Source organism: Lissotriton helveticus, chromosome 8 (genome assembly GCF_964261635.1).
Source record: "Lissotriton helveticus chromosome 8, aLisHel1.1, whole genome shotgun sequence".
Taxonomy (NCBI): Eukaryota; Metazoa; Chordata; class Amphibia; order Caudata; family Salamandridae; genus Lissotriton; species Lissotriton helveticus.
In genome coordinates this window covers 714,469,925-714,614,103 of record NC_136069.1, presented here as the reverse complement: position 1 = coordinate 714,614,103, position 144,179 = coordinate 714,469,925, and positions in this window count along the sequence as shown.

Sequence of the window (144,179 nt, the reverse complement as noted above, 5' to 3'; positions counted from 1 at the left end):
TGGCCTCTAGACAGTCCAAATGTCTCTGGCCCTAGCTCCCTCACAGAGTGGGGGGCAGTAGCCCCAGGCCCGTAGTACCATTTGACCACTCTCCTCCTCCTTGCAGCTCCAAACGGCCACTGGTCATCCCACCTGGAGTCCGAACCCTCAGGCTGACCAGCCACCAGGGGGGAGGCTCTCCTCACCCTACACCCCCTCCCAGAGTTCCGCACCATCCTAACCGGAGAAGTACCCCTGGAAGTCAGACTGGTATGGACCTGGATTACAGGTACCCCACCCAACAGGTCAGGCAACTCCTGAACCTGAAACCCCAGTCCAGGATCTACGCCCTGCGACTGGTCAGAACCCCGAACCACTGGAGCTCCGATTACTGATGCTCCGGGTTCTCCTGACACGAGGGGATCCCTTTTACTGGAAGGCTCAACAGGACAGCCTAGGCTCCCAACCTGGGGTTCACTTATCAAACTCTCCAGGCCCTGTGACTGTGGTTGGGGCACCTCGGGACACCTCCCCGTCTCACTCCCTCTTGTAGATGGGATGTGAGGCCCTACAACCCTCACACTATCCTGGGACCTAGCTGGGCTACTCCTCACCTCTCCCGCCTCGCTAGGTCAGAAGATCCCTGCACCACTCCCTTCAGGATCACTCCCCCGAACCTCGGGTACGCTGCCACCATTAGAATTTCTTGGTGCACCTCATTGTAAGGCTCTCAGCTCCAACTCTTTCAGTTGGAGCTCGTGCGCCAATTTCCTCTCCTCCATAGCTAATCTTTCTCTCTCTAACGCGAACTTCTTGTCTTCCCTTTCTCTCTCCCTCTCGTGCTCTAGCTTGGCAAGCTCCCACTTCAATTGCCTCTCCTCCCTCCTGTCCTCATACTCCTGCGACGCCACACTCCCCCTAGATACACTACTCCCTGCCCCGGAACGTCTTCCTGGCAACACATTGTCAGACATATCAATGTTGAGCAGGCTGGGTCTTCTTGAGTGTCCGCCTCCCCTTGTGTGACCTGTCCCTCCTGTTCTTCATCCTCTCTCACCCCTGGGTGGGCCCTTACCCATGCCCTCAAGGCGGTGCGGAGCTCTTCTTTTACAGCTCTCTGCCCCACCGGCACCCCCATCCCCTGACAAAACTCCCTTACCTGCACTACCGTGTACTTATCAAGGTCAGCCAGCTGGAACTCCATTTTGTCAGGTGGGGACCCAGGTAACCTGGAAGAAAGATACTAGGACGTAGGCAACAATGCTGGGTCAACACAAGTCCCTACACACTTTGCAAGCTAGACAGTGGTGGGCAATTGATTTAGCTTGTGGCACGATAGGTGTCCAATTAATTGCAGCGCACTCTGTCCCACTGGAGGGTGCTGGGTAGCTACAGGTCCTGAATCCCACCGCTCGCCACCAAATGTAAGAACTGGGACCACCAGTTCTCCGGTGGGTAGCCTGGCTCGAGGAGGTAGGCAACCAGGGGCTTACGTGTAAAGTAGCTACTCAACACACTCATCCACTGAGTCAAGAAGTGGGCGCAATAATGGAGACCACACCAGTACTTTTGATTAAAAACGATAGACTTTATATAGAATTGAGATTAGGGCAATTAATTCATCCGCATTACTTAAAGCATTCCATTATGCATTTCAATAAAGTACTTCAATAAATAACTTCAATAAAGCATGTCAATAAAGCATTTCAATAAATAGCTTCAATAAAGCATGTCAGTAAAGCATTTCAAGAAATAGCTTCAATAAAGCATGTCAATAAAGCATTTCAATAAATAGCTTCAATAAAGCATGTCAATAAAGCACTTCAATAAATAGCTTCGATAAAGCATCTCAATAAATAACTCCCTTGTGCAGGGCGGAGCCACTTCAGGCGAATTTCAGGGCCTAAACAGGTTGGTTGTTCGGCTCAGGTGGGGGCGCGATACTAGCAGCCTTCCTCGGCTCAGGAACCAATGGCAAAAGGCAGAGGGGAGGCGCGACCGCGGCCGCCAATGGCAGCGCGGCTCACGGGGCAAATGACGTTGCCGGGCTTCCCTCGTCACGTGAGGCGAGTCTACAGCCTCAGGGCCTAGCGCGGCCTACTACTTCGACGCGGCGGCCTACCTCAGGCTCCGGGCCGCCACGGGAGGTCTCCACACTCGGGCCGGGCTGCGGCGGTGATTTCGGCCCCTGAGTACGCCGGACGCGACGTCTTCTCCACCCACTCCTGCGGACAGTGCGGCGGCCCTCTCCTGGCACCGGGGGCAGCCTGGGGCACACAGCGCTCCTCAGGAGATGAGGCAGGTGAGCGCTGGCGGGGGTTTCACTGCGCTGGGGGTCAGGCAGTAGGCGCGATTGACAGCGCTTCACTGGGGCAATTATCAAAGCACCTCAGGTCGTTCTGGAGGCTCAGCAGGGCCCGGGGTAGAAGCACTTGACAAGGCAGGCAGTCTATGATCCAGCGCTTGACAGGGGGGCAAATTACAGCGCTTTCAAGGTGTTTCCAGTCAGGAATACCAATAATTCAGTCAGGACAGCGCTGGGGGCACAGAGGGGAGTCAGCACCAGTACCTGGTTGATCCCCCAGCAGTCTCTGGTTGTAAGACAAGTAGTCTTCTTGGCGCTTGGATGGCTCTGCCCTTGTGAGGTGATTCCTATAAGAGGGGGGGGTCTTGAGTTGGAGGCTGGTCCAGTTCTCTCAGGTCACTGAAGATGGGCCCTGGGTTTCCCTAACACTGGGCCAAATCAGGGGAGCTAGTCTAGGGTACCTCCCTCAGCTTAAGAGGCAGTACCTAAATCCTGTCACTCCCAGTGGCATAAGTACCTGACTAGGCCCTTCCCGCCTAAATCTCCTGCGTGGGTCCCCCAACTGACTCAACCGCCTCAACCGCCTCAACTCCTCAACTGACTAGAAGTTTCCCTCCCTTTCCTTATATATCGACAGTTGGCAGAGGGTAGTGGCAGTTGGTGTCACCTCCCCTATTCTAGAAGGTTCCAGGAGCTTCCCTCATTCTAGCTATGGGCAGGCTGGCATTGCTACATTGTTTAAGGGTTCCAGCCAGCTCCTGGCTACTAGAATGCGCCTAAAAATACCACGCTGCAGTATCAGGGGCCTATGGCAGCCATGTTGAGGGTAGAGGGCACCTGCACCTAGCATTGATTTTGACATTACCCGGGGCATTTTAACCTCACAGGGCCTATACAATTACATTATAAAGGGGGGACATCCTGAATTCGGGGAAGCAAAAAGCAAAACATTTTAGGGAAAAGGCCAAGTCCAACACAACTCCCCCCCAGCCAAAAGCCAGGGTAGACCAATCATCACATTGATGGGCTTCCCTGCTTGGGGCGGAAAAAGGTGGACGCAGGCCCGTAACTTCAATGGCATCTGCCAGCTCTTCACCATTCAAACCACCCCACTGGTGTTCCCTAGTGGGATGTGGCCAGGACTGGCCTCTAGACAGTCCAAAAGTCTCTGGCCCTAGCTCTCTCACAGAGTGGGGGGCAGTAGCCCCAGGCCCGAAGTACCATTTGACCACTCTCCTTCTCCTCCTTGCAGCTCCAAACGGCCACTGGTCTTCCCACCTGGAGTCCGAACCCTCAGGCTGACCAGCCACCAGGCGCGAGGCTCTCCTCACCCTACACCCCCTCCCAGAGTTCCGCACCCTCCTAACCGGAGACGTACCCCTGGAAGTCAAACTGGTAGGGACCTGGATTACAGGTACCCCACCCTCCAGGTCAGGCAACTCCTGAACCTGAAACCCCAGTCCAGGATCTTCGCCCTGCAACTGGTCAGAACCCCGAACCACTGCAGCTCCGATTACTGATGCTCCGGGTTCTCCTGACACGAGGGGATCCCCTTTACTGGAAGGCACAACAGGACAGCCTAGGCTCCCAACCTGGAGTTCACTTATCAAACTCTCCAGGCCCTGTGACTGCGGTTGGGGCACCTCGGGACACCTCCCCGTCTCACTACCTCTTGTAGATGGGATGTGAGGCCCTACAATCCTCACACTATCCTGGGACCTAGCTGGGCTACTCCTCAACTCTCCCACCTTGCTGGGTCGGAAGATCCCTGCACCACTCCCTTCAGGATCACTCCCCCGAACCTCGGGTACGCTGCCACCATTAGAATTTCTTGGCGCACCTAATTGTATGGCTCTCAGCTCCAACTCTTTAAGCTGGAGCTTGTGCGCAAATTTCCTTTCCTCCATAGCTAATCTTTCCCTCTCCAACGCAAACTTCTTGTCTTCCCTTTCTCTCTCCCTCTTGTGCTATAGCTTGGCAAGCTCCCACTTCAATTGCCTCTCCTCCCTCCTGTCCTCGTACTCCTGCGATGACACACTCCCCCTGGATACACTACTCCCTGCCCCGGAACGTCTTCCTGGCAACACATTGTCAGACATATCAATGTTGAGCAGGCCTGGGTCTTCTTGAGTGTCCTCCTCCCCTTGTGTGAACTGTCCCTCCTGTCCCTCCTGTTTCTCATCCTCTCTCTCCCCTGGGTGGGCCCTTACTCATGCCCTCAAGGCGGTGCGGAGCTCTTCTTTTACAGCTCTCTGCCCCACCGGCACCCCCATCCCCTGACAAAACTCCCTTAACTGCACTACCGTGTACTTATCAACGTCAGCCAGCTGGAACTCCATTTTGTCAGGTGGGGACCCAGGTAACCTGGAAGAAAGATACTAGGACGTAGGCAACAATGCTTGGTCAACACAGGTCCCTACACACTTTTCAGGCTAGACAGTGGTGGGCAATTGATTTAGCTTGTGGCACGATAGGTGTCCAATTAATTGCAGCGCACTCTGTCCCACTAGAGGGTGCTGGGTAGCTACAGGTCCTGAATCCCACTGCTCGCCACCAAATGTAAGAACTGGGACCACCAGTTCCCCCGGGGGGTAGCCTGGCTCGAGCAGGTAGGCAACCAGGGGCTTACGTGTAAAGTAGCTACTCAACACACTTATCCACTGAGTCAAGAAGTGGTCGCAATAATGGAGACTACATCAGTACTTTTGATTAAAAACGATAGACTTTATATAGAATTGAGATTAGGGTAATTAATTCATCCACATTACTTAAAGCATTCCATTATGCATTTCAATAAAGTACTTCAATAAATAACTTCAATAAAGCATGTCAATAAAGCATTTCAATAAATAGCTTCAATAAAGCATGTCAATAAAGCATTTCAATAAATAGCTTCAATAAAGCACGTCAATAAAGCATTTCAATAAATAGCTTCGATAAAGCACGTTAATAAAGCATTTCAATAAATAGCTTCGATAAAGCATCTCAATAAATAATTCCATTGTGCAGGGCTGAGCCACTTCAGGCGAATTTCAGGGCCTAAACAGGTAATAACTAGAAAGCGTGCTCTCCGGCGTAGGCAGTTAATAAGTGGCAAGCCTGTCCTCAGGCCTAAACAGTTAACTAGGGGCCTCGCCGTCACTGGAGGCACTTTGGGGCCAACAGGGCCCAGTCTCACTTTCCCGGGGGGGAGGGGCGAACACGGGGCCTTCCCCGGCCTTCCGCCCTCCTCCCCTGGTGTTACCTGTTAATTTGGCCACCAGGGCCCTTGCGAAGGTTCAGGGGCAGGCGGTGTGGCTTCGGCCCTCCCGGGGACCTCACTCGGCCCGGCCCGGCGCGGTGCAAGGAGCAGATGCGGGGCACCGGTGCCGGGGTCGAGTGAATTCAGCTTAATTTACTTGGCGGGGCAAATCGGAGGGGGGCTTCTCTGCTTCCCGGCCCCCTCCGCGACGAGTCTCGGCTTTCCCCAGAGCACCGGGGCTTCCAGCCGATGGTTGTTCGGCTCAGGTTGGGGTGCGATGCTGGCGGCCTTCCTCGGCTCAGGAACCAATGGCAAAAGGCAGAGGGGAGGCTCGCCCGCGGCCGCCAATGGCAGCGCGGCTCGCGGGGCGAATGACGTTGCCGGGCTTTCCTCGTCACGTGAGGCGAGTCTACAGCCTCAGGGCCTAGCGCGGCCTACTACTTCGACGCGGCGGCCTACCTCAGGGTCCGGGGCCGCCACGGGAGGTCTCCACACTCGGGCCGGGCTGCCGCGGTGATTTTGGCCCCTGAGTACGCCGGACGCGGCGTCTTCTCCACCCACTCCTGCGGAAGGTGCGGCGGCCCTCTCCTGGCACCGGGGGCCGCCTGGGGTACACCGCTCCTCAGGAGATGAGGCAGGTGAGCGCTGGCGGGGGTTTCACTGCGCTGGGGGTCAGGCAGTAGGAGCGATTGACAGCGCTTCACTGGGGCAATTATCAAAGCGCCTCAGGCCGTTCAGGAGGCTCAGCAGGGCCCGGAGTAGAAGCGCTTGACAAGTCATGCATTCTATGATCCAGCGCTTGACAGGGGGGCAAATTACAGCGCTTTCAAGGCGTTTCGAGTCAGGAATACCAATAATTCAGTCAGGACAGAGCTGGGGGCACAGAGGGGAGTCAGCACCAGTATCTAGTTGATCCCCCAGCAGTCTCTGGTTGTAGGACAAGTAGTCTTCTTGGCGCTTGGATGGCTCTGCGCTCTTGTGAGGTGATTCCTGTAAGTGGGGGGGGTCTTGAGTTGGTGGCTGGTCCAGTTCTCTCAGGTCACTGAAGATGGTCCCTGGGTTTCCCTACCGCTGGGCCAGATCAGGGGAGCTAGTCTAGGGTACCTCACTCAGCTTAAGAGGCAGTACCTAAATCCTGTCACTCCCAGTGGCGTAAGTCCCCGACTAGGCCCTTCCCGCCTAAATCTCCTGCGTGGGTCCCCCAACTGACTCAACCGCCTCAACCGCCTCAACTCCTCAACTGACTAGAAGTTTCCCTCCCTTTCCTCATATATCGACAGTTGGCAGAAGGTAGTGGCAGTTGGTGTCACCTCCCCTATTCTAGAAGGTTCCAGGAGCTTCCCTCATTCTAGCTATGGGCAGGCTGGCAGGCTGGCATTGCTACATTGTTTAAGGGTTCCAGCCAGCTCCTGGCTACTAGAGTGCGCCTAAAAAGACCACGCTGCAGTAACAGGGGCCTATGGCAGCCATGTTGAGGGTAGAGGGCACCTGCACCTAGCATTGATTTTGACATTACCCTGGGCATTTTAACCTCACAGGGCCTATACAATTACATTATAAAGGGGGGACATCCTGAATTCGGGGAAGCAAAAAGCAAAAGATTTTAGGGAAAATGCCAAGTCCAACACATACACAAAGCAATAACATTGTTAAATAACAGGAATGATTTATATAAGGAAAAGTAAGGGCAAAAGAAAAGAGAAACAGGAAAAGCAGGTGAAAAGAAATGATAGTTAAAATAGACGTGAGTTAAAAGAAAGCTATGTAGTAAAAGGTAACAAAAGTAGATTGGATTTGATTTTCTAAGATAACGAGAGAGTAGAAACGCTAGCTATTCTATGTTCATCACAAATAAAATACCACCAAGTTAATAAAAACAGCTTGGTATTATCTTTCCAGCAAAAAAGAATCACATTAAAGGCAATAAAGAGATCAAACAACAGAAGTTTAGGGGAGGGATAATCAAAATCTGGTGAAACTGTTCCAACTAAACCATTATGAATTGATAATTGAACAGTGAAAAACCTTTAGACATTTTTACCATCTTGTTTCCCAAAATGTAAAAACATTGGGATAGTAGAAAAGCAGATTAAGCAAAGACCCTGTAGAGGAAAAACAGGACAAACATAGGGATGAAGAGCTAGGAGAGAATTTAGAGATACATACTGGAGTAATATGGGCTCTGTTATAAATAAAAAGTATGGATTGAGTAAATCAAGCAGTTTTAGATGTGTTTTTTATATACTATAAGCCATCATGTATCCCAAGTGGGAGAAGGGCGAGAGAAAGATAAGTCAGCTTCCCACAATAATTCAATAGAAGATTGGGGCCTATTGGGAAGTTTTGATAGTAGCAAATTATACAAATAAGCCGCCGTAGGTATACAATCAGAAGAAATGGTTTATAATGCTTATAAGGGATGAGAGGTACAATATCTGGAGGGCAATTATGGGTTGTTAGTTAGGATTGAAGGGAAGAAGACATTTGAAAGGGTTCCTGCATAAACCAACTCAGTAAAATAAATCGTGTTTCCAATTGGTAAAAAGAAATGACAGGTTTGTGTACAAGCTGACGAATGAACATAATACCCTTCTCTTGCCAATGTTTATAATAGAATGACTTGCACATACATTTGATAAATTTGTTGTTTCAACTAGAGGAAGCAAACAACCATCACAGGGAGTATATGGATCTCCCGATCACCATTGAAGACGTTAACCAAGTGATCAAAAGTATGCCCCTAGATAAAGCCCTTGGCCCGGATGGCTTGACCACGGCCTTTTACAAGGCATATGTGGAGGAACTGGCACCTAGGCTACTGGCGGCTTATGAAGAGGCATTGGAGGAGGGCAAACTGCCTGAAACTATGAGAGAAGCCTTGATTATTACATTGCTAAAGCCCAGTAAACCAGAAGAGGAGATGGACTCCTATAGGCCATTCTCATTGATAAATGCTGATGTTAAAATTCTGGCCAAATAAATAGCCAATCGGCTGCAGCCCATGTTACCCCTGATAGCCCTCCCTGACCAATCGGGGTTTATCCCTGGTCGATCAACATCACACAATTTACGTACAATATTTTCCACACTACATTATTTACATCCAAGTGTGCAAGCCGCAGTTGTGTTTTTGGACGCCACGAAAGCCTTTGACACCCTAGAGTGGCCGTACTTGTTTGCCATATTGGCTCGTATGGGCTTTAGTCTGCTCCTTCTCCGAAGGAACCGTCTGCTATATACCGCACCTAGTGTCCGGATAAGAGTGAATGGACTGACCTCTGACCCCTTTCCTATTTCGCGAGGTAGAAGGCAGGGATGTCCCCTATCCCCGCTGCTTTTTGCAATAGCAATGGAGCCATTGGCAGCTAGAATCAGACAACACCACATGGCGCGAGGTATAGGATTCAGATCCAGGAGCCTTTCGATCTCATTATATGCAGATGATGTGACCCTCTATCTCATTAACCCAGAAGACAACCTAGACCCAGTCCTACGGGAATTTATGCGATTTGGGGGTCTGGCCGGTGTTTCCATCAATTGGTCTAAATCGGTCGTGTTTCCCTTGACAGACCGTACCCCGCAGGTTTCTTCTAAATTTCCCCTGCGATGGGAGGCAGAGGAGGTTAAATACTTGGGTGTCTGGATTAGCAGGGATATTCAAGAAATTTGGAACCTGAACTACGGGAGAACTATGACGTGGGTAGAGGAAAAGGTCAATCTGTGGATGAGGTTGCCCCTGTCACTCACTGGGAGGATTGCATTGGCCAAAATGGTTATATTACCCAAATTCCTATATTTGTTTGCCAACATCCTGATCGCGCTCACGTCACACTTTTTTGCCATTTTGAAATCACAACTTGTCACACTGGCATGGGCGGGTGGACAGGCAAGGGTCTCCTGGGACATACTGACGTTGCCTCTGAGGCAGGGAGGACTGGGTGCCCCAGACATGCATCTTTATGCGCAATGCGCTCAAGCTCAATTTCTACACTTCTGGTTTCACCCGACCCCGTTCCAGCCGTATGTAGCGGTCGAACAGGATGGCGTAGCGCCGGTTCCACTGAAAGTGGGCATTTGTGTGAAAGCGCGCCGCCCTAAGGGAGATGTGGACACTACCGAGACTCTTCGCTGGGCATGGGAGGAGTTGAGGAAGAGTGCGGGTCTCCCGCTGTTGTATGCCCCTTCACTACCACTGGCGCAGAATCCGCTGCTGCCATGCATTGAGGGAGGAATCGGGGGACCCCTGCGGCGAAGGCTACACCTCCATACATTTGCTGATCTGTTGCCGGATAGCGAATTCATGCCCCCCCGGTGGCTGATGAGGGACAAGTTGTGACCTTTTCAGAGATGTTCTTTACCACAGACTGAAGGCGGTTTGCCACTCACTCAGCAGAGATTTCCCGTCGGCACCCCCGACCTTCCAAACGCTAGAGACTTGGTAAGCTCCCCCTCCCCCCGGAGACTGGTAACTAGATTGTATAGGCAAATGCAAAACACGGCACCTGTAGTTCAGCCCAAGTCCCTACAGAATTGGAATGATGAACTTCCCACTCCGCTAACTAAAGAACAATGGGACTTTTGCTGTGGGCAACTCACGGAGCTTTCTCCTAATTACAGGCTACGTTTAATACACTTTAAATATTTGCACAGTTTCTTTAGGACACCGATCAGACTCCACAGGATGGGGCTCTGAGAGGAGGACAGATGCTGGAGATGTGGATACTCCCCTGCATCGTTCTTACATATAGCATAGTCCTGCTCTACGCTTGGGGAATATTCGTCTACAATTTTTGCATCAGTGAATCAGATTGTAGGACGGGAGGACACCCCGTCCCCTGAACTAGGTATATTGGGCTATGTCAAAGATACTCCACCCAAATTCAGGAAGCTACATGCACTGCTATTTCTATACGCTAAAAGACAATTGGCAATGCACTGGGGTAGGTGTAAGGCAGCATTTGTGAAGGACTGGCTTGCGGATGTCACATATTGCCACACACAGTTGGAGACATTTTGGGAGCTAATGCCACCCACTTCCAGGCCTTGTGACATTTGGGAGCCATTCATGCACTGGGTACGAGGGCACCAGACTGGGAAGACGTAGAGGCCAATTGTATGAGTGATGGACTTGAGGGTGCAGAAACAGAAGAATTGTAACTAATGAAAGACGCTGAAGAGACTAAAACCCTGTTGTACAACTGTGGAGAAGGGGTGGACATATATAGGGTTACATGTCGCTGTGGATACCTCCTAAAATGATGGCTGTGTCATAGAACTTGTGTATAACTGTACTGCTGTAGTGCGTTCCTCGAACCAGAAATACCCGATAACATATGTGTACTCGTGCTGCTGAAATGACATGACTGCATGTAGAATTCTTATATTACCATATGACACATGCTTGCACCAAGCCCTGTTATGGATAGCACAACTGACTGGCTTGAGTTGTTGTTATGGTGTTTTGTATTCTGTTGAAAATGACAATAAACAGAATTTTTTTTTTAAAACTAGAGGAAGCAAGGAAACATTGATGTCAATCAAAACCTGAAGAAAACATTATGTGTATCAATTGTTAAGAGTATTTTAGGATAGAAGGAGTTGATATGAAAGTACCTTTAGACACACAAGTAACTTAATCAATTGATAAATCCTTCAGTGCAGAATGTTTAAATATAATCTATCGAGGTATGGGATTTTCAGAAAAATCATGAGTAAAGGCAAAAAATTGGCGAATCACAAATGAAGAGTGATATAATTTAAAATTGGGGAAACGTACACCACCTTCAATCTTAGGGCGTTTGAGTTTAGTGAAATGTTTATTGTTCCAAAGAAATTTGGTACACATGAAATTGATTCGAGAAAAATAGGAAGCGGGTATCTTGACAGGTAACATAGATAATGTGTACAGGACATGTCTTACAATCATCATCTTAATATCGAGTCTACCCCACCAGGATAGATGAAGAGGTGAGCATGAGGATAGCAAATTCTGAAATATAAGTTTAGGGACAGTAAAAGTATGACTGATTATATGTGATATAGTAGAAGAAAACCAAATACTGAGATACTTTATTTTGAAAGGGCACCAAATGAAATCAGTAATATCAAACATATACTGATAACACAAAGGGTTTAATGGTAATATTTCAGTTTTTGAAAAATTCAGTCCATAACCGGAAACACTGTAGTACAATTACATTTTCTTTAAAAAAAAGGCAGTAAAGAGGAAAGGGGATTAGACATATGCACTAAAATATCATCTGTATTAGCTGAAAGTTTGAATTAAATGTAAAACCTGATAAATGTGTTGCCACTAATATGTTCAATGAATCGTTCTAAACATGTTAGCATTATCAGTAGCCAATCTGCCTTTTACAAAACCAGATAGATCAGTTTTCACCAATAGGGGAACGGTAGTCTCAAGTTGGGAAGCTAAAGTTTTAGCAGATTTATTTGCCATCACAAATAATTAATACATTTGGGGCCAGATGTAGGTAAATCTATTTTACTGACTCATAAATACCGAATTTTATCGATTCGGTATTTATGAATCGGTAAAATAGAAGCAGGGAGATGTAGGTACATCCAGATGTTTTTTTACCAAATCGGTATTTACCGATTCGGTAAATACCGACCGGTAATGCCCATTCATTCCTATGGGCTTTGAAGCCCATAGGAATGAATGGGCATTACCGATTCGGTATTTACCGAATCGGTAAATACCGAATGTCACAACGGTGCAGGGGGTGTCACTTTGACACCCTCTGGCACCCCCAAAAGAGGTTCGGGTGCCATGTGGCAGGCATACCTGCCCATATGGCACAGGTGTGCATGCACACATGTGCATGCACACTGGAATCGGTATTTTACCATCAAATTGATTTGATGGTAAAATACCGATTCTGTAATGCTTATGGGACTCAGAAGAGTCCCACCTACATATCAATTATACCGAATCGGTAAAAAATACCGATTGGGTATTTTACAGAATCGGTAAATTTACCGATCGGTAAATTTACCGATTCGGTAAAATACAGGGCCCTACATACCATTTCTGACATACCGGTCGGTAACGGCCGAAAATACCGATTTTCGGCCGTTACCGACCGACCTACATCGGGCCCTTGGATGATAATTTTTACAGAGAGGTCTTTATCAGGTTGGGAATGGGGACAATCAAAGCTTCCAGGAAGGAACCAGTGGCCTTGGAGTATGATAAAAATTATTTAAAAAGTTCAAGTAGTTTAGGAGCAAAAATAGAAGAAAAACAAATGATGGATAAACCATTAAACCATGCACCATAACTTTTTTTAATGTTTGGTGGCATCTGTTATTTCCTGGAGAGTTATTTCAGCATATATGGTGAACTTATCAGGCATATGAGGAGACCAGGGAGGAGATAAAAAAAGTATGCATATTGTTGGACTTGGCTTTTTCAGCAGGTTTACCCCTAGACTTTTTGGCCCCCTGATTTTCTTGGTTTTAGGACTCGGGGCACTTTTGCACTGCTATTCAGTGCTAAAATGCATATGCTCTCCTTGGGTATTGTGTTTATGGATTGGTGTTTTCATGATTGGCTTGTTTGATTTACCTTTAAGTCCCTAGTACAATGCACTGTGGGTGACCAAGACCTGTAAATCAAATGCTGCTAGTGGGTCTGCATCACTGGTTGTGCCACCCAAACAAACAGCCCTTCAAATGGTTATCAGACCTGCCACTGCAATGCCTGTGCACAGTTATGACTGCCATGTTGACCTGGCAGCTGCACCCACTTGCCAGGCCCTAACCTTCCATGTTCTTATATGTAAGACACCCCAAAGGTAGGCCCAAGTTATCCCTGTGGGCAGGGTGTAGAATATGTGAAAGGTAGGACATGTACTGGTTTGTGTGACATGTCCTGATAGTTGACTACAGTGTATTTAGTTTTTCACTAGTGAAATGCTATCAGTCCCATAGGATAGAATGGGGAATATATCTTACAAGTATAACTTCCCATTGGGACATGCTAGAGAAATGGAGTTTAGTATTCCTTAACTCAGAATATAAAAATGCATCTTTTAGGAAAGGTGATTTTTATATTGTGTGTTTGAAGATACCAATTTTAAGAAAGTGGGTATTTTCTTGCTTAGCCATCCTGCGTGCCTCTGCTGGTTTGTAGTTTGACTGTCTGGCTTTGGAGTGACAGCCACTGGGGGGGTTGATGTGTGTCCTGCCTTTCCTTAATTAGTCAGGGCTGGGCTGAATAGACCTGGACTGTGTTCTGAGTAAGGGGAGGAGTTTCACTATCATCTGAATAGGCCTGGTCTGCATTTAGAGTGGTGGAAGGAGATTTCCCTTGCAGCTGAATGGGCCTACTCTGCCTTGGACAATGCTTTCTCCACCTCCTGTCAGGAAGTTGGACCAGAGAGGACAGAACGGGTTTGGACTGAGCACAGACACTCTCTGCCCAAAAGAACAAAGAGAAACTGAGTATAAATATTGGGTCCCAGACCCCAGAACATTAGATTACTGCTGAACTAAGGAACCTGCCAGGAAGAATGGCTGGAAAATCTATCAGGAGGAACTGCCACTTTGCAGTGTGCTCTGCTGTGTTGGATTATTGCTTGCTTCTTCTGTCATGGGCAGAGGAAGGACTGGATTGTACTTTCATCATCCTACTATTAGAGTTTACTCCAAGGGCTTGAAGTAGAACTTGCCTCCTGTTTGGAAGTCTCAGGGAGAGAAAAGACTTCGGAGAACTCTTTTGTGACCAAGAAGACTGCCAAGAAGAAGAGCTGGATAAGCTGTGAGTTCAAACAAAAAGGGGAGTGATTCTGTTAAGGACTACAGGGGAAAGAATCAACGTAAATAAGTAAGCATAAAATACCCCTGAGACCATAAATCAAACTGTTACTTTTGCCACATTAGTTCTCTTTATTTACTGGGGCATTTAAATAATTTCTTATGTCTTTTGTTTTTTATTTTTTAATGTTCCTTAAACCAAACATCTTTTGAAAATAACCAAGTAGATTATATCACCCACATGGCTTGATATTACAATACTTATACATATACAATACAAAACATTAAAGGGAAAAGCAATATACATTCTTATTCACATCACAAAAATACATATTTACATATATTTAGTATAAACTGAATTCATCCTACAGCTTCTTTCTATGTTGCTGGAACCTTTCCTAATTGGGTTCTCTGCTACAGCTTTACTAAAGGTCTGGTGGGGGTCAGGGACAATCTTGGTTCTCTTTTTATCTTTTAGTCAACGGTTAGATATGAGTTCCCCACACTAACTGTATTGGATATATATTAAATCCTTGTGTCCTCTGATCCTCACAAAAGAGTGATTTTGAAGAGTGCCAACGCATTTCGACCTTCGGTACTTGACCGTAATTTCTCATATGAAGGTCTTCATGAGGGCAATATATTTTATATGTAGGACAATGTGCCTATCCCTTCTTCCATTTGTTATAGGGGATATGGAATGACTTTCAGTCTTATCCTGTTTGTATTTGTTCTTCAACTGTTTTCTTTTCTTTTCTTTTTAATGCAACTTATGACCTTGTGTCTTGGCCTGTTAGTCCAAAATGATCTGTCGCCATTCATGTATTTCCCTTATGTATCTCGATTTAGTTGTTTTTCTTTTCCGTCATATGCTGTTGGACTTGCTCGGATCTCTTTCTCAGGCGTCTCCTACAAACTCGCCGCAACCGCCTGACTCGCGTCCAGCGTCTGTGAGCAGGTGCTATTACTTTGCTGTGTGCTTTGCTGTGTTGGCCTGCAGTGGGCTGCTTCTGTCTTCGGCAGTGAAAGGACTGGACTGAACTCTCTACAACATCTTTGTGTGAGTTTCTCCAAGAACTTGAGGTAGAGCTTGCCCCCTGTTCAAGTCTCAGGAACAGCAAAGACTTCAAGTTCATCTATTACCAGCATTGGGGACTGTGTGTTTTGTGCTGCAGCAGAAGAAAAAGCAACCTTACATTGTCAATAACACTACCGCTGAATCCGTGTCCTGAAGGCACCTCAGTGCGCACTGGCGCACTGCCGCACCACAACCCTGGTCTCACCGACAACAGCACCCGATGTCGCCATCGATCCGTTGTTTGCACTCAACTTGTGGGCACCACACTGCGCACGGTCTCTCTTTATGCCACCGCCCTGGTAGACCTGATGATGCCACTCCATGCCGACACCTCTGCTGCTGCTTGCACCATGCTTTGAGGGCACCGCTCATAAGTTACACAATGCACCCCCCTCATCCTGCATCGCAGTCTTGGCCTACCGATGCTGGAGCCATCGACTCCAGTTCGTCAGCCAATAACAGCACTTCAGCAACGACAACACAGCTACACTGTGACCTGCCAGCACCACGACAAGCACCGCATTACTTTGCACCTCAGCCCTGGTCTCACCGACACCACTGGATGGCTATCAGAGAGTCGCTGCCTGTATCACTACCTAAGGGCACCGCACGCCGCACGCCGCACTGCTGTACTTCGCAACACAGCTCAACGCCTGCCGACACAGGCGCTCCCACTTCAACCACAAGGAGTTTGATCTGCATTGTGTGTGATTTCAAGGGCCCAACGACTCCTGCACTGACCTCCGCAACAAACGCCTGCGGCCTCCGGCTCTTTGGGGCCATCAAGAAGTCGCCATTTCCAAAAGGTAGTGTTTTGTGGGTATAACCAACGCCGTAGCTGGCCCGCGGTGCTCCGGTCAGCCAGAACTGTTTGGATTTCTTGTTCACGATGCCATGACAGCCCCGGATGGAGCTATCAATTTAAAGGAACTGTATTTGAAGTCTATTTTCGATTATTGAGATTTCTCAGAAGTGTATGGTGGATTTTTATCATTTTTGGTCTTGTTTGCACAGATAAAATATTGGTTATTTTTTCTAATACTGGTGTGGTGTCCTTTTGTAATGTTTTTACTGTATTACTGTTGGTTATGTGCAAATGCTTTACATACTGCCTCTGAGATAAGACTGACTGCTCGTGCCAAGCTACCCAGGGGGGGTGCAGGGGTACTCCCACATCCTGACTAGAATGAATGGTCTCCACTTGGACAAAGTTGCAGTCCATTGTCAACTAGAGACCCCCATTTCTAACACATATTATGTTCCAAGGGTTTGGTGTCATCAGAGAAGAGTAATTGATGATATTTTTATAAATTGATTGAGACATCAGTTCCTTCCGAATGGGCCCAATATTTTCACGTTCAGATTAACTTTTCTAAACATTAGCCAACATCTTACCCGTATTTTTTTATTTTTATTTATTTAAAAAGTTTATATAGCGCTTGCTTGACCTGTGGGTATCAGAGCACTTTACATACACACCATAGGGACAGAAGAAAAATTGCATTACATAGTAGGCAGGCGGTAAGGAAGCAAACAGAGATATAAGTACAATATAAAAATTAGGTAAACAGTGCAGGAGAGGGAGAGAAAAAAGAAAACAAAGGTGGCTAACATAATACGGTCACAATCTATCCTTGAATGTCAGGTGAGGGAGGCGTCAACTCGGATATTGAAGACTAGGTTCGTTGACGTTGGTCAGGAAAGTATTTGTTGAGGAGATGGAGTTTCAGGTCCCTTTTGAAACAGGAGAAGGGGGGTTACATCTCAGGTCTCTAGGGAGAGTGTTCAACATCCTTGGAGTGTTGCAAGGAAAGGATCGGCACTGAGGGGTTTTCTTTTTCAGTTTCAGAGGGATAAGAAGGAGTGAGTTTGAGCTTTTCAGAGTTCTGGATTTTGGGCAGTTGTCGTCAGCCCGTAAGCCCCAGGAAAACAATTTTGCCGGTGTATAATAAAGATTATATATAACTCTATAGTATTGGGCTTTAAGGTTGGAGGCAATAAACAATTTTGATGATAGGGCCAAAGAGAAATCAATATCTATATTTGGATTACCTAACCTTAAAGCCCGAGCTTGTTCCACCCGCTCCAAATCATCCTTAGTATTTTCAATCAGTAGTTGATATAGGCTACCTATACTAGTAGATCGTTTTCCAATGACTGAAAAAAAAATGAATATTATCTAATTCTATTCTGGGAACACAATTACGGATACTCGTAAGTACTTGGAAATATTTAAGAAAATCAGTAGCAGGAATAGGATACTTGTGTTGAAGCCAGTCAAAGGTGGTAGTATTTTCTGGGCTTAAAAAATCTGCCACTGTCTCAATGCCTAACTTTTCCCATCTCCGAGAGGTGCTATCATTAAGGCAGTCCGGAAGGATTGAGCTATTCCACAAGGGGGTGTATTTGGTACATTTTGGAATATCTAATTGTTTAGATACAAATTTCCAAACCTTCCACGCATCAGTAATTACCTTTAGCTTAATTTATTTTGAAGTACGATGGTTCAACCTGCCTTAAGAATAGCCCCTGGCATTTGGTCCCCAAACTAAGCTCATAAATGGAGGGGATGTAAAATGCTCTAGTAGTTGGAGTAGGTATTTTATAATTTAAAAGAGGACCCATATGTTGAATGAGTGTTGCCCATAGATACAGAGTTAGGCTAGGAATAGCTAACCCCCCCTATCTAGAGGTAGAGTTAGGAGTGGTAGGGCTCTTCTAATCTTCCCAAAGCTCCAGATGAACTTAGACATGGAAGAGTCAAGAATCTTAATAAAATTACCTCCAGCCAGTAGCGGAATTGTTCGGAACAAGTAGAGTATTCTTGGGAAGATACTCATTTTTAAGTAGTTAGCCCTTCCAATTATAGACAGATGTAAATTATCCACTCTCCTAAGGTTTTCTTTTATTTTATTGATCAAGGGGGTGTCGTTAAGATGGTTGATTTCATTAACATCAGAGGATATACAGACACCTAAGTATGTTGCCTGTTTCACTTTATAGGGGCTTTCAAATGTCGTATTATTTGTACATAGGACCATTGTTTTATCCCTGTTAAGGGAATAACCTGAGTGAATGCCATAAGTATGAGTGATTAATTCAATTTCATTAATTGCCTCAGTTGGATTTGTTGTTAATACGGCCACGTCATCGGCATAGGCCAGAATTTTTGTCGAAAACAGGCCCACCGTAACAGGTTGAATAGCGGGTGAGGAAAGTAATTTTAAAATAAGGGGATTGATATAAAGGGCAAATAATATCGGAGAGCAGGGACAGCCCTGCCTTGTGCCTCTTTGTATCTCAATAAACTCCGACTCAGAACCACAGATGGAAAGTTTTGCCTTTGGACATACATATAAGGCCTTTATGGTTTTAATACATTTATGCCCAAAATTATTAAGTTCCAAGATGTTCCACAAAATTGCCAAGAAACACGGTCGAATGCCTTCTCGGCATCGAGAAGGATCATCGACATCCTGCCCCCCGTGGCGCCCATGATGTCAAAAAGGGTAATGGCTGTACGGGTATGATCTGTGGTTCCCTTTCCCGGAATAAAGCAATGCTGCCACGGGGAGACAAGACATTCGACAACCCGACTCAGTCGATTAGCTAAGACCTTGGCATATAGTTTTGAGTCGGAGTTTATAAGAGATATGGGCCTATATGAAGATGGAAGCTGAGGGGGTTTGCCTTTTTTAGCAAAGATCGCTATATTGGTGTATTTCCAGGACTCAGGCGGTGTTGCATGATATTGGACCCCTAAAAAAAGGTCCAATAAATAGGGAAGTATTTGTTTGCCCAGTATCTTGTAAAGGTCCAAGGGGATTTTATCAGGACCTGCGGCTTAACCATTTTCAAGCTCAGTCAATGCAAGCTCCAGTTCCGTAATTGAGATTTCTCTTTCCAGTTCTTCTTTGATTGATTCCTCTATCAGTGAATTGGGACCTATCTCTGACAACCAGTTGTTAAGGAAGGTTTTTAGATCTCTACCAGAATATAAATCTTCCCTTTGATTTAGCTTTTGATAGTACTTCCGGAAAGCCTCTGCTATATCCTGTGAAGACGTATATTGCTGACCCTCGTACTCAATCATCTTTATATTATTGTAGGATTGTTTTTGGCGTGTACGTAGGTTAGCTGCCTACCTACATTTTCTCCGGATTCATATAAACTGCTTTTGTTTGATTGATAAGTTTCTGCGGCTTTCCGGATTAAAGAGCTATTGATTTCGGTCTTCAAAACTAATATTTTATGAAGAGTGTCAGTGGCTGGAATTCCTTGATGGATCTGGGTGGCATGATAAGCCTCAAGATTAGATAACTCCCGCTTGAGCTCAAGATTGTTGTTATCCTCTATCTTTTTACTTTTGGCAACAAATGATATGGTTTCACCCCTTAATGCTGCTTTGAAACAGTCCCATACAACCAATCTGGGTGCACTATATTGATTGCAGTCAAAAAAAACCTGGGCCCATGATGTTATATGGGTTATATATTCCAAGTTGACAAGTAACTTTCTGTCAAAGGACCATTGTGTCTTATGCCTATTAAAACTGGGTAAATCAAATATAAGGGTAAGTGCGTTATGATCTGATATTGTTTTTGGAGACTTGATTATATCCAATAATTCCATGTCCACCAAAGAAGTCATAATGTAGTCAATTCGAACATATTTGTTATGCGGATATGAAAAAAAAGTAAAACCAGAATCGTGATGTTTCTTCAAATCCCAAACATCAAGCAAATTGTGGCTATCCATCAATTGGCGAATGGCCCTATATACCTTAGGCTTACGTCCGTTGTATTTCTGAGGTAATCGTTATGTATAAAGGTCCCTAAGGAAATGTTAAAGTCTCCACAAAGAATGAGAGAACCAGGCCAGGAGGCTAATTCTATATCTAGATCATTAAATATTAAGGGATCATCTAGATTTGATCCGTATATCGTACATATAGTAGGACCTGATTCTAACTGCACTATAACCCATCTCCCATGTTTATCAGCCAACTTACGTCTAGGATTACCAAGCGCAGGTTTTGCTAAAAATTGCAACCCCCCTTGTTTTAGATGTTTGAGAGGTGGCTACGATCACATTGTAACCTGGGATCTTTAACAGTTCTTTATCAGATTCTGCAACATGGGTTTCCTGTAAACAAAGAATATCAACAGGATCTTGTCGCAATAGTTGAACTAGTTGTGCCCTTTTATTTCTATCGTTAAGACCTGCGATATTCCAATTGCAGAGTTTTACTCTCCCCATTTAGAATGGTATATCCTAGACTTGATCATTACAACACAGTAAGACATGTAGATACATACATTGAGCCGCTGGTTCTTAATCTGATTTTTCTTTTTACTAATATTTGATCCTGTATACAAGAAGAGAAAATTGCTTGACATTGTCTTATTTGATTGAAGTTGCTTATTTTTATAATTTTTCCCCTGCCCCTACCCACCGCCCCCCTCCCCCTACTCACCAACCTTCGAGGCATTTAGACTCTAGTAGAGTCTATGATGATGGTGAGAAGTTCCCTGACCAGTACCATTAATATTAAACTTGTGTTATTCAAAAAAGCTGAGAGAATTGAGACAGCGCAGAAATAGTGCAAAAATAGTGTCTCGAAAAAAATATATAGAGAAATACAGACAAAGTGTGTCAGGTAAGAAAGTAAGATGATTATTTTAACGCCTATAATCCTAATGACATAATTCACAAAATTATATCTGCATATGCAGCCAACATATGCCAGATATCTAGCTGCTTCACTGTGAAGTCTCTATTGCAGCTCAATCTCAAACTACTCTAGACATTCAGTTGCTCTACTGTTGCAAAAAAAAAAAAATATCAAAACTCAGGTCATACTGTCTAAGAACTCCTTTGCTTTTATCTCAGAGGTAAAGAATTTAACCTGGCCTTTATAAATAACCTTCAGTTTAGCAGGGTTGTTGAGATACACCTGAGCTTTTTTGTCCAAAAAGGGTTTATTCATCTGGCGAAGACGCCATCTTCTCTCCACGGTAGTGTGGCAAAAGTCAGGCCTAACAAAGTAGGAGATAGTGTTTCTGGTACGCCGAGCTTCGGGCTTTGCTTTGTCAGCAATGGCCTGGCGGAGAAGAAAGTTTCCAAAATAAACCAACACTGCACGGGGATATTTCCCCTGCGGTGAGGAGGCCTTCAGGGTAGATGGAACTCTATGGACTCGTTGCACTTCCATATCCCAATTCCAAGAGTCAAGCTCCGGGAGAGTGTCCTTAAATAACTGGATAATGAAAGTGCGTATATCCTCGCCCTCGCATTTTTCAAGAATTCCAAGGACGCGAAGATTATTGCGTCGAAGACGGTTTTCCATCTCCTCCAATTTCCATCTAACATCCTTTAATTCCTCCTCGTGAGATTCAACTCGTTCCTGAGTAACCGTGGCTTCTGCTTCGTTGATTACTATGCGATCCTCCATCTCCGTCGTCCTTACATTAGAGGCTGCAACAGATTTTGAAAGTTTGCGAACTACGCCCTGTACCTTATGCAACGCTAATTGTGCCCTTCGACCATCCCTTGAGGTCTGTTCCTGGTGGGAGGGGATTGCCTGCAGAACTGTATCCATTACTGTGGTCAGTGTAGCACTTTGATGATCTAAAGAGGTAGATGACTCAGGCTGAGATGTGGGGGCATGCTCCTGAGAATTAAGAGCTGGTGCCGATGTTGGAGAATAGTCCCACAGCAGACCTGATGCGCCATGATGGGTCCTTTTCTTCCTCCGTACAGTTCTCTTACCTCCCCTAGAATCATCTCGGGTTGGATCGTGATCGATCTCTGTTGTACTAGTATCAGGGCCAGAGCCAGTGTTGACCTCTGACTCCAAGTCTGATTCATGTGACCATCTAAGATGGTCAAGTCCCTCAGATATTGAATAGAAATCAGATGGATCTCTATCTGTGTCCAGCGAGTCAGATACAGTACAATCCTTTTTGGCTTAGATATCTTCCCCCTACGTACCATACTTTCTGCATTATGCGCCACAGATTGAGTCACAATTTCAGCGTTAGTCTCAGTTTCAAGTTCGGGCTCAGGCTCATTAATCAATGTCAGAGTGTTTATTAAAGGTGGTAGTGCATTGAGATCTTCAAGAGCCGAGCTCTGGACAGGTAAGGGAATAGAAACAGCAGCCCCGGGGGTAGAAATAGGAGCAGAGGGAAGGCAAGGGGATGCCTGTAAATCAAAACCTTCACGGGTCATAGGGAGTTGTTTCTCCGCAATCTGCGGTTTATTAGGCAAGTTTACCCCTATAATGTTCGAATCTCCATTTGTAGACACAGTGTTAGAGTTCCTTGACATCCCCCCCTCTCGATCAGGCACGAGAACACTACCTCCCGGCAGCACTCCCCCATCTTACCTACAATCTCCAGTCCGGGGGGGGGAGAGACCAGCCAGCATGGATCGAGCCTCCGTCGGCGCTGTATTCGTTGATAGGTGAGGGGGAAGAGAAGCAGGCGTCTTCCTAAGGAGATCGACCACCGAGGGGCCCGGTCCAGGTGTAGAAGGCAGTTGCTTCGAAGATTTCAATTGCTTCACCTGAGCTGAAGTTTGAATGATGTCGGAGCCGGGAGTCTCCTCAGAGCTTAATGCTCCAGCTCCAGCTCGTTTCAGCGCTAGCTCTCGATCGCGGAGAGCCTGCTTCGCCGCTCGGGTTTTAGAGGCTGCGGCAGCCGTAGCAGCAGCGTTCTTTGGGGCCATTCTGGTTGTGTGGCACTGCGGGCTCGTTCGATAGGCGAAATCACCCCCGGGAAAACAGGAAGAGTCAATCACGGCCACAGGACTGACCAGTGAGCGGCCCACACTGCGGCGATTAGCGGCGTCTCTAGCAAGTCGGGTGTGCCCAGCAAGTCTCAGTACGGCGAAAGCAATTAGTGAGGACAGAAAGCTCAGGCGAGATCTCAGTCCCAAGGCCGCAGCTATATCCACTGAGCCCTGCGAACCCTCAGCACGAACCCCCTCCATCCGGTTCAGCGCCATCGCGGGAAATCCGAAAGCAAGTTTGGGCGTTGCATTGTTAAATTACTGCATTAATATGTAACCGGGTTGCACCAAGCTTTTATTATTCAATCTGCTGAGCCTGTATTTGGTTTAGGCTGCGTTGTCTAATGCTTTCCTCCGACATTCATAACCGGCACCTCTCAAATCATCGCCATGGGGTACTGGTCAGCGGAGCTTCCCGCAGCGGTCTAGAGCGCCGCCGCCATCTTGCCTCTCTGAAAATTGTTCGAAAAGCACACCTTTTGCAGAGTTTTTGATGTGGACCTCCATTGATAAGTTTTTGTCAAGGGTAATGCCTAGAGACTTAACTGAGTTGGATAGGACGAGGGGATAGTTTAGGGCATCTAGATTCTTGAGCCATTCTTGGGTTGGTCGGAGGTTACTTTTTGCGGAGAATAGTAATAATTCTGTTTTTACCAGGTTGAGCTTTAAGTGGTTTGCGTTCAACCAAGTTTGGATCTCGGTTAGAGTGACATTTAGGTTTCGGATGTTGCTGGGTGAATTGATTTTGTAACAGATTTGGGTGTCATCTGCGTATAGATGGTAATTCACTCCTGCTTTTTTCAGGATGGTTGTGAGGGGCTCCATGAAGAGATTGAGGAGGGAAGGAGAGAGGATCGAGCCTTATGGGACCCCAAGTGTGACTTTAGTTGGCTTTGAGAGGCAGGAGTTGATGTTGATTTGTTATGAGCGGTGCTGAAGGAAGAAAGTGAACCATTTTAGTACTGTGCCATTAATGCCAGAGCGCCTCCTCAAGATCTCCAGAAGAGCAGGATAGGTTACTGAGTTGACTGCAGCTGATAGGTCTATAAGGATGAGGAGACAAGCTTCACCTTCATCTAAGGCACTGTGGATATCGTCAGCGATGTTGAGCATAGCTGTTTCGGTGCTACAGCCTTTCCTGAATACTGATTGAAAGGTGTCGAGGAGGTTGAACTCTTCAATGTGTTTGTTGAGTTGGTGGAGAACGCATTTTTCCAATGCTTTTGCTAGGAATGGGAGGTTGGAGATCGGTCTGAGGTTGTTTAGATTGTTAGGGTCGGCCCCTGGTTTCTTGAGTATGGGTGTGAGTTGCTCTAGTTGAAAGGAGTATGGGACACAGCCTGAAATGAGAGAGGAGTTGATGATTTTTGTCCAAAAAGGGGCAATAGTGTGGTTGAATCTTTTTACCATTGTGGAAGGGAGGGGGTCCATAGTGTGGGAAGAAAGTTTTAGGCTTGCATTTATACTGAAGACCTTGTTTTCTGACATTAGCTCGAAGTCGGATCAATGCACATTGTTTTTTAGCTGGATTTGAGGTTTGGATGAAGGATTGTTCAATTTTTGTGACTTTATTAGAGAATAAGGTAGCGATTTCTTCACATCGATCATTGATGACTTTAATTTCGTGAGAGGGAGTGTAGTTTGTTTGGCTTTTGACAATGTTGAAGAGTTTTCTCGGTCTGTTTTTCTCCTGGTCTAGTTGGCTGCAGGAGAAAGATGCCTTTTCTCTTAAAATGTGTTTTTGTATGCCAGCCGAGCAGATCTAAGTTGCTCTAGGTGCAAGGTCGAGGGGTTTTGTCTCCAAGACCTTCCCGCTTGTCTGAGTTGCTGCCTTTTATTATTAAGATCCACGTTGAACCAAAGTTTAGATTTGATTCACCTCATTAGTTTGAGTTTGAGTGGCGCTACTTGGTCGAAAACCTATGTTATTGTTGAATTAAAGTGTGTAGTGAGGTCATCAACCGTCCAGGTGGAGGGTTGGGGTTGTAGATGAGCATGAATCCTGGATTCAAGTTTGGTTATAGGGACTTCTTTGATGTTTCTAGTCCAGTGCTTAGGGTTGTCAGAACGAATAGGTTGGTGGCTGACAAATGCGTCAATGTTGAACAGAATAAGGTGGTGGTAGGACCAGTCAATGGGAGAAATCGCTCTCAGAGAGACCCGTTTATTTTTGGTAATGATTGCATCCAGCGTTGCACCTTTGATGAGAGTTGATTCATTGCAGAGTTGTTTGAGGTTGGATATTTCAAATAGGTTGAATAGGTTCTGGACTGTGGAGTCTTCTGGGTCGTTGCAGTGGATATTGAGGTCACCTGAAAACACGTCTTTCATGTCTGTCAGGGAGAAGCGTGTTATTAGGTCTGTTAGTTCTTCGATGAAAAGGGCACGCTCCCCAGGAGGATGGTAGATGGTGTGAAATTTGATGGGTGGGGTGCTTTGGCTGTGAGTTCGACACCTAGGTATTCAAACGACAGGTATTCTGCAGGTATAAGTTTAGTAAGCTGTTTTCCAGCTTTGTGAATGATGGCTAGTCCACCACCAGTTTTGATCGGCCTGTCTTGTCTAATGATGTTGTAACCTGGAGGGGTGAGAATGTCAAGAATGGGGGTGGAGTGGACATTGAGCGAGGATTCTGTGAGGAAAGCGATGTCTATTTCTTCAGCGAGTAGAGCTTCAGCAATGTCTGTGGCATGTTGTACTGAATGCATAGGTATACATACATAGAGAAGCTCTGTTCATCCATTGGGCTATTTTAACCACAGTCCCATTTTACTTTCGACCACCACACCATACTGCATGGGGCAATGGGTCACCCCTCTCTTGTTATTGGCTCTATTGCAATGTGAGTGACATTTGTCTGTTCACATATGCACATCCGTATATAAAAAGTGCCCTTCAGTGCCTCTGAGGAAAAACTTAACTTTGTTGATTATTTTTTACATTTTTTTCTTATTTGTGTATGTTTAAATCATGCCTTCAGCTTAGAGTAATTCAGAGCCATTAAAGGATTTTCTTTGTTTCCTGAACCTCTACTAAGTAGTTACCTTCTAGGTTAATTTGTTTTACATTTTAAACATTTATTTCAAGCATTGGGTGTTTGCGTTTAGGTGGAGGCATGTTTTTATTTTTTACTTTCATGGAATTTTCTTTTAATAAACGTTTTAAAAATGTAATCATATGTCTGCCAAGGTCAAACTAATTTACTTTGACAGTTGGTGTTGAAGATGATACCTGCTGTAAGTCCCAACTGTTGTATACATTTGCACACTCTAAAACTATGGGGCTCATTTACAAGAGGGCTGCGCCACCGGAGCATCACTGTTTTTGGTGCTCTGGTGGTGCAATCCTCCCATCATATCTATGAGGCAACGCAAAGCCACTCTGCATGGCTTTGAGAGGCTTCATAGATATGGAGTAAGGCAAGGCAAGGCAAAGCGCTGCCTTGCCTTACTCTGCGTCAAGTAGGCATTCAATGGACATTGCGGTGGGTGTTCCCACACAACACCCATGGATTTTGACGCTGCCGCAAAGTTACAAAATCATGCAAACCTGGGGCAGCGTCAATAGCTTATGTCTCCACAGGGGAGGCAAAACGAAAAAAAAAATTCAATTCTCCTTGGTTTCTTCTCTTTTCATCTGCAGCACACACAGAATGAGGACATTGGGATTGTTTTTGTGCAGGAAGGTGCCGTTTCCTGCACAGAAGCAATAATTCCTACAACCCAGGCTGCATTGCCACAACGGTACCAATGCAATCCCTGCCTTTTCCTTTTGACTCAAGGCAGCGCAGAAAAAGTGACTTTCCGCTGTGCCCTGTCAAAAATTTGGAACTGAAGCCCTATGTTTAGTGTAATAAAATCTGTTATGAAAAATATTTAGCTTAGAGCCTGACACAGAGCCATATTTTCTCTACCATAGCTTTGAGTCGGCACTCCATAACACTGACACTTCCCCAAGATGTTTCTTTTTATAAAAATGAAAACACTATTTATATGATAAGAAGAACATTTTGTACACTGCAAGCTTTAGCGGCTCCTAGGTCAAATTTGTTCCAGTTTGGATTACACAAAAGTGTTCTCCACATGTTTTCCTGCAATATTGCTAAGTTATAGTTTTTATACCTGGTACATGCTTTAAAAAAATATATATTTTGGATAAAAGAAGAGCGTCGGTGTTTTGTACTATTAGCACACTGGTCTACCAAACTAGGAGAAAGTTTTTAAGGTTAATGGTAAAAAGAACGGAAAAGGCCTGAGGGAAACTGAGGTCCCATATTTCATTTGCAGCACACATTTTATGTCTGAAAGTTGTACTCCCTATGCTTTCCGCATATTGCTATTGAAACTGATTGTTCTGATGAGATGTCAGTAGACGTTTTTTCTGAATGTTTCAATGTGGATTTCTCTGAACAGCTGTGCTAGCAGCAATAGTCCTGGTTATCCGTTATAATATTCACAGGTTGATAGCTTTGCCTTCACAGTTATAACGATAGTTTCGGTCATTCTCTGGTTACTGAGATTAAAATAAAACGATTTCAGAAATTCACATTCCAACGCTGTAACACTACATTAGAGAAGTCTTCTCCTGACGTTTTTTTCCTTTTGTGGGCTTAAGTTTACTCCCACTGTCCAAGTTTATTCAGTGTTTGGAGTATTTTGGTGTGAATACACTTTTAAGAAACAATTAGAATCCAGCTACATCATTATGATCTTAGTTTGGCACTGTGAGCAAAGGGGGAAAACTGGTTCAGGCAACCTCCCAATGTCTGGAAAATTGGGAAGTTCTCGCTAAAGAAAGGGTTGTGTGAGAGGCAGTGCTTGGAAGTTTCAGCAAACAAAGGGCAATATTTACTATGCTCTAGCATTGATGCACACCAGATGCTCAGTGGATATTGTGTCACAAGCATAGATCAACTTTCATGTACAGAAGGATTTTTTGCGTTAAAAGTTGATGCAATTGGAGTACTGAATGGATTTGTGTAGAGCAGTGCTGAACCCAACTCCTTTTTTATGAGGTTGGCATAGCGGGCAGTTCAGTGCTGAAGTTCCTTGGATTTTACCCAAAGTCAGAGCAGCTCAAATCATGCAAAGTATCATGCCTTTGTTTGAAATCCTACAATGAAATGAAACAGACTCAAACAATGGGCTAGAAGAAAATTGTGCGATGTTCCCATGCTTACATATGTAAATTCCACAAAGTTACAAATATTAAATGAGTAAATATTAGGTAATTGTCTGCAGGTAGAAATTTGTATTAGAAGGTGTGGCACAAGTAAACGTTTCACACAAGCCATAGCCAGCTAGCATTTCTTCTGAAAAGCCACATGTTGGGGTTGATTTAGAGGCTGGCGGACAGGGTATTTTTGTGCAGTGCTCAGCTATGTTACAGATGATGCAATGGTCATGAGAGAGTCCCAGGACACTAGCAGTTACATGCTAAAGCTGGGGCTTGCCAGGTAGGGCACATAACAGTGGCGTTGTTCCAACGCCAGATACTGTAGTGGTTAATTCTGCCTATGAATTTGAAACGTTGTTTGTAGGATGGAGCCTACTGTGCACAAGCTTACTGATAGCAGATAGATGATGGCTGATCAATGTGAAAAAAGGCTCACAGTACCGGGGGTGGGAGTAGGAGAACCAGGGATGATGAATATTGATTAGCCCTCAAGGTTCTTAAGCTCTTTCCTCATAACATATAGATAAAGTTCTGCAGTTTATGGATCTCTCTCTCTCTCTCTCTGCCTCTCTCTTAGGGAAAGTAAAGAGAGCTTCCAGTAATCCCATTGTTCTTCTTGGGGGCAGGCTAGGTAGTGGTATCAACAAACGGATCTTTAGTGGGTGCTGCTCTGTAGACAGCAGTCTTCGCTGCAGCATGCACAACACATTGGTATCTGCTGTCCTTATGGGGAATTCAGGAAGTTTCAGCTCAATAGGTAGTTTTAGAAACAGACACATAAAACTTGCCTTGAAATAGCTGATGCACAAGAGGTGGAAGAGACAGCAACAGATGTTATGCTTTAAATGAGACACTGCATAATATCAGAATACCGCTATCCATAAACAGGATTCCCCTATCTTGAAACTTTATACATGAAGGGGGCCCTTACTGGAGTATACCACCACTCATTTGCCCAAGAATCACTGACACACTACGCTAACTCAAGTTGATGAGGGAGTTCAGTCATGAAACCCCATGTGCTTGCTATCAGGGTGGGCCATAAAGGAGTCTTCTCACTTGTGACACAGAATAAAAGTCCCAGAGCCCACAACTATCAATCAGTCTCCACCAAATGTTAGTCAAGGCATACCTATTTCAACTGAACTAAGTCAATTATGTTTAAATCAATTGCACTTTGTTAGGTCCCCTAAAATCGAGCAAAGTCAAGAACTCTATGGAGAAGGGGAGAAACGCAAAAGCCATCTAGAACACCTGACAGGAGATTCATGACATGGTGCACCCGTAAAATAAAGCATTCCTGGTCTGCCAGAATGACGAGATGAGAAACAGGAGAGCACATGTAAGGGACAGTTGCCTCTGTGCTGTTTTCAGTAAAATGTATCTCCAGATCCTAATATCCACTAGTGAATCATGTTGTAGGGTTTGCTTAAACATGTTTTGCATTCCTTCCCCAGTCTACCAGGTAAAGAGATTAATTGGTTTGCAAATAATGAAGAATGTGCCCAGCCTCATAGCAGAGGTTCTCAAATCTCTGTAAACCTCTGTGAAAACATGCTTGACAGGACTTACCATGAATACTGGACTTGGCCAACAAACACAAATAACAAAAGTTGAAAAAAGTGTTCACTGGTAATATACTGAAGTTATGTTATGTTGTGTTGTGGAATCAATTTTATTTCAGGTTCTATTTTATGACATGTAATAGGATCTTGCAGAACATCTGCAGGCCTTATGACGTATACTGAACTTACAGTAACAGCAATGCCTTACGATACAAAAAGAAAATCATGACACATGAAGTATTCATGACAAGCTTAAACAAATATCTATTTATTTGTGTTGTTATGTACAACCACATCAACAATAAAGTCCAAACTGTGTTGTATAAAATGTGCATATTATTCACAGGATTACAGAAGTCAACCTCAACGAGGCATCATTGAACCCCAGATGCTAATGTTAACAAAGATAACCATATGTACTAACAATTACTTCATCTCCCTGGTGTCCATTATCCATGGAACTGAGTTACTGGTAGGCGGTCCAGGATTTCCTCTTCTCTGGTACCCTCTTCCCTTGTCAGGGTAGTCGATTGATTATTGGGTTCCCAATCTAAGGCATAGTAGGAATACCAAGACCCTCACACATTGAGGAATTTGTTTGGCTAGGCCCTAGCAGTATACACCACTCTCTTCGCTTCCGTACACTATGACATGCCAGTGACCCATTGACTCAGGGTGGGGGAGTCGGAGCACTCCATTCTTTAGTAATGTCTTGCTTCGCTAGGATAAAACTCTTAACGCAAAATAGGAGTTGTCTCCTGGGTAGGTCCACCTCACTGGGGATGCCCAATATAGGGAAGTAGGGGTGCAGGGAACTTGCACACCCAATATGGACATCAGTTTTAAGGATACTGCCTGCCAATACATTTGTATACAGAGACAGTCTCAGAGACTGTGCAAGTTGGAACCCATTTCCTCACCACATCTCAGGCAGTTAAATTAGTGTGCCTATTCCATTTTAAACAATTGATGCCTGTGGAAATAGACCAAATAGAACAGTTTTAGCCTTCTGAGTCTCAAGCTTGTTTTTATCTTTACTTCCCAGGGGTGCCTTAAGGCTGCCTACTAGTCCACGTCTTCCACCTGGCCCACGTCTACCTCCCACCTAGTTCTAAGGGGGCAGAGATTTTAGGTTCTTTTACTTATTAGAGTGAGATAAGTATGGGATATGGCCTTGGTGGTCGGTCCATCCAAGAGTATCCCGCTGTTTAAGACCTGTGATCCTCCAGTTCCCCACAAGGAATGTCCTCCACACGTAGTGTGTGCTGGATCTGTATTTATCAGAAGCGCTGGGATTCATGTAGATCGTACTGCTCTTGCAATTCTTGAAAGGACTTAATGTCCTTCCCTGACTAGGTCGTTGAGGGAGAAGATAGCAATGAGATCCCAGGCTTTTGTCCTTGCCAATTTACTCTGCCTCACGCAATTGGCCCCCATCATAGGAGGGTCCCCCTAGATAATTTGTTCTTCTAGCCCACAAAAATGGTGGCCTTGTTCCAGGCTGCCAGAGAGGTCTTTATCTGCAAAACACACAAGATGATGGACGGAATGTGCACAATGGCAAAACATTCGGCCCCAGTGACAGATCTGGGTTTAATCCATCGTTATTTTGCTCACCAAGCCACCCCAGTTCAGACATGGCCATATGCAAATCAGTCTTGACCCTGTGTCTCATGGGAACAGTCCAGACTGAACTGCCAAGCCATAGGACCGGTTTCTGGCTATCAGCCGTCTTCAGCCAGGATAGCTTGACTCCAGTGGCGTAGTGAGCACGAGACCCACGTCTGGGGATACCCTTCCCACATAGGGTGAACAGCAAAACACACAAGATGATGGACGGAATGTTGCACAATGGCAAAACATTCGCCCCCAGTCACAGATCTGGGTTTAATCCATCGGTATTTTGCTCACCAAGCCACCCCAGTTCAGACATGGCCATATGCAAATCAGTCTTGACCCTGTGCCTCCTGGGAACAGTCCATACCGAACTGCCAAGCCATGTCTTCCCTGGACCGGAATCAAGCATCCTAGGACCGGTTTCTGGCTATCAGCCGTCTTCAGCCAGGATAGCTTGACTCCAGTGGCGTAGTGAGCATGGGACCCACGTCTGGGCATACTCTTTCCACATAGGGTGAACAGCAAAACACACAAGATGATAGACGGAATGTTGCACAATGGCAAAACATTCGCCCCCAGTCACAGATCTGGGTTTAATCCTCGTTATTTTGCTCACCAAGCCACCCCAGTTCAGATATGGCCATATGCAAATCAGTCTTCACCCTGTGCCTCATGGGAACAGTCCAGACCGAACTGCCAAGCCATGTCTTCCCTGGACCGGAATCAAGCATCCTAGGACCGGTTTCTGGCTATCAGCCGTCTTCAGCCAGAATAGCTTGACTCCAGTGGCTTAGTGAGCACGGGACCCACGTCTGGGCATACCCTTCCCACATGTGTTGTAAATGTAGAGTATGTGGGATATCCTCTCCATCAGATGTCTCTCTACCTTTGTTGCTGAGTTTTCTCTAGGTGCGTAGCCTCATTTATTCACTGCCTGGAACTGGGCAGCCCCGTAATATCCTCTGTTGTATTCTGTTAGACCTGTTATCCTTAGCGTGATGTTCCCCCCACATGTTTTGCCTGCTTACCTCCTCTTTCTACTGATTCTTATTGTTGGCATTAGGACTCTGAGCACTTTACCACTGCTGATCAGTACTAAAATGCATGTGCTTCTCCCCTAAACATAGTAACATTGTTGTATACACAATTGCCATATTTAATATACTTGAAAGTCCCTTGTATAGTGGTATACCATATACCCAGTGTCTGTAAATTAATTACTACTAGTAGTCTTGTGTGTGAGAAGCTGGCCTGGAATACTATGTCAACTAATGTGAGTGGGCACCTTTTACCAGTATTGACAACCCTTATGTTGATTTTAGAGGTCGTAGACAACCTTAGAAAGCTCTCTAAGTGGTAGCTGTGGAGAGCAGCCTTCAGGGTTAGTCCAGAAGGAGTGTAAATCAGCTTGTTTTACCATAATGCAATCACATAGTATAGATTAAGTGAAAAAGAACCACAGCAAGGATTTATAAAAATATATATTTATTATATAATACTCTCTAGAATGTTCCAATATCTCCTACACGAACATAAACACAATGCACACAATACTTTAGCAAAGAAACACTGTAAATAGCACGAAATACACAGTGGACCCAGGGGGGACCAAACCAAATACTAAGACAGTGGTATAAGAACCACAACTCAAGTCAAGCCAGTGTCGAGAGGATGTAAAAGTGCTGGGACCCCACGGAGCAACCCAAGGTGAGTAGATAGGAACCCCACAGAGAGCATGTGCAGTGTGGAAACACAACTGCGTGCTCCGTACAACTCTAAGTGTCAATGGGAATCCAAATGTGGGTTCTTGAATAGGAGTAACTGAAAGAAGAGAGGACAGAGTCTGTGCCACTCAGGAGTGACCAGGAGACTTGGAAGACGAATGTCCTCCGATGTCGGGTGCTTAAGGGAAGATGATAATGACCTTGACTCTGCAGCTGTGAGGACCAGGCAAGGCGGAGGATGACCAGGACCTGGGTACAAGCTGTCCCACGTGGATGTCGAGTGCTGAGGGGTTGATGTCTGGCGGCAGCACCAACAAGCCTTGGCAAAGGCAAGCCACGCAGGAATCAAAGAAGGAGCAACATCGGGACCAGCAAGGTCCAGGGGACTCACCAAAGTCAGGGGAGTCAAGGCAGACCACGAGCCATCAGGGGAGCCCAAAATTAACAAGTGTGACCCTCAACTGGACCCACAGGCCAGAGGCACTGGAGTCTCGGGAAGATCTCAAGCACCTCACCAAAAGATTCAGGACACGATGCACACAATGGGGTGTGGCTGAAGAATCTGGACACTGGAGGTGCTTGAGGGTGGGGCTACTTTGAGCCCGAAGATCTTCTTGCAAAGAAGCCAGCAAGCCTTTGCAAATGCAAGTACGATGTGGTGCACATTGGTTTGGTTATTGCAACCCCCACGAGAGATCCTGGTCTCAAACTTGGTGAGAGGGCAGGGCAGGCATTAGGAGCTGTCGAAAACCACCATCTGTGCTGCAGAGCCCTTGGAGTCTGGAGGAGCTCAGGATCTACAGACCGGTTGACTTAGTTGCTGTGCCTGCAAATGCAGGGGAATGACTCCTTCACTCCAAGGGAGATTACTTCAGGTGTCCTTGATGCTTCACAGCCCTTTGAAGGTTCCTGTATGATGTACAGGCATACACGATGCAGCATACTGGAAGGGAGACGAAATCAGATCCAATGAAAGTCCAGCGAAGTTCAGTGTGCCCAGGTGGTAGAGTTGCAGTGGTGTCTGATCTGAAATTTATCCCATGACAAATCTAGGGAGCTACATCCAGACAAGCCCTTAAGTACCCTAGTGAAAGGGTTGGGAAGATTCAGGGGACCCTCCTAGGGAAGGGTCTGGACAGGGAAGAGTTTACTCCCACGTCCTTTGTCCAGTTTCACACCATAGCAGAACAGGTTTGAACTGGACTATGCACTGGGACACCAAGTGTGCCCCTCATGCAGACTTTCTGGCACTGGCAAGCGCAGTCACCAGATCTCAATGCTCTAAATCCTATCTGGGAGGTGGTCACACCTCCCAGTGACAGGATGGCTACTGTTTCAACCTCCTCTGCTCGAGCTTGGCTCAGCAGCAGGAGGGCAGAAATGTGTCTCTAGTTGGCAGCAACCATTTCTGCTGTCCGGGTCTAGACGACTGCTACTGGGAACACTGAGAGCCTAACAGAGGGCTCTTCCAGGACTTTGAATCATACCTCCCTACACAGTTTGATACCAAACATGATAGGGTTCGTTGAAGCTATTTTCAAGAATGTCATCGCGCAATTACACAGTACCCCTCTATACAGTATATGGCTGCTTCACTGACATCCCAGGAGAATGGACTCCGGAGGTTGCAGAGGTGTCCTGCTCAAGCAGGGGCACCCTCTCCCTTAGAACCCAGCACCCTGCCTTCAGGATTACAAAGGCCTGCCACAGGGGTAACTTATAGGTTTTAAGTGCAGTGACCCTTAGATATAGTAAAACAATATATTCAGTAAGTGGTGCATGCACCAACTTACACAGGCTGCAATGGCAGGCCTGTAGTTCCATTTTGATTGGTCTCCCATGGGTGGCATAATGCATGCTTCAGCCCATGGAAGACCTCTGGGGCATCTATGCCCTGGGTACCTTTGTACCATATACTAGGGACTGATAAGGATACCCCAGAATCCAATCTGGAGTGTACTTATGTACTCAACACAACAATTTAGGGAGAAAGCAGATAGACTGGGGTCCTGAGTAGCAGGATTCCAGTCAGACTAGTCAAAATACAGCTTAGCATCAGGCAAAACGTGGGGGTAACCATAGAAGTAGATCCTACTTTCTACATCCTGCGACATTGATTGTGCCACCCACACAAGTAGTTCTTAAACATGTCTCAAGCCTGCCAATGCAGAGTCTATATGTGCAGGTTTACTGCCACTTTTACTTGGCATTTAAAAACCTTTGTCAAGCCCCAAACACCCCTTATATTACCTATAAGTCAACCCTAAGGTAGCCCATATGGCAGGGTGCTGTGTAAGTAAAAGGTACGGCATGTACTTTTAAGGTTTGCATGTCCTGGTAGTGGAAATGCCCAAATTAGTTTTCCACCACTGTGAGGCCTACTCCTCTCATATGCTAACATTGGGAATTCCTTAATACACTTTAAGCTGTAATTCCTGATTAGGAAGGAATAGCTGTCTCATGTTTTACATCTTTGGAATAGTAATGACAAATCTTCTTTACTGGTAAAGCTGGATTCGACATCACTATTTTACAAATGCCACGTTTGGAAAGTGAGTATTTCTCTGATCTTACAGCTTGGTGTCCCAGCAGACTGTCTCCAATACACATCTAGAGTGGGTGACAGCTTCACTTTGTGTATTCCCTCTAGACAGCCACAAACACAGGAAGGTTAGGTGTGTCTGAGTACTCATCTGCATTCTGATGGTTTCTAGCACAAGAAGGAAGGGAGGAGCTGACACTTGAACCTGAATATGCTGGGTCTTGTCTCCACACAAAGGGCTCAGTTAAGTACATTAATATGCGCGTATCAAGAGAGAGAGGGAGGACTAGATAGCCAGTCCTTGTCCCCGAGGGATTATATGTGTTTATCAAAGGAGACTAGCTCGATATGACCGTTAGTTTAAAGACTCAAGTCGGTTTTGTCATGGGCACCTTATTGGTGAGATCATGAAGCCCTCACCCACCAACCTAGTTGGTGGCATGCTTCATCATCGGGCCCACCCAGTGACACCTAATGTGTCCTGGGTGTGCTACGACGCCTGATTACAGCGGAGCTGGTATGCTACTGAGAGTGCAGTGTAGGGTGTTAGGTGAAGTGTCGGTTAAAATGGCTTGGCGAGGGTCCCAGTACCCGAGGGTAAATTAAATTGTAATAATTGGGCCACCGTCAGCGGTTAAAATAAGGCTAGGGGATGTTAGGGTGGCGAGTTACTACCCCCTACATCCATTAGTTGGTCGACATGTTTCAGCCAGTGCCTTAGATTAATCTGGCTTTCCTCAGGACCTTTAAGAAGTAGTGTTGGTGCAAGATCTACCGGAGATCGATGGCGGTGCAACAGGTCCAGGGCAGGCTCTGACTAGAAAGGCTGGCCACCCCCTACCGCTTCACTCCAGGAAGCATTGGTAGCTAAATCCTAGTGCATGCATGAGAAGGAAATCCCCCTCTCACACCTAGATAAACACCTTAGTGAGTGTAACACATAGTCTGCTTTACACTCCCCTCTTCTTTCTTTTTTACTTCTTACTTGCACCAACACTACTTCTTAAAGGTCCTGAGGAAAGCCAGATTAATCTAAGGCACTGGCTGAAACATGTCGACCAACTAATGGATGTAGGGGGTAGTAACTCGCCACCCTAACATCCCCTAGCCTTATTTTTACCGCTGACGGTGGCCCAGTTATTAAAATTTAATTTACCCTCGGGTACTGGGACCCTCGCCAACCCGTTTTAACCGACACTTCACCTAACACCCTACACTGCACTCTCAGTAACATACCAGCTCTGCTGCAATCAGGCGTCGTAGCACACCCGGGACACATTAGGTGTCACTGGGTGGGCCCGATGATGAAGCATGCCAACAACTAGGTTGGTGGGTGAGGGCTTCATGATCTCACCAATAAGGTGCCCATGACAAAACCGTTTAAACTAACTGTCATATCGAGCTAGTCTCCTTTGATAAACACATACAAGTGCATTAAAATGTCATCTGCATAGAGCAATACTTTCTCCAGTGAACCTGTCAACTCCGGGAAGACTGTCACACACTTAAGGTCTCTCATCCAGCACACCAGTGGCTCTAAGCATAAAGCAAACAATAGTGGTGATAGGAAACATCTCGTTGGGTCCCCTGTCGAAGATGAAAGTCATATGAGCATATTCCATTCACCTTCACTTTCATTGCCTGATGGCTATAGAGCAGGCACACTCACCCACAGTATTTTGGGTCAAACCTCAATCTCACCAGTACATGAAAAGAGACTGCCAGCTGATGGAATTGAAGGCTTTCTATACATCCAGCGTGAAGAGGGCTGCAGGCCTCTTTGTACTGCAGCAGTAGTCTAACCGGTTTTGGAGATATCAGAGGTTTTGAAGGGTTGCCCTGCCTGGCATAAACACCATTTGGTCCCTGTGTACAAGGGTTGCAATTACCCTCTCTTGGCAAATTGCCAGCATTTTACAAGGATCTTGACCTCTGTATTAAGGAGAGAGATTGGCCTGTAGAAGATACACTGGTTAGGTGGTTTCCCATGTCAGGTGTCACCACAATGGTTTTAGTACGCAGGTCGTGTGGGGATTCCCCTTTCTGTATCGCCTGCTCCAGCAGTGCCAGGATATGGGGTCCCATCACCATCACTGACATGGTTCATTTATAGAATTCTAACCATGTACTGTTCCGACTTAGGGATTTACCCAACTGCATGAGACACTACTTCCTCCATTACCTTGATGGAGAAGACCTGTTCCAGGTGGGTCCCATCTTCTGTTTACAAGCATGGGAGGGAAAGCTCAGCCAGGAAGGCCGTCAAAATCCTCACTGGACGCCGATGCAAGTGTAATAATTTTGGGTAAAGCAGTGTACAATTTCACCATCTGTGTGGAGACCAGTATTGTCCAATGTTTTCAGTTCCCCACCCATCTGCTTACCACCTCTGTTAGACTGAGCCACTCCAAAAGGCCTCTTCAATGTCTCGCAGTTCTCGTTCAAGCGCTCTTTTTTGCATCATTTTTTCAAGGACAGAGGGGCATATTACCATGCAATATCGATAATTATCGCAGTATCGATAATTATCGCTATTGCTTGGTTAGAGACAAAATTTTACCGCTGAGCTGCGGCGATTTTTATCGCAGATAAACCTTGGTATTACCAAAGTTTATCGCAAATGCGATAAAAAACGGCCGCAATGCATGAATATCGCAGAAAAGTCAGCGATATTCATGCATTATCGAGCTAATGCTCTTAGCCATGTTATCCACCTCCCATTGGATAACATGGCTAAGAACTGCTCAGGGCAGGTGTTAGCTTTTGGAGATATTCGCGCATAGCGCGAATATCTCCAAAGGTTGGTAATAGGAGATAGCGATGGTAGTGACTGTTTCCAGTCGCTAACATCTTGGCACGCCCACTTTGCATGTCATTAGTGATAAATATCACTGACATGCAAAGTGGGGCCCAAGATGGTCGCTATCTCCTACTAGCTGTCGCTAACTGGTGTTAGCGACAGCTAGGTAATAGGGAGATAATTTTATCTCCGCTTTCTTGGCTTTTAAAGCCAAAAAAGCGGAGATAAACCCCCTTGATAATATGCCCCATAATTTTGTGGTGAGATTGCAATATTTAATTTACAAATTTTTGTTATCGTCAATGTCTGGCATCTAGACGGGTAATATAAATTAGGTATTAAAGGGGCTGAAAAGCAGACGTTTTTATTTTAAAACGTTGTGTTACATTTGTACAAACGTTATATAAACACCAACGGTAGCTCCATCATGGACTTTTGCCAAGTGCAAGTTAAGACCAACTTCACAACTATAAGCTGAAGCAACAAGCACGTTATCACCCATGCATTTTAACTAACATACCTCGAGGTAATATGTTTTTGCCACTTCCTGATGCGGGAGCAGGTCAAGCCTATTTATTTACTTTTGTTGTGAGTTCTGGCAACCTTTTGCAAAACATGCTCACATACAAGATATGGACAGTATTTTCTTCTTGGCTTTATCTCAAGCCGGTTTTACTGTAGGATAAATTAAACAAAATACTTGTGAAAATTTGTAAAAGCGAAGTGACACGCTAAGAAAGTAACATATTAAAACAGTGCATTTCAAAATCCCTAAATGCCTAATCTTAAAGCATCAAACATATTACCATTATCAGGGTTGGCATTTCAGTAGAATCAATACACATTTGTACCTGTACTTCATGTATCTTTTTTCCGGTTTTGAAACGTGTCTGCAAGAAAGGCCTAAGTTATATTTCTGTTGGAAATTATATTATAAGATAAAGGGCCAGATGTAGGTGGCCAAATAGCGAGCGTTAACGCTGAAATTCTGCGAATTTCAGCATTTGCGATCGCTATTTGGCAGCGAGCAATGTAGGTAAGTTGAAACCTACTAGAACAATAAGGAATTGCAAAATTGCGATTCCTTATTTTGCTATTGCATTTAACGAATCCCAAATTGTGATTCCTTAAATGCAATGTAAGTAGCACAAAAGAAAGTGCACTTTAGCCTTAAGGAATCGTTAATTACCGCCAACTGCAAGTTGGTGGTAATTAGCGATTTCCTTTAAAAAAGTACTTTTTTGTTTTTTTTTAAGTGCCATGTGGCACACATTCATGCCCTTAGAGCATGTATGTGTGCCACATGTGCACACATGCACATTTCAGGAGTGCAACAGGGTGTCCATTTGGAACCCTGGCACCCTTGAAATTGCGCCCGCAATTTGCGAGTGCCTCTTGGTGACTCGCAATTTGCGGGAGCAATTCCTATTCATTCCTATGGGCCTCTTGGCCCATAGGAATGAATGGGAAGGTATTCCTTAATTGCGAATCACAATTTGTGATTCACAATTAAGGAATATTAAGGAATTGCAAAAAGGACATCATTTTGTGGTGAGATTGCAATATTTAATTTACAAATCTTTGTTATCGTCAATGTCTGGCATCTAGACTGGTAATATAAATTAAGCATTAAAGGGGCTGAAAAGCAAACGTTTTTATTTTAAAACGTTGTGTTACATTTTGTACAAGCGTTATATAAACACCAACGGTAGCTCCATCATGGCCTTTTGCCAAGTGCAAGTTATGACCAACTTGACAACTCTAAGCTGAAGCCACAAGCACGTTATCACCCATGCATTTTAACCAACATACCTGGAGGTAATATGTTTTTGCCACTTGCCGACACATTCATGCCCTTAGAGCATGTATGTGCGCCACATGTGCACACATTTCAGGAGTGTAACAGGGTATCCATTTGGAACCCTGGCATCCTTGAAATTGCGCCCGCAATTTGCCAGTGCCTCTTGGTGACTCGCAATTTGCGGGAGAAATTCCTATTCATTCCTATGGGCCTCTTGGCCCATAGGAATGAATGGGAAGGTATTCCTTAATTGTGAATCGCAATTTGTGATTCACAATTAAGGAATATTAAGGAATTGCAAAAAATATTGCAGTTCCTACCTACATGGCATTTTGCGATTCCTTAATAGCGATTCCTTAAAAATCGCTATTAAGGAATCGCAAACATGCATTTGCCTACATCTGGTCCAAAGAGCCTTAGTTGGCTTTGGATGACCTACCTTGCTCTGCCATCTAGAATGTCTATATCCTGATCTGTTCCTCATGGAAAAGGCACCGATCAGGTATATACTTCTAAGCTTTTATATTGAGAAAAATAAACCTTGTATTAGTGATGAAAGGTAAGGGATAGGACAAGAGAATTCTCTCGCAGATTCATGTGAAAATCTAAAGCTATTCTGTTTCCTCCTCAGCACGGTCTAATAAAATTAACACCTGAATATATGACCTAGTAGACCAATATCAACAAACATAGAAAGCCCATTGTTGTAAACTATGGGCCTCATTTATGAGGCTGTGCGTCACTTTTACGCTGCCGGTGCGTCACCTTTTGTGACGCACCAGTGGCGTAAAAAATGCGCCTTGTTGCGCCATATTTACAAAGTGACGCATCTAGGTAGATGCGTCACTTTGTAAACCCCTGTGCAACATTATACCTGCGCCAGGTATAATGTATGCAAGGGGGGCGTATTGACGCAAGGAAGGGTCGTAGAAGTGACGCAGTAAAATCTATGAGATTTCACTGCGTTACTTTTAGGACGCCGTTGCGTCAAAATCTTGCGCCTGCCTCACAGCAGGCGTAAGACTGAAGCAGGCCCTTTCACATGGGGCTTGCCCCATGTGAAAGGCATTGCTGGAGTTGCGTCAATTTTGTGACACACTCCAGCAATGTGTCACTTTTGCGCTTACAGATACGTCAGAAATACTGACGTATCTGTAACTTCTTGCGACGTGATGCGTCATACATTAAATATGATGCATCAGGAATGTCGTAAGGAGAGCGCACTGAGAAGTGACGCATCGCTGCTTTCACGCAGCGATGCGTCATTTCTCATAAATGAGGCCCCCTGAATATAAATAAATCAGCTATTGAAAATAAATAGCGATGTTTACGGCCTAAAATGCACGATATATTGGGGCTCTTAAAAACATACAACGCAAAATATGTGTCAAATGCAGGACAATTTAGTTTATGCTTCAGAAACAACAGGGTGCAAACATACCAAAAATAAGAAAGAAGATTTTGTAATTGAGTGTTTATTTGAAACAGCTTAGAACATGCTTCTCTTTGCTCTTGCTACACATACAGGTGTCTTATGAAAGGTGGAATTAGTCTTCCAGTTTATTTTCTGCTCACCAACATACTGTCAGTTTCAAGCACTGAAGAATGCCTGGGCATATTTCCTATGTACATAGACCTCTTTGTTATTATTGTCTTTTATATGGATCATCTTATGGTACTTTGGCGGTATATCATCACCAGGGAAAGACCAGTAATGGCAAATCTCCAACATCTAGGTTCAACAGTTAATGTGGTAAAGCATCCTGCCTCAGCTGGGGACTCTGATGGACTTAAAGAAACAAACGAGCCAAGGAAGAGGACTTACTGCTGCTCTTTCATATCAGAAAGAGTCTTCTTGCTTGTCATTTCAACACTTTATTTTTCTGCTCACCTGCATTGCTATTGATCCCTCGGTGGGATCCAATCTGACTGGCTATCATTGCCCAAGCTTTTTGCTACTGCACTGTGTCTCAGCATTAGTGGGGGTTTACAGTCTACCAATTGCTGAAGGTGTATTATCCAGGCTGTGAAGGCTCTAATGGCAGATACATTGGAAGCCATAAGCAGGATGCAGAAGTGGCTCAGCCAAGGCAAATGGTAGCATGCATACCATGGCGTCAATATTTATCAAGGACCCCCTGAGTGCATGGAAATAGAGTTCCTAGACCAGGGAAAAGCAAATAATTTGATATGTATCAATCTAGGCAACAGAGCGTAACGAGAGGTCGAAATGAACTGAGCTAAAACATTGGTTTTTTGTAAAAAAGGGGAGTTCAATTTTATTCACAAATTATTAAAACACATTGAAATAATAATACACATTTACAATTTGCATTAAACACATGTAACTCAATGAATTGAGAATACACAACAACACTGTTAAAAAGAAGCAAATAATTCAACGAGATGGAAGTTACATAAAATGAACACAATTTTTAAGAGAGAAATGTGGCTAAATTAATCTCTACGCGCGTTTCGGCGAACCAGCGTTTTCTTCTGGAGCAGCCACGATAGTATTTTAAAAACACGAAATATATTGCTGTAATTCGATGGCGCAATCTGGTCTGTACGTCCAACGAGTACCCTTTCTTTTGTTTATGTTATGTAGATATTCTATTTTAATTGAGGTTTGCAGATGGATATTCCATAAACATTGATGTGATTCGTTGGTCTCGAATGTTGATATAAATTTCTATATTTCCTTAATTAAGGAGTAGGGGTTCATTTAGACCCGCCGCCCGGAGTTAAAAAGTAGTGGCCGCAGTAATGCGTATTTATGTGAAACTGGAAAGGTATGATCCTCCTGATGTGGGGATAGTTAATTGTGGCCATCGTTCGTGGAAGGAGCATAGAACCCCCGTGTCCCGCCGCCGGATTTTTGGAGCCCTGTTGATATCTATTGGACAGGGAGTTATTTTAAAATCATCTGAATCAACCGCCTCTGAGCGCAACCAAAAAGGCAATCATCACAATTAACTATCCCCACATCAGGAGGATCATACCTTTCCAGTTTCACATAAATACGCATTACTGCGGCCACTACTTTTTAACTCCGGGCGGCGGGTCTAAATGAACCCCTACTCCTTAATTAAGGAAATATAGAAATTTATATCAACATTCGAGACCAACGAATCACATCAATGTTTATGGAATATCCATCTGCAAACCTCAATTAAAATAGAATATCTACATAACATAAACAAAAGAAAGGGTACTCGTTGGACGTACAGACCAGATTGCGCCATCGAATTACAGCAATATATTTCGTGTTTTTAAAATACTATCGTGGCTGCTCCAGAAGAAGGCGCTGGTTCGCCGAAACGCGCGTAGAGATTAATTTAGCCACATTTTTCTCTTAAAAATTGTGTTCATTTTATGTAACTTCCATCTCGTTGAATTATTTGCTTCTTTTTAACAGTGTTGTTGTGTATTCTCAATTCATTGAGTTACATGTGTTTAATGTAAATTGTAAATGTGTATTATTATTTCAATGTGTTTTAATAATTTGTGAATAAAATTGAACTCCCCTTTTTTACAAAAAACCAATGTTTTAGCTCAGTTCATTTCGACCTCTCGTTACGCTCTGTTGCCTAGATTGATACATATCAAATTATTAGCATGCATACCATGCTCATAGGGCTCTAATGTGGAGAGGTGGCCTGGCCCATTTCTGCCGTTTCTATGGTCTCTGTCAGTGCTCCATCTATATCGATTGAGATGTAATCGCTATAATTATAATGCTGATATGTTGTCAGGTCAGCAGAGAGTATCGCCTATTCCTTTCCAGTGAAGGACAGCCTGTCTTATTGAGGGTATTGAGCAATCTCTCTGCCTGGTGGGGAACATTTTGACCAAAATGCTTCTTAACTTTTGACAACAATGAATGCTGGGTAGGCTGCCATGATGTGAGGGCCCAATGTGTATTTTCTCTTCCACAAAAAATCGTCAAACTGTTTATTTTATTCTGTAATAAAAAAATCATCAGTGATTTTAAAGCGCAAGGACGTTTTACCCTGAAATAGGGGCCATTGTTTATTTTCGATACACAGGTCTGTGATGCTTTGCATGGCAGGCCCAGGCAGGGAAAATATGTATCTGAAGGGCATTTTTAACTTCTAGTGGGTGTATAGGTTTAAGACCAACTTTTAGAATATTTGTGTGTTTTTAATATTAATTTCTTGTGTTCGGTAAAGTGGTTTCCTAAAACGTAACGTATTCACTTATTCACACAGGGTGAATTAGTATTGTTTTCTTGTGTTTTTTTATGGCCATCTTCATCATTTTGGTGTCCTTTTCTTTCTCCCTTTTTTGTGTTGTATCGTCATTAGCACTTCACTGAAGACTTTCAGCATCCAGAATATTTGAATGCTTGTGTGTGGAAGAAAATCTAGCTATATAGGTATGCCATTAACATCTTTTTGTGGTTTTACACTTGTTGGGCTGAGACTTTTCTCAAGCAAGACATAAACTTGCACTCACTAGGCAGTTTTATAAACTGCATTGTTGCTCACTTTTGGGTTTGGCATTTCTCAGCATTTACTAGTTACTCCCTTCTCATTCTTGGGAGGGATTATTTATTCGTGAATACTTTAGTTGATAGCTCTTGCTAGCCCTATATACACTCTATTCTTGACCAGCTATGTAGTAACTTTTTAGATAACATGGGTGTGGCATGCATGGGATTACATCTTTTTTACTCGTAGCTTCTGGGTCTTTAAAAGGATATCGCACTGGGAACAACCATGAGACCGAGGAGCTTGTCTTCTTGGATGGTAAGTGATAATAACTTCTCTGTGTTTGATGGATGGAATGGGTTAGAATTGACACGGGATCATTCATTCTTCTTAAAACTGTTGCGAATAGAAGGTTTTCTTTTGTATGTTAATATCATCAACAACTGTTTTGTTACAAATGGCCTACAGGATCTGCTCAGCTCGACTTGCTATTATGCACTACTGTTAACCATTGTTAATATTTACAATCTTCTTTGAACATACTGTATTCCGTACATTTTATGGACCGCCCGTTATTTGGAACTCACGTCTGTTATCCGAGATGATCCCTTTTGCTGATGCCTTTTGTCGGTAATTTTGGGGATTGCAGTGAGCAGCACTGTTACCCAGCAAGAAGACGCAGCGTTCTGCAGAACTACATGTTCGAGCCGCACCGCTCTCCTCCTCAGCGCGAAAGAGCAGCCCCTCCCTGGCTTAGCACGGACTGAGATTGACCCATTGTCATTCTGTATGCCGGTAGGTGGTCACATGCAGAATGACAATGGGCTAGTCTGGGCAGTTACAGCATGTGGTGGGCATCCTCCTGTGTTGGTCTAGGGTAGCGTTGCAGGTTTTCTTCCAGGCAGCCGCGGTCGGCAGTAGGAGTTCCTGCAGGACGGTGACGTGGGGAGGGGGAGGGGCAGGGTGGGGGATAGTAATGTATGGATTATGGAGTTTAGCAGGTAAGTAAACATATAAATAAATAAAACGAATTTCGTTGCGCGCACTGTATCACCAAATGCGATGCAGTGCGCGCAACAACATTTGTTTTATTTGCACATTCCCAACTGTTCTAACCAGCAGGGTTCCATATTATATGCCAGTAATGAATGCAAATACAACAACCAGCTGTCCAAAAACCTATTATGTTTGGTTTCATCGACTATAATCTGGGCCACAATCAGGGTTCGCAAGATGGCTGTCTTGCCTCTCAAATCACAAATGGTACTTTGACCATAGTGAGTCAGGGCAGTAATAGTCCAAGAATCAAGAGCTTTTTATGATCAATGAAAATCATCCTGAGCTACTAATAGAATCAGTATTTTAACAGTGACCTCATCAGACAACATTACATTAGAGGTGACACCAATGGAACATTAATAGCAGTGATCACATCAGCGCACCAGGCTGGGTTGCCAATTGTATTGTCAAAAACTCTTTATGAATTTGGAAGGCCTCTCCTTTGATATTACATAACAGCCATAGCTGCAACACCCTTTGGAAGTGCCAAGGTAATAATATGAGTAATAAGTCTTACAATTCCACAAGATTTATCACTCAAATGATTTAAATATATTTAGAAAATTCAAACTTATATTAATTCAACCAAGCAAAAATGAAATGAAATGAAATGAAATAAAGTATTTATAGAGCGCACGGTGGCCAAACGGCTTCCTGGCGCTGAGAGCTCTACTGAACAGAACAGACAGGGCCAAGGAATTTAGCTGGGGTAGGCCTGAGCTAACAAGAATGTTTTAAGCGCTTTGCGGAAGTGTGAAAAAATAGGGATAGAACGCATGGAAAGAGGGAGGAAATTCCAAAACCGGGGGGCAAGGACAGAGAATCTGGTTCCACCAGTGCGGGATTTGCGAAAATGGGGAATAGTGAGGAGGGCAGAGGAAGACGAACGGAGGGTACAGACAGGGGTGTGAGTGGAGATCAAGGAATTGATGAACGCTGGGGCAGAACGATCAACAGCCCGGAAGACTAGGCATCCTAGTTTGAACAGGGATCTCACAGGAGAGCTATTTGGAGGAAGCTGAAGGGTTACTAGCAGCTCATGAGCTACTCTTTGGAGAAGTATGCTTTAAGTTCATGTTTAAACGAATCCCAAAAGTGTCAGTGTCACACTGAAACCTGCCAGACAAATGGTCTGGGCTTGAACTTTGGATGGATGTCTTCCACATTCATAACAAGCATCCTTTCCTTAACAACCAGTGCTATTCCGTGTGTATGCATATATTAGTTCAGTAGTGCAACAGTAGACAAAAGGTAGCAGGGCCCTATACAAAGTCCACAACACACTTTATCTCCACACTTATGCTAAATCATCAACAGGCATATTTTCCAACATTTCACACAACATAGCACAGTAATAAAGATGCTGCTCTGCATTGTGTGTAATGGAATTAGCAGGACACTACTGTAGTGTAGTTCCTATTTCCCTAACAGGCTCTGCGCTTTGGAATAATATACTCTACAGGTTTGCCATCAGACTGAGGTCAGTATTCCCCAATCAAGTATATTAAACTTAATTACTTTGTGTGCCAGCTAACTCAGAGGCCACTAGAAACTCCTTGTAAACAAGAAGGGAGTAGTTTCTGGCAACCGCATAAACATGACAACTTTGTTTCCCTTTAGAATCGGAACACTCTCAGAATCGTGGAAATAATAGAGAGTTTCACTCAGCTAATCTTGCATGCTTACTTTCTGCAGAGTTACACAGAAAGAGTAGACAGCCGTTTCAATAAAAAGGATTTATTGAACAGTCTTATTTCTCGTGTAAGAGATGTGTACTGTTACAATCATAAGAGAGTATGCGAGATATATTATGTACAGCGTAAGCAGTAGAAAGAAATAATACTGCAATAGAATTGTCTTTTAGCTATGACACATATTCATATACATATACATAAATAACACAGGCTAAAATGCGAGTACTCGTACGATGAGTTCGCTAACTAGTTCTACCCCAGTGTACCTAACTTAAGTGTAGTACAAGGTAAGAAGTAGGTTCTGTATTCTTTAGTATGGTAAGCTATAGTTTGTATGCTAAGTTTGCATGCCAAGTTTGTATGCCAAGAGTCCCTCTAGGTTCTAGTCAGCTCCATACCTTGAGAATGAGAGACGATGGAATCTCTTTCCAAGTCTCGAACTCTAACACCCCACGAAGGGAGTCAGAACACTGGAAGCTGGATTCTCTGCGAGCAGGGATCACAGCGTCCTGTCAGTGCGTCAGGCCAGGACACTATTTACTCTAAGTTGTGGTCTCTTCCGAACTTGCCGTGGCGATCGTTGTGACGTTGGTGGTGAACTGATGTAGGTGACTATGCCTGTATTTGGATAGCATGGCTAATACCTAAATAAGGACTAAGATTTTATTCCTATATAAGGGCAATGCGAATTGTGCCTATTTAAGGACATGTATCAGGAAAACCTATATACGGACACCTAAAGCGGAATACAACACCCACTCCATTTTCAAATGAACAATTGTACTAAATGCTAAACATGAAATGCTAAACATTAAATTGAGTACCACATGTTGCTAAAACATTTGCAAAAGCATACTAAAATAAGTCTTTGTTTAAAAAAACTTTTTGTTAGACATGAAATGCAAAGGTGCTGTACATATTAAAGCAGTTTCATTCTAAGCATATGTATAGTAAATGCTAAATGAATGAACATAACTATATACATATGATGAAATGGTCCACAATGATATGAAAAGTTCAAAGCTATTTCATGTCATGGTACATAAATAAAATTGTGGTGAATAAAAGAGGCAATGTGTCCCTGGAAGTGTTCAAAGAAGTCTGTTCTCTATGAATAGTTCTACTGTAAGCAGTTTACTTTGCAAAAAAAAAAGAAAAATTCAAATTTGGAAAAAAATCAATTTTAGGAAAAGTTCAAAGGTTTCTCTTTGTTTTTGAAAAAATGAAGGTCAAATTCATAGCTGTCCCGTTACACTGTGAGCCGAATCAAAGTCAGTGTATGGGTCTGGTGAAAACATGAAATCCTCTATTCGTGTAGACAAAAGACTGTCTACCGATGTCGGTGACAGTTGGAATACCTTGTTTAGAAGATTAACTGCACATAGATGTGAAGAATTTCCAGTAGCAATGTTTGTTTCCGATTTTAGCTGTGTGCATGTTGATCCATCTCGTACCTCAGCAGTAGCATGTTGCGTCTGTGACATCGAATACCGTCATCAGGATTGGTAGCCTCTGGGGACAACACAGAGCATTGGCCGTTATCGAGTCCAGCAGAGTATCGATATCCATTGGCATGACTGATGGGAGAGTTAGACAGATGTCTAGCACACATTCTTCACTGCAAAGCAGGCTGCGTAGAACAGGTAAGATGCAATCCTGCCAGATTGGTCTGAATGACAGAAACCATGTTGTATTTAATTCTCTGTAGACGAGGTAAGTCCAAAAGTTGTACTAAGCACTCATGACACTTCCGTTCTAGGAGAGCTTTCTCCAAGTTGCTGGGAGTGATGCCGGTGGATTGGCTTGCCATAGCATAGTAGTGGGAATAAAAACAGGATTCCTGCAACGAGTGCTAGAATTAGTGGCAGACCATCAAACACTGAATGCACAAAGTTTGGATTGATTCTGAGGACTGCCTGAAAAGGTGTTAACAGTCCTGAACATATGGTCTTAAAATACATGTAGAACTCTACTCGTACCAGACATGTTTAAGATACGTTCCATCATTTCTGCTAAATGTATAGGGCAGTTTGTACTTATTAAAGCCTGTATCTCAGCCAAAGTCCTTTCAATTTGTAGATCATAGGTTTCTTTGGCCGATGTCAAAGGCATGGTGTGTCTTACTAGCATGGCTTTCATTCTGATTAAAGTATCAAATCGTATTGAACAAACATTCAATGAAGGCCATAAAGGCGACTCCCTGACTGTTTCTATTTGGGGGAATAATACTTGCATACAGCAAGTGACCTTGGAATTAACCGTTACCAGATATGGGATTCCTTGGCAACATGCCACAGCAACCCTGATCATTCAACATGAGGTAACTTCCATTTTGAAAGTTGGGCAAACGTTGGATTAATCACAGCAGCTTGTGAACCTTGCAGGTGGCACAATAGGTCTGCCACAGTACCGCTACAAGCCCTGTGTAAACTAATAGCCCGACAAATGAGTGAACCACTCAGTGCATTTTCACAGTGTGTACATCTTAGAAACAATTCACGACCTCCACTCCCACATCTGTGTGTGTGTGTAAGGTAAATCCCAGGATGTCCTAATGTATTTTTACCCAACCTTTCATTTTTGCCTGCTTGCATTTGTTTGAGTCAATACTGAAAATGGAAAGTTGTAACAGGCAGAGTTATTTTGCCATGAATGATCCATTCAGTAGCTGGTTTTTCTGCTCCCGTAAATGGCAATTTTTCCAGTTTTTCAATCCTCAGCACTGTATACTTTGCTCCCGTTTGCGCCAGTTTGATCTGTTTATCAGTGAGACTGTATTCTGTAAACAGAGACGATTTGTTGAAGAAACGCCAAGGCACATAGCCTGCACGCAATGATTGCAGCGTCCAGCCTAATAACATGATAGAACGTATTTGAGACTGGCCTTGTTGTAACATGGCTAAATCTTGTTCAAGTATGTCAGTAGCAGAGGATACAATGTTGCCCAGTGAATATATTCTGGATGACAGAGTCGTTAACCCATTGTCGACCACAGAAAGAGATTTCTCTAAATTAAACAATCAATTTCTCGTATTCTTTCTGCGGCATCTGCTTGTGTAACCTTCCATAGTTCATTATAAGCAGCATAGATGCCGGCATATATGAAACATTTTTGACATGGTTTTCTTGGTCCTAGCAAGAAATCCCTAAGTTCTGCACCTTCTTTAAGGAAAGATAAGTGTTGCTTCACACCCTCGAGTGTAGATGTTTGTAGCCAATCAAGGCATAATTTTCCTTCACTGTATGTTATTACTACCCCTGGATGCTGTCGAACATGACGTGGGTCTGGCCTATTTATAGTAAAGCCCTGTATTCTATTCAGGAATCTTTCTTAACAGATGTTTGTGTCTATGGGCCAGAGCAACCATTTTTCCCAATCAAGATCTGATCTGTTGTTTTTTAGTATTGTGTCTACTGTGACCGCTCCCTGTGTAGTGCTATTACTTGCAGGTGTAGGTACAGATGGTGTGTTCATGTCTAGACAGTTGGGCAATAAAGGCTGCAGAATAAATCTGTTTTGTATTAGTTAACATATTTTTCTGTCCTGTTTTGTGTACATTCTTATAGTCAAAGTTTTCTGGATCAGATGCATTGTATCCTGAAAAATATGGAAACTTATTTGCAAACTTTTTCGAACTACCCTTTGGGGGTGTAGGACAATGTTCCCATTGGTTAAATATAAACACATTTCTAGGTGTTGCAGATTTATGCAAAAAATGATGACCATAGTGGTTATAACAATCAAGCTGTTCGTAGTCGGATGAACCCTCTATGTTTGCATAGTTAGAGAACACAGAAGACCTTTCTAGATCAGACATCATGTTATTAACAGTCTCAATATCCCAATCATCAGAATAGGTACTAGAGGTAATAAAGTCACTTAATGAAATTTTAAATAAGTGTGGAATCTTCAAAAGTTCTGATGGGCCGAATATATCATAATTGGTTTTGTCCCAAACTATACCATCTTGTATAGGAACGGCTGTGATGTTCATTGCTGACAAGTCTCTTGCTTCACGATGGGATGATTTGTGTGGTTTTAAAAGTAAGTTCACATTTTTACTTTCAGTGTCCAATCGAATTTATCTGCCATTCATAATCCTATACGGAGTCATTACTAAAGCTAGCCAAAGCAGAAAGAAAAATATTCCAGAAATAATCCATAGTTCAATCCATGGTGAAACCAGATAAGTCTCTTTCAGAAAATTACAACAGTCTTGTACTTGTTCTTCAAAGGTTTATTGGGCTGGCATGGTTTCAGGCTCACTTGGATCCTCAGAAAACATATCAAAATTAATGAAGTAGCCAGAAGCAGTTCGGTCAAATGTTGGAATTGCATCAGGATACGTTGAAATCGCTGGAACCAGTTGATCACGTGTTACATTGGTGTAGACAGGTGTGTCTTGCCAAACTGTTACTTGAGTTTCAAGAGGGATGAGTTCCATAGCATTGTGGCTTAGTCCTTCATCTGTTACTGATGAATTCTCGATGGTGATGAGTCTTTGAGTCTGAACCTCTTGGATAGTAGTGAGAGGAGTGCATTTGCTACTAGGTCGGAGTCCACGAGGCCTACTTTTCGTTTTGGCCAGATAGTGTGGTTTGATGAGGTCGATTGACACAAAACTTTTCTCCTCTCTTCCAGCAAGGGACAGCAGAAGTACTGTTCTTGTTCCGTGGATGGCTAGGACAGGTACTGGTTGTCTGTAAGAAAGCCCAAAAGTGTTTTTGTCTGCAATTTTCTCTTTGACTAGATCCCCAACTTTTGGGATCCAGACAGGCCTTGCTGGGACGGCTGTTTTTTCCCCCAGTGGTGGTTGGCTTCAGGAACACGTTGCTTTGTTTTGATCTTAGTTCATTTAGATCCTGTAAAACAGCCAAACAATCTTTGATATCAAAGGGTTTATTTTACACCACTGTGCCTTCATATTCGAGATCAGATACCCTCATTCTTGTCCCAAATAGGACCTCATATGGAGTGACCCCCCTAGAGAACTTCTTGGCGAATTATTTAATGAGCGGTGGACCCCATATAGATGTTTGACCCAACCATCACGCGGACCTAATACTCTAGCTGTTATAGACTGCTTTATGTCCCGGTTTTTCCTTTCCACAACGGAATATTCCTCAGGAAGGAACGGAAATGAGTACCGCAATTCTGCGCCCAAACTGGCCATGGCCTCTTTGTAAGCCTGAGAGCTAAATGCAGGACCCTGGTCAAAATGTAGTGTGCCAACTGCGTATGTGCCGATAAAGACTCGCCAATCTTTTATAACAGTTCGAGCGTCAGCTGAGCGCTGAAGCCACATCCATAGGAACCTTGACTTAGTATTTATGGGATCGCTTTTGTCCAAAAGGACGCCTGCACGTAGATAGTCTAATGCTGTCTAATAATGGTGTCTGTACTGGGCCGGCTACTTCGTAATCTGGTGTCGGATGGTGTTCTGCACTACGCTGTGTATTACAGTCCCTGCAGTTATTGATGAAGATGTGAATCAGTGTATTCATTCCAGGCCACCAGTACATCTCTTAATGTTAATATTGTTTTAGAGATCCCCTGATGTGACAGAACCTCCCCAAGATGGTAACGTTGCACCACTGCCTTTGCTTGAAGCATTGACAGCCAACAAATTCTCATTTTTGAATGAGTGATTGCAGCTACGGAAGCCGTCTGTACAGCCCCCTTTGCGGCTTCATCAACCAATGAATTCCCTGCAACGTGAATGCCATCACGTTGATGACTCAGCGTGTGTATCAAGTGAGTATTTTGTAGTCCGTCTCGCAACTAAACTACTTGTTCCCAAAGCTTTTTATACTTTATTGTGCCAACTTTTGCATCTTTGAATCCGTTTTGAAGTCAATTCTGTAAATATCCATTAAATGACTGAACATAGTAAAAGGAATCGCACACTATAAGTGTGGGGAATTTGCGATCTGTATTTTCAAGTGCTAGTTTGAATGCTTGTTGCTCAGCTCGCTGAACTGCACAATCTCCTTGAGATTGAGTTTTAGTGACCATAGGTCGGAAGATACCATCACTCATGCGACCTTTAACGATTGCGCACCCTGCACTGTAACCTTGCCTACTCCCAATAGCGGGTTGTGCTGATCCATCAGTATAAATTATACATTCGTACTGATCAAGAGGCTGAATTTCAGTGGGCAGAGGACATTCGTGTTCATATTGCAGGATTGCTTGTGTTTTTAAATGAGGATCAAAAACATAGGGCCCGATTCACAGAACTAACCTAAGTCAAAATCCTAAACTTACTACTTTTGGTATTCACAGAAGGCATTTAGTAGTATTAAAGTTAGGATTTTGTCTTAAGTCTGTCTTAAGTCTGTCTTAAGTCTGTCTTAAGTTTGTCTTAAGTTTGTCTTAAGACTGTCTTAAGACTGTCTTAAGTCTGTCTTAAGTCTGTCTTAAGTCAAACTTAAGACAAAATCCTAACTTTACTACTACTAAATGCCTTCTGCGAATACCAAAAGTAGTGCCTCATTTCAGCATATCCGATTTCGCAATATGTTTCTGGTCATTACTATTATGTTGCAATTATTAACTGGAAAAGCACCAGTTTTATATCTTACATTAAAATGGAAAGTCCCAGAAGCTCCCCACTTAGGTCACGTGGTCGGCAACAGTATGTTTTGGACCTTAAATGGTATATAACTGTCTAGACCCTTGCTAATTGGTCAAATGAACTATGCTTAATTTGTGCTACGTATGTTATGATGCTGCATTCTTTGTGGTTTAGGCCTATAAAAACTGTCAGACACCTCACCTCTTTGGACATTCAGTGACTTTGCTGATGTCTCGGTGCTGCACGTTAATCTGCTGTTTGTTGGTCACCAATAAACTTTGGTATCTTATGTGCAGACAGAGAGTCGTATGTGTGGAATCATTTATCATTTATAATGTCAGCTTCTACATAGTCACTCTGTTACTCTTGCTGAGAATAACCCCGGGCTGTTCTTGAACCCTTGTGGAAGTCGACAGAATTGACAATGAGTTCCCATTATTGAGAAAGCTGTTAAGTACCTGCTTTCAGGTGCTATGTTTTGACAAAAGAAACCATTTGAAATGTCTAATGTGGTTTTATATTTTCTAAGCACAATGTTATTCATTATTGCTGTACTATGTGCATTTTGCACTGCAAATGTTTTGGAACAAATGTTCAAATGTCTGTAATCCAAAACTAGACGATATGTATTGGATACAGGAAACAAAGGATTGTTCATTGAGGAGGTGCATGTTTCAATCAACCTTGGTATTCAAGATGATCTAAGATCTCCCTGACCTGTTTTTTAGCTTCTTGCTTTATTGGGTACTGCCTTTGTGCAGTAGGTTGATTTTTTAGCTGTATTTTGTGGTGAGATGAGTCCTCATCCCATCCTACATGATTTTTGTATACTGCTGGGCCTGGGCAACTGCCCATTTCCTGGCATAAGTATATTTTAGGTGAATTGGAATATGGTTGGCGAAGGCTAGCATAATGGTGTCATTGCCATGTGGGCACTCCCTTACAAATTTTGGTGGCCAGTCCCTTTCTGCTAGAAGTATATCGTAACCCCTTGAAAACTTCTCCTAAAAGAGTGCTTTCACTTTTTTGATATGTCTCCCTCCTTCCAGAGTGTTATTTCATATAACTTTTGTGGAGTACTAACCCTGGTGTCTACAGTCTCTACTGTTATGTACTCATTCAAGTCCATTATCTCCAGAAGTGCCTTCAGGTTCTGGCGAGCTATTGTTACTTCTGCTGCACAGTCCAACATTGTCTAAGCCCATTCTCCGTTCTTGAATTGTATTCTCAGTATTCTCTGCATGTCTGATCTTCAGACCTGCTACCTTCTTCTTGGTGAATTGAGCCCTGATTTGTTTTTATGAACACGTTGATCGTCTTTAGACTTCACTTCTTCTTTGTGATTTGACCGTCCTCTTCTTTTGGATGTCTGTGGCGACATCTGAAAGGTACGAGAGGAACATGTATCAGTATCCTGATACCTGTCAGGTTTTCTTATATTATTCCTATTTATGAGGTTATACCTCCTTTCAGAGGGCGCCTTTTGAGGCGACCTACCTCTGGATTCAGAACGTTTCTGCTTTGAATTTTGTTTATTAGTTTCCCACTTCTTTTTAGAAGATGTAGGATTTTGTTTAATTGAGTCCTTTTCAGGACCTTCAGACAGTTGTGGCTTCAAAGATTTTCCACCCAAACTGTCTCTACCTAATTCTGCATAAGATTTTTCTATTATTCTGGGTAGTTCATGTTGATGTTCTGTTACATCAAATTCCCTTAAGCGTTGGCAGATTGCCACTGATATTGCCTCTCCTTTAATATTTAAATTTCGACCAGGTCTCAAAAATAATATTCAGTTTTGGCGGATACTTAACTCTACCCACTCCAGATGTCTTATGGAGTATGTGAGTAGGGGTCTCTTAGAAAAGCACAACTGAGTTACTTCAGTATCTAGTGTTAAATTACTGCCCTACCAAACCGTCAGGTCAGTATGGCCCTGTCGAGTATATTAAACGTATTTACTTTGTGTGCTAGCTAACTCAGAGGCCACTAGAAACTCCTTGTAAACAAGAAGGGAGTCGTTTCTGGCAACAGCATAAACATGACAACTTTGTTTCCCTTTAGATTCGGAACACTCTCAGAATCGTGGAAACAATGGATAACAGTTTCACCCAGCTAATTGTGCATGCTTAGTTTCTGAAGAGTTAAACAGAAAGAGTAGACGGGCATGCCAATAAAAAGGATTTATTGAACAGTATTATTTCTTGTGTAAGAGATATGTGCTTGTTACAATTATAAGACAGTACATGAGATATATTATATACAGCGTAAGCAGTAGAAAAAAATAATACTGCAATAGCATTGTCTTTTAGCTATGACACATATTCATATACATATACATAAATAACACAGGCTAAAATGCGAGTACACATACGATGCGTTCTCTACCTAGTTCCACCCCACTGTACCTACCCTAAGTGTAGTGCAAGGTAAGAAGTAGGTACTGTATGGGAAGCTATAGTTTGTATGCTAAGTTTGTATGCCAAGTTTGTATGCCAAGTTTGTATGCCAAGTTTGTATGCCAAGACTCCCTCTAGGTTCTAGTCAGCTCCATACCTTGAGAAGGAGAGAGGTTGGAGTCTCTTTCTGAGTCTCGAACTGTAACACCCTGCGAAGGGAGTCAGAGCACTGAAAGCCGGATTCTCTGTGAGCAGGGATGACTGTCCTGTCAGTGCGTCAGGCCGGGACACAAATTCCTCTAAGTCGTGGCCTCCTCCGAACTTGTCGTGGCGAGCCGTATTGAGCTGTGCAGATGAGCCGTGGTTTGCCATGGGTAGGGAAGGTATATTTACACCTGGAAGGTACTTAGGAATATTTGCATTGACATGAAGTCAGGGAGAGGAAGACGTGAGGAATGAACCCTTAGGGTATAGCGGTTCATGCATAATAAATGAGTTCTTGGCTAGGGAAACTTCCAATGGCTTAAGGGTCTGGGTTTCTGAGAACTCGTTGTGACGTTGGGGATGGACAGATGTAGGTGACCATGTCTGTATTTGGATAGGATGGCTAATGCCTAAATAATGACTGGGATCTTATGCCTATATAAGGGCAATGTGAATGGTGCCTATTTAAGGACATGTATCAGGAAAACCTATATACGGACACCTAAAACGGAATACAACAGTGCCATATTTTGTAAAATATGGGGCATTGAAATTGGCAATTGAAGCTCTGACATGCAAGTTACAAAGAGAACCCTCACATCATCTCTCTGTTCATTCCCTATTCAACCTCTTTCTCTCTTAGTTAACTTTTCTCTATCTGTTCCCTCATCTATCCTATCTTGCCTTTCATCCCTCTCTCTCCTTCTCTATCTCGCCTCAAGCTTTCTCGTGCCTCCTCTCCCTTTTTTCTCTTTTTAACCTTTTCTCTGTCACCCTCATCATTTTTCTGCATCTTTTTTCACTCATTTCTCTGCCCCAGCTTCTTCCGTGATCGTCTTTTATCTCACAGCTGGCAGATTCTTGCCTGCTTTCCTCTTTTCTCACTGTTCACTCTCATTGTTGGAACCTTCTGTCTCTCTGTATATATCCCTCTCTCCTCCATTCTCAACATAATTTATTTCTCTATTTCACATTTTCTAGCAGCGCTACTGCATGTGAACTCAAAGTCTACGTCCAGCAACGCAGCACTGCTTTTGGCACATTCATTCATGGTCCTGGGGTTGAATTGTGAAAACTGTCCTGTATGTCGATTGTCAAGTTCTACTTGGAGTGTGTGTATCTTTGCCAGTTTTCATCTATTAAATGCGACCAGCTATGTGTAAATGTGCGTTCATTACGCCAATGTGTAATATAAACTAAGGAACATAGGGCGAGATGCATAACCAGTGTAAATTTGCGAGTTGCAATTTGCGCTCGATTGCGAGTCGCAAATTGCGAGTTGTAATTTGCAATGTACAATAGTGTCAGAGACACTGATTGCAAATCCTAAAAGGGTCGTAACATGCGAGGCTCATGAATATTAATGAAGCATTTGCAATTTGTGACCCCTTTGGGAATCGCTGGCCCTCCCAGGGATGGTTTTCTGCTGGGCTCAGCAGACCTCCATGTCTGGGACTGCTTTTAAATAAAGCAGTTCTTTTTTAAATGAAGTCTGTATTACTTAAAGGAAAACGGGATACATTTAAAAAAATAAACTTAAACGTTTTTGTTTCATTTTTAAGGGCAGGTAGTGGTCCCTGGGACCACTGCCTGCCCCTAAAAATATTTTCCCCGCATTTGCAAAAGGGAAGAGGTCCTCTGGGGACCCCTTCCCATTTGCAACTGCATTATCACCCTCTTGAAGAGGGCGGTAAATGGCGGTCGCAAAAATTCATACATAGGGCTGTGGGTCGCAATTAAGAAGGGATGCCCTTGGAACGCTGCTTTCTAATTGTGAGTTGCTAAACTCTATTTTGCGAGTTGCAATTTTTTGTGACTCACAAAATAGTGTTTTTACATAGCCCACAGTGATTTTGCATGTGCCAATGGGTCGCAAACCCATTTGCCCATGCAAACTCACATCGTACATCTGGCCCATAAACCTATTTTAACTTGTACTTCTGTCAGCTGTCTATTTTGTAATCATGAGATGTCCTCAGATGTGTCCGTAAAAATTACCATTTGTCCTGAATTTATGTCCTGAATTTTGACCCTTTGTCCTAAATTTCTACAGTCACTCTCATGAATTTGCCGTCTTACCAGGTGGTCACCCGATGTTTGTTTTCAAATACAGCACTAGGTGATTTTTTTATGCAGTCTTGCCGTGAAATACGTTGCGTGTTCGAGACAGACCCTTTTACTCAAGTGTCATTCGCAAACTGGAAATAGCCTAATTTTCCAGAGTTCACCTGGTTGGTAAATTCCTGGGGCCTCATTTATGAGCCCGTGCGTCACTTTTACGCCACCGGTGCGTCACTTTTCGTGCCGCACCAGTGGGGTAAAAAGTGCGCCTTGTTGCGCCATATTTACAAAGTGACGCATCTAGGTAGATGCGTCACTTTGTTAACCCCTGCACCACATTATACCTGCGCCACGTATAATGTATGCAAGGGGGGCGTTTTGACGCAAGAAAGGGTCATGGAAGTGACGCAGTGAAATTTATAAGATTTCACTGTGCCACTTCTAGGACTCAAATGCGTCAAAATCTTACGCCTGCCTCACAGCAGGTGTTTAAGACTGACACAGGCCCTTTCACATGGGGCTTGCCCATGTGAAAAGACACATTGCTGGAGTTGCGTCACTTTTGTGACACACTCCAGCAATGAGTCACTTTTGCGCCTACAGATACGTCAGAAATACTGACGTATCTGTAACTCCTTGCGACATGATGCGTCATACTGTAAATATGACGCATCATTAGTGTCGCAAGGAGGGCGCAATGAAAAGTTACGCATCGCTGTTTTCACGCAGCGATGCGTCACTTTTCATAAATGAGGCACCTGAAGTTTACAATACTACAGTTTTTATTTTTAATTTTCTGTGAACATGGCATAAAAACTAAAAAACAAAACCACAAGTGCCAATTGCAAAAGGTCATACAACACTACAGTTAACAAAACAACTAAGAGAATACATGCGGTTTATGGGCACATATTTGCTATTATCTGCATGTTACATTTTGTTGGTTTCTAGTCAAAAAGTTTCTTAGTTCTATGTGCCCTAGTTTTGTTTCTTACTTTTTCATCTCTGTGTCTGTATAATATTGGCACCACCTTGAAGCTTTTTATGATGGCCATCGTTTATCGCTACCAATAATTAAATAATGAAATCGAAATAAGAAACAAAACGAAGAAGTCATATTTTATACTTGGTGTTAAATGCACATTTACAACTAACGCATTTATCTCTAACAAATCTTTTGGAGAATAAGAACATTCAAATTTAAAGTGCATATACCTATTTGCGTCTAAAATACCTAAAAGTGTGTCTCTCAAACAAAAACATAAAACTAGAATTTTTTTACAAAAAAATGGAGTGTAGGAGGCAAAATATTAGACGTGCAGTATTCAAATTCTTACTACTACGATTTACAGGACGATTAAGTACAAATGCAAAAAACATGCTCAGTGCTTCATGTGTGAATGTAAAAGAACGAGAACTCCCCACTGAATTACTTTTTTGTCTGGATTCCCTCGCAATCTTCTGCTACATTTCTCTGCTTTCCTCCATTATTAAGTACATAGCAAAATCGTTTATGCTCACCGTGTTGTTAACTTGCCTCCCCTAGCTGAATGTTTTCGTTGAAACTAAGAAAACACGCAGTCTTTTTTAAAATGATACATCTAATTGTATTTAACAGACATTATTCAAATGCCTGATGCTCAATAATATATTGCAATTCTCGTTGATGGCAGGCAAGTATGAGTTTGTGGGTAATTGCCACCAAGAACAAATAAATATATAACTGGCCAAAGGCACCCCGATGCATAATAAGAAACTGTTTCTGTTATGATGTACCAGCTTGATCCGTGAGTCATAACAGATTCTTGATTGCCTAAGAAAGTACTGCAGACAGTGATTAATTTCCCCCTAAGGGGCTGTTTGCAGGGGATTGTGTTAATCATTCATTAATCCTGCCATTTGTCACAGCCAATGCACAGGCCATACATTGTGCATGCTGCATCTGTTACTGCATCTTTGTACGATTCATTTACATTACTGAAGACCATTCTTAGATATTAGAGTTTAGGTGGCCTTCTTCCTCGCAGAAGGAGGATTTATTTTCTTCAGCTGATGCACTGAAAATTGCAGTGATGCATAAAAAGAGAGACATAAAATAGGTCAGGGGGAGAGGTAGTACGCTGGGCACGTGCATGCTGTGGGTGGGGACTGCAGGTGCAAACAGAAGTTGATGGCATAGCAGCTGGTGTGTCATGTTCTGGCGCAGCACTGCGGACACACAGAGACACGTCTTAGTTTATTAGTGTGTTGCTGCGACTGACGTCAATGGACCACGCCTTTATTTTTATACCCCACTTTGTGTCATGCCTGAGGGAACCACTTTGCGGATTCGGGCCGGTAACTCAACTTGATCACCCCTCGACGTCCCACTTAAATGGAACATTACATTCCTCCTTATCTTTAATAATAAAACACATTGAACACATTCACACATTGGAATCAAACACATTACACATGGTGCAACATATAATGACAATGTTCATCATTGGATCTGTATACAGTTACCAGTCTGTCGACTCTTGCGTCACACTTCGCCCACATCACACCAGAATCTCTGCCGGGTGGGAAGATGGGGCCGGATTGCCTCTTAGGTGGTACCCGGTGTAAACACCCCTGTGGTGCAGGGTTGGCGCATGGGAGGCCCTTTCAATGTGGTCCTCAGGATTGACCTGGGCAGCCTCAGGACACTCCGGCATGCTCTCATTGAGTGGGGACCTTCTTGGGGTGCTGCAGGGGCCTAATCTCTGGGACTCAAGAGAGGAGCGCGCAATACCCCAGTAGCAACCACTTCTGGAGAGTCAGGAGCCATTGTCAAGTTGTGGTCTCTTTTGAAGAACAAAATATTTTGGGTGACTTCTTCCTCTCCTCAGCATGCTGTGATCATGGTTCCTCTCCTGCCTGTAACAGTTCGTGGATTGTGCTTGAACGTGAGTTGGAACTTGCTCCCTGGGTGGTGATCCTTGAGATACACTGTTATGTTATGTTAAAATCATTTATATAGCGCACTTACACCAAACGGTTTCATGGCACTGTGAATGGGGTGCAGCAGTGGAGTGGCAACAAAAACTTACTCATATGCCTGAAAGAACAGATGGGGTTTTAAAAGAGTTCTGAACTGAGTGTAAGAAGATACTGATCTAAATTCCATAGGGAGGGAGTTCCAAAATTGAGGAGCCAGAAAGGAGAATCTCAGACCGCCATGGTATTTTCTTTTGACAGAGGGGGAGATAAGCAGGTTCAAATGAGAAGGGCGGAGTTCACGGACAGGAGTATAACAATGTATCAAGGTAGAAATAAATGCCGGTACTTGGCCGGCCAGGGCTTTGAAGATGGTACATCCCAATTTAAATACACAACGTTTGGCCACCGGGAGCCAGTGAAGGCTCTTCATCAGAGGGCGAACAAGTTGATGTCTGGGTTGATGGAAAATGAGCCTGGCTGCTTGGTTTTGTACCAGTTGTAAGCGATGGAGCTGATAGGCAGGAATGCCAACATAAAGTGAGTTGGCATAATCAATGCGTGAGATAACCAGTGCAAGAAGGACCAGAGTTAAAGCTTCAGTGGTTAGAAATCTACAGATTTTCCGTACTCGCCGTAAATGAAAAAAGAAGGATGATACTACCGCGCCGATCTGAGATTTTATTGACAGATCTTTGCTTATTATTACCCCAAGACTTTTTACAGATTCGGCTGGGCAAGGGAGATTACCTAAGCGAGGAGTCCAAAAATTCGAATTCCAAGGATTGGACGTGCCTCCAGTCACAATCAGCTCAGTCTTATCAGGGTTGAGCTTCAGTTGGCTGGCATACATCCAGTCGCTAATGTGGTTCATGGTGGATTGAAAATTAGACACTGAAGTGGTAGAAGAATCAATATCGAACACCAACTGAAGATCATCAGCATAGTTGAAGGCAGCAATGTTACTGTTGCGAAGAGACCGGATTAAAGGTGACATATACAAATTAAAAAGAGGGGCTGAAAGAGAGGACCCCTGGGGGACTCCGCAAGTCAACCTAAGCTTCTCAGCCGAAAAATTGCCAAGACGATGCCTGTAAGCGATTGTCCAAGAAGGAGGAGATCCACCCAAGGGCCAGTCCCCGGATGGCAGCATTATTGACATGGTCGATCAGGAGACCATGATCGACCGTGTCAAAAGCAGCAGACAAATCCGGGAGTACCAGTGCCTAGGTGATAATTTGGTCAGCCCCCTCCCGAAGTTTATCCATGACTGTTAGGATGACCAGCTCCGTAGAATGTGCTGGTCTACATCCTGCTTGCTGACAGTCAAGGAATTGTGAATGTCCCCCTGATTAATGGCAGACATCTTGGCTTTTTTTCTTTCACTGCATTGGGTTATTTTCCTTTGAACCTGGGCATCATGAATGGGTGATGGGGTCCAGTTGGGATGGTGTGGAATGGTGTCTTGCACCACCCGTCCCATGCTGGCATGTCCTGGGGCCCTTTCAGTCATGATATGGGTGTCATTCGGTATTCTCTCAAGAAACTGTAGAATTGCCCGTTCCACCCACTCCATTGGCCTGGGGTCACCTTGGTGCTACTTTTCGATGATGTGTCCCCTGGAGCGGAGATAATCAGCAAACTCCTGCCCATTAAAGGGAGGACCATTGTCGGGTTTAACCACTCTGAAAAATCTATGGGTTACAATGTTCTTTTTGTCTTTGGTGATGATTTCAGCAGCAGTTTGACTTCCAATGACCTCTACTTCAGGATATTTCATGTAGTCATCAACAACAACAAATGCATTCCTCCCATCTGTGAGGTGTCCGAAGTCCATGCTTACGTTCTCCCAGGGATGCTTTGGGTTGTCCTCTGTAATGACAAGGAATGGTGGTTCAAGATTCCCCGATACTTGGCACCACTGATATGAGCCGACAGCTTGTTTCATCATCTTGTTAATTCGATGAAACTACACCTTTGCTCTCAGTCTGCTCTTTCTATTAACAATACCCTGGTGTCTGCAATGGGCCAGCTGCACCGCCTGTGCCGTGGGACTAGATGGGATGACCAACTTGGGGCCCCATAGGAGACAGCCACTGATGTCCGTGGACAGTTCCTACTGCACTTGTACCAGAAACTCCAGAACTTCTTTGGGCTGTGGGATCCACCGTGTGAGGCTCGCTATGACTGGGTTCCAGTCATCGGCTCAGATGATGGATATTGCGAACTGTAGGCATTTATCTTTCTTTATAGTATCAATCAGTGAGTCTAACTCCATTGGAGGGGGCGTGACCGTTCCATGATGAGACGTATGTACTCTTCTGTATCTTCGGCCTCTGCCCTTGCCTTAGTTGTGGTGGCCCACTGGTGTTGCAGCAGGTAGTTTGCAGGATTGGAAGCCCCTGGTTTGTACTCCACCTTGTAGTCATACTCCCGCAGCTGAAGGATCCATTTCTCAATCCTGGAAGAGTGGTATGAGCGGCTTTATGATCTGTGGAGACGGTGAAGTGAATGAGTGCCCATATTTGTATATATGAAAAATCTGGCACGCCCAATGAATTGCAATACCTTGCCTTTCAATCTGAGAGCATCACCTCTCTGTATCGGTGAGGGAGCGGCTAGCATAGGCAACAGGGGCCCAGCTTTCATTTGTCTTAATACAGCGCTACTAGCCAGAACATGCTAGCATCGACTGAAATGTTCATGCGCAGCGAGGGGTGGAAGTATGAAAGGATGGTTTCTGAGAAAAGTACTTCTTTGGTTCTTCTGAAGGCTTGGTCTTAGTCTGCTCCTCACTGCCATGCGGTGGTGGACTTCATGAGATCCTGGAGATGGTGTGTAAGGTATTTTAAGTCTGGGATGAATCGGCCACAGAAGTTGACATTCCAAGAAAGCTTTGCATCTCGGAGACATTGGAAGGTGCTGGAGCATTCTGAATGTCACGCACCTTATCGGGATCCAGGCAAATGCCATTGTCCGAGAAGGTGTAATCAAAGAAGCAAATCTGGTGCTGTACGAATTCACACTTTTTCTGATATAGTGTTAGACCAGACTTACGGATTCATTGGAAGACTCCTCGAAGATGCTGGTGGTGGTCTTCAAGGGATTTTGCATACACCAATAGGTCATCACTGACCTTGAGGACTCCCGGGAGTCCACCGAGTACCTCTCTGATGGTGTTTTGGAACAGTTTGGCAGCACTGGAAATCCCAAAATTGAGGCACTTGTATCGCCAGAGGCCAGCGTGAGTCGAAAGCGTAGTGATATAGCGTGAGTCTGGGTGAAGGGGTGGCTGGTGGTACCCAGAGCGCAGATCCATATTTGAAAACCACACCCCCGTTCAGCTTCCCTAGGATGTTGTCAATCATAGGGGTGATGTGGAATTACTGTTTGATTACGGTATTTTGGAGGCGCATGTCGGCTCAATGCACACTTGCCCTTGCTCCTTTGGCTTCCTGGTGACCACTATCTGGGACTCCCAAGTGGTGGAGCCAGTGACTTTCTCAATTATGCCTTGTTGCACCAGTGCCTCAAGTTCCTTCTCAACCTTAAGTCGGAGGTGGAATGCGATGCGGCTGTTGGACTGACTGGTTGAGGTGAAGAGACATCTTCTTTCCTTTAATTCACTCTATGGCCTGGAAGATGTCTCCGAATTCATCAAGAATCGTCGCGATATCTTCCTCCTGTACTGCAAAGGCAAACAATATTAACTTGAGTGTATCAGCAGTGGTTCTGATTACTAGCATCCCTTGTCCTTCTTTCGACATGTAGACTGTGGTGGGTGAGGTTAGGTTCTGGTGGGCGAAACACCCAATGATTGGGATGGGTGTCTTTTGCCCATACACAGAGTTGAATTCGAGCTTGTTGCACTGTGGGGCTTGGATTCATGGACTGGTAGGTGCTTGCCAACATGAGCTCAATTGAAGCTCCCATATTGATGATGGCCTTGGCATCCTGATGGTGGATTTTGACTTGGCACTTGGACAACCTGTGCCACTTCTTTGACTGTTTCTCCACTGCTAGGACATAGTGCACTTGATAGCGCCCTGTTTTGTCATCCATGCCTTCGCTGTCTGGGGCATCTTCTACCCCTTGCGCTGCTTCTTTCGGTGGTCTGGAGGATCTGCAAACTTTTGCAAAATGATCTTCCCGCCGGCCGAGCACTGCTTTACCTTCGCTGGGTACTCTCTTATCTGATGCGGAGTGCCTCCACAGTAACCACATTCTTTCTGCCTATCTTGCGGGCATTTTGCTCGAGGAGGGTGTGGCTGAACTTTCGTGACATTGGCTTGTTCAGTCTTAGTGGGGCAGTGGAAAGCAGCTTCCATGTGTGAGGCGCCAACCCTTGCCACTTCTTTGGACCTCCCTATGGATATAATGTCTCCTAGTGGCTTCCCTGACTCTTGGAGTCAACTTTTCTGGAGTATCGCAGAGTAACAGCACTGAATATTTTTGGCCCTGATCAGTTCTTGCTCCTCTTAAAAGCTGCTCATGCAGTCTAGTTCCTTCAGACGTCTGTGGAATGTGTCCAATGATTCATCCATTTCTTGCCAGGCCTGTTTAAAAACAAACCACTCATAGTCCTTGTTCGCCATCTGTTCAAAGTGGCCATTCATAGCATTGAGGAGAGTGACAGCTTTTTAGGAGTGGCTTTTACTAGGGTCTTGTAGATCCAGAGTACGTTTTTTCTCCCTAGATGAAGTACTAGTGCTCAGGGTTAATCTCATGCAGAGCCTCCCCCTTCAAAGTAGAACTGCAAACAGTTGGTCCAGTCCTTCCATTTTGGGACTAGAGAGGACGGTGCACCATCAACCACAAACAGCTCGATGGCAGGGATGGTGGCCGTTGTGTGCGACGGATCCTGACTGTGGGAGCACATAGCGGCACCAGCGCTGCCTCGTTACAGAAGTCCTGAGGCAGCTGCCTGACCAAGGGAATCCTTTCTCCCCATGAGTTGTTGCTGTTTCTTTGACTTGTGATGTTGTCCAGGCAGTCTCTACTCATTTTGTCTCTTCCCAAAAGGCCTGACTGACTGTAACTGGCCAGAAACAGCATTGTCATGCAGGATATTGTTGTGTGTGTGCCTTACCTCCTAGGGCTTGGACTGCCACTTAGGGACCGGAGGAGCTAGCTCTGCCCCTGACCTCCTGCAACTTTCACTTTGCCCCACGTGGGGGTTTTCCTTCTCCTTAGGCCTTTCTTTTATTCCTTTGCTCTGTCTTTTATTCCTCCCCCTTCTCTACCTTTTTTCTTTTTTTTTTTTAAATCAGAGGCCCTGACTCGTGCTTGAGTTTGAACAGCGCACACACGCTGGGCAACACTATGGTGTGCACAGGCTGCTCACATTCTTTGCTCTCACTGCGAGTTGTGCAGAGGGCGTGGCTGTGAGTCCGGGGAACCGCAGTGATGCTGGCAGCACTCGCGCACCGCCGGCTGACAGGCGGGGCGGGCAGTGTGCACAAAAATGCAGCCGTGGCAGACGAATGGGTGGTAGGCCCCCATAGTCGCCAGTGTCGTGTTACGGCACAGCACAGCGGCAAGGTACACGAGACAAGTCTTCATTTATTACTGTGGTGCAGCAACTGATGTCAGGGGAACGCACCTTTATTTTTTTTTACCCCTACATTGAGTCATGCATGGGGCAAACCACTTTGCGGACGTGGGCCGGTGACTCAACTTGATCATCCCCGACATCCCACTTGAAGGGAATATTACACTGGTGCATCTCTCATCTCACCTAGCACCCAGCGCCTGCAGCTCACTGCCTGCTGCTCACTAGTTATCCATTCTGTCATACACAGATTCAGAGGAGAGGTATGTGGGAGGTGTTGAATCCAGGCATACTTTAGCCCCCTGCCAAAAGGGGTTGATGCCAGGTAGTGGCTCAGCCTCCTGGCTGTTGCTCCACTCCTGGAGTGGGCTGATGTCAGCGGACCATGCCTTTATTTTTATACCCCCGCATTGAGTCATGCCTGGGGCAAACCACTTTGCAGACATGGGCAGGTGACTCAACTTGATCACCCCGACATCCCACTTCAAGGGAACATTACACTGGTGCACCTCTCATCTCATCTAGCACCCAGCGCCTGCAGCTCACCGCCTGCAGCTCACCGCCTGCTGCTCACCGCCTGCTGCTCACTAGTTCTGTCATTCACAGATTCAGAGGAGAGGTATGTGGGAGGTGTTGAATCCAGGCACACTTTAGCCCCCTGCTAAATGGGGTTGATGCCAGGTAGTGGCTCTGCCTCCTGACTGTTGCTCCACTCCTGGAGTGGGCTGAGACAAGGATAAACAGCAAGAGGTGAGCTCAGAGAGCTCAGGACGTTTAGGGAGTGGGAAGGTTGTGTTTCATCTTCGACAGGAAACTGACATAGGGGAAGTGGGACATCTATGAAGTGTTTTCCCCCCTGACAGAGATATAAGCAGTGACATTTTGGACCAGCCAGATGTCATGTCAATATTTACACATAATAACTGTTAAAGGAAGCATAAGGCGCATGGTACACTGTAAGGATAAATGTCGAGGCTGCCAAGACTACCGATCTGTTTCACTTAATCTATGTAATCAATAATTGGACTACCACAACACTCTAACAACACATGCATAGCCTGCATTTCTACTAGGCACGTATTGAACAACAGCTTATAACTTGATATATATAACTTCCATAATTGCACATAATTAGAATGCTTTTGCATATCTATATATATGCATGCATCTTGGCACACAAATATGAAATTATGAATGGAGTAAAAAGAAAGGGCTCATAAACTCTCTTAAGCTTTAGGCGGAACAGCCCTTTGATTACACCCCAAGGATTTTTCACTCAGCAGTGACAGACCTTTGCACCTGGATAACCTCACTGTTGAAAATCTGCACTATATAAATACAGTTTAATTGATTGATTGATTGAACTGTTTCATGTAGGGAACAGTCAACACATTTAATTAATAAAATAAAGAGGGTTGAGACATTGGACCGGGGTCATATGAGTCTCATAAGACAGTAGCCCTTGTGCAAATAAAAAGAAAACCTTACAGGACAAAACTCAAAGTCAAAACTATAAAGGAGTAAAAGCTGGCAGCAGGCTGATTTAACAGACCAGGGGCTACATAACGATATATCGAGGAATTATTGGCAACACAGAAAACAGTATTTACAAAAAGTGAGCAATATGGTAACCATCATGGCTTATACGATGGATACATATTATTAGAGAGGACACCTCTTTGTTGGTACACCTTGAAAAAGTCCTCCTGGCTTGCAAGCCAAGGTTGAAACACGTGTTGGCTGATCTATTCTCTTAAGTAGCTCTTCTATGACTACAGCATGCATTAAAATATGATAAAAAAACTTGAAAGAATGTTTGGATGTTCGTGCCATTGAGAAAGGAAATACTGCGACACATTGGACTTGAATCCATACATTCGCTATGCTGCCTGTTGCTCAGGAAACATTTACATATAAAGGATTATTAAAATTTAAATCATTACAATAGGCACGATGTAGTAAATTAGTCAAATTAGAATATGCAGCAATAATGCATAAAATAAGGAAATGTTCAATGCAAGGAAATTGGCAGAACCAATAGTTCAGCAAGAAATTAAGATGGAATCAGCTCAAATACTTTAAATATTAAGTCAATAGACATACTAGAGCAGAGTTTTCTCCCTAGTAAGCAATCAAAATCAAAGTATAAATCAACAAGCTGAATGATATAGAGCCTGCTCAGTTTGAGAGGCAAGAAAAATCTGGAACACAACATAAAAATGGCACCTTTTTAAGTTTGAGACAGCAAAAACACATGCCAGAAATGGTGAGATCTGACATCATAGGGCTGTACTAATAAAGTTACATTTAATTCAATTGATAGTTTAATGAGAAATTAAAGAAATAATATGAATTTGCGCAACAAAGGAAAACAATAGAACAGCTGCTTAGAGAAGACCCATGTATGTAAAGAGCTTTGAATTTGTTAAAAGTACAGAAACATTCTACACATTACTTTTTTCTCTAGGAACATAAATTAATAAATGTCAGCTTGAAAAGTAACTATGAAATAAGTTATATTTTGCTTAATTTCGGTAATGGGAAGACAGAAGAAAAACATGTAAGTATACGACTTGTTGATTTATTTTTAACCAACAGTTCTGTCTGTCACTGCCCTGCAAGTCTTTATTGGCTGTGCAAAACAAAATGAATCAAAGGAGATAACCAAAGAAGGCAATCAAACCAATGATGAATAACAGCCATCCTCTTCCCCACCACACAGCAAAGAAAATGACCAGTCTAGAGGAAAAATACCTGACCGTGAGGCCCCACTACCCACTCATGCCAGACAATATATTGTGAAGTCTAAGACTGAAATGCCACTAATCAGGGACAGCAAGCGTTGTTCCCTGACGGAACATGAGATGAGTTCGAAAATCATAAACATCCCCCAAACTACAAAGAGATAACTGAGGGATACTTTACTAAACAAGAGCCTGCCATGCCTTTGGGACACAGCAGGCTGTAGCTATGAGTGGTTACAGGACTTCAAATATGATATGTCAGTAGGCAAAACATCCCGCGAGTCTCTGCTCCCCTCCCACCACAGAGGTGTAGATATAGCTAACAAATGTAGCTTATGTGTAAAGATGTGGGTTGAGGGCTAACTCAGTGGAACAAGGGGTGCATCCCCACTCTATGCTAAGATTCTCCAGTCAAATGTGTGATCAAGACAATGTTAAATCATAGGATTTAACATGGATAACTGAGCCAGATCAGCTTTTTGCATGCAAGCAAATCCTGATTGTTGTATTTTATTGTAGGAAAGTCATCCTTTTTACCCTGATCACTCCCATTGTTTGACTGATGCAAGTGGTTACTGACTCCGAAAGTGCCCTGGGCTTTGCTAACCAGGCCCAGGGCCAGGGCTCTGTCCTCTAAAGGTGCACGGAAATTGGTAACATTCTAATTGGCAAAGACAACCAACCTGTAAGTCTCTAAGTATATGGTAGGATATGTAGGTTTTGAGACTCCAGTGGACTTAATCCACTTATGTGTGCAGTGCTGTGGTCTCTGGTGTCACTTTAAAGCAAAGCTTACCTTGTAGGCTGGTTGTAAAATAAAACAATGTCCAAATTTGACTTTAAAATTAAAAGTACTTCAAAAGTTCAAAACTATCTTTTTATTACCTAAAAGTCACCACGACGGTCTGTTCTAAGTGCCCCAAGGGGTGCATAGTTTTAAAGAGCAGGGGAAATATAAACAATGTTTTATATTCCCTGGTGAGGAAAAACAGCCAAAATCATATTCCCCATTTTATTGCTGCTAGCCCCATATGCTAGTATGGGAAAAGCTTTATTAAACCTAATAAAGTGTATCTTTCCTTTAGAGCTAGCTAGCAATATCATTAATAGAATTAAATGAATGGTAACAATACATTTAACAACTTGCCAAGGTTGGATTTAGGCTACAATACAGCCATTTAGCGGGAGGAGATTTATTTCCTGGAGGAGAAAGGGAGAGCAAAGGGCATGTGGAGATATGCTGGGCTTCAACGGCACGAGAACAGATGTCATAGGACTGAGGCCAGCCCCATTTCTTTGATACCCAACCAGATGGGAGTTCCTCTAATTAGATTAGGAGAGGGGCTGGAAGGGGAGTGTACTCAGATGTTAGCCACACCCTGGAGTTGACTTACACAGACACACACCAAGGAGAGAATTTCTATATCTTGGTTTTTGGAGAACAGTGCATTGTGGGTCACAAATATGCTGCATTTTGCATGACGTGGTTATAGCGGAGAATTAGTTATTAGTATTAGTATTGGCTGTAATGCCCTAAATGAGATGCCATTTAAAAACGTGTTCTCACAGCAAAAAGTTCATAATGTAACTCCCTTACCCTGACTAGAGTAGTGGATTTTAACAGTCTTAGGTGCATACTCTGGTTGTAGATCTACTTGAATGTCTGCTAGTTCTCATAGTATTTCAACGTTTTCTCAATTAGGGGGACCGTTTATCATGTTCATATCATGCCAATATGCTAAAATTAATTTGCAATAATAAGTAAATTATTGTTTGCCATTTTCTCAGATTTTCTTAAAGTATATTATGTCACAGAGAATTTCTCTTTCTTTTTCCGTCTCTCACAAACACAAACAAACACAGACACACACACACATACATATAAACACACTCAGACACACCCATGCACACCGTATGTCTCTCAGTCCTATGGTCTGAATGAGTCTCATTACATTTAATTCTTGCTCATTTGTTACCCTGGCACTGAGAAGGTGTGATCTTGTCAACCCTATTGCCTTGTGGGACTATGCAAAAATCCAGGTTTCCAGCTTCTTGTAGAGTTCAAGAAGCGAAGAGGAGGCTCTTAGGCATTGTGACAAGTCGTTCCATACTTTAGGAGCAATTTAGGAGAAGGCTTGACTGCCGGATCAGGATTTCCATATGCGTGGAAGTGTGCAAGTAGGAGTCCGGAGGAGCAGAAGTAAATGGAAAGAATGTGAAAGCAGATGAGTTTAATTAGGTACGCTGGACCAGTGTTATATAGTGCCTTCAGTGTGTAGGTGAGGAGTCAGAATTGTGCTCATTTGTGTGTGGAGAGCCAGTGGAGCTCCTTCAGGTATGGTGTGAAGTGAGGGTGATGTGAGAGGCAGGCTGTCAACCTCGGAATGGTCTACTTGTTTTGGGTGATTTATTTGATGTTCCTGGTACAGACATTGCTCCTGCAGTGCAGCTTACCTGTGAGGAAGTCAAGTGTGACCAATTTCCGTGTGTTGATTGGGATCCATTTGAAAATCTTCCTCAGCATGACGTGGTGACAGTGTTGACTTGGGCGATCATGTGGGGTTTGCTGTCGATGGCGATCCTGAGGTTCTTGGTGTGGGTGGGTGTTTGTTCCAAGCCCGGTGGAGTCCCAGGGTGAATTGCTCTTCCCGAAGATCACCATTTTTGTATTGTCGATGTTCAGCTTCAGAAAGTTAGTATTCATCCGGTGGGCAACTTCAGGCATGCAGGTAGTGAACTACTTGATTCAGGTACTGGACATTTTCTCCATAATGCTGGCTAGAGGGATCATGTATGCATTGAAAAGGGTCAGGCTCAAGGGGGATCCTTGTGGAACTCTGCAGATGAAGTTGTGGGTGGCCAGGGTGGGTGGTGCCAGGCTAACTCACTGGGTCCATCCAGTCAGGCAGGAGTAATTCCATTGAAGTGCATGTCTTTGGATTTAGATGTCATGTAATCATTGGATGAGGATGGGGTGAGAGACCATGTCAAACGCTGCTGAGAGGTCTATGAGGATGAGGGCCACTGTGTCTCTTTCATCCAGAGTCATGCAGATGTCATATGTGGTGGTGATAGGGGCAATTTCCATGCAGTGGTTGGGTTTGAAACCAGAGTGTTGATGAGGAGTTTGTGATCATGAAGGTATTCAGTGAGGTGCTGTTTATAATTTTCTTTAAGACCTTGGCCAGAAACGGCAGCAGGAAGATTGGTTTTAAGTATTGAAGTGTCTTTCATCAGCAATAGGAGGACAGTTTTGTATTTCCAAGCATCTAGGAAGTTCAGGTAGATATGAAGGCATTCAGAATGGGTGTGAGCATGATACAGATGGATTGCAGTTCTCTAGAAAAGCTGTAGTGTGAGTAAGGGTCCAATGGGGACCCTGAGTGGGTTGATGGATGTTGGGTGTGGTTTCTTCTGGGATGTTGACTGGCCATGTGGTTTGAGTTGGTTCTTTGAACAAAATCGGAAGGCATTTGGCAAAGTCTGTCGGCTCTGGGTATGGGTTCTGTGGTATTGGCTATATATGTAGTGTTGTGCGCGTGTTATGTCTCGTGTGTGTGTTAGCGCGTGTAGGTGTATGCACGTGTGGAATGTGTGGAATACATGCTTGGAGAGAACGTGGTGGGTAGAGAATGTAATAGGTAGGAGACAGTTGCTGAAGGAGAAAGGTGGAGGTTGCTGTTATGTTCGGTGTCGCTGTACTACTTATACATCTTGAATAAAGAAGAAGAAGTATGGAACCTTAATGAGCCTACGAGTCTCTTTCAATATATGGCGACGAGGATGGGATTTCATAGCGACACCGAACATTTCATTTTGGTGTCATAATTTTAAAGCTAAGGTCAATTTTCTCCAAGATGATGAACAGGATGACATTAATTGTGTCCAAATAGATAGTCAAGACGATATTTTTCATATAGTAGGTGAAATTTGTAGCGTACATGATGAGTCAATTAAAGGTACGAAAAAGGTTAAAAAGTTACCATCGTGCATCGTTAACATCGATGGTCTAGAAGTAAAAGTCATGGTAGATTCTTGTGCATGGTATACCATTATGGGCATGGATTTGTTTAAATCTCTTTGGCCCAACAGATCATTATTAGGACCGGATGTACACCCTGGTAGTTACACTGGACATAAAATACCCTTAGAAGGTTTTATATTAGCTAAGATTAATTTTGGACACAATTCATGTCAAGGCAAAATCTAAGTAGCTAACAAAGGTGCAACCATTTTAGGGTGGCCACACATATTTGATTTAGGTATGAAAATTGATCCTAGTTTGGATTGTCCTGTTTATTCCATTCAGAATGATTGTTATGAGATGAACAATTACTCAATTCTTCAAGAAAAATTTCCTGATGTATTTTCCAATAGTATCGGTAAGATGGTTGGATTCAAACATAGAATTATTTTAAGAGAAGGTGTATGTCCTGTCAGACAAAAACTCAGAAATTTTCCTATTAGTTATAGAGAAAAAATGGGTGAAATACTTAAAAAATTGTGTAAAGATGGACTTGTTGAACCAGTTGAGAGTTCAGACTGGACGCATTAAGAAATAGTGGATTAACTATCAAAAATGAGAAATGTGTGTTTGGAAAATCTGAAGTGGAGTATTTAGGACATGTCATATCCAAGGATGGTATTCGACCAAAAATCGGTCATGTTGATACTATTCTAGCTGTTCCTGAACCTACAAATAAGGAACAATTGATGTCGTTCCTAGGGTTAACAGAATTTTATTCACGTTTTATTGAGAATTATGCCTCGAAAGTTGAACCATTAAGATCATTGTTGAAAAAAGGTGTAGTGTTTACATGGGGTGAGCAACAAAAAATGTGTTTTGAGAAGGTGAAGAAAGAAATAGTCACAACACCGTATTTGAAACCTTTTTTGCCAACTGCCGAATGTATACTATCTGTGGATGCGTCTGGATATGGCATTGGTGCTGTGTTCTCTCAACATGTTAAATCAGAGAAGTGGGTAGTTGCGTATGCTTCACGCACATTAACAAAATCGGAACGCAATTATTCCGTGATAGAGAAGGAGTTATTGGCTGCTCCATGGGCTGCCGAGAGATTCAGGATGTATGTGTGGGGGAGAAAATTCAAAATCTGTACTGACCATAAACCATTGGTAAATATTCTGAGACCTGAAGGTGGGAAGAATTTAACTCCTAGATTAGCTCCCTTAGCTTCAAAGTTGCAAATGTTCAGTTTTGATATAGAGTACATCCCTGGTAAGGATAATGTAGTTGCGGATGGTCTTTCAAGACTACCTAATGTAGATCTAACAGAAATTGAAACTAATAATGATTGTGAAATAGCTTGTACCATCAAAGATGTATTTTTGATAAATGAGAAGGATGTCAATAATATTGTATCTGAAGCATCTTGGATATGTGAGATGGACAAGGATGTGGTTTTGAAAAAAGTTAAACAGTTTATAGTTGATGGTTGGCCAGGAGAGTCCAACTTACGAGGTGAATGTGCTGCATTTTCAAAAATTAAACAGGAACTTTGCGTTGTTAATGATATTGTCCTAAGAGGTGACAGAATTGTGCCTCCAATTAGCTTAAGAGAGGATATTGTTGAGAAGAGTCACATGGGACACGGTGGTATGTCCAGTACTAAAAGAAGGATTAAAGAGTGGTTTTGGTGGCCAGGGGTTGATTCCATGGTGGATCGATTAGTGAGGAATTACAAAGTTTGTGGTGCCAGTGATAAGGTAGCAAAGCCATTGAGTGTGCCTTTAACTATGGTAAAGTTACCTGAGTATCCTTGGCAAAAAGTAGCTATTGATTTAATGGGTCAATTTTCTGCTTTATCAGCAAAAGATTGTTATGCCATTGTGTTAGTTGATTATTATTCGAAATGGCCCGAGGTAAGAATGGTAAGTGGGATGACTACTGATGTTGTCATTGAGTTTTTGCTACAGGGAAAACACCTTTTGAGGTTTTGAGAGGTAGGAAACCATTTACTGGATTAGTTCCTTGGTGGTTGAGAAAAAGGAATGATAAAATGCAGTACATTAACAACGATATTGATAAAGGAATCAGATCAGAGGTCAGAAAATATCAGGATCGCAGTCAGCAATATCATGGAGGTAAATGTAGTTGGCCTTTGGTTAAGATAGGTCAAATGGTTCGGGTAAAGAATCCTAGGATTGTGTTGAAGGGTGAAAGTGTATGGTCCAAACCCTTGAGAGTAATGAAAGTATTTAGCAGTGCAGTAGAATTGGAAGATGGTAAGAGGTGGAATTTTCGACAATTGAGTTTTTGCAATAAGAGGGATGGTGTGGTAGGTTCACATTCTGGTGGTGTTGATGAAGGGACGTGCAGTGGATATATGTTAGGTGATGATTTTGGATTAAAGAAGGATGAGACGTCAACTGGTAACACGAGTGGTTGTAATGCCAGATGTGACACAGGGAGTAGTGTTAGAGATATTGTTGATGTTGGTTCATCTTGTACCAATATTGGTGTTGAAGGTGAAATTCTACGCCGTGGCAATAGAACAAAGAAGTTACCTGTCCGATTTTCTGATTTTAAATTAGGGTCATTCTTTCGGTGATGTCTCAAACTATTGAGGAGGAGGGTGTGTGGTATTGGCTATATATGTAGTGTTGTGCGCGTGTTATGTCTCGTGTGTGTGTTAGAGCGTGTATGTGTATGCACGTGTGGAATGTGTGGAATGCATGCTTGGAGAGAACGTAGTGGGTAGAGAATGTAATAGGTAGGAGACAGTTGCTGAAGGAGAAAGGTGGAGGTTGCTGTTATGTTCGGTGTCGCTGTACTACTTGTACATCTTGAATAAAGAAGAAGAAGTATGGAACCTTAATGAGCCTACGAGTCTCTTTCAATAGGTTCAAGTTGCTTTAAATTGCAGTGATTTTGTTGCTCAAGAAATGAGAGAGATTGTTGCAGAGGTCCTGACAGGGAGTGATCGAGTTGGAAGCAGTCACTGGTGAGGTATAATCCTTCACAATGGCAAAGATCTCTTGGCTTCTGCTAATGGTGGCATTAAAGCTGTCACCAGATTGTTACGTTTGTTGTTGTGTTAGCTTGGAGTTCCTATGCAGCCTCATTGTTTCAGCTTGCAGTCTGTTGAAGCCTCATTTAATTTCATTTTGGGATTGAATGCTATAAGAATATTTCTTATAGCGCAGTGGCAAAGATTTCTGACTATCAGCCTGAAAGTTGGAGGGTGATGTATTGCCCATGTGTCTGCTCGAAATCTTTTTAGAAGAAAAAAGCATTTCTCAAATAAATGAAGAGTTTATCATTTTTGTATTACACTAATATGTCCATAAAGAAACAAAGAAAATCTTTCTCGCTCTCTCTCTGTCTCTGATCTGTCAACTTGCTCTCACCTCTGGACCTTCTTCACTTCCATCAATGACTGCTCTCTCACAAGTTAAGCCCCTGCAGCGTCACTCATGGCCTAGTGTTTATGATGTCTAACTGTCAGCCTGACTGGACATCGGACAGCTCAATAAATACAGAATTATTACATGAGCTGTGCAAAATAATTACAAGTGCAAAAAACATGGTAGAGTTTTTTGATTAATTAAATGCAGTACACCTAGAGATGAACATTACTTTAAGAGTACCAGAGCCAGTGGTAGGTGGTACTTAACACCGGTGTGGGGGGGGGCATGGTGGGGGGAGGGGATGGAAAAAATAATGAAACACTTACCTGTGTTACTCCAGGACTCAAGGCAGGAAGCACCCTGCTCCCAGGCTTTCCATAGCCAATGCAGCGTTGTGGTTGATCTGAGCGCCGTGGTTCGGCTCTCTGCCAGAAAATGGGAGCCTGAGTGGAGAACATGAAAAGTGCGCATGATGGTTTGGCTGGCCCGAGACGGCCGGCCAAAGCACCATGCGCACTTGGAGTGGGCAAACCACTCCTCCCCTGCCCTGTGAGAAGAGCAGCCCTGCCCCGACCCAGCTGAGCAAGGACGGAAAAATAAAATGATAGTAACAATGAGTTATTATCTTTAGATTTGTTCCTTTTTGACCTGCTCAATGGGGGCGACGCTCCTCCACCTTAGCTGAGGAGTCGTCCCTGTGCAGAGCTGTTACATGAATAGGAGCACTGTGAAAATGTGGTTGCATAAAAACTGAAAGAGAAATACACATAGATACATATATACATATATGTGTGTGTTCTCTGTTGCCATGGGAGATGTAACATATATAACACGTTTTACCTCGCAACTGGTGACAGACCCAAGTAAAAATCAGCATTTTAATGTTAATGTTTCTTTTTCAATTACCATCGTCTTAACATGGAAAGTAAACTTTGAAAATATTCATGCGCTGTAGCCTCTAGCAGAAAATATACATTTCTCATGAACTTCCACACACTAGAGAGCCCCTTTCTGATATGTATTGAGGGGTTATAATACTGGCTCTACCTGTGGGCATGCATATTTCCTCTGAAGACACCCAGGAACACATAAAATATAACATACACTGTGTTGTATTAATCTGCACTGAGGTTGTGTTTATCATTTTGCTACATATTGTGAGAATGGGCTATTTGTCACCACTTCTTTTAGGCTAATCAGTATTAATTTCTGAAAGCTTCTCATCTGTGTATTCAGAAAATACATGAACATGTTTTTCACTGGCAGCGGCAGAAAGAAATGGAGCTAAGTAGCATATTTTTTTGAAGCTGCAGGGCCTCGTTATTCCCGTCAAGTGGACGGTATTTTTGTAATTAGGGCCATAACATGAGTCTAAATAGCACTTAGAGCAAATTAGTACCGACTTGGAAGTTTATCGAATCTAGTCCATCCAGTTTTATTTCAATTAGTAACATGAAAACACCGAGATTACTACCAGTAAGAGCCTTCACCTGCAGATTACATTATTATGAGCTTTTGCTTTAGAGTTCTGAAAAAATATCAATATCCGAGAACCTGCCTACCTATAAGACCTTACTAATTTCTCAAGTTCACAATTCTCGTAACTATTGATTAAATTAACTGTTTCAGGTGCCTTGTTGATATAGAAGAGCTTGGTGTGAAGACTACTGTCGGTCCTACTAAGGAGACAAGGTATTTGAGCAACTAGGGGGCAGATTTACAAGCCCCTTGCGACACTTTTGCACTGCCACTGCATCACTTTTTGTGATACAGCGGCGGCGTAAACAATGTGCCACATTGCAGTCCATTTGCAAAGTGACGCATCTAGGGAGATGCGTCACCTTATAAAGGGGAAACAGCCTTTACAATAAGGTTTTTACCTCGTTGTGCCTTTACCACGCATTTTTTGGCACACATATTTTTGCCGTGAATATGCATTTACAACGCATGCCAATACCACGCATTTAAGGTAAGCTGGGGGGGTGGGTGGGGGATCTTCCCCTACAAATACATTGTTTTTAAATCTAAAAACTATTTGTGGTATTGACATGTGTTTCAAATTCATATTCGCAGTAAAAACTGTGTGTGAAAGGGATGCAAAGTAATTACATGCGTTGTACCGTCATACAACCCTAATAAAGCCCTGCGTCACATTATACCTGCGTCTGGTATAATGTATGTCGGGTGAGCGTTCCCACGCAGGAAAGCTTCATAGAAGTGACACAGTGAAATCTACAAGAATTCACTGCGCCACTTCTAGGGCGCCACTGCGTCAAAACCCTATGCCTGCTTGGAGCAGGCGTAAGGGGTGGCACACTGTATTAGGAATAGGCCTTCCCATGCATTGCTGGACTTGGGTCATGCTTGCCACACGACTCCAGCAATGTGTGACTTTTGCGCCAACAGAAGCATCAGAATTTCTGATGCGTCTGTCAATCCTTGCGCCATGGTGCGCCGTATTGTAAATAAGGCGCACCCATAGTGGTGCATGGTTTTCACAGGCTGGCGCAGGGAAACTGACGCATCTATACAGATGCATCAGTTTCTTGTAAATAAGCCCCAAGGTCAATTACATTACCCAAGATGAAGATGGGACCCATAATATTGTGAATAAGTTGATCCAGCGGATTACGAGCAACAGGTACTCTAATACATGTACTGAACTGGGCCCATAAACACACACACACAGCCTAGTAATACCCGCTGGAGTCAAAGTTTGTTGTTTGCTGTAATTTCAAGATTAGTCACCTCTCATTCTCAACTAATTTTTAACTGATCAAAAAGTTCTTTCCTGTGGTCGATAGACCATTAGTTGAACTGGTTGATGGTGGAATGACATACATTATTTCTCTATTTACATGAAAATAACCACAGACTCGGGGAAAAATGTTACGTCTTTATCTAAATTAATTTCATGTACACCACCTTAAAGTACAATACAGTCTCCGTCACTCATAGGAAGGAAGATTAAATTAATCAATCATCAAACACATGCTTCATAGAATTGCAATGACGTATGCTCAGAAAGGAGAGGATAGAGAGAAAAGAACATCTGCACAGTCACGGAATTGATATTTGCCTAGGATGGTGTGAAATCCAACCCCCTGGCCAAGGAGCTGAGCAAGGTCTCCCGGGAAAGATCAGGCGACAAAGGCTTCAGGACAGGAATCAGGATAGGATAGATGACCTCTACAACACTTACACTTGCGTAGCACCCCTCTCTGACACTCTCTTCCTTCTCAAGAGTCTTCTGCGATCTTCATCTAAATTAATTAAAGTAAATGGTTCTGGATTTGATTCTTCATGAGTATCTCTCGTCACTCCGACAGGATCCCGAATTCTGCAGCATTCAGCAAATCTCCGTCTGACTAACTAACTAACTGTACCTCAATTATACTCTGCAAAATTCATGTACCACCCATTAATGTTTCAATTTTCTTGTTTATTGCCGTATTATTTCTTGCACAGTATTGAGAAATCTGGTCAGCCTATCGATTACCAGCCGCTACATAGTCATTTCCTGAATGGTGAGCAGCACACTTGGCGGCTATTTCCTCTGGCAATTGTATTGCTTCCAACAGTTCTTTCACAAATTTTTTCTTCCTTATGAGGGATCCTGAAGAAGTCAGAAATCCCCTCTGCATCCAAAGCTGGCCAAAGTCATGCACAACCCCGTAACCATATTAGTTGTCAGTAAATATAGTCACTTTCCAATTTTTCCCAATTTGGCATGCTTACTAAAGCTATCAATTCAGCTACTTGTGCAGACTTGACTCCCGGTAAACAGGATGTTTCAATGACTCCAGATATTTTATAAACACCATAAGCTGCACTCAGTTCTCCTCCTTCAAGTCTTAAGCAAGAGCAATCAACAAATAGTTTATGTGTCCTCCATCGGCCAAGTGATTCAGTAATGTAATTAAATCAGTAACATCGTCTTCTCTGGATTTCGATGCTACAAGTAAGTCAATCTGCACTAAGAATGTATTTCTGGGCATAATTAACTTCTGTAGACACTTTTTCAAAATCTGATTGAAAATTGAGGGACTTTCTGTACACCCTTGAGGAACTCAATTCCATGCCAAAATACGATTTTCAAATGTAAAGGAAAAAAGATACTGGCTGTCTGTATGTAAAGGAATGGAGAAGAGGGGCGTGGCCACGGAGGCGACCAAAATGGCCGCCTCTGCTTGAAGCTCCGCCGAGCGGGCGCCCATTTCCAGCGCTATTCATGTAAAGACCCGGTTGTGGGGCGACCACAACACACCATTCTGCAGCTAATCCGGCCCCACGTCGGCGAGTGAAATTTCAGCCTCTGCGGCCACGGAGAACCGAAGATTGGGCGGAGGGGGACGAGGGACCGGTGCCCTCGCGAAAGGCTGCCCTAACTGCGCCCGGCTGGTAAGTGGGTGTCGCGTTGGCTGAGCCTCCGTTGCTCCCTGCGCCTATTTTTGCGGCGTTTGGCGCGCTCCGCTCTGTGCCCCTGTCCCGGCCCCTGCCCTCTCCTCTCCGGCTCCGCGACGTTGCCGGTCCGGGTCCCGGGGACGCGTATGCGGCCCTCGGGCCTGGGACGGCGCGGTGGGCCGGGGCCTTGGGTGGCGGCTGTGGCCGCTGGTGCTCGGGCACGGTGCTTGGCGCTCTGCGTGCTGTGGGGGTGGCCTGTGAGCGGCGGTGAGCGCTTCGGCTACCGGCGCACCACGAGCCTCAGGGCGGACCCGCCCTAACATCGGCCCAGCCTTGCTGCAACCGGTGGCCCTGCACTGATGGACGAGACACCTTGCCGCACAGCTTACCCCGGCGCTGGCCCCTACCTATCGGCGCCATTATGCTGCTGTGGGCCTACTCCTCCAGCTCGCCCAGCCTGCTTTGCATCGGCTGCTTCCCCCCTCCATTGGGGCCCGGGGGCCTGCTATCAACCCTCGAGAAGGGAGCCTGTTGCCACCTTGTCGATGCCACACGAGGACTGAGTTCCTTCACCGTTGTCCGCCACAGCCTCCCACCAGCGACGCTTGGCCCGACCTCGGGCAGCGAACAACTCCAGCCTGCCTTTACTGTCGCCTCCCTCCCCTCTTTAGCTCCTGGCGCACCTGACCACTGCCGCTCTGCATCTGTTCACTGGTCACCTGCCTGTTGCCACCATGGGGAAAAGGGACCCCAACCAGTGTAAACTGAGTTTGGACAAAACATCCCTTCTTTCTGCGGACCCCCCCAGGGCTCCTCTTCGGGCGCGGAGGAGATGTCGAACCGCAACGACACTAACTCCTTGGTCACGGCCATGATGACGGAATTGAGGGCAAGCTTCAAGGCATTGGACAGCCGTTTCGACAGCCTCGAGCAGAGAATGGCGGACATGGGCTCCAAGATACAGGCCCATGACCGTCGGTTGGATGTGGTGGAATCCAGGGTCTCTGACACTGAGGATAACGCATCTAAGGCATTGAAGAGGCTTGAACGGGTTGAAAAGATCCTTAAGGAGGTGGCGGTGAAGAATGAAGACCTTGAAGCACGTAGTCGCCGAAACAACATACGTATTCTAGGCATTGCGGAGACGACGTCGATGGGACGAATGGACGTTTTCGTTGAAAAGCTACTGATTGACCTGTTTGGTAGGGAGGTGTTCACGCAGGGGTTCGTGGTGGAGCGTGCCCATAGGTCCTTGGGGCCTCGACCTCGTACTGGTCAGCCTCCTCACCCCATTATCGCCGGATTCCACAACACGTGGACGAGGATTGACTACTGGCTCATTTCACCTGGGATTTCGGGGTGGGTCCGGAACCTCCTCACCTTTCCACATACGCTCTCAGTTCATTCTCCTGTGATACTCCAACTGGAGATTCCCCGGCTGGGTGGTTATTAGAGACAGTGGCGGTTCCCTGGGAGGGCTCTTGCTGACCCAGTGTTCACCGAGACGATCCGGCAGGCCATTACAGATTATTTCGAACTAAACACGGGTTCCGTGGACACCTGGGCTTCCTTATGGAAAGGGTTTAAGGCGTCAATCCGTGGTGTTTGTATAGCTATGCATGTGGGGGCTTTGAGGGACATCAGATCCACCCTTTCCCGAATTGAAAAAGACATTGCGACCCTAGATAACTTACTACTACATAACCCATCCACAAGTAGTGAGGCTAAGAGATTGGCATTGTTGAATGAATTCCGGGAAGAAGCCGATAGGGAACTCAAATTTCTGTCCAAACAATACACGGCGAGGCAATACTGTGAGGGAGATAGACCCGGTAAATTGTTGGCGCAGCTTCTTAGACCCCCGCACCAGTCCCCATGTATCATGGAGATCACAGATCAGGACGGGGACCTGCTCCACTCCACGCCAGAGCTATGCGACACATTTTTATCCTATTATGAGAACCTATTTCAATCCACCTTGTCTGGAAGTTTAGAGGAGCAGGACACGTATTTGAATGAGATTGCTATGGAATACCTTGAAAAACACATGCAGGAGTTCTTAGCAATGCCTATCACCCCTGCCAGCATAAATGAAGTCATTGACGCACTGGTATATAGAGATGAGCTTGTCCCCCGATTGGTTGAGGTGTATGCGGAAGCACTCGAACAGGGACATCTGCCCCCTACACTTAGAGAAGCAGTCATAATTCTGCTCCCCAAACCGGGAAAGGACCCCACCTTATGCAGTTCATATAGACCCCTGTCTTTGCTGAACCTCGATTACAAGATCTTGACCAAGGTTATTGCCATCCGACTCTCTCTCCTTATGGAATCCATAATATCACCAGCTCAATCCGGGTTTGTTTCACATCGCCCACATCCCTGAATTTAAGGACCCTGTTCTCGGTCCTGCACCGAATTGACCCTGCTACCCCGGCAGCCGCTATTTTGCTAGACGCCGAGAAGGCATTTGACTCGCTAGAATGGCCATTTTTTCTATGCATCATGAGACGTATGGGTATGCCAGAATGCTTCGTGGCCACAGTTGCTCTACTGTACACCCTTCCCACAGCTAGAATTCGGCTGAACGGCACCATAACTGCACAATTCACCTTATCACGTGGCACACGCCAGGGTTGCCCATTGTCCCCGCTGCTTTTTATATTGGCAATGGACCCTCTGGTCCGACACTTCCAAGAAAATCACCTGTTCCGTGGCTTACAGTTCCGCACTGGCCCTCTCCTGATGTCTCTGTACGCTGACGACACGATTCTCTATGTTAGGATGCCCCAGATCAATCTGGAGCCTCTCCTCTTGGAGATTACCTGATTTGGCGGTTTTTCTGGGCTCCGCATAAACTGACATAAATCCCTCATTTTTCCTCTCACACCCAGTACCACCAAATGGGACTGCCCATTCCCACTGGAATGGTGCAGTGAATCGGTCAAGTACCTGGGAATACACATACACCTTGATACGGTGGCCATTGTTAGGCTAAATTATGGCAAAGCATTAGATTTCCTTGAGGATCAGATCGACCGCTGGATTCGCCTTCAGCTATCTATGGCTGGAAGGATCGCCATTATAAAGATGGTCGTACTCCCCCTGTTTTTGTACCTTTTTATCAATATTCCGATCCCCCTCACTAAGATTTTTTTTTCCCCAGCTGCGGTCCCTGCTGATACGGTTGGTATAGGGAGACAAGAATCCACGTGTTTCCTGGAAGGTGCTTACGCTCCCTTATGAAAGAGGTGGCCTTAGTGTTACCGACTTTTATTTATATTTCTTGGTCGCGCAGTGTTCCTTTGCATACTCCTGGTTCCACCCTGATGCCCGCATACCATATTTACGACCTGAGGCTGACCTGGCACTGCCGAATCCGCTATCCATGGTCCTACCCAAAGGGGTTCCCCGGGACCCCCAAGACATACAAACAGTCTCATCCACTTGTTGGGCATGGGACAGGGTGCGGAGACTTCTGGGCCTAGAGGTACTGTACTCCCACTCCCTAATGCTCACTGGCTCCCTATAACCGGGGAGACTGTGGTCAAACAGACCTTATCCAAATTCAAAATTTGTACTATTGGCGACCTCTTCCCTGACGGTCACGCCTTTACTGTAGCAGAGGATCTCCGCTTTACGGATTGCACCTTCATGGACTCCTTTGTGCTGACCAGACTGTTATCTATGATGCGAGCGGCATTTCCCACATTCCCACTGGCCCCTGACGAAGCTCCTCCCCTTTCACTTGTCATCCAACACCCTTTGGAAACACATTTAGATTATGCAGCGCTGCCCTTCCTGCACTAGACACCAAGGTGCGCGCGGCGTGGGAAGACGATCTGGGTAAACCTATAACAGACGACCAGTGGGCCCAATGTTGTAGTGCTACACGGGAAGTCTCAATAAACAGCAAACACAAACTCATCCATTTTAAATTCCTACGTAGGATGTATCACACACCTGCGTTAGCCCACAGAATTGACCCTGACAGATCACACCAATGCCCCAAGTGCAAAGCCCCCCACGCCGATTTCGCCCACCTTGCTTGGACTTGCCCCTTGCTTTGCGAGTACTGGTCCCAGATACATCTTACATTCAGCCAAATACTCGGGATCCACCTGACACCCACCCCCGAGATAGCGCTTTTGGGTTACGTTTCGAATTTCCCACGTTCTATCCGCAAACTAGCCGCATTGGGTTTTCTATTAGCTAAGAGAGAAATCGCTTTGCTTTGGTGTGCCAGACGATCCCCTAGCTTGAAATCCTGGCTCCGCAGTATGGCCTGCTGCAATAGTCCAGCTCAATTGTGTGGAGTATTCGACTATGGTCCCTGGTCCTTCGCGCCCTTTGGACATTTGGGGGCCTTACCGTACCTACATTGATAAGATCACAGCCGATCGCCAGCCCCAGTTGGGGAGCCATGTGGTTCCAATGGGAGTGGGTTGAGGGACGTCGCTTTCCTTACCTGACACATATATGCTGAAAGTTTGTTTTAGGAATTTGGCACGCTCCCTTGACTCTGTAAGCTCGCTTTGCCGGAGGGCTCACTTGATTACCTATGTGTTGCCTGTTTCATTTGTCACTAGATTCAGTCTCTGCTCCTTGCTGACACCCGTCATCCCCTTTGGTTTGAATCGACACTGTGTGATCGTATACTCTATCACCCCTATTGGACAGGATGTTTTTTTGACAGATATGCTATGTGTGCCTTAACGCCTACACGCTGTAATGGATATGTCTCACTGTATAACTCATATTGCAAATGTGATGCATTCTTTGTTTTGTTGCTTATTATTTGGAAAATGACAAATAAAGCTTTAAACAAAAAAAAGGAATGGAGAAAAAGGCTTGGCACCAATCAATTACTGTAAACCATTCTGCATTCCAGGGCATCTGATACAGAATCACTGCCGGACTTGGCACTACAGGACAACAAGGCACTACAATTTTATGAATTTTTCTTAAATCCTGCACTATCCTGTACTTTCCACTAGGCTTTTTGAGTCCTATTATAGGTGAATTACAAGGACTACTCATTATTTCTTTTAAAATGTCCTGTTTAATCATTCTGTCAATTTCTGAAGCGACTCCTGCTTTCACTTCTAGACTCATTTTGTATTGTCTGGTGTTGGAATAAAATGCACCTTCTTACCTTCTTTCACTGTTACTTTAACTGGATCTACGTTTGCTATTAGCCCTATTTCTTTTCCCATGAAATCCCATACTTCTGGATTCACAGTTGTTTTCAGCTCTTCTGGTAAGTCATCTTTTTTCATAAAGAATACATTTACTCTATTTCTGTGCCTTGTTTAGCTAACATTATCTTATATAATATTAATAATAATAATAAGGAAATTTATAAAGCGACTGGATACGCCAATCGGCGTGTCCCAGCGCTGGAGTATGTGGGAGAAAGCGGTACAAAAGGGGGTGGTGATGGACGTAGCATCTGAACCAATCAAACACTCACACCCAGTCAACAGATCTGGATTTAATCCATCACCGTTCTTTAGCCCACTCTGCCACCCCAGCGCAGACATGGCCATATGCAAATCAGTCTGACCCTGTGCCTCATGGGAACGTCGAGCCCGAACTGCCAAGCCATGCCTTCCCTGGACAGGAAACAAGCTTCCTAGGACCGGTTTCTGGCATTTAAGCCGTCTTCAGTCAGGCTTGCTTGAATGCAGTGGCAATGTGAGCAAGGGACTCACATCTGAGCATACCCTGCCAACTTATGGTGAACAAAGCGGTACTAAAGGGGGTGGTGATGGACGGAGCATCTGAACCAATCAAACACTCACACCAGTCAACAGATCTGGGCTTAATCCATCACCGTTCTTTAGCCCATTCTGCCACCCCAGCTCAGACATGGCAATATGCAAATCAGTCTGACCCTGTGCCTCATGAGAACAGTCTAGCTCGAACTGCCAAGCCATACCTTCCCTAGACCGGAAACAAGCTTCCTAGGACCAGTTTCTGGCATTTCAGCCGTCTTCAGCCAGGCTTGCTTGAATCCAATGGCACAGTGAGCAAGGGACCCACGTCTGAGCATACCCTGCCAACTTAAGGCGAACAAAGCGGTACAAAAGGGGGTGGTGATGGACGGAGCATCTGAACCAATCAAACACTCACACCCAGTCAACAGATCTGGGTTTAATCCATCACCGTTCTTTAGCCCACTCTGCCACCCCAGCTCAGACATGACCATATGCAAATCAGTCTGACCCTGTGCCTCATGGGAACAGTCCAGCCGGAACTGCCAAGCCATGCCTTCCCTGGACCGGAAACAAGCTTCCTAGGACCGGTTTCTGGCATTTCAGCCGTCTTCAGCCAGGCTTGTTTTAATCCAGTGGCAAAGTGAGCAAGGGACTCACGTCTGAGCATACCCTGCCAACTTATGGCAAACAAAGTGGTACAAAAGGGGGTGGTGATGGACGGAGCATCTGAACCAATCAACCACTCACACCCAGTCAACAGATCTGGGTTTAATCCATCACCGTTCTTTAGCCCACTCTGCCACCCCAGCTCAGACATGGCCATATGCAAATCAGTCTGACCCTGTGCCTCATGTGAACAGTCCAGCCCGAACTGCCAATCCACGCCTTCCCTGGACAGGAAACAAGCTTCCTAGGACCGGTTTCTGGCATTTCAGCCGTCTTCAGCCAGGCTTGCTTGAATCCAGTGGCAAAGTGAGCAAGGGACTCACGTCTGCGCATACCCTGCCAACTTATGGCAAACAAAGCTGTACAAAAGGGGGTGGTGATGGACGGAGCATCTGAACCAATCAAACACTCACACCCAGTCAACAGATCTGGGTTTAATCCATCACCGTTCTTTCGCCCACTCTGCCACCCCAGCTCAGACATGACCATATGCAAATCAGTCTGACCCTGTGCCTCATGGGAACAGTCCAGCCCGAACTGCCAAACCATGCCTTCCCTGGACCGGAAACAAGCTTCCTAGGACCAGTTTCTGGCATTTCAGCCGTCTTCAGCCAGGCTTGTTTTAATCCAGTGGCAAAGTGAGCAAGGGACTCACGTCTGAGCATACCCTGCCAACTTATGGCAAACAAAGTGGTACAAAAGGGGGTGGTGATGGACGGAGCATCTGAACCAATCAACCACTCACACCCAGTCAACAGATCTGGGTTTAATCCATCACCGTTCTTTAGCCCACTCTGCCACCCCAGCTCAGACATGACCATATGCAAATCAGTCTGACCCTGTGCCTCATGGGAACAGTCCAGCCGGAACTGCCAAGCCATGCCTTCCCTGGAACGGAAACAAGCTTCCTAGGACCGGTTTCTGGCATTTCAGCCGTCTTCAGCCAGGCTTGCTTGAATCCAGTGGCAAAGTGAGCAAGGGACTCATGTCTGAGCATACCCTGCCAACTTATGGCGAACAAAGCCGTACAAAAGGGGGTGGTGATGGACGGAACATCTGAACCAATCAACCACTCACACCCAGTCAACAGATCTGGGTTTAATCCATCACCGTTCTTTAGCCCACTCTGCCACCCCAGCTCAGACATGGCCATATGCAAATCAGTCTGACCCTGTGCCTCATGGGAACAGTCCAGCCGGAACTGCCAAGCCATGCCTTCCCTGGACCGGAAACAAGCTTCCTAGGACCGGTTTCTGGCATTTCAGCTGTCTTCAGCCAGGCTTGCTTGAATCCAGTGGCAAAGTGAGCAAGGGACTCACGTCTGCGCATACCCTGCCAACTTATGGCAAACAAAGCTGTACAAAAGGGGATGGTGATGGACGGAGCATCTGAACCAATCAAACACTCACACCCAGTCAACAGATCTGGGTTTAATCCATCACCGTTCTTTAGCCCACTCTGCCACCCCAGCTCAGACATGACCATATGCAAATCAGTCTGACCCTGTGCCTCATGGGAACAGTCCAGCCCGAACTGCCAAACCATGCCTTCCCTGGACCGGAAACAAGCTTCCTAGGACCAGTTTCTGGCATTTCAGCTGTCTTCAGCCAGGCTTGTTTTAATCCAGTGGCAAAGTGAGCAAGGGACTCACGTCTGAGCATACCCTGCCAACTTATGGCAAACAAAGTGGTACAAAAGGGGGTGGTGATGGACGGAGCATCTGAACCAATCAACCACTCACACCCAGTCAACAGATCTGGGTTTAATCCATCACCGTTCTTTAGCCCACTCTGCCACCCCAGCTCAGACATGGCCATATGCAAATCAGTCTGACCCTGTGCCTCATGTGAACAGTCCAGCCCGAACTGCCAATCCATGCCTTCCCTGGACAGGAAACAAGCTTCCTAGTACCGGTTTCAGGCATTTCAGCCGTCTTCAGCCAGGCTTGCTTGAATCCAGTGGCAAAGTGAGCAAGGGACTCACGTCTGCGCATACGCTGCCAACTTATGGCAAACAAAGCTGTACAAAAGGGGGTGGTGATGGACGGAGCATCTGAACCAGTCAAACACTCACACCCAGTCAACAGATCTGGGTTTAATCCATCACCGTTCTTTAGCCCACTCTGCATCCCCAGCTCAGACATGGCCATATGCAAATCAGTCTGAACCTGTGCCTCATGGGAACAGTCCAGCCTGAACTGCCAAGCCATGCCTTCCCTGGACCGGAAACAAGCTTCCTAGGACCGGTTTCTGGCATTTCAGCCGTCTTCAGCCAGGCTTGCTTGAATCCAGTGGCAAAGTGAGCAAGGGACTCACGTCTGAGCATACCCTGCCAACTTATGGCGAACAAAGCGGTACAAAAGGGGGTGGTGATGGACGGAGCATCTGAACCAATCAAACACTCACACCCAGTCAACAGATCTGGGTTGAATCCATCACCGTTGTTTAGCCCACTCTGCCACCCCAGCTCAGACATGGCCATATGCAAATCAGTCTGACCCTGTGCCTCATGGGAACAGTCCAGCCCGAACTGCCAAACCATGCCTTCCCTGGACCGGAAACAAGCTTCCTAGGACCGGTTTCTGGCATTTCAGCCGTCTTCAGCCAGGCTTGCTTGAATCCAGTGGCAAAGTGAGCAAGGGACTCATGTCTGAGCATACCCTGCCAACTTATGGCGAACAAAGCCGTACAAAAGGGGGTGGTGATGGACGGAACATCTGAACCAATCAAACACTCACACCCAGTCAACAGATCTGGGTTTAATCCATCACCGTTCTTTAGTCCACTCTGCCACCCCAGTTCAGGTCTATCTTGTATGACACTAGTACAAAAAAGACCTTGACTCATTAGACACTTCTAGATTCATCCTTTTCGGGTACACCATTTATCTCATTATCCTAACAAAACTTACTCCACTTCCATTAGTTATCGGGGTAGTTGGTATATCCTGGAATTGTGTCTCGTTTGAACATTCGCCCGATTCCCACAAAGTAAAATTCAGTTGCGAGACAACACAAAACACAGACTTAAGTGTCAAGCTGTGATGTGCGAAAACTGAAAAAAGTGTGTGTGAGCAAGATGGCACCTCACGGGCGCACCACCAACGGGAACCTGGCAGGTACTCACCAGGATTGCCCTGTTCTCATCATTGGCACCATCGAGCTCAATAAAGAAAGAAAATGTGTCCAAGAAACACTAAGAAGAATAGTTTTGTGAAAATATGCAGTGAAGGAAGACCACAAGATAATCAATAAAGTGTCAAACAACATATAAAATCACACTACAACACAGATATGCAATTCTATTCTGTCTCTTGTGTTGGGTATGGAGGTTAAAAAAGGAAGTAGTTATGGTTACTAGCTATCCAACCAATACTACTTTACTCACCGACATGTTTCATTGCCAACTGAATTTTTGGCAATTACTTCAGGGCGTCATATATATTTAGGCCACTGCATATGGACAAATTAGTCTTCACAACTGAAAAAACATAAAAACACTTTTGTATCAAACCTGCTGAAGGAGCGTGTACCACCTCAAACCATTCCCATATAACTTAGTGTTGATTACCCTCATTCGGCCATCAGTACCCATACCAGCCGAGAGGGTAGAGTTCTCATAAAACTGCAACCGCAAATGTAGGTTACTTTTCCTTCCCCTTCACTTTTCTGAGTGGAAAAATAAAATAAAACGAATGTACCCGATACACACTGTCTATTTATCGCGTTGTAAAAGAATGGTGGCCCAAACCGTACTTTCTCCACTCTTTTAGATGGATTAACCTCCAAGAACTCCCTAGCTGTCCAATACCTGATAGCCCATTCAACTCCCACAATTGCACCAATCCTGTGTCATTACTCTGAAAGTGGGGAGTATCTAACGAAGATATGGCTATCATGTCCTTTCACCTAGATAGTTCAAGTACCAATAATTATATCAAAGATAGAAGTCAGGTGAAAGGTATCGATTCGCAGACTCTATGCACTATCTCCATTTATCCGTGCTGTATAGCTGCCATGTCGGCATATCCCCCCTCTCGAGTGAGTGTCACCCGACTCGCTCGGAATCATTCTGTTGATCTCAAAATATGCCCAGCTATTATCCCTAAATCATAAAATAATCCTCGAGCCCTTACTCCTTACCGGATCGGTGAAAGGTATATGGCGATGTATCAGCCCATGCTCGTTTCCAACAAAGCTACGCTGTGTATATTTCCTAAACAGCGTCTTATCGCGATAAGACGCGGCCGCCATTTTGGATTGGGCAACAATCCATTATAATCAATGTGAATGCCCCAAGCGAGAAATATTCTTGCGGGATCTCGATTTACACTCCATATTTCTAAATAACTTTATTAGTCATTGCAGTGTACACAGGTTGATTTAGTAATTGCAGTATACACAGATTGATTTAATAATGTATCTCTGATAATTTCAGCCAGGGCCTTTTATTTCCCAAAAGGTGACAAATGTCGATCTGCCTAATATTTTTAATGTTTTATTCATTTTGTTTTATATCAATAAACAAACACAGCGTGCACAATATTTTCATGAAGAAAAATAATGCTCATTAATTTGATTTCTTGTTTATTCAATAAGTCCACACCGGCGTTTGCGATATTTAGTAGCACTGTACCGTGGACAATTATCCATGTATAACATGGGGGAGAAACAGTCGGTGTAACTGGAACTCATATCTCCATACCATCCCAACAAGGGTAATCAATGTACAACGTAATTAATGTCGAATCCAGTCTCATGTACAGTCTAGGCTTCCAAGTGTAAACTCATACAAATGCCAAAGGAAACATCTTCCTGACTAGTTCAATGTTTTTTATTCCATTCTAGTAAGTCATTCAAACCGAATTCATCCGTTTTTTCTTGAAAAATCCATTTAGCCTCCCTCATAATTAGCAACCGCTCAACTGTACGTGCATCACCTGTCACTTTTTCCAACACCAACCACTTAAATGAGTGTTTGTTACTGTGGCAGTGTTGCACCAATTTTGTAGTCAGTTTTCCAGATTTTATGGTGCTTAAATGCTCCTGAATGCGAGTCTTTATTTTCCGTGTGGTGAGCCCTATGTAGTGTAGTCCACAATCACAGTCCAGTCTGTATACCACGTTCGTGGTGTTACAGTTACTGAACTGTCTCAACTCCCATTCCTTGCCTGACTTCAAAGTAACACTGGTGACCTTAGAGGTGAGGGGACGGACAGAACACGTGCCGCATGGATGGTGACCTGTAAGTCGTTTCCTGCTGTTGTCTTTAGGAATTTGGGTACGGGTATGCACTAGTTTGTCCTTCAAATTACTGGACCGTTTGAAGGCAAATCCCGGAGGAGAAAACTATTCTTCTTGGTGTTTCTTGGACACATTTTCTTTCTTTATTGAGCTTGATGGTGCCAATGATGAGAACAGGGCAATCCTGGTGAGCGGGCTATAGAAAATATATCATAAACAACGCTACCCAACTTTATAACCTATAAACAAAATTCTATACTAAATATGGACCCATTTATGAACCTGATATATTTTGGGCCTACTGAATCAGGTGGTCAGAATAAATCTATATACACATTATCTACAAACTATATACATATTTATACATTTGCAGAAAGAATATTGTCATTAGAATAAAACCCAACCATTTAAACGACCACCATAGGCGACGTGATCTAGCTAATAGTAACCTACACTTCTGAATAACCAAGACCAGCTTGTTTGTCAAAAGTAAGATTTTATTTACTAAATTATGGTATATAAGTTGAAGGTTTTATAAATGAATTTTATTAGCAATAAAGCAAGCATGATTGTAAAGAATTAAGAGAAAACACAATTTAAGCAAATGAATCAAATTTCAAAATGAATAATTAAAATTTAGCATTTCTAAAACCTAAGTCCCTAAATAAGCTAAATAGATAGAAATTAAAGTAAAGTTCTTTGAGGATTCTTACGTACTCCACGCAAAGTCCAGCAGCACTTCACCCTCATCGGAAAGTCAGAAAGCAGCAGCCAGCCCAACCCTAAGGGCATGACTTTTTATACCTTTCTACGCTAACTAAACTAGCAAAGGAAAGTTTTCAGAAATCCTCGACGTCCCATTGGCTGAGAGTGACAAGTGACATGTCACCCAATTCTCAAAAAGTTCCATTAAATCATGTCTCATAAGGACCATTGTCTTCTTCCACGTGAAGCCAGAAGCTTCCTGATTTTGCAACAAATGTATTAAGTCATTCTCGCAGCGTCCATAGACTTTCAATACAACTTCCGCGGATGCCAAGTTAAGGACTGACAAAATGTTCACTTTCGACCTTGGCCATGTCCGACAGAATGATGTCAGCTCATCAGTTTTTGCTTTGTGAATGCAGCTTCAATAAACGCTTTAATTCAGAATGGGCGTCTCGTGACTTTCTGCAGAATTATATGTCAGCTCTTTTTCTGCGGCTCAAGTGACTAGGCCCAAAAGCAGGCAACTTATGATTTCTAATATAAAACAAACACAAGAAAAGTATTAATGTAAGAAATAATGTAGATTCTGTATCCACCCCATGGTTTGCTAATTAATTAACCCACCCGATTAATCATAATGTTACCTAGCCATTGCAAACAAATAAAGCAGCGTTTATATCTACCAGTCTCCGTTTCTCCATGAGACTCATATGCATCTAGAATAGTAGAAATGACATCACACAGACAAGGAAAAGCAAAACAAGCACATGCTTCTTTTAAGTTTGCAGCAGTTAGTAATGACAAAAACGAAAACAATAAATTATTTTATTATTTTACACGAACAAAAAGATGCAACAATTATGCACGTTTATGAGCACACATGTTAGTCCCCCCACGTGTAAAGATTAATCTAAGTTGTATTAGTACAACATATCACAAATCATTAATATTATTATTCATGTTATGGAAATATGACTTTGCGAGTTTTAAACAAAATTTTGTTTTCTATCTCGCTCCATCAACTCCCTCATCTGGTGATTAACAAATCACCACACCAGCACTCAAAATTTTGGTAAATTAAATTTTTAAGAAATCGATTCAAATTCATTTGTATCAGTAAACCTAAAAGTCTGTTTCTGCATAATCTTTGCAATTAACATGACGCTCTCTATGTAACTCCTGTAATTCGATCTCCCTTTCTTCTTCTTTTCTGAGTTTATAGATTCTTTTCTTTTCTTTCAACTGTTTCTTTCTTTTATGTAACAAACAACCTAATTTGGTCAAAATAAAAATGAATACTATTACAATCAAAGGTGCCAGAATCTTGCCAAGAATTGAACTTCCAATATTATGAAACCAGTTTTTAATTGCTTGAAACCTTTTTGAAAGTTTCCCTGTAAAATCTTCTTCTTCTAAAGGAATTATCTCTGAATGCATTTGTGTAATATTCTTAATATACATTTCAATATTTTTACTTTCATCAGGTATATATGTACAGCAATGTTGAACATGTAAAATGCCACAGACTCCTCCCTCTTTTGCTAGGAGTATGTCTAAAGCAAGACGGTCTTGAATTATCATAGATCTAATTGCAATAACTTCAACGTTCACTAATTGAAATCCATCAGCAGTGTCAGTTGATAATCTATCAACTATAGTGGACAATTTTCTGATTCTCCCTGCATTTAGGGTTATACCAACAAAAGGAATTACAGCTTGAAAAATATCTCCCAGAACTTCAGTAAAAGTTTCTCTTTTAGCTCTATTTACATAATTATGAAATTTAAACAATCCTTCTGAATCTCTGTCAACATGAAACACTTTAGGAAAAACAATTCCCACATAACAAGTTCCATACCAATGGTCTGGAAGGTTGTAGTAGGCTTTGTCACCACAAACAAAATAAATCCCAGGAAAGATAGGATCTTTTCCACCTTTAAATCCCCAACCTCCCATAATCTGATAAGTATCTTCACAGTTACTCGCACCTACAAAATAATTATCAAAAAGAGTATTATCTCTTCTAATGCAAAGCTTTCCACTAACAGGTTTGTCTATGTGAATTGCAATATTTTCAAGCATTTTACCATTTAACTTCTCATCCTCTTTCTGCCAGAAAGCAGTTTTAGTCTGCTTGACTAATTCATTCCTTTTATAAATTGCTCTTCTCTCTTCAACCATATTCAAAAATTTCTTTCCTTCAGCACTTAATTTACATGTTAGATTATTCTTATAAGCATACTCATATGTGAGTTCATTAGTAACAAGGAAATATTCTCTCATTTGTTTTGCTTTCTTATGCTTATTTAAAGCATTATCAATCTTAACATTAGCAAAAATCTCATCATAATTTGAATAGTAATATTCTAAACGTCCAGTTTGATAAAATAAACTAGTTAATACACTACATGTTACAGCATAAGTGAGAGGAAGCATATTATATGTTACTCCCTCAGAAACAGAAGCAGGTAACTTAACACAGACATAGCAGTCTTTTGCATCCATTACCTTGACATATTCACTCAAAAGCTTTGTGAATGTATTACTTGAAAAATCACCTATTGATTTATCTTGATGAATGTTAGGCTGATGATCAATAACTTTTGCAGATGCACTATGTTTAGTTTGGCTAACCAGAGCTTTGCTTGTTAAATTAACTTTGTGTAATTCTCTATTCATTTCTAAAGGGATAATCACAGCTAGAACCAACCAGAGCAGAACTAGAATGAGCAGACACACCAGAGTCATCTTACAGCATCTTTTAAAAACAGAACATTTTGAAGTGTTCTCCTTAACATAAGGCATTTTTGGTTAATTTTAGCCTCAGAAATAAAAATAAATTTTAAAATTTCTAAATAATCTCTAAATTTATATTTACACCCCCCTTTTAAAATATATTTTTCTTTCTCTTAAAACCCTAAACAAGATTTCTTCGACCTTATGTCATACATAAGTTTCCTTCAACTAAAAACAGTTTTTCTTCGACCTTGTGTCAACTAACAAGATTTCTTCAGCCTTTTGCCAATTTAGTATTTCTGTACTTCAATCATTGTCACTAATTTCTTGGATTTCGTTTTCTTCTTCACTACTATCATATATGTCAATAACAGGTGGAATTACTAAGTAAGTCCACTCAGGACTGTTTCCCCCGTTATCCTTGATCCGGACCTGCTCTCGGCCGAGTATTGACGCCGAGAGCAGAGCACCGGTTTTGGCGGCCATCTTGGGTCGGTCTCAATTCGTGACGCGATTCCCAGCACTATAAAAGGGACGCGTAGGGAGAGTGCTAGTAATTCATACTTGCACGCATTTTCACCCTCCTGAGGCGGAAGCCGGGAGGTCTCTTACCCTTCTACTTCTTTTAATTGATTTTAAAAATTAAAAAAATTGTGTATGTGCTTAATTGCTACACCTGACCGGAATAGGTGTCTCATGATCCCCCTGTGACTTCCCTTGCGCACAGTGGCGCCTCAGACCCCTGTTTCCCCCGTTATCCTTGATCCGGACCTGCTCTCGGCCGAGTATTGACGCCGAGAGCAGAGCACCGGTTTTGGCGGCCATCTTGGGTCGGTCTCAATTCGTGACGCGATTCCCAGCACTATAAAAACGGGCAGGGATGACTCCGCGCAGCGGACGCGGTCAGCGGGCGCGCCGGATCTGCGCCGGAGTCGTGCCAGAGTCATGCCCGTTTGCGCCCGTTCGCGCACAGTCGGGCCTAGGGCCAAAATCCCCTGATGCTAGTTCCTTAGGTCCTATACTATACTCCCGCTCACAGTTACTTACGCTTATGAGGACACTCCCATCATCTTGCAGTCATTCGATTGACCTAAGCCTCGGGCCCTCCTCCTGTAATAACTGCCCTTTCAGTACCACCGAGGCCGTTACCAAAACGACGCCAGTACAAGAAAAGAAGACAGCAGACACTGCTCTAAAGATGGCACTAGTTAATTGCCGCTCTTTGCCAAGGCACGCCACAGAAATAGCTCTTCTGATTGAAGATCTAAACGTGGATGTTCTGTTTCTAACAGAAACGTGGCTTGGCCCGTCCTCTGGCCCCGACATCATACAGGCCTTACCCGCCGGATACCTGATCCAACATAAAGACCGAGAAATTAAAGTTGGCGGAGGGATCGCCATTTTGTATAGGGAACATCTAACCTGCCGCCTGACTAACACGACTATCCAAGATTGTGAGAGCACATTATTCTCTATCTCCCACTCTCCTGAACAATCTATTTCCGGACTTTTAATTTATCGCCCCCCCGGCCCGATTGGCCAATTCATAGAAGGACTAACCGAAACCATTCTGGACTCGGCCACTAAGGTATCTAATTTTATATTATTAGGAGACTTGAATCTCCATTTCAATAACCCTTCAGACACCATCGCCATGGAATTAACTAAAGACTTAGCCGCATGCCAACTCAACTTGATTGTTCAACACCCCACTCATTCCAAGGGTAATCTTTTGGACCCAATTTTCTCCAATGTCGCGAATCTGTCCACATCTGTACCTTATTCTATCCCCTGGTCAGACCATATGGTAGTACCATTCATATGGAAAATGAACAGACCTTGTACCAATCAGCCCCTCCATAAAATTCTAGGTAGGCGCTGGACAAAGTTAGAGCCTAACGATTGGATAGACTCATTGAAACAGAGCGAACCCATAAATAGTCAAAATATTGACAAAGCCAACACTGATTTTAATCAATGGATAGAACAATCATTAGACAGTGTGCTTCCTAAAACACGCATCGCTAAGAAAAAAGGTCCGAATAAACAGCCCTGGTTCAATCCAGAGCTGAGACTCCTTAAACAGGAGTGTAAACGAGAAGAAAGACAATGGCGGAAACTTTTCAATGAGGAGAAAAAAATCAAGTACAAACTCACTATCAAGAAATACAAGAGGGCACTCAATGAAGCCAAATCCACCTTTTACGCCGAAAAAGTTGAGAAATCTGCCAATGCTCCGAGAGAAATGTTTCAAATTGTAAAAACATTGATCAAGGTCCCTGACCCCCCTACATCCGACTTCTCCCCGGAAGAATCCGGTGCTCGTTGTAATGATTTAGCAAATTTCTTTGCCACGAAAATTGAAACAATTCTACTTTCCCTCCCCCCACCATCAGAAGTAGCGTCCAACCCTCCATCGAGGGACGATACTAATCCCACCTCACCCCGTTTAGCATTTTTTCACCCCCTCAGTGACGAACTTTTCCCCTCCCTTTTCAATTCCATAAAGAGTGGCTCCCCTCTTGATCCCGCTCCTATGTCCATTCTGAAACTGGTCCTTCCCCATGTCAGTAGAAATATCATTGATCTTGTTAACAGCTCCTTGGACTCTGGGATAGTCCCTCAAGATTGGAAACTAGCCATGGTAAAGGCCTTGTTAAAAAAACCAAACCTCAACCCTGAAGATTTCTCTAATTACCGCCCCATTTCCCTTCTCCCCGGCATTAGCAAGCTGGCCGAAAAGTGGGTCAACAAACAACTGGCATCATACTTGGAGTCTCAAAACCTGCTCCATCCTACACAAACAGGCTTCCGAAAGGGACAGGGAACGGAGACAGCCTTGCTGAGGGTGGTTGAGGTATCCAGGAGGATTCTGGACGCAGGTGGCAGTGCGGCCATTATCCTCCTGGACCTCAGCGCCGCCTTCGACACGGTTAATCACCGTGTCCTACTCGCCCGCCTAGAGAGAATTGGAGTTACAGGCAAAGCTCTCGTATGGCTTGAATCTTTTCTCAGTAACAGATTCTTTAAAGTCTTCTCAGACACCAACTGCTCCCTCCCAATACCATTGCAGTGTGGGGTGCCACAGGGTTCTTCCCTCAGCCCCACACTGTTTAATGTGTACATGGCACCCTTGGCAGAGGTAGTAGCCCCTTTCGGAATCCAATTGGTGAGCTACGCTGACGATACCCAGCTGGTAGTCTCACTCACCCAGGCAGACCCCCCTCAAAACAATCTCTGTAGCTGCCTGGTTGAAGTCGCAGGATGGATGGATGCCTCCCAATTAAAACTGAATGGAGGAAAGACCGAGCTGATGTTGCTCGGAAGAAAGGCCTCCTTTGACACCCCCTCCATGTGGCCTCCCTGTATGGGACCCGGACCCACCCCCAAAGCGGAGATAAAAAGCCTAGGGATCTGGCTTGACACAGAGCTCTCCTTTAAAACTCAGGCGAAAAAGACAGTGGCTACGTGCTTCGGTCTAATAAAAACAATCCGGAAAATTCTCCCCCAGTTGCCGGAAACTGCGAAGAAAACCATAGTCCAGTCCCTCATTCTTTCTAGGCTGGACTATGGGAATGCTCTCTACCTAGGAGCCCCCGCCTCAGTGATCCGCCAACTGCAGATAGCTCAAAACTCTGCAGCAAGGCTACTCACCGGAACCAGCCGTCGTATCACCGCAGCCCCTGCATTAAGGGCCTTACATTGGCTCCCCATAAAGGAGCGAATCCATTTCAAGACCCTCTGTCTGGTCCACAAAACACTTCAGGGGAACGGCCCCCCCATTTTGAAGGATATGATCAAACCATACATTCCAACCAGGCACCTTCGGTCCAACCATCAAAACCTCCTCATAACGCCCAGGACCAATAAAGCCCGGTCTGGGGACCGCCTTTTCTCCCGAAATGCAGCAAAACTATGGAACGCCCTACCATTATCACTCCGTCTAGAACCCAGCCTTCTGATGTTCCGAAAACAACTAAAAACTTCATTGTTTCCCAGGCCATAAACCACCCTTCTCTTTTTCCTAGTCTTTGCATCAACTTCCATCTTTTTTAAGCGCTGGGATGCTCCCGAGTAGCCATGCGCTATATAAGAACCTTCCAATTCCAATTCCAGGAGACTTGTATTTTTGGTTTGGTCTTATTATTCTCTTCCCTTTTCTCGATATCACTTCAATTTTTCTTCCAACTCCAACTTCTTTTCCAGGACTCTTTTGACTACTGATTTCTTCAACTTGTTCTATTGGCTTTTTGATCAATCTGACTCTCAATCTTCCACCAGGCCAGTAGTCTGCTTTTCTCACGTACTTCTTCTTTGGTTCAGAATTATTTGATTCTGACTTCCAAGTCCTTTTCTTTCTGTTTTCACTTTCACCTTCCACGTCACTTTCTTCAGTTTCGTAGTCTGAAATTTCAATTGACTCAGGAACTTCTCTATTCGGCAATTTCACTCCTTCAGGAACTTCACTTTGTCTTCCATCACTGGTACTCGGTAATTCGTTCTCTTCCTCTTCTTCAATTACCTCTAACTTCCCAGATTTCGGATTTCTGTTCCTTACTTCAGAGCTTGTTCTCTGCCTTTCGATACTCTCCTGGTCTGAAACTTCCTTTTGTTCAGCTTCTCTGTCTTCAATGGAGACAACCGAATCCTCAGTTATCTTTCCTTTTAACAGATTCTCTTCACCTTCAGAATCTATTTCAATGATTTCTAAGTCTTTTCTTGTTACATTTCCATTCACAGGCACAGTTTCCAGATGTCGACTATCTTGTCGATCTTCAGAATCTGGAATTACTTCACCTTCTGTTCTGTCTTCTGCTTCAGAATCAGAATCATCTGTGGTGTCACTTTCAACATCAGAACTCTCAGGAGTTGGTACTGGAATAGTATGACTAGGATGTATCCAACGTTTTAATCCTCTGCACTTTACAGCATTAGTAGTGATCAAGATTATCTGCCTAGGTTTTTGCCATCTAGGAGCTAGACAATTCCTCCTCCGATGTACTTTCGTTCTGACCCAATCGCCAGGTCTCAGATCATGAGTCAAAACCTTTTCATTTGATTGTGCTTCAGTTCCCACCTGATTAGACACAGAAGTTACCATATCAGATAACCTTTTACAGTAATCCAAAATTGCACTGTCATTTATGCTCAACAGTTTACCTACAGGTACAAAAGCTTGCCTCATAACTCTTCCCATTAAAATTTCATGAGGACTCAAACCTGTCTTTTTATCTGGTGTACTTCTTATTGACATCAAAACAAGTGGAAGTGCATCAGTCCACTTTATGCCTGTTTCAAGACACATTTTTCCAATTCTGTTTTTAATTGTCCCATTTATTTGTTCAACTACACCTGATGCCTCTGGTCTGTATGCACAGTGTATTTTCTGCTCAATACTCAAAGCTTCGCAAATTAATTTCATCAGTTTGTTATCAAAATGGCTTCCTCCATCACTCTCAATAGTGACTGGAAAACCGTACCTTGGGATGATTTCTCTTAGCATTAGTTTTGCTACTGTAATTGAATCACAATGTCGTGTAGGGAAAGCCTCTACCCATCTTGAGAATAAGCAAACAATTACAAGTACATATTTCAAACAATTGTGTAAGGGCATTTCAATGAAATCCATTTGTAACCTGGTAAAGGGACCACCTTCTCGACCAATTATTCCTGTCCCCACCACTGATTTTCTGTTTGGATTCATTTGTTGGCATGACAAACACCTTTGACAAAAAGATTCAGCAATAGTTCTAAACTTGGTATTGAACCATGTCTCTCTGAAAAGTCTGACCATAGAATCTCTTCCTAGATGTGCTGGACCATGATATAATCTGGCCATGTCAGCAATCAAACAATTTGGTAAAACTACTCTGCCATCTTTGTAAACCCACACTCCATCTTCTTCACGTGGTCTACAATCTGATCTTAACCACAAGTCTTTTTCATCATCTTCTGCTTCGTTTTGTAAATCTCTAATCTCATGCCATGTCTCTACAACAGTTGTTAGCATTAATGAATTTGAATCAGTTTCTTTACTCCTCTCCCGATTGTATGAATAATTTTTCCTTGCGCAGTACTTTGCTGTTTCATCTGCGAAGGCATTTCCCTTGGAAATATAATCAGTTCCTCTAGTGTGCGCTGCACATTTGACAATGGCGATTTCTTTTGGCAATTGTATTGCTTCAATTAATCTCCTAATGAAAACTGCATTTTTAATTGGAGATCCTGTTGATGTCATGTATCCTCTCTGTGACCAGAGTTGTCCATAATCATGCACAACTCCGTACCCATACTGACTATCAGTAATGATGGTAACTCTTATATCCTTTGATATCTCGCATGCACGAATTAAAGCAATCAATTCAGCCACTTGTGCTGAACGAACTCCTTCAAGACATGATGCTTCTTCAACGTCTACAACTGTACAAACTGAGTATGAAGCTTTCAAGACACCTCCTTCTGATCTTAGACATGACCCATCTACAAAGTAGACAAAATCCGATTCAGACAAAGGTCTGTCTTTGATGTCTTTTCTTGGTTTAGTGCAGAATTCCATGACATCTAAACATTCATGTTCTGTCTCAATGTCATCAACAATTTCAGAATCAGGCAGTAATGTAGAAGGATTCAGATTCAAACATCTTGAAATCGAAACATTATCTGCTCCCAGTATGATTTTCTCATACTTTGTCAATCTGCTACTTGTTAGATGTTGAGTCTTACCTCTTGTCAATAATATTTCAACTGAATGAGGCACAAAAACTTTCACTGGAAATCCCATAATGATTCCTTCACTTTGTTCAAGGCTGATACTTGTAGCTGCAACTGCTTTTAAACAACCTGGTAATGCTTTTGCAATTGGATCAAGAACTGCAGAGAAGTATGCAATAGGTTTCTTTAAATTTCCATGTCTCTGAATTAACACAGATAATGCACATCCTTCTCTCTCACTGCAATACAGTTCAAAATCTTTCTCATAATTTGGCATGCCTAAAGCAGGAGCTTGGCATAAGCTCTTTTTCAGGTTCTCAAAAGATTCCATCTCAACATCGTTGAGAATAATTGGATCTTTTACATCTGATGTGGTCAGTCTTTGTAGTGGTTTTGCAATTACTGAAAATCCACTTATCCATTGTCGACAGTAACCTACCATTCCCAAGAACATTCTGACCTGTCTTTGTGTTCTTGGTGGTAACATTGCCTGAATCATTTTTATTCTCTCTATTGTTACTTGTCTTTTTCCTTTTGCAATTCTGTGACCAAGATATTTTACTTCTTGTTTGCAAAACTGTAGTTTTGCTGGGGACACTTTATGTCCTTCTTCTGCAAGGCGATTTAACAGAATTATTGTGTCTGTTACACAATTTTCTCTTGTCTTTGCAGCTATTAGCAAATCATCAATATACTGCACCAACGTAGACCTACCTGGTAAATCTAAGTCTTCTAATGATCTTTTTAACAGTTCATTAAAGATCGAAGGACTTTCTGTATAGCCCTGAGGGATTCTTGTCCATCCAAGGGTCTTACCTTGGAATCTGAAAGCAAATATTTCATAACTGTCTGGATGTAAGGGAACAGTAAAGAATGCATTGCAAAGGTCAATGACTGTATACCATTCAGCATCATGTGGAATCTGAAATAGAATTACTGCTGGATTTGGAACCACAGGACAACATGGAACGACAATTTGATTAACTTTTCTCAAATCTTGTACTATTCTAAATGTTCCATTAGACTTTTTAACTCCCATAATTGGTGAATTACAAAAGCTACTCTTCATTTCCTTTAATACACCTTGCTTGATTAATTTTTCAATTATAGGTGTAATACCTTCAATTGTTTCTGTTTTCATTTTATACTGTGGAGTGTTTGGAAATTCTATTCCCTGTTTCAATGTAATTTTTACTGGATCTACATTTTTCATCAGACCCATTTCATTTCCAGTAAAATCCCATATTTCAGATTTCACTGTTCCTTTGAGTTCTTCAGGTAGATCCTTTTCTTCAAATGCAGGAAACAATTTTGTTTCTTCTGCTTCTATCATCATCATTGTCATTCTGTATAAACCATCTTCCTCCATTGTTTGTAACTCAACTCCATCAGGAGAACAATATATTCTACAATTCATTTTACATAGGATGTCTCTGCCTAATAGATTTACTGGACTACTATTACAAACCACAAATCTGTGTTTATCTCTGTAGTTTCCAATTTCAACTGGTACTGGATCAGTTAAGTCAGTTTTAATTTGTTGATTACTTACTCCGACAACTTGGATGGTATCCCCAGAGAGAGGTAGGTTTTCAATTTCCACTGATCTAACAGTAGAACGGGTAGCACCAGTGTCCACTAGAAAAGTGATGTCTACATCATTAACTTTCCCGTTTACATAAGGACCAGACTGGTCAACCTCGAGAGTGGCTCCAACAACACACTCTTCCTCCTCTCTCGGGCACCGTCAGCAATAATCATCAGAATCACTGTCTTGACTTTCTGCTAATAAAAATTGTTGTGAAGCATTTTGCATTTGAACCCTTTGCTGTTTTTGCTGTTTTTGTGGTTTTATTACCTGTTCACTTCCCTGAAATCCCACGTTTGGATTATATTTTTGAACTCCCCCACAATTCGGAAAAGGTGGTTGTGGTAATTGGTCTTGACGATTATTCACCTGTTGTTGTTGCTGTTGCTGTAACTGTCGCTGAATATTAAATTCGTTTAACCCCTGTTGCATCTGTAGCTGTCGCTGCAGGTCAACACCATTCTGCATCTGTGGATTCAATAAGGGATTCTTTAAGTTTTTAGGAGGATGAGGACACTCGTCCCTCCAATGTCCAATTTCGCCACAATTAAAACAAGGTAATCTTTGCTTTAACTCCTCAATCTTTGGGCTAAATTTCTTTGGGAAATTATTACCTTTAAACTTTCCTTGTATCTGGTTTGTATTTCCAGTTTGAACAAAATTAGTGTTCTTATTACCCATGCTGGCAATCTGTTGCTCAGCCACCTTTACCTGAGCCCACATGGCTTTCTCCTTCAGCTTCTTCTGTTTTACTTCTATTTCATCACTGCAATACTTTGCTTTTCTTAGAATATCATCTACAGATAGTGATTGCCATCCGACAATACTAGTTCTGATCATTTCTCCAATTTCAGGTTTTAATCCATAAACAAATCTATAGACAAAATGACTCATGTCTTTTTCATCTAATTTTTCATAACCACTGTATTGTTTAAAGATTAACAGTAGTCTTTCATAAAAGGAATGAACTGATTCTTTTGTTTCCTGTTCTGTTCTTTCTATTTTAACCCAATCGACTTCTTTGGGTGGAATTTTGTTTTTCATCCAAACAATTACTTTTTCATAAAAATCCATTACAAGTGGATTTGGAGCACCTGTTTCTTTAATTCGTTCAGGTTCTGCTTTTGGCCAACTAATCGATATTTTGCATTCTGTCCAAAGATCAGATGGAACAACAATGTCAAAAAATCCATCTAAATCAATCCACAGAACTTTTGACACTTTGATAAATCTATCAACTTGCCTGTACCACTCAACTGGTTTTTCCCTCAATTTTGGAAAATCATTTGTAAATAACAGAATGTCTTGTCTCGACCACGGGATATGAACATATCCTCCACCTGCAACTTCTCTCATTGGAAATTGTTTTGACAATTTATCCAATCTTTCATCTTCCTTCTTTTTCGTCCATTTTACTCTCCATTTATTCAGTTCTCCTAGCTTTTTGATATAGACAATCAAATCTTTAATGTGAACTATTCTTCCCATTGAGTTCAAACTCTCAATGTCACTTTCTGAAAAGTCTAATCTGTAATGTTTTGCAAAATTCTTTTGTTTACTCACATCGATTTCAAGTTCTGCTGCTAGATCCTCTAGTTGATCATATTTGTTTTTCGTTTTCCACTGAATGCTTTTGCAAATGAACAGTAGTTCATCATCTCGATAATAATTTAAACTATCTGGACCAATCGTTCCAATTATTAATTCTTCGATATTCGCTTTTAATTTGGCCACGTCAAGTTTTGGTGTGGTTACCCTGATTTCAGGACTCCCTATATCTGATACAGCACCCATTGGTGTTTTTGGAGATAAATCCTCATTAAAGGTTAAATCAGGCATTCTTGATTTAGAAGTGTTTATTTCAGATAAATCTGAATAAAATCTTTCAGCAGCCTTTTGAATTTCTGTATTTAAAGGAATAGTTAATCCAGTTTTGTTTGTTTCTCTTTGCTCAAATACGGGTTGAACAGGACCAATCGTTACTGGAACTGTCACAGCTTCCATGCCTTTTGTCATTCTTTTTATTAATTCTTCCTTTGATCTTATATATTCATTATAATCAACATCTTCAACATTTCTTGTCTCTCTTGTATAATCTTTTGGAGGTTCCCTTGCTCTTGGAGTCATTGTAAAATGTCTACCTTCATTTCGAGCATTCTCAAATTCTGATCTTCTAGGAGTTTCAGTGATTTCACAATTATTTGGATAAAGTTTAGGAGCTTCACTAATTGGAGGTGCACTCGGTGAAGTTTCAGTAGAAACCACCGGAGTAGACCATGATCTAGGAGGTCTCAAAGGCTGATTAGGCTGATTCTTTCTAGCAGTTGTATATATTTCTTCCATAACTGCATCCTCAGATTCACTTTCCATAGATTTCCCTGTAGGAGTACCCATTACCATTTCATGAATTAAATACAATCCTTCACTCATGTTTCCCTGTCTCCACATTCGCAATCTATCTTCATGAGTTTCTCTTTTCCAAGATGGATTTTTAGAAGGTCTTTTAATTCCACTAGCTTCTCTTTGTAACTGATACATCTCATCTTCCCACTCAACTAAAGCTTCAAATTGAGTTGGTCTCGGTTTAGGAACAAGAGCATTCATTTTCTCTCGTAAGTTTCTTAAGACTCTTACATTAAATGAACCATCATCAGGCCAAGTTAAAACACCGTCATTTTTAGTATATCGTTTCCAATTATCGAACCATAAGACAGTATGATATCCATATTCACCTTCCATATACGCTGCAGGTGTTTTATACTTATGAAGTAGTTTACCACCTCGCGTTTCGATTTTCTTGTCAGGTGAAAATAAATTCTTGAATTTCTGAAATAATGTTGACTTTTTCTCAACATGTTTAAAATGATAACTCATTTTTAAGAGTTAAATCTAATTCACAAAATCGTTCGTAAAATATTTCCGGGATGTTCCGTAAAACAACCAATCCGTGCGCGAAACACACCAACAAGCCAATGATAGTTGAGCTACGTCACTTTTCTGCTCAACCAATAAATTTGGAGTTTTTCCGAACGACCAATCAGCTCACAGGCCGTCAGAGACTCAAGAGCCAATCAGAATACAGCTTGTGACGTAGGTTACCCAATCCCAGCGCGGCTCTGTGACGTACACAGCAGCTGCGGTTTCTCGTTTCTCACTCCTTGCGCTTACCCCTCCTTCACAAAATCTTTTCACAGCGCCATTTTAAGGACACTTTTCAATGTAAATTAATTCTTAACGATGACTATAAAGACAACATCTGTTCGTTTCACTATTTAGGATAGTTAGCATACATTCAAGTATCCACACTTCGGAATAGACGGCGCTATTCACACTAAGGATAATATTCAATTGTCAGTAGAGTAACCTTACCCCACCCTTCTAACACGTATAATTATGAACTCGCTTTGCTCTGAACCCACCGCGAAGTGAAAGTTCTAAGAGTTCCACTTGAACATAAAATACAATTCAAACTCGCACTTTCATACGGAAAATTCCCTAATTTCAAACACACATGAAATCCGTACAGGACTCTCACCTGTTTATAGAAATCATGCACCGTTAGCAAAAATAACGACGTTATCCGTACAGGGCTCTCACCTGTTTATAGATATGAAACATGTACCCGTACAGGACTCTAACCTGTTTATAGATAATCATGCACCGACGTTAATTTACCCTTCACTCAAGCTCGAATATAACTAATACTCTCATCACAGTGAGTTTTATGGAAGGCGCTTTGTCCCTATTCTCATGCTGCTTTGATTTCTTAGAAAACCCTCACTATACAAGATTCAGACCTAGCCCTATAACTGTGCTGCTCGGCGACAACACTATGGTACACGGCGATACCTCTTGTGATACTCGGCGATATCACTACAAACAGAACAGATGGCTTGCGTGACTAATTTCTCGCCACACAATCTATACCGGTATAGCTTACAGATAGCACGAAAAACGAACTCAACATGTGTTAAAACATCGATCCTATTTCCATACCACAATAACGCTAGTAACCCTTAGCAACCAACATATTACCTTGGTTACCTCTTAGCAACCATCAATTTCTGCTACCAAAGAAAGAAACAGTTGAAAGAAAAGAAAAGAATCTATAAACTCAGAAAAGAAGAAGAAAGGGAGATCGAATTACAGGAGTTACATAGAGAGCGTCATGTTAATTGCAAAGATTATGCAGAAACAGACTTTTAGGTTTACTGATACAAATGAATTTGAATCGATTTCTTAAAAATTTAATTTACCAAAATTTTGAGTGCTGGTGTGGTGATTTGTTAATCACCAGATGAGGGAGTTGATGGAGCGAGATAGAAAACAAAATTTTGTTTAAAACTCGCAAAGTCATATTTCCATAACATGAATAATAATATTAATGATTTGTGATATGTTGTACTAATACAACTTAGATTAATCTTTACACGTGGGGGGACTAACATGGGTGCTCATAAACGTGCATAATTGTTGCATCTTTTTGTTCGTGTAAAATAATAAAATAATTTATTGTTTTCGTTTTTGTCATTACTAACTGCTGCAAACTTAAAAGAAGCATGTGCTTGTTTTGCTTTTCCTTGTCTGTGTGATGTCATTTCTACTATTCTAGATGCATATGAGTCTCATGGAGAAACGGAGACTGGTAGATATAAACGCTGCTTTATTTGTTTGCAATGGCTAGGTAACATTATGATTAATCGGGTGGGTTAATTAATTAGCAAACCATGGGGTGGATACAGAATCTACATTATTTCTTACATTAATACTTTTCTTGTGTTTGTTTTATATTAGAAATCATAAGTTGCCTGCTTTTGGGCCTAGTCACTTGAGCCGCAGAAAAAGAGCTGACATATAATTCTGCAGAAAGTCACGAGACGCCCATTCTGAATTAAAGCGTTTATTGAAGCTGCATTCACAAAGCAAAAACTGATGAGCTGACATCATTCTGTCGGACATGGCCAAGGTCGAAAGTGAACATTTTGTCAGTCCTTAACTTGGCATCCGCGGAAGTTGTATTGAAAGTCTATGGACGCTGCGAGAATGACTTAATACATTTGTTGCAAAATCAGGAAGCTTCTGGCTTCACGTGGAAGAAGACAATGGTCCTTATGAGACATGATTTAATGGAACTTTTTGAGAATTGGGTGACATGTCACTTGTCACTCTCAGCCAATGGGACGTCGAGGATTTCTGAAAACTTTCCTTTGCTAGTTTAGTTAGCGTAGAAAGGTATAAAAAGTCATGCCCTTAGGGTTGGGCTGGCTGCTGCTTTCTGACTTTCCGATGAGGGTGAAGTGCTGCTGGACTTTGCGTGGAGCACGTAAGAATCCTCAAAGAACTTTACTTTAATTTCTATCTATTTAGCTTATTTAGGGACTTAGGTTTTAGAAATGCTAAATTTTAATTATTCATTTTGAAATTTGATTCATTTGCTTAAATTGTGTTTTCTCTTAATTCTTTACAATCATGCTTGCTTTATTGCTAATAAAATTCATTTATAAAACCTTCAACTTATATACCATAATTTAGTAAATAAAATCTTACTTTTGACAAACAAGCTGGTCTTGGTTATTCAGAAGTGTAGGTTACTATTAGCTAGATCACGTCGCCTATGGTGGTCGTTTAAATGGTTGGGTTTTATTCTAATGACAATATTCTTTCTGCAAATGTATAAATATGTATATAGTTTGTAGATAATGTGTATATAGATTTATTCTGACCACCTGATTCAGTAGGCCCAAAATATATCAGGTTCATAAATGGGTCCATATTTAGTATAGAATTTTGTTTATAGGTTATAAAGTTGGGTAGCGTTGTTTATGATATATTTTCTATAGCCCGCTGGATCAACGTGCATAATTGTTGCATCTTTTTGTTCGTGTAAAATAATAAAATAATTTCAGCGGAAGCGTGCTGGGCCCATAACCCAGAGGTCGATGGATCGAAACCATCCTCTGCTACCAGAGAATTGATCCAGCGGGCTATAGAAAATATATCATAAACAACGCTACCAACTTTATAACCTATAAACAAAATTCTATACTAAATATGGACCCATTTATGAACCTGATATATTTTGGGCCTACTGAATCAGGTGGTCAGAATAAATCTATATACACATTATCTACAAACTATATACATATTTATACATTTGCAGAAAGAATATTGTCATTAGAATAAAACCCAACCATTTAAACGACCACCATAGGCGACGTGATCTAGCTAATAGTAACCTACACTTCTGAATAACCAAGACCAGCTTGTTTGTCAAAAGTAAGATTTTATTTACTAAATTATGGTATATAAGTTGAAGGTTTTATAAATGAATTTTATTAGCAATAAAGCAAGCATGATTGTAAAGAATTAAGAGAAAACACAATTTAAGCAAATGAATCAAATTTCAAAATGAATAATTAAAATTTAGCATTTCTAAAACCTAAGTCCCTAAATAAGCTAAATAGATAGAAATTAAAGTAAAGTTCTTTGAGGATTCTTACGTACTCCACGCAAAGTCCAGCAGCACTTCACCCTCATCGGAAAGTCAGAAAGCAGCAGCCAGCCCAACCCTAAGGGCATGACTTTTTATACCTTTCTACGCTAACTAAACTAGCAAAGGAAAGTTTTCAGAAATCCTCGACGTCCCATTGGCTGAGAGTGACAAGTGACATGTCACCCAATTCTCAAAAAGTTCCATTAAATCATGTCTCATAAGGACCATTGTCTTCTTCCACGTGAAGCCAGAAGCTTCCTGATTTTGCAACAAATGTATTAAGTCATTCTCGCAGCGTCCATAGACTTTCAATACAACTTCCGCGGATGCCAAGTTAAGGACTGACAAAATGTTCACTTTCGACCTTGGCCATGTCCGACAGAATGATGTCAGCTCATCAGTTTTTGCTTTGTGAATGCAGCTTCAATAAACGCTTTAATTCAGAATGGGCGTCTCGTGACTTTCTGCAGAATTATATGTCAGCTCTTTTTCTGCGGCTCAAGTGACTAGGCCCAAAAGCAGGCAACTTATGATTTCTAATATAAAACAAACACAAGAAAAGTATTAATGTAAGAAATAATGTAGATTCTGTATCCACCCCATGGTTTGCTAATTAATTAACCCACCCGATTAATCATAATGTTACCTAGCCATTGCAAACAAATAAAGCAGCGTTTATATCTACCAGTCTCCGTTTCTCCATGAGACTCATATGCATCTAGAATAGTAGAAATGACATCACACAGACAAGGAAAAGCAAAACAAGCACATGCTTCTTTTAAGTTTGCAGCAGTTAGTAATGACAAAAACGAAAACAATAAATTATTTTATTATTTTACACGAACAAAAAGATGCAACAATTATGCACGTTTATGAGCACACATGTTAGTCCCCCCACGTGTAAAGATTAATCTAAGTTGTATTAGTACAACATATCACAAATCATTAATATTATTATTCATGTTATGGAAATATGACTTTGCGAGTTTTAAACAAAATTTTGTTTTCTATCTCGCTCCATCAGTACCTGCCAGGTTCCCGTTGGTGGTGCGCCCGTGAGGTGCCATCTTGCTCACACACACTTTTTTCAGTTTTCGCACATCACAGCTTGACACTTAAGTGTGTGTTTTGTGTTGTCTCGCAACTGAATTTTACTTTGTGGGAATCGGGCGATTGTTCAAACGAGGCACAATTCCAGGATATACCAACTACCCCGATAACTAATGGAAGGGGAGTAAGTTTTGTAATGATAATGCAATAAATGGTGTACCCGAAAAGGATAAATCTAGAAGTGCCTACAGAGTCTAGCTCTTTTTTGTACTAGTTGCATTATGAGTGGAGGGCGACCTATGACTAGCTTTACCCTCTAAGGTCCTGTCTGTTTTAATATTGTGAACGGCGGCTCAGCCGTGAGAGCACACCCAGCCTTTGAGTTCCCTGTTTTAATTACACTTATTGTTTTCACCTGTGTTTTGAGTGGTCGCCTGTTCTCTATCGCATATACCTTGAGTTCTCTAATAAGCCATACTATGGATAAGAACTGTTTGGCTTTTTCAGATTATCAGATAGCCGCGATATTAGCGTCCCCCTCACTGTTTTCAGACACACCACTATTAGGGAACACCTCTGTGAGAGAAAAGTGGGAAAAACTGAGTAATTTAAAGAAAAAGCAAGTCAGAATAGCCCTACATGGGGCATTGATGTCAAAATATTACACAGCAGGAGCCTCCCCTGCCAGTCTCCTTGTAAGAATAGAACCAAGAATATTCTTGGATGATAAAAAATTCAGGCTAGACTGGAGTTACATAGCTAATAAGTGCACCAGGTATTGGCTAATTCTTATAATTAGCACGGCTCAGAGATTGAGTGAAGAACTCTTGAAAGAGATCCTTGAGCTCGAAGAGAGCATCAAACGTGATAATACTCTTACAAATGCCAAAGACCATCTCAGTAAAATACAAGAAGATCTAACTGAGTATAAGAGTTATATGATAAATCAGAAAATCAAAGGACTCCAAAGAAACCTACAGAGATATTCACATGAATGGGCTTTCCCATATGTAACTGATTCACATTATCAGACAGGACCTGAACAAGTTAACCAGACAGGTCAATGCAGAGGCTGGGGGGTAGACAACAACAACAACAACAGAAACGTACCCCGGCTAACTGGTCTTTTGACAATACGTCCAGTGAGGACGAGCAAGACAGGTCCCAAGGGAATCGAGTGAGGTTCAACCCGCAACCCCAGAGTAACGCTGAATTAGGAACATTACTGCGCTCTTTTTTAGAACAGGGACAAGGGGCCAACAGGGGAACTGGTCAACCAGGAAGAGGAAGAGGACGAGGCAATCGACCACCCCAATGGCAAACTTACTCCCCGAGACAAACCCGGAGCAGAGGCAGACAACCCCTATAAATAACATCGTGGTAAATTTGTCAGACCACATTTTGTCAGACAATGAAGAACGAGTCCTCAACAAAGGGTTAGGGTTTGTTCCCACACCCACACATGACCCCTTTAGATGTAGGGTTGAGTTTTTCGAGACAGTTCGGAAAATCAAGCTTAAAAAATTCTTTGCCAATCAACCACAGAAGAAGCAAGGGGGTTTCAACACTAATTTACGAAAACTATCTACGTTTACTCAATCCAGTGCAGTTGTGGGCCCTGAGATTGTGGTTTTTGAGTCTAAAGTTTTGCAAGATATCGAAAACCTTGAATCTCAAGAGAGAAATACGGGGTACAAGAATATGTCCAGATCTGACTGGGAAGCAGTTAAGACCTTGCAAAACAATGTTGATATAACGATAAAAAGTGCAGACAAAGAGGGTGCGGTAGTTGTGCTCAACACCCGGGACTATGAGACAGAAGTATTACGTCTACTCAATGTCCGGGCCAACTACCAGCCCCTAACAAAAGACCCCACGTCTGATTTGCTTAAACTCATTAAAGAAATGGTGGCAGAAGCGAGAGAGAGGAAATGGATTTCCACGAAAGAAGCAGAATTCCTGGTGAATACCAACCCCAGGCTGCCTGCGTTCTATATTCTACCAAAAATACATAAGCCTGCCCGGCCTCTGCCGGGCAGGCCCATTGTATCGGGGATACAGTCTATCCTCGAACCCCTCTCCCAATTCGCAGACTATTTCTTGCGTGAATCTGTGGTCACCCAAAAATCTTTTGTAAAAGATACAATGGATATTCTGAATGTGATCGGCAAGATGACTTTTGATCCAACACAGGAAATATTGGTAACCATTGACATCGAGTCCCTATATTCCTGTATCCCCCAGGATGCTACGCTGGTGGCAGTAGCCAGGGACCTGGGAGAGCAGGAATGGTTTTATGATGCTCCGCAAACTTTTATTTTGCAATGCATCGAAATAGCGCTCACACGCAATTTATTTTGTTATAAGGACAAGTTGTTCTTACAAACCACGGGGACCTCTATGGGTCTACGATGGCCCCAAGTCTGGCCTGCATATATGTAGGCCAGTTCGAAGAGCACATCGTCTACCCCACCACCAATCCCTTCAGAGACCATGTGCGTCTCTGGAGGAGATATATAGACAATGTGCTCTGCATTTGGACTGGAGAGGAAACCACATTGTTGGATTTTCTAAATTGGCTTAACCGTCAAGATCAAAGTCTCCGTTTTACATGGTCCTACAGCAGGGATTCCGCTGTGTACTTGGATCTAGACATTAAGGCTAGTGGGAACACCCTGAGCACAAGTGTTCATCAAAAGCCTACGGACAGGAACTCATTATTGTCCTACCAGTCATACCATCCAGGGGCCCTCAGGGATAACCTACCCGTGGGCCAGTTTCTCCGGTACCGCAGAAACTGTTCCACTACAGAGGTTTTTAATGAACAAGCACAGGTCCTGGGTGATATACTCTTGCAAAGGGAGTATCCAGTAAAAATCATTAAGCATGCAAAGAAGAGAGCGTTAAACACTCCCAGAAGTGCTTTATTAGAGGTGAATGAAAAAGAAAAAAGAGAATGCCTTCCTGTGGTCTTGACGTTTGACCCTTTAGCCACCAAAATCAGGCAGTCGATACGCAAGCACTGGGCTATCCTGTCTAACAAAGATTTCAAAACGCCTCCTCCGAGATTTGCCTTCAAACGGTCCAGTAATTTGAAGGACAAACTAGTGCATACCCGTACCCAAATTCCTAAAGACAACAGCAGGAAACGACTTACAGGTCACCATCCCTGCGGCACGTGTTCTGTCTGTTTCTCACCTCTAAGGTCACCAGTGTTACTTTGAAGTCAGGCAAGGAATGGGAGTTGAGACAGTTCAGTAACTGTAACACCACGAACGTGGTATACAGACTGGACTGTGATTGTGGACTACACTACATAGGGCTCACCACACGGAAAATAAAGACTCGCATTCAGGAGCATTTAAGCACCATAAAATCTGGAAAACTGACTACAAAATTGGTGCAACACTGCCACAGTAACAAACACTCATTTAAGTGGTTGGTGTTGGAAAAAGTGACAGGTGATGCATGGACAGTTGAGCGGTTGCTAATTACGAGGGAGGATAAATGGATTTTTCAAGAAAAAACGGATAAGTTCGGTTTGAATGACTTACTAGAATGGAATAAAATACATTGAACCAGTCAGGAAGATGTTTCCTTTGGCATTTGTATGAGTTTTCACTTGGAAGCCTAGACTGTACATGAGACTGGATTCGACATTAATTACGTTGTACATTGATTACCCTTGTTGGGATGGTATGGAGATATGAGTTCCAGTTACACCGACTGTTTCTCCCCCATGTTATACAGGGATAATTGTCCACGGTACAGTGCTACTAAATATCGCAAACGCCGGTGTGGACTTATTGAATAAACAAGAAATCAATTTAATGAGCATTATTTTTCTTCATGAAAATATTGTGCACGCTGTGTTTGTTTATTGATATAAAACAAAATGAATAAAACATTAAAAATATTAGGCAGATCGACATTTGTCACCTTTTGGGAAATAAAAGGCTCTGGCTGATATTATCAGAGATACATTATTAAATCAATCTGTGTATACTGCAATTACTAAATCAACCTGTGTACACTGCAATGACTAATAAAGTTATTTAGAAATATGGAGTGTAAATCGAGATCCCGCGAGAATATTTCTCGCTTGGGGCATTCACATTGATTATAATGGATTGTTGCCCAATTCAAAATGGCGGCCGCGTCTTATCGCGATAAGACGCTGTTTAGGAAATATACACAGCGTAGCTTTGTTGGAAACGAGCATGGGCTGATACATCGCCATATACCTTTCACCGATCCAGTAAGGAATAAGGGCTCCGGGATTATTTTATGATTTAGGGATAATAGCTGGGCATATTTTGAGATCAACAGAATGATTCCGAGCGAGTCGGGTGACACTCACTCGAGAGGGGGGATATGCCGACATAGCAGCTATACAACACGGATAAATGGAGATAGTGCATAGAGTCTGCGAATTGATACCTTTCACCTGACTTCTATCTTTGATATAATTATTGGTACTTGAACTATCTAGGTGAAAGGACATGATAGCCATATCTTCGTTAGATACTCCCCACTTTCAGAGTAATGACACAGGATTGGTGCAATTGTGGGAGTTGAATGGGCTATCAGGTATTGGACAGCTAGGGAGTTCTTGGAGGTTAATCCATCTAAAACAGTGGAGAAAGTACGGTTTGGGCCACCATTCTTTTACAACACGATAGATAGACAGTGTGTATTGGGTACATTCGTTTTATTTTATTTTATTTTTCCACGCAGAAAATTGAAGGGGAAGGAAAAGTAACCTACATTTGCGGTTGCAGTTTTATGAGAACTCTACCCTCTCGGCTGGTATGAGTACTGATGGCCGAATGAGGGTAATCAACACTAAGTTATATGCGAATGGTTTGAGGTGGTACACGCTCCTTCAGCAGGTTTGATACAAAAGTGTTTTTATGTTTTTTCAGTTGTGAAGACTAATTTGTCCATATGCAGTGGCCTTAATATATATGACGCCCTGAAGAAATTGCCAAAAATTCCGTTGGCAATGAAACATTTCGGCAAGTAAAGTAGTATTGGTTGGATAGCTAGTAACCATAACTACTTCCTTTTTTAACCTCCATACCCAACACAAGAGACAGAATAAAATTGCATATCTGTGTTGTAGTGTGGTTTTATATGTTGTTTGACAATTTATTGGTTATCTTGTGGTCTTCCTTCACTGCATATTTTCACAAAACTATTCTTCTTGGTGTTTCTTGGACACATTTTCTTTCTTTATTGAGCTCGATGGTGTCAATGATGAGAACAGGGCAATCCTGGTGAGTACCTGCCAGGTTCCCGTTGGTGGTGCGCCCGTGAAGTGCCATCTTGCTCAAACACACATTTTTCAGTTTTCGCACATCACAGCTTGACACTTAAGTGTGTGTTTTGTGTTGTCTCGCAACTGAATGTTACTTTATGGGAATCTGGCGATTGTTCAAACGAGGCACAATTCCAGGATATACCAACTACCCCGATAACTAATGAAAGGGGAGTAAGTTTTGTAATGATAATGCAATAAATGGTGTACCCGAAAGGATAAATCTAGAATTGCCTACAGAGTCTAGGTCTTTTTTGTACTAGTTGCATTATGAGTGGAGGGCGACCTATGACTAGCTTTACCCTCTAAGCTCCTGTCTCTTTTAACTATCTTGTATGACGCCTTTTAACATAACAAACCATAGTCCCCGGGCCCCCGCCACCTACCCCTTATCAAAAACATCTTATTTTTTTTTATTCTTACAACCTTTTCTCCCATATTTCTTGATTCTCGATTTTCATCAAAATTAAGAGACGTACTTTAGAATATCTCCCACTTGGAGCCTGTTGCTATGCTGGAAATTCTTGGGCCTAAATCTCCAAGAAAAAGTATGGGTATGACCCTTCCAAATTGTAGGAGAGTAGGATCTGCTTCTTATAGTTACCCCCACTTTTTGCTGATGTTTCTCTGTTGTTCGACTTTAGTCCGGCTGGGGCGCTGCTATCCAGAACCCCAGCCTAGCTGCTTCCTCTCTAAAATGATTGCATGTACTTTAGGTACACCAAAGATTGGATTCTGGGGTACTCTTATAAGTCCCTAGTATGTGGTATCCTATATACCCAGGGCATAGGTACCCCAGAGGCCTCACAGGGGCTGCAGCATGTATTATGCCACCCCTGAGAGACCACTAAAAATGACACCACAGGTCTGCTACAGTAGCCTGTGCAAGGTGGTGTATTCACCCCTTAATTAGATATAGGTTGCCTATGACTACCTTATATCGCTACACATATAAACCTATAAGTCACCTCTATGGCAGGCCTTATCAATTCCGACAGCAGGGTGCTGGGTCTTGTGTGAGAGAGTGCCATGCATGAACAGGGCCCCTTTGCAGCCTTCAGAATCTATTCTCCGGGGCTCTTCTGTGATGCAGCCAAACCATATGCTCTTAAGTGCATTATAACCTTGCGGTAAATGCTAACTTTGGAATGGCTGCAAGGAAACATGTTGTGTTTGTTGTCAAACACCTTGGAATCATACCCCCCATCAGTTCTGGTGGCGAAGGTATTCCACCCTCCTAGAGGGAGAAACATGACTTCACCGGTACACCCGGTACCAGCTTAACAGAACCCTGGCATCACAAAATTGATGCTGCATCCACAGACAAGAGTCTAGACTCCTGCTGCTGGATGCAACTCCGGCAGAAGGGGGCTGGACAATAGGTTTACTGTCACAGGGAGGTGTAACCACCTTCCAGACAGGCCTTAGTGTATTGGGGCTGGGTGGGTGCACTCCAAGAGTGCTTTGAAGTCTGCACTGGGGGCACATTTGGTGTCCCTGTGCATAGTCCAGCTCAAACCAGTTGCAGGGGCTACCGGCACCCTGCTCTGGCACAAAACTGGACAGAGGATATGGGTATAACTACAGTTTGAATGCAGCTCTTCTCATCTCCTTTCTAACTATTGTCCTGAGGCCGTCGGGCTGTCACATCTGTCTTCGCATCCACCAATGGCCACAGAAGAAAATACCCCCAACCTGTCTCTTACAGTGGTATTTGACAGTCTGAGCCACCGCTCCAACAGAAAACTACTCACCATCAACATGTGAAAGTATTCATGGGGCACATCATAGCCACTCCTGTGGCCCTCCTGGCTCCGCCTCTTTCATTTTTATTTGGATCTCTTGTTTCAGTATGTTATCAGTTCCAAAGTGCTGCGAGCACCTCTACTTATCTCGTACAATGGTTCGACATATGAATGCTTCCCTCTGGTTCGAGACACCATCAGGCTCCCTTCAGTCCATTTATATCTTTTGAAGGTTTTTTCTCGATCGGTCTGCTATTGCGTCCCATACACCTTCTTCATTGCGGGTCTTCAGCTAAGCCGGGCAAAACTTCCCCATTCCCAACACTCTTGGAGAATGACATGCTGATGGAATGCACTCCATTCTGTTTCTGTCCAAAGTGTCACTCCAAATACCCTCACACTGACCAATATCCCGTTTGCAACTTATGCCTCCCGCCCAAGCATCGAGAAGATAATTGTGAGGCCTGCAAATCCTTTCAGTCCAACCAGACTCTTCGGGACCGACATGCTCAATTATAGGAAATGCAGAGCAGGCAAGCAGCCAATGTCCCAGACATCTTCAGTCGACAAGCGGAGGAGGAAGAAGAAGCGTCAATGGCACAGGAGGAATCACTTTCTATTGATAAGTCCGAGTATTAATCTGAGGATGACGCAACTATTCCACTGAAAAACCTGCTCACGGGCTGCCACTGCAGACAAGCCATGGCATGCACTGAAAACATGACTCGGAAGCTCCACCTTCCAGCTCAGCTCCGAATGTTTGACCTACAGGAGGGGCCTCCACCTTCTTGACATCCGAGGTCACAACACCACAATTTCGGTATTGGCACTGAAACAGAGACTTCCTGTTCAAGAACTGAATGTTCCTTATCGAAAACAAAGCTTCTACCACAGAAACGCTTCGTTTTAGGTCCAAAATCTCCTCCAAAGGCAATCCTCAAACAAATTCCTCAAAAGCTCGATCCGAAACAAAAAAGACTGAAAAATCAGCCTGGAACTATGAAAATAATGATACAACCACCAGAACAGAACACTTCTAAGAAGCTGTTGAGTTTTGAGGATGCTTTGGACATTCCTGTTCAATCTGTAAAGAAGAAAATGAAGGATGCTGCACCTAGTCCATTGCACATTCCCATTCCCACTTCACCTATACCACAAACACCACCTCCACCACCTCACTCACCACATTTGTCTGAGGCAGGTATTATATTGCCTCAATCAATACCGTTGAAGAAGATCAGGATATCCCAGATGATACACAACCAGGGGATGCCTGGGATGATTATGATATTGAGCCTCGGGGCGCCACTGACATTGACTTATATCCTACTCGCCCATGACCACCTGATGATGCTTATACTTATCAGGGCCTAATAGCATGTGCAGCCACATTCCATCAGGTCCCTCTATATGAAGATTCAATAGAGGAGACATTTATGTTTGGAACTTTGTCTATTGCACAGAGAGGGGCACAATATTTACCATTACTCAAGGGTATGACACGCCATTCAGACGATAGTTTTGAAGACCATCAGACCCGATTTCTATTGGAGATCCACTAACCTCAGACTCTCTTGTAGTGTAAAGTGCAAGGAAAAGGGCTAACTCCGAAACAACTGGATATGCACCACCTCCAGAAAAAGAGTCTAATCTAATAGATGCCTCTGGTAAACAAATTGTTGCACAAGCAGCTAATCATTGGTGTATAGCCAATAGCCAAGCTTTATTATCAAGGTATGCCAAGGTCCATTGGGGCGAAATGGAGGGGCTCCACCAACACCTCCAAGAAGAACATAGAGAGTGGGGTCAAGAAATAGTAAAGGAAGGTAAACTTAGTGCCAACAATTCGATTAAATGTGCATTGGATACAGCCAACACTGCTGCTAGGCGTATAAACACCAGTATGCTTTTTCGTAGGCATGCATGGTTAAGGATGTCAGGATTTGAGCCAGAGGTGCAGCAAGCTATACTAAATCTCCCTTTCGATAAAGAACATCTTTTCAGACCTCAAGTGGACACAGCCCTTGAAAAGATGAAGAACGTGACTGAGGTAGCAAAAACAATAGAAGCTCTACAAACTAACACCTACTGTGTTTTTTTGTGGGCCCAATTACAAACAAGGTGCAAAAACAGCTACCACAGATAGCTGTGGGTCACACTACAAAAATCAGGGACAAACCTCTACATCTAGAACCTTCTACAGAGTTTCTTATAGAGGAAACAGTACCCTTTCCTCAAAAGTCAATTACATGCAATGACGTCCTTACCATTCCCCCAGACCACATAACACCTGTAGGGGGCCATCTTCAACAGTTTCTCAACAAACGGAAATCAATCACAACAGACCAATAGGTCTTGGACATTATCCAATATGGTTACTGTCTGGAGCACATATCAACTCCTCCATAAATCCCACCTCGCAAACACAAACTATCCACACAGCATCAAATCCTCCTGCAACAATCAATGACAGCTCTGTTACAAAAAAGAGTAATAGAATTAGTTCAACAACAATTTCAGGGAACAGGAGCGTTAGACTTGTCATCTTTTGGCATGTTTACCTTGTCTTTTTGGTTTCTGACCTCCTAGTTTTTACTCTGTTTTTGCTGGTTTAGTGTCTCTACGCACTTTCTTACTGTTGTTCAGGGTTAAAGTGCAAGTGCTCCTGTTGTAAATTACACTATAGATTGGTGTTTCCATGTTTGGCATATTTGATTTACTATTAAGTCCCTAGTACAGTGCACTGAGAGTGCCAGTGCCTGTAAATCAAATGCTACTAATGGGCCTGCAGCACTGAGAGTGCCACCCACTGAGGTAGCCCTGAAAAGGTAAATCAGACTTGCCACTGCAGGGTCTGTGAGCAGTTTGTAACTGCCATGTCGACCTGGCAAGTGCACCCACTTGCCAGGCCCTAATCTTTCCTTTTCTTACATATAAGTCACCCTTAAGGTAGGTCCAAGGTACCCCTGTGGGCAGGGTGCTGAGTATGTTAAAGGTAGGACATGTACTGGTGTGTCTTACATGTCCTGGTAGTGAATTACAGTGCATTTCGTTTTTCACTTTGGGAAGGCTATCTGTCCCATAGGGTAGAATGGGAGATTTACTTATAACATCTTAGAAGCACAACTTCCTATTGGTGCAAGATAGGGAAGTGAAGTTTAGTGTGCCTGGACAAATGCATCATTTAGTAAGAATATTGTTTATGTTCTGTGTTTGAAAATACCACTTTTAGAAAGTAGGTATTATCTTGCTTAGCCATTCTGCTTGCCTCTGCTGGGTTTGTGGATTGACTGTCTGGCTTTGGAGTGACAGGGGCTGGGGAAGTGCATTCTCTTATAGCCACTGGGGGGGGGGTTGAGGTATGTTGTGCCTTTCCTGGATGAGTTAGGGCTGGGCTGAATAGACCTGGGCTGCATTTAGAGTAGTGGGGGGAGATTTCCATGCACCTGAATGGGCCTGGTCTGCTGTGGACAATGCTATCTCCACCTCCTACTGGGAAGCTGGGCCAGAGAGGACCAAACTGGTTGGGATTGAGCACAGACACTCTTGCCTGAGAGAATAAAGGAATTGTGATTATAAATATTGGGGCCAGACCCAAGAACGTTAGAACTCGCTGCAATCAAGGAACCTGCCAAGAAGTACAGCTGGAAGAGCTGCCAGGAGGAGTACTGCTCCTTTGCTGTGTTGTTGCTTTGTTGGGTTGGCCTGCAGTTGCTGCTTCTGCCTTGGGTAGTGAAAGGACTGGATTGAACTTTCTTTATTTATGCTGAGTATCTCCAAGGGCTTGAAGTAGAGCTTGCCTCCTGTTCTGAAGTTTTGGGGACTGCAAAGACTTCACCAGCCTCTGGGTACCACTTCTGGAACTGGAACTGCTGTTTCAGTTGCCATAGAGGAGGGAAAAGCAACTAACTCCATCACTGACTCCTTTGCTGGGTGCGTGTCCTGAAGGTACAGCAGAAGTCACTGCCGCATCTTGCACCGCAACCCTGGTCTCACCGATGACTGCCACCACCTCCACCAAGCGGCTGCTTCCACCATGACCTGTGAGCACTGCACTCCGCACCACCTTGCTTCACTTCACCACCCTGGTCTCACAGACGTTGTTGCTGCACGCTGACCGCAACTTCCGTGACCACATCGTGGCTCGGGGGCAGTGCTCGTAAGTCACATGATGCACTGCCCCATCCTACACCGCATTCCGGACGGACCAATACCAGCTTCCCGCAACCGGCTCTGTCGCCTGCACTGTGATCTGTCAGCACCGCAATGAGCACCACCAGCACTGTGCACTGCAGCCATGGTCTCACTGATGCCGTTGGACAACCATCACAGAGCTACTGATTCCACTGTGACTTGAGAGCACCGCATGCCGCACCGGTTTGCTTCATACCACAACTGCGAGGGATGCCACAACGGCCCCGTACCAACGTGTCAGCGGCCATGCAAAAAAGTACTGTTTATGAGTCTGTTGACACCCCTGAAATACATGGTCCGACCGAACTGTTGGATTCCGTTGTTAACAGCACTGAGGCAGCACCTGACAGAGCTACCAACTCCAAGAAACTGTGATCTTCAAGTGCTCTTGCAAAGTGCATACTTTTAATTAAATATTGGTTATCAATGCAAAGGTACTGGGTGTTTTACACAAGATTTCATTCCAAGCTTCCCAAGTGCTGTGTTATCTAAATGCATTATAGTTAATAGGGTGATTGTTTGTTTTAACGGTTTTTATGTTTTATCCATGCTCTCCTTATTACATATTTTAGATGCAACTCAAGAATTTATCTTGTTTTAATTGTTTTTTAACTCGTAAAATCCTGGATGTATTTGCATACTTTGATGGTTTCACGTAAACAACTGAATACAGTCATCTTTGACTGACGCAAAGCCCATCCCCAAAGCTGATGAGCTCATTGATTGGTTGGAAGTTGCCAAGTTCCTCAGTACATTTAATGTGACATCTGGGTATTGACAGATCGCCATAACCGATGGGGCCAAGGAGAGGTCAGCATTCTCAACCCCAAAATGGCATTACCCATTCCGGGTGATGCCCTTTGGATTTAAGAATGCCCCTGTCACCTTTCAGAGGTTGGTCAACCAGGTGTTGGCAGGACTGGAGGATTTTATTACATATTTTAGATGCAACAAAAGAATTTATCTTGTTTTAATCATTTTTTTAATCGTAAAATCCTGGATGAATTAGCATACTTTGATGGTTTCAAGTAAACAACAGAAAAAAGTTATCTTTGACTGACGCACAGCCCATCCCCAAAGCTGATGAGCTCATTGATCAGTTGGGAGCTGCCAAGTTCCTCAGTATATTTAATTTGACATCTGGGTACTGACAGATTGTCATAACCGATGGGGCAAAGGAGAGGTCAGCATTCTCAACCCCAAAAGGGCATTACCCATTCCGGGTGATACCCTTTGGGTTGAAGAATGCCCGTGACACCTTTCAGAGGTTGGTCAACCAGGTGTTGGCTGGACTGGAGGATTTCAGTGCCGCCTACCTAGATGACATTGCAGTGTTCAGTTCCAGCTGGGAAGAACACTTGCAGCACCTCTGGGTAGTGTTGAAGCCTCGACAGAGTGCAGGCCTCATAGTCAAGGCCAGTAAGTGCCAGATTGGGCAGGGCTCTGTGGTTTACTTGGGACACCAGGTAGGAAGCGGCCGGGTGGCACCCCTACAGCCCAAGATTGACACATTCTTGCTTGGGAGCCCTCCAAGACCCAGACAAAGGTGAGAGCCTTTTTAGGTCACACTGGTTACCACATGAGATTAGTTAAGGGCTAAGGCACCAATGTTGCCTCCTTAACCCCTTCGACGCTGATGACGAGCTGGGCTCGTCATGAGGTAGCCTCCTCGCATGCTCATGACGAGCCCAGCTCGTCACGTAAAGTGCGCTTTTAAAAAAGTCAGCGTACGAGCGGAATTCCGCCCGCACGCATGCGGTTAACAGAGCTGACTTCGAGGAAGCAGCCCAGGAAGGTGATCTGGACTGATGCCTGAAAGAAAGCTTTTGATGCCCTGAAGGCAGCCATGTGCACAGCGCCAGTGCTCAAGGCACCCTGCTTCTCCAAGGAATTCGTAATGCAGACAGACGCATCAAAGCATGGTGTGGGGCGGTGCTCTCACAACTGAACGAAGAGGACCTAGACCAGCCTGTAGTCTTCCTTAGCAGGAGATCACTCCCCAGGGAACAGAGGTGGAGAGCCATTGAAAGAGAAGCTTTTGCTGTAGTCTGGGCACTGAGAAGCTATGACCCTAATTGTTTGGGACTCACTTCAGGGTTTGGACAGACCACAGCCCCCCTCAGATGGTTGATGCAAATGAGGGGTGAAATCCCAAAACTGTTGAAAAGGTCCATCTCCCTACAAGGAATGGTCTTTACAGTGGAACACCTCCCTGGCACAGAACACGCCAACACTGATGGTCTGTCCAGGTTCTTCCACCTTAGTGAAGAGAACTCCAGAGAGGTTGGGTAAGTCTCCCTAATTTCAACTGGAGGGAATATGTGTTTGACTTGGCAACTTTAGGTGTATTTTCCCCTGTCTTTTTGCTTTCTGGCTTCCCAGTTTTCACTCTGTTTTTGCTGGTTTAGTGTCTCTGCGTACTTCCTCACTACTGTTCAGTGTTAAAGTGCAAGTGCTCCTGTTGTAAATTTTGTTATGGATTGGTGTTCCCATGATTGGCATGTTTGATTTACTATTAAGTCCCTAGTACAGTGCACTGAGAGTGCCAGTGCCTGTAAATCAAATGCTACTAGTGGGCCTGCAGCACTGATTGTGCCACCCACAGAAGTAGCCTGAAAAGGTAACTCAGACCTGCCATTGTAGGGTCGGGGTACAGTTTGTAACTGCCATGTCGACCTGGCAAGTGCACCCACTTGCCAGGCCCTAATCTTCCCTTTTCTTACATATAAATCACCCCTAAGTTAGGCCCAAGGTACCCCTGTGGGCAGGGCGCTGTATATGTTAAAGGTGGGGAATGTACTGGTGTGTGTAACATGTTCTGGTAGTAAATTACAGTGCATTTCGTTTTTCACTATGGACAGGCTATCTGTCCCATAGGGTAGAATGGGAGCTTTACTTATAGCATATAAGCACAACTTCCTTTGGGACAAGATAGGGAAGTGGAGTTTAGTATGGCTGGGCTCACTTTTAGTAAAGATGATTTCTATGTTCTGTGTTTGAAAATGCCACTTTTAGAAAGTAGGTACTTTCTTGCTTAGCCATTCTGTGTGCCTCTGCTCTGTCTGTGGACTGACTGTCTGGCTTTGGAGTTAGAGGGGCTTGGGATGTCCATTCTCTTCAGACATCCACTGGGGGGTCAAGGTGTGTCCTGCCTTTCCTGGATGAGTCAGGGCTGGGCTGAATAGACCTGGCCTGCATTTAGAGTAGTGGGAGGAGATTTCCTTGCACCTGAAAGGGACTGGTCAGCTGTGGGCAATGCTGTTTCCACCTCCTGCCGGAAAGCTGGGCCAGAGAGGACCAAACTGGCTGGGAGTAAGCACAGACACTCTCTGCCTGGGAGAACAAATGCATTTTGAGTATAAATATTGGGGCCCAGACCCCAGAACTTTAGAACTCTCTGGAATCAACGAACCTGCCAAGAAGAAGAAGAGCTGGAGGAGCTGCCAGGAGGAGTACTGCCCATTTGCTGTGTTGTTGCTTTGTTGGGTTGGCCTGCAGTTACTGCTTCTGCCTTGGACAGAGAAGGCCTGGACTGAACTTTCTTTACTTGTGCTGAGTACCTCCAAGGGATTGAAGTAATGCTTGCCTCCTGTTCTGAATTCTCAGGGACTGCAAAGACTTCACCAACCTCTGGGCACTGTTTCTGAAACTGCTGTGTCAGTTGCCACAGAGGACGGAAAAACAACCAACTCCATTGCAGGGTCCATGTCCTGAAGGCACCACAGAGGGCACTGCATTCTTTGTCTCACTGACCACGATGACCGCAGCCGCCACCGAGTCGCTGCTTGTGTTGTGCACTCTGGGCACCACATTCCGCACTGCCTTGCTTCACTTCACCACCCTGGTCTCGCCAACTTCATCTCTGCACGCTGGCCGCGAGTTCCTTGACCACATCGTGGCTTGGGGGCACCGCTCATAAGTCACACGACTCACCGCATGTTCCATACCACACTCCAGACGTCTATCGCCAGCTTCCAGAAACCGACTCTATCACCTGCACCATGATCTGTCAGCACCGCAATGAGCGCAGCCTTCATTCCGCACCGCAACCCTGGTCTCACCAATGCTGCTGGATGACCACCACGAAGCCACTGTCTGCACCACGACTTAACAGCACCGCACGCTGCACAGCTCTGCTTCACACTGCAACCATGACGGTTGCCCCGACTGGCCCGCACCAACGTGTCGGCTGCAATGCAAAAGGTACTGTTTCGAAGTCTGTTGACACCCCTGACCGACGCAGTCAGACTGCACTGTTGGATTCTGGTGTTTGCAACACTGCTATAGCACCAGATGGAGCTACCGACTTCAAGGAACTGTGTTTTTTAAGTACTCTTGCCAAGTGCATATTTTTATAGTGTTGTATGTGGGATTTTTGTTGTTTTGGTCTTCTTTTAGATATTTTTTTTGTAGTGTTTTCACTGTATTACTGTTGGTTATGTGCAAATGCTTTACACACTGCCTCTGAGATATGCCTGACTGCTTGTGCCAAGTTACCAAGGGGGTGAGCAGGGGTTATTTTAGGAGTGTAAATTTGTTACCCTGACTAGGAAGAAGGGTCCCTACTTGGACAAAGGTGCAAACCCTTGCCAACTAGAGACCCCCTTTTCTACCAAGGAGTATATTCAATATACTTTCTTATCCCCCAAAAAGATGGATCCCTGTGGCCTATTCCCGATCTCAGACCATTAAATCATTATATCATATCAGAACACTTCCGTATGGTCACTCTGTGAGATCATCCTTATATTACTACAAGCATTTGCAATACAATAGGTCTCGCAGTTGTGAGATTTTGATCTATTGGCATTGTAAATGACAATGCCTTTTATTTATGTGTTTAGAAAAACCTGCAATAATAAAAGGGAGTGTTATTTGCAATACCAATATTTCTAAATTTCCAAAATGCGACACCTATTGCATTGTAAATGCTTGTTATTTATTATTGTGCCACGTAACTTGCAATTGGCGTTTGTAACCTTTATAGCATAAACACAATCTAAGGTCACAAAGGACAATTGCAAGTTAGGCGGGACAAAATTAAATGAAAAAGAGGTTCAGAACTAACACAGATAACAAGTACATTGTAAGATACAAAGCAAAATAAAACAGCACAAAACGCAGTTAGGCTACACAATAATACATTTAAAAAAACCTGACAAAATAACACAGAACTAAAGCACATTGTAAGTTACAAACCTCAACACTATAATAAATAAGAAACAAAGTTACGTAATAACACAGATACAAAGTACATTGTATGTTACAAAACTCGACACAGATATAAAGTACATTGTAAGTTAAAAAGCTTGCAAACAAAAAAAAAACTCACAGCTAAGACTAAGCGCAATGTTCAGCATTTATGCGAGTTTAAGCTATTGGCATTGTAATGACAATGCCTTTTATTTATGTTTTAAAAGCAAACACAAAAGGCATTGTTATTTGCAACGTCAGTAGCTAAAACTCATGTAAATGCGAGTCCTATTGCATTGCAAATGATTTTTTTATATTTGTGAATAGAATTAAATATTTAATCATTTATGTATTTGATAAATGCTTATTTTGGTAATGTTACGTATTGCATAGAAATTGCTTGAGCCGGGCTCCGAGGCTTCCAGTAATGACTCAGATTCTAATAATGATTCGTGTGGGAGGGGTCGTCGCAGGCGTGCAACGCACATTGGGCTCAAAGGGCTCCCCCCCATCGGGTCTATCAGCCCGGCTGAGACAGCTTCCGAGGCACACACACAGCCACACCTGAGTACTTCACAGGTGATTAAAGGACCATTTATCTGTTAAGGAGGCTTTCTTGTGTTTACACCCCTTCTTAGAGCCCCTGCATCTCCACTCTGCCTATTGCAGGCGTGCTCCTGGAATACTAAAGTAGTCTTCCCCCACCCCTTTTTGAACCGAATGAAGGGGTTTTCTGTGAGGAGGCATCTGTGTAAGCCAGGGCTGCCATCCAGGCGCTTCCTCTGTTAACAGTAAGTCTGTTGAACCCTTGTCTCTGTTTGTTTCCATAGCACGAGATAATTTATCATGGGGGCTGGGAGGGGAGGTAGGAGTTTTTCCATTGTTCCCATAAGACAAAATTGACTTGAGGCCTGGCCTGCCGTCTGATTCTAGAAACAAACCATCCCCGGCTCCATAAATGCCTGTGTTCTGCCAGAAGTGGCCTCTCTCCTGGTATGTGCGCTCCCCCGGGGTCCTGCCATGCGTATACTGTCTGAGAGGAGCCAGCTGCAAGGTGCAGGCAGACCGGGGACTGGCATTAGATTCTTTATGCAGTTTTATACAGCATGAACTCGATCCGAATACATAGGAGCACTTTACACGAGCACCAGTTACATTACTCAAGGACACATTATTTTATTGGCAGAGGGACCAAAGTGATTTGCCCAGAATGACATGGTGTTTAGTGACGCTGAGACTCAAACCTGTTTCCCTAGTTCCAAAATCGGAGGCTCCGGCCATAACTCCACATCCTCCCTGCATCCTAAACGGTGAATGAATGTATGTGTAACCTTTGTGCTAGTCCAAAGGACTTCACTTCACAGAGCCATTGTGAAATGGTAGACGGACTAAGTGAAGTGAACCAGGGCTCCCCCTTTCAACAAGCTTTATACGCAGTAACGGAGCACTCTGCTGTGTTGAAAGCTGGCTCTAGCTTCTAAATTAAGCCAGAGTAGGTGGTTGAGTGGCTAAATTGCTTCACCTTAGAACCTGCAGACCTGGGTTGTGATCCCGGCTACGGCATTTGACCAACCATCCTGTGATCATGTGCAAGTTATTTCTTCTCTGTGTTCCGGAATTCAAAAAGATTTAAATGTAAAAATAAAAAAAAGGGTGTGTTCTTGGTCGGTCACCTCATCTAGTTAACCCTTTCACTGTCTGTGGTCGAATGCAGGGCTTTATTACTATGCACAGTTTGTCGTAGAAAAGTCTGTATGTGAATATTTAGACTGAAGGACCTTTAATGTAAACATGATTGCTGGTGGACAGGCCAGTCTAAAAGGGGAGGGGAAGGTGTTATTATTCCCCAGCCACCACACCCCTTTTCAAGTCCACACCCTCGTCCTAACGTATTGTTATAGAGTTTAAATTAAGCGTGCTGCATTTATTAATGAAAAGTCATTTATCATGGTAATCTCTACATTTCCATTGTCTGCCACAGCCGAGAGCGCTTAGAAACAGGCTGATCAGCGCGGTCAAGAATTAGATAACAAGCTCTCGCCATTGCGCAAAGGCAGCCGCTTGTTTATATTTGCATCGCGCTTTCACTTTAAGTGAATATTACACAAAACATTGGTCCCTATTTTTGGACAGAATAATGTACGAAGCAATAATCATACACTTGATAAGTGATATGTCTTTTGTCCAGCCGGACAAGAAATTTATTTTTGGTGTACAAATGGATTTCACAAGATGCGAGAACCAATTATTAACAAGCGGGCACAGCCGTGACCCGTAACATTCAAGACAAAACAACGAAAGAATGGCCAAAGGAGCAAAGTAAAAGTCTGTCTGTATACTTGTAGTCAGTGTTACAGACTCAAATAATTTTGAACACACCATTGCTTTTTACAATATTGCATTTTCATATTGCATATGGGGTTTTGTGGTCGACGACGTTTCGATGCCGCCTTTAAATATAGGGCATCATCATCAGGACAAAAATGTTTTTCATTGTTGTCTTACACATGAATTATTAACACTATGCCTTTTGTCGCATTACTTTACACAAAATAATTACACAGGAAGAAGGGGGGAGGAAAAGACAAAAGATAAATATGAGTTTTAGGCATGTTAATATATACCTCAATGAGCTGAGTGAAGTGAGAAAAACGGCGAGTGAAGAGGTGTTTTTCACCCCCAAAAAATTTTGGCGAAGGTCATGGCGAATTGTTTAAAAACTGCGCAGGTGTTCGTGGGGTGAGGTAGAGTGGTGACTGATGGTGAACCATTGTGTTGAAAGGCAATGGATCTGTAACAGGGAGCGTGTAAACACTAACAGCCTGATTCATGAAGCGAAATTGCGCCCGCAATGGCTGCGAAAATGCAATTGCGGGTGCAAAACACGGAATCGGCATTCAAGTACAAAATAGCGATTTCGCAAACACAGAATAGCGATTAAAATAGCGATTACGCTATAATAGTCGCAGAGTCCCGGTAGTCGCGCATTAGCGATACGGAAATAGCGACCAACCACGGAATCTGCGAAATGAATAGCGAAACGCAATTTATTCTCAATCGGCATTCATGAAAAATAAACAATAGCGGAAAACCCCAAAATCGCATTTTTGCGCGGCGCAAATTAAGGACAACTCAAAGCAGGTGGTAACCATAAAAGCCATGATTAAGTAAAATTTGAAAAACAGTTGGCCAATCACCAACAGGTCCAGGCCTGACCAATCACACATAAGGACATTCAGCAGCAGCATTAGGCGTTCTACAATGCCAGGAATGTACATGGTGGTGAGGCGGCGAAGGCTACAGCGAGCAGCACGGAGGAGACGCATGAGGCAGGAAAGGATTTACCGGCAGCGGGTCACCTTGCTGGGCCAAACCAGAGAACAGATTTATGCCAAATACAGGCTGAATGGGAAAATGATCACCTGGCTGATACAAGAACTTGACCCCCTCATGCAGCACCCAACAAGGCGAAACAATTCTGTGCCTACACATGTGCAGGTATTGTGCAGCCTGCACCTCCTGGCCTCCGGCAGTTTCCAGGGCATAGTAGCGGCTGCTGGGGGGATATCCCAGCCCACCATGTCACGCTGCCTCCACACTTTTGTTGACGCCATGCTCACTTAGCTCCACCGCCACATCACATTTCCCACGAGCCAACAGGAATTGGACCTGACAAAACTACAATTTTACAATGTAGCCCATTTTCCCCATGTCCTCGGCTGCATCGACTGTACCCACGTTGCCATCTGCCCACCAGCTGGCACGGAGTATATGTACCGCAATCGGAAGTCCTACCACTCCCTCAACATACAGATGGTCTGCAATGCCAAGACCATCATCACTGACATTGTCGCACAGTACCCAGGGAGTACCCATGATTCCTTTATCTTCAGGCACAGTGGACTCCACACACGACTGCTCAGAGGAAGGACACCTACTTGGTAAGTACACTTTGTCGACAATGTCACATTGCAATGAAGTCACTGCGCTGCACAGGCAATCAACATCTGCTCCTCTCATTCAGGTGACAGTGGCTACGCCCTACGGGAATACCTCCTGACCCCTTACCTCAACCCTGCCACACCTCAGCAACGGCGCTACAATGTTGCGCACATCCGGACAAGGAACTGTATAGAAAGGACATTTGGCCTGCTCAAGAGCAGGTTCCGTATACTGCACAAGACAGGTGGGGCCATGTATTACAGTCCTGCTGCGTGCTGCCGCATTGTGGCTGTCTGTGCAATGCTCCATAACATTGCAACCAAGCGCCGGATACCTGTTGACATCTCAGGCAGTGAATCTGAAGGGGACGACCGGCCACCAGCACATGTGCACCATGCACGCGGGGAGAACCCAGCTGAAGGCCACAGACGTCGCAACCACATCACAGTGAACAATTTCTAGCCCACCCTCTTCCCCCACCCCACATATCACAATTGCATGCAAAATTTAATGATTACACAAGGCTAATGTGTGCAGCAAAATAAATATATTTGTTTCATTCACAACAAAAAGGTAATCAGTCCAACTATTTACAAATACCAGTATTGCGTCATACTGCAGTGTGCATGTACTTGGCTGGCTTAGCGTCAGCCTGTGCCAGTGTTATGCAGACAGTGTCAATGGCGCCTCCTGCGCGTAATGCCCAAGCGCCTCTGAGGCTCTTCCTCTTCCTGGGCACCTGTCCAAGGGGTTGCCCTGGTGCTGCGCCTAGGTGGCGGGACCAGTGTGGCCGATTGGCTGCTCACGCTGGAGGCACCCTCACTGACATCGTCGCCCCCTACAGTGGCCGGTAGCGCAGGTGTGTGTAGTGCCGTTACCGTGGTTGTTAGGTGCTCCAGGACCCTGGTGATGTCCTCACAGCACTGCACTAGTTGGTGCTGCTGGGTGAGAGAGCGCCGCGACAACTGGGTGGTGGCATTTGCTGCCACATAATTCGACCTGCTATAGGCCGACAGCCGGCTCATCAGCTGGTGGTGGCGCCGGCTCGCTACACTGCGGTGCTTGAGCAGCGCAGCAGTGTTCTCCTCCATGGCTGCAGTCATGCGGCCCATGGCCGCCGTCATGAGGTCCATGCGCTCTCCAACTCCCGCCACATTGCGCCCAATTTTGTGCAGCTGGAGCTGGATGGCACCTTGCTGCTGTGACTGGCGCTGGTGGATACGGAGCATGCGTCTCTCAACGCTCATGCAGGCATAGCGATGTCCATTGCCCCTCCTGCTGATTGCCCGCGGTGTTGCCGCTGTCGCAGGCCCAGATCTATTGGCACCAGCTGCAGGTGGTGTTGCAGCAGGCGTTGCTGGTGCGGCAGGGACTGGGGGCACATTAGTGGGGTGCCTGGCTCTGGCTGCGGGTGGGGCGGCAGATCCAGATGCAGCTACGGTGGGGGGCCTGGCCTTGGCTGCGGGTGGGGCAGCAGATCCAGATGCAGCTACGGTGGGGGGCCTGGCCTTGGCTGCGGGTGGGGCGGCAGATCCAGATGCAGCTATGGTGGGGGGCCTGGCCTTGGCTGCGGGTGGGGCGGCAGATCCAGATGCAGCAACGGTGGGGGGCCTGGCTGCTGGTGTTGTTGCAGCGGCAGGGGCTGGTGCCTGGGTTTCTGGTTGTGATTCCTCCTCCTGGGCCTCCTCATCTATCAGCAGCCTCTCGCTGTCACTGCTGTCTGCGCCACCTGTGAGGGTAAGTGGATACTCATTAGTTGCATGTGACTGTCAGACGTGCTGATGTTACATGCATGCTGGGTGACATTCCCTGGATGGCTGTGGATTTGCGTACTTTGGGACCTGTCTGGCTGCATTGGGGTACTACTACATTGTGGACATACTACATCTCCCACAATGCTTCAGGGCATTCCCTGATGCGCAACAAAGGCATGACTAAGGGCCAATAAGTGAGCCTATTTGGTCAGGGACGGTAATAGGGGACAGGGTCGCAGTCGCATGCCACTTACCTTGGGTGTCTTGGGTGGTGCGGGAGGAGTCCAGAGGGGTCACGCCAACGCACGCCTCCCTCTCAAGGGTGTCCTCGACCTGGTCCTCCAAGGGTGTGTTGGGTGGGACTGTCGGTCCGCCACCTCCAGTGCCCGATGCCTCTCCAAGGCGCTCCGCCACCCTCTCCTTGGCACGACCTCTGAGGTCATACCAGCGCTTCTTTAGCTCCTCCAATGACCTATCGGCCACACCCACCGAGTTCACGCTGGCGGCTATACCCAGCCAGATCCTCCGCTTGTCTTGCTCTGGGACCTTTCTGGAGTTGGTCCCGAAGAGCCGGTCATGGTTGGCCACCACCCCTTCAATGAGGTTCCCGAGCTCCTGCTCTGAGAACTTGAGCTTTCGCTTTCGTCCTGCGCTGTTGCTGGGGCCAGGGACAGGTTCCTCAGCCATGGCAGCAGATATGTCGCTATTTCAGTCGGTAGAGAAGTCGCTATCGCTGGTTTGGCGTCTGATTACCGACTTGCTCCCTCGGAGGTTTGCCTCGCTGTGGTGTTTGGGGGTGGGAACTGCCTGCTTCCTGGTTGTGATGTCATCACTGTGCTCGGAAAGCGACTTCCCGTTTTCCCGATCGCGCGAGAATGCGAGTCGCATTCCCGATCGCACGGGATTGCGAGTCGCATTCCCGATCGCACGGGATTGCGAGTCGCATTCCCGATCGCACAGGATTGCGAGTCGCTATCCCGACGCAGGTAGCCGGGAATAGCGATTTTTCTGCGTTTTTAGTTGGTCGCTAACGGATTTAGCGCCCGCGTGCGAGTCGCTATTTTTTCCCCGAAAAGTACATGAATGCCGTTTTGCGTTTCCTCAATAGCGAGTCACTATTACTCGCTATTAGGGACACGCAAAACGGCCCGTACATGAATCAGGCTGTAAGTCCTGAATCAGACGGTCCTATCAGTGAGGCGGCATTACTGCGAACGTGTGTGTATAATGATCAGGTTCATGGGTAACTGACGTGGTATGCGAGGCAGGATAAATTAATTCATAGTGCCAAGACTCGCAAAAGGGCGGTTGATTTCGTCATGCAAGGTTTGACGGTTAGGTCAGGATGCAAACTGATATCAAGACCTGTGTGAAAGTCGAAGCATATGCAAAGTGCGAGGCCGTGAGGGGAATTGAATAATGGTAGACCTACGTGCGTGGTTCTCTCGTAGTTCCAAGAGTTCTAACACAATTAGCGGTTGTAAGATCTTTCTAAAGAGAAAGAAAGGGACAAATGGTCATGGCGCCTGTACAGGCAGTTGCCGGGAGTGAGGAGTGAAGAGGGTGAGCATATTTACCAATTCCAAAAGATAGAAGTGAGTTTCTGAATCCGCTTAGGTTCGAGCACAATCACTCAATCTGAAAAGGGCGAGGCAGGGGTTAGTTACCAGGTCCGCGGGCAGCGTGGCATATATACAGTGCAAACAAATCAGAAAGGCGAGTGACTTACTTCAAACCTCGGGAGCACAGTGGCAATTACTGCGGTCCGATGTGTTATGGCTCCTGGTCGGCGGAGCAGTGCATAAAGCCTAATGGGTGGCAAACAGCGAGAAGGGACTATGGTGCTGAGTGACTAGTGATGAGTGTGAGGAATCAAGGCGGCCATCTTAAGGTGGTGAAACTACAGGTCAAGCGTGCACAGGACGGCGCATGTGACTTTAGGAGAATACATTTCTGCATACTACATTTTTATATAAAATTACAGTAGGGAGGTCCAGTCTTCAAGACGGTTTAGGCCGTTTCGAATGCTGTTAGTTTTCAAAATCCAGTGGAGTTCTTCTTTGTTGAGCAATTTGGATATGTCCGCTCCCCTGGGGGGTGGTTTAATGATGGTTACAACTGTCCAAAGTAGGTCTTTTTCACTGTGGCCCTTTTCCGAGAAATGTTCTACAAGAGGTGCGTTGGCTGTTTTGCACCGGATCCTGCTGCGGTGCTGGCCGATTCTAAGCTTCACTTTTTGGCTTGTCTGTCCTATGTAGATAAGCATGCAGGGACATAAAATAGCATACACCAAGTTTGCAGAATTACAATTGGAGAAGTATTTCCGATCAAATTTAATGGTGCCATACTCAAAAGTTTTGCCTTCAATTGTAGAATCACAACAAAAACAATTTCCACATTTAGTATGGCCTGTGAGGGGAGGGAGACCCCATGCGTCATTTATTGTGGTTTTGAGGGGTTGCTGTGGGAGGAATGCCCTTACCAAGTGGTCTTTAATGTTCTTAGCTCTTTTAAAAGCGAACATTGGGCGGTCCAGTGTCAGTTGACCCGCATTAAGAACTGGCCAGTGTTTGAGCACACTTTTTCTAATGGCATTAGAGGCTGGCGAGAATGTGGTAACGCAGATGAGCCTATCTTGTTATTTTTTCTGTTTTGGCTCCAAAAGGGTTTCTCTTGGGCAATACCAGGCCCTCTTCAGGGACCGGCGCACCAATTTTCGTGGGTAGCCTCTGTTTCTGAGTTTTTTGCTAAGGGTTTTAGCTTCAGTGAAATAATCCTCTTTGAAATAACAACTACGCCTGATGCGTAAAAACTGGGAAAAGGGGAGGGAATCTCGCAGGGCCCGTGGGTGGTGGCTGGTATACTCTAACAGAGTATTACGCTCTGTAGGTTTGTGGTGCAAGGAGGTGGTTAGACGGCTTTCAATATGCTTTATTTCTAGGTCTAAGAATGGGATCGATTCTTTGCTAGTGGACAATGTGTATTTGAGTCCACCACTGTTGTTGTTCAACCAGTGTTGGAAACACGTGAGATTGTCCACAGCAGGAAGATGTCGTCTATAAACCATTTCCACAAGGCAATGCCATTGTGGAAAGGGTTCAACGTGTCCAAAATGCTGTTGGTCTCTAACCTGGCCATAGAACTGTCCTTCGAAAAGAATTTTTTTTTTCGTCAGGCAAATTTCCAATAGTGAAAGCGCAATGCAAAAATAAACATGCGGTTGCCTTTTCCTAAGGCAACTGAAAAAAGCCTCTTTCACAGTTAACTGCCCTTCCGCGCTCGGCTTTCCAACAAGTAAACACGCATACAGGCGCATTTACCAAAACTTTTAAACAAGTAAACATGCATAATGACACATTTACCAAAAGTTAAGGTTGAATGAAACCCAGAATGCAAATATTAAGAAGCTGTTGGAAACATGATACGCCACTACACGCCGCCTATAGATAAGAATTTCCTTCATGACAGCTGTTAAGCAAACCATCCAGTCCGAATGGGCTGACCGAAAAGGAGACAGGGCGGTAACAAACAAGCCTTATTTCCAATCAGAAGCCATTGTTTTCCATAAACGATGACTCCAGCCAATGAAAGTAATGGGTGGGGCTTCACGCCCCCTTCTAAATCTCCACCGAATATGTCTCACAGAGCGTGCGGCACTTGCGGGCTGCAATGCTAAGCGAGACCTAAAAAGGGGACTTCATGATGGCTTTAGATCTAAAAGACGCCTAGTAGGATGTTGTGGAAAAAATGCCATAGTGAGTATCTCTCATCAACCTTGGCTTAAAGTGTTACAATCGGCCCACACAAGGGTAAATTAAGTAACATCAGATTTCCTTTTATACATCTCCCACTTTCTCTGATATTATCTGCAACAAGAACTGAGACCGAGATCAATAAGCTACATAATTTTGTTCAGCTTTAAGAAGGAATTGCCTTATAAATAAGTGATAGTCAGGGTCGGGCGGCAAGTATTTTAAGAACCTGGGGTAAGCAGTTGTACAATTTTAGCTTCCCTCTGGGTAATGACTTAAATGACAATACAGCACTGTCCAGCCCCTTCTCTTAGAATGTGTATTTTATAGTGTTTATTGTGTATTAATAATGGCATGTAACTTTCCTCAGGACATATTACCTCTGAGAAAAGGTCTCTATTGTCTATGGTTTTATATATTTAGCATTTAAAGGAGTTCTAGCTGCTTCATTCCTCGCCTTCCAACCCACTGCAACCTCGAGTGCCTGGCAGTAGGGGGTCAGCTGGAGAAAGGGCAGTCTTGTTATAGGTCCGTCCTAATCGGTGTCTCAATGTTTTTTTAATCAGAAATCTCTTGATCATCTAATTGCAATCTGCTGGAAGAGGGGATGTGTTCAGACTCCTTCAGTATCCTGGGGCACTTCAACTATCATTTAGAATTATTGGAGGACTCTGACACAGTAGCCCTCACAGATCTGATGAGGAGTGCTGACCTGATCCAACAGGTGACGAGCCCCACGCACTTGGCAGGACACACTCTAGACAGTATCTTTTCAAATCATCCCAATTTACGGTTTACGGGCATATTGCCTTTGACTTGGGCAGATCATATGGGAGCTCAATTTGAAATTCTCCTAGATGCCCTTTCCATGGCAGAGAAAGGCCCTAAGATCCAGACAAATCCTGGAACACTATCAAAAGCACAGACTTACAGGCTGTACTTATGGCCTCTGTTGGGCAGTTACCTTCTGATCCAGAACAAGCAGCCACTCATTATACAGCTTGGGTAGAGTCAGCCTGTAATACACTAGCTCCAGCTATAATGATATGCCCGAGAAGATTTAATCCCACAACCCCTGGTATTCAGAAGACTTGAGGAGACAAAAACTTTCCTGTAAGCTCCTTGAGCGAATCTGGAGGAAAAAAATGTTGGAAGAGAAAAAACTGAAATATAGACAAAGTCTATTTACCTATAAACAACTCCTATTTGAAGCAAAGAAAAACTTCTACACAAAACAAATTAATTCTGAAAAAAATTCTACTTTTTAAAACTGTCTCCAGTCTGGCCTCCCCCACCATGGCAAAAGTTGAAGCAAGTCAGAAACTTTGCGACAACATCGCTAAGTTCTTTCTGAACAAAGTAGGAGCTATCTTTTTAAACTTCAGCCTTCCTAATTCAGAGGAAGGTAGGACGCGGTCAGAGGGAAGATGTTGTGGGTAATAGATGATATAATGTACAGGTAGCCAGGATGGTTTATCCAATATGTAGGTTTATTAGGAGATTAATACAAGTTCCATATAAGTCTCAGATAATATCAAGAATATAAGTAAATAGTAAATAGATAGTCTATAGAAAGTCCCACCAGGAGCTAGATGTTAGTTGCTCAGCCCACTCTTCTCAACTGTCATTCCACAGACACACAGACACACACACATTCTAAACTCTCTGACACCACGCACTCTAACATTCCACATAGACTCCACATTCACTTTGGCTTGAGCAACTAGAAAGGAGTAGAAACCATGTACAACAGAAGGCAGTCAATTACTGATTCCCCGATGGTTTTTAATAAATTCATCAGAATCCACTACAGTGGTGAAAGTGGTCCCTGCAGTGGTAGGGAGCACACAGTGTTGTGTAAAATACCCCTCACACACCAACAGGCCCCTTGGTGTCATGCTTCATAATTGGGGTCTTCGCACCCCTCTGCGGGATGCGGCGTGCTACGACTCACGACTACGTAGGAGCACTTGAAGTGTACTTTGTGTTGGTGTGTGTAGGGAGTTAAGTGTGAGTGGTGAGGTAGTGAAATAGTGATGGTTTAAAAAAATACCTGGCTCGTAGGGTAAAAATAAATTTTATTAGGCCCTCGGCTGGTATCGTTAAAGGTATCGTTATAAAAGCGGGTGCAGGATGAGGTTGTTACTGTGTTTTAAGATACAGCAACCTCAAAGAGTACGTCGACATGACATGTTTCGGAGTGCAAAAACTCCTTCTTCAGGACAAGGGAGTGCACAAACCTCCTCACCTTACTCACATGTAGTGTAGATGTCAAAGTGGTTTTTACAAAAATTCTATCTACAAAAGAATTAGGTGTAATGTTCCTAATTGTGTTTATAATACAATGGTCTGTTGCGCCCAATTGGCGATAATAGAACAAGACCAGTAAAGATAAAAGGCAGAATAAATCATATCATCACAGTAGGACGTAGACTCTCATCAGGAACTGTCCGTATGGTAGGTTTTCTCTTAGGTGACGAGGATGAAAACTGTCAAACCTAAGGAGACAGTTCCTCGCTGTTGGTTTGAAGTGAGTTTCAGTCTTTAAGCAACCTGACTCATGGTAGATATTTAAGTCCAGGAACACCATCGATTCTTTGGACATGGAATGAGTGAATTTTAAGAAGGCATTTTGTGTGTTCAGCCATGTCATGAAATCCATGATTGATTGTTCATTGCCTTCCCAGATGACTAGGACGTCATCTATGTAGTGATGGAGCGAGATAGAAAACAAAATTTTGTTCAAACTCGCAAAGTCACATTTCCATAACATGAATAATAATATTAATAATTTGTGATGTATCGTGTTAATACAACCTAGATTAAACTTTACACATGGGGGGACTAACATGTGTGCTCAAAAACGTGCATAAATGTTGCATCTTTTTGTTCGTGCAAAATAATAAAATAATTTGTCGTTTTCGTTTTTGTCATTACTAACTGCAGCAAACTTAAAAGAAGCATGTGCTTATTTTGCTTTCCCTTGTCTATGTGATGTCATTTCTACTATTCTAGGTGCACATAAGTTTCATGGATTAATGAAGATTGGTAGATATAAACGCTGCTTTATTTGTTTGCATTTGCTAGGTAACATTAGACTAATCGGGAGGGTTAATTAATTAGTAAACCAAGGGTGGATACAGAATCAACATTATTTCTTACATTAATACTTTTCTTGTTTTTGTTTATTACTAGAAAGCATAAGTTGCCTGCTTTTGGGCCTAGTTTGCTCGAGTTTGCTAAAGCTGAATTTTACTTCTGCACAAGTCACGAGAAGCCCATTCTGAAAAAGTGTTCGTCAAAGCTGCATTCAATAAACAAATCTGACATGCTGTCACCATTTTGTCGGACGTGGCCAAGGTCGGAAATATGTGATAAAAGACAATTTTGTCAGCTCTAACTTGGCATCCGCGGAAATGAAATGAACACTGTGAGAACATTAATTTACAATTGTTGCAAACCAAGGAAGCTCCTGGTTGCATTCGGAAAAGACAATGGTCTTTAAGAAACGTGACCTAATGGAACTTTTGAAATGTGGGTGACATGTCACTTGTCACTCTCAACCAATGGGACTTCGAGGATTTTTGAAAACTTTCCTTCGCTTAGTTTAGCTAGCATAGAAAGGTATAAAAAGTCATGCCCTTAGGGATGGGCTGGCTGCTGCTTTCTGACTTTCCGATGAGGGTGAAGTGCTGCTGGACTTTGCGTGGAGCACGTAAGAATCCTCAAAGAACTTTACTTTATTTTCCATTTATTTAGTTTAGCTAGGGACTTAGGCTTTAGAAATGCTAAACTGCTAAATTCTTACTTAAACTTTGAATTTCTTATTAAAATGTATTTTTCTCTTGAAGCTTTTCAAACATGCTTATTTTAATGCTAATAAAATTACAATAATAAATTATACTTTGAAATACCATAATTTAGTAAATAAAATCTTACTTTTGACAAACAAGCTGGTCTTGGTTATTCAGAAGTGTAGGTTACTATTAGCTAGATCCCATCGCCAATGGTGGTCGTTTAAATGGTTAGGATTTATTCTAATGACAATATTCCTTCCACAGATGTTTAAATTTGTATATAGTTTGTAAATAAGGTGTATATAGATTTAATCTGACCACCTGATTCAGTAGGCCCAAATATGTCATGTTTATAAATGGGTCCATAAGTTAGTGTAGAATTTTGTTTATAGGTTATGAAGTTGGGTAGCGTTGTTTATGATATATTTTCTATAGGCCGCTGGATCAATTCTCTGGTAGCAGAGGATGGTTGCTAAGGGTAACCAAGGTAAAATGTTGGTTGCTAAGGGTTACTAAAGTGTTATGGTATGGAAATAGGATCGATGTTTTAACACATGTTGAGTTTGTTTTTCGTGCTATCTGTAAGCTATACCGGTATAGATTGTGTGACGAGAAATTAGTCACGCAAGTCATCTGTTCTGTTTGCAGTGATATCGCCGAGTATCACAAGAGGTATCGCCGTGTACCATAGTGTTGTCGCCGTGCAGCACAGTGTTAGGTCTAGGTGTGAATCTTGTAAAGTGAGGGTTTTCTAAGAAATTAGAGCAGCATGAGAATAGGGACAAAGCGCCTTCCATAAAACTCACTGTGATAAAAGTATTAGTTATATCCGAGCTTGAATGAAGGGCAGAGTAACGTCGGTGCATGATTATCTATAAACAGGTTAGAGTCCTGTAGGGGTACATGTTTTATATCTATAAACAGGTTAGAGTCCTGTACGGATAACGTCGTTATTTTGCTAACGGTGCATGATTTCTATAAACAGGTGAGAGTCCTGTACGGATTTCATGTGTGTTTGAAATTAGGGAATTTTCCGTGTGAAAGTGCGAATTTGATTTGTAATTTATGTTCAAGTGGAACTCTTAGAACTGTCACTTCGCGGTGCGTTCAGAGGAAAACGAGTTCATAATTTTACGTGTTAGAAGGGTGGGGTAAGAGTTACTCTACCGACGATTGAATATTATCCTTAGTGTGAATAGCGCCGACTATTCCGAAGTGTGGATACTTGAATATATGTAAACTATCCTAAATAGTGAAACGAACAGATGAGTCCTTATTGTCATTGTTTAAGAATTAATTTACACTGAAAAGTGTCCTTAAAATGGCGCTGTGAAAAGATTTTGTGAAGGAGGGGTAAGCGCTAGGAGTGAGAAACAAGAAACTGCAGCTGCTGTGTACGTCACAGAGCCGCGCTGGGATTGGGTGACCTACGTCACAAGCTATACTCTAATTGGCTCTTGAGTCTCTGACGACCTGTAAGCTGATTGGTCCTTCAGAAAAACTCCATTTTTATTCGTTGAGCTGGAAACTGACATAGCTCAACTGTCATTGGCTTGTTGGTGTGTTTCGCGCACGGATTGGTTGTTTTGCGGAACATCCCGGAAACATTTTACGAACGATTTTACGAATTAAATTTAACTTTTAAAAATGAGTTATCATTTTAAACATGTTGAGAAAAAGCCAACATTATTT